Source organism: Cololabis saira, chromosome 10 (assembly GCF_033807715.1).
Source record: "Cololabis saira isolate AMF1-May2022 chromosome 10, fColSai1.1, whole genome shotgun sequence".
In the NCBI taxonomy this organism is placed as follows: domain Eukaryota; kingdom Metazoa; phylum Chordata; class Actinopteri; order Beloniformes; family Belonidae; genus Cololabis; species Cololabis saira.
In genome coordinates, this window is record NC_084596.1 from 32565080 (window position 1) to 32689521 (window position 124442).

The 124442-nt window shown below is 42.0% G+C and overlaps 8 protein-coding genes across 20 annotated transcripts in view; 3 read left to right on the plus strand and 5 right to left on the minus strand.

The window, feature by feature from the left end:
• slc35a3b (solute carrier family 35 member A3b) overlaps positions 1-6105 on the plus strand; it is a 22366-nt gene extending 16261 nt beyond the window's left edge. For 2 of the 5 annotated variants that reach the window (XM_061732587.1, XM_061732584.1), the window contains 7 exons: positions 594-840; positions 954-1108; positions 3062-3184; positions 3289-3463; positions 4808-4926; positions 5005-5138; positions 5224-5510. In XM_061732587.1, the coding sequence (XP_061588571.1) occupies positions 636-840; positions 954-1108; positions 3062-3184; positions 3289-3463; positions 4808-4926; positions 5005-5138; positions 5224-5371 (1059 nt within the window). In that variant the 5' untranslated portion in view covers positions 594-635 and the 3' untranslated portion in view covers positions 5372-5510. Of the gene's footprint in view, positions 1-337; positions 459-593; positions 841-953; positions 1109-3061; positions 3185-3288; positions 3464-4807; positions 4927-5004; positions 5139-5223 lie in introns of those variants that run through there. The other 3 variants (XM_061732588.1, XM_061732586.1, XM_061732585.1) reach the window with 3 other exon arrangements.
• A 698-nt stretch (positions 6106-6803) lies between these two features.
• Positions 6804-10884, minus strand: fam78ba (family with sequence similarity 78 member Ba). Of its 4 annotated transcripts, none has more exons than XM_061732592.1 (5): positions 10662-10884; positions 10087-10543; positions 9113-9496; positions 8738-9017; positions 6804-8129 (listed from the first exon to the last, which is right to left on the minus strand). In XM_061732592.1, the coding sequence occupies exons 3-5, from the start codon at positions 9448-9450 to the stop codon at positions 7887-7889; spliced, it is 861 nt and encodes a 286-aa protein (XP_061588576.1). In that variant the 5' UTR covers positions 9451-9496; positions 10087-10543; positions 10662-10884; the 3' UTR covers positions 6804-7886. The 4 variants fall into 4 exon arrangements, with proteins under 4 accessions (XP_061588576.1, XP_061588575.1, XP_061588573.1 ...); XM_061732591.1 differs by having other exon boundaries at positions 10087-10504; positions 10607-10884; XM_061732589.1 differs by having other exon boundaries at positions 10087-10884.
• A 51-nt stretch (positions 10885-10935) lies between these two features.
• cmpk (cytidylate kinase) lies at positions 10936-16818 on the plus strand. The gene is made up of 6 exons (XM_061732593.1): positions 10936-11159; positions 13426-13572; positions 14105-14257; positions 14373-14449; positions 14687-14783; positions 16311-16818. The coding sequence occupies exons 1-6, from the start codon at positions 11016-11018 to the stop codon at positions 16350-16352; spliced, it is 660 nt and encodes a 219-aa protein (XP_061588577.1). The 5' UTR covers positions 10936-11015; the 3' UTR covers positions 16353-16818.
• Positions 16819-18099: 1281 nt separating this feature from the next.
• bcl6ab (BCL6A transcription repressor b) lies at positions 18100-23690 on the minus strand. The gene is made up of 9 exons (XM_061731195.1): positions 23647-23690; positions 21934-22105; positions 21531-21752; positions 20617-21441; positions 20380-20498; positions 20105-20266; positions 19883-20013; positions 19645-19782; positions 18100-19455 (listed from the first exon to the last, which is right to left on the minus strand). Exons 1-9 carry the CDS (start codon positions 23675-23677, stop codon positions 19312-19314), a joined length of 1944 nt encoding a protein of 647 aa, XP_061587179.1. The 5' UTR covers positions 23678-23690; the 3' UTR covers positions 18100-19311.
• A 36994-nt stretch (positions 23691-60684) lies between these two features.
• cldn1 (claudin 1) lies at positions 60685-63906 on the minus strand. The gene is made up of 4 exons (XM_061731196.1): positions 63537-63906; positions 62678-62842; positions 62394-62478; positions 60685-61023 (listed from the first exon to the last, which is right to left on the minus strand). Exons 1-4 carry the CDS (start codon positions 63757-63759, stop codon positions 60867-60869), a joined length of 630 nt encoding a protein of 209 aa, XP_061587180.1. The 5' UTR covers positions 63760-63906; the 3' UTR covers positions 60685-60866.
• A 2538-nt stretch (positions 63907-66444) lies between these two features.
• On the plus strand, positions 66445-68542 carry zgc:153913 (carboxypeptidase N subunit 2). Its single transcript, XM_061731197.1, has one exon. The coding sequence runs from the start codon at positions 66449-66451 to the stop codon at positions 68015-68017; it is 1569 nt and encodes a 522-aa protein (XP_061587181.1). The 5' UTR covers positions 66445-66448; the 3' UTR covers positions 68018-68542.
• Positions 68543-76587: 8045 nt separating this feature from the next.
• Positions 76588-78870, minus strand: LOC133452013 (transcription factor HES-1-like). The gene is made up of 4 exons (XM_061731198.1): positions 78418-78870; positions 78204-78299; positions 78028-78115; positions 76588-77272 (listed from the first exon to the last, which is right to left on the minus strand). The coding sequence occupies exons 1-4, from the start codon at positions 78517-78519 to the stop codon at positions 76830-76832; spliced, it is 729 nt and encodes a 242-aa protein (XP_061587182.1). The 5' UTR covers positions 78520-78870; the 3' UTR covers positions 76588-76829.
• A 9096-nt stretch (positions 78871-87966) lies between these two features.
• LOC133452880 (polyamine-transporting ATPase 13A3-like) lies at positions 87967-121385 on the minus strand. Of its 6 annotated transcripts, none has more exons than XM_061732595.1 (32): positions 121159-121384; positions 117025-117100; positions 115009-115182; positions 114651-114827; positions 114434-114504; positions 113248-113331; positions 113061-113130; positions 112823-112957; positions 111369-111441; positions 111069-111200; positions 109999-110166; positions 109749-109906; positions 109486-109674; positions 107858-107919; positions 107268-107418; positions 106432-106554; positions 105990-106140; positions 105709-105829; positions 105061-105185; positions 104807-104970; positions 103627-103725; positions 103443-103522; positions 103243-103285; positions 101535-101644; positions 101240-101336; positions 100992-101064; positions 100733-100910; positions 92194-92375; positions 92007-92095; positions 91039-91119; positions 90705-90800; positions 87967-89438 (listed from the first exon to the last, which is right to left on the minus strand). In XM_061732595.1, the coding sequence occupies exons 2-32, from the start codon at positions 117082-117084 to the stop codon at positions 89256-89258; spliced, it is 3699 nt and encodes a 1232-aa protein (XP_061588579.1). In that variant the 5' UTR covers positions 117085-117100; positions 121159-121384; the 3' UTR covers positions 87967-89255. The 6 variants fall into 6 exon arrangements, 4 of the variants coding, with proteins under 4 accessions (XP_061588579.1, XP_061588578.1, XP_061588580.1 ...); XM_061732594.1 differs by having other exon boundaries at positions 121110-121384; XM_061732596.1 differs by lacking the exon at positions 90705-90800 and having other exon boundaries at positions 121110-121384.
• Positions 121386-124442: the final 3057 nt, after the last annotated feature.

The following is a 124442-nucleotide window of genomic DNA, read 5'->3' on the forward strand; positions in this document are numbered from 1 at the left end:
AGGCAGACGGAGCCGGGTCTGCTGCCTGCGAGGCTGCGGAGAGGCTGCAGACCAGTGTGGTACAGACTGTAGTTGAGCAAACTGGAAAGCACATTAACTTGAGGTTAAAATGCACAAGTGTGCCTGAGAGCACTGCTCCGCTGCATGGAATCACGATGTGGCAAATCTGGGAGGAAGCTGGATGAGCTGTATATGCTGATGAGGTCACGCAGAGCAGCGGTGCCAGCTGCAGAAGCTGCAGCCTGGCCACACCTACGCACACAAAGACACAGACACACACACACACACACACACACACGGAAATCATACGAGACACAGTGGGAGGGGCCCAGGGAGAACATGGGGGGCACGGGAGAAGAACGTGCCGTCCTCATTTAAAGTTTCTTCAGTCATGGGTCCACGCCTCGCTCCTGACTCAGAGCTGCTGCTGCTGGAAGACAGATTTCCACAGTTACCAAGTACAGAAAAGTTGTTTTTGACAGCCGTCCATGGGACTTTTATTGAACTCTAGTGACTGCAGATGCAAAAAGATTGGTGATGTAAGCCCTTCTGTCTAAATTTGACTTAACTTTTTTTTTTTTCATGTTATGCAGGCTACTGTGTCGTCTGGAAACTCTAAAAAAGAGTCTCTCACGATGGTCTTGGACTTGTCACAGTCCAAGCAGCTGAAGTATCTGTCCCTGGGAGTGCTGGTGTTGCAGACCACCTCTCTGGTGCTCACCATGCGCTACTCCCGAACCCTGGAGGAGGACGAGCCCCGCTACCTGGCCTCATCTGCCGTGGTGTCCGCTGAAGTGCTCAAGATCTTCGCCTGCGCTCTCCTGGTCTTCAGGGAGAACAGTGAGTAGGAGCCGGAGCTCTTTATTCATTCACGGGCAGGGGAGCTTTATTTAGTTGCTTTTAACCCGCTCCCCTGGTTGAAATTATACTCAATCGCTCCCTGTCGCTGTCAGATTTCAGTTTGCAGGGAATGAGCTTGCTGCTGAAAGAGCAGATTGTGAAGAAGCCTGTGGAGACGCTGAAGCTGGCCGTGCCTGCAGGGATCTACACGCTGCAGAACAACCTGCTCTATGTTGCCTTGTCCAACCTGGATGCCGCCACCTATCAGGTAACACGTCACCACGCGCGTCTGTGTGTCTCTGTAACTCAACGGCTGTGCGGGTGTGATGTGTGAGCGAGGGCAGGGGCTGGACACGGCAGAATGTTTCCGAAACCTCTCCTGCAGGACTGCTCTGAAATTACTAAAGTGACAAATTCTTTGAAAAAAAGTAATATCCTGGTAATAGCTTGTGTTGGCAGGCTCTGTGTTTTTTTTCTGTGTTTTTATGAACATACACCCATGATCTTGTTACAGTACTGTAGGTTTGAATGAGGTCCTGGTAACAAAGGGACAGAGTTGTTGTGTTACTACACAACAGGCCAGGATGGATCGGGAAGGTTAGTCAGTGGGTTTCACTATGTACGTGGCAGGAAAATGATATTTAGCTGGGTGTAATCTGCCATCTCAGGGAAGCTGATATCTTATTCAACCCAAACCAGGATGGGATTTTGCATGGTTTGGTTGAACAATGCTTGGGCGTCAAAAAAGGTTTTGTTTTGACTGCAGGGTTATTACATGTTACACATTTTTGCAGCAAATGTTGCTCGAAAATCTTAGTCCACCTCCGGCATCAGGACATCACTGACGCCCAGATCAGTGAGGCTACTCCTCCCCATCATGCCTTTGCAAGCAATGCTAGCGAGTCCCCCCAGGACAACGGAGGCCCCTTTAGGAGTACTTTGACACCCGCAACAGGGTCTCCAACCAAGAGGGGTGTGTAATCTGATCTGATGCCCAGCCCTCAAGCACAAACACCAGTTGTTGTGGAAAAACCCATCAAATGCTCTTTAATGTGTTCTTTCCGAATAACTGGATTGAAACTGAGTGTCTAAGTTACCAAGAATAAGACTTGAAAAATTATCCAGATTTCAGTAGATTTAGTTAAACAATTGCATGTAGAAGGGTCAGAACATACATGAGGCATCTCGATGCAGAATCACAACGTAACAAAGGAAGCATACTGACTGTAAGGCACAAAGCCTGATTCATTGTTACGATTTCAGTAGACAAAAACATCTTTAAGGTCAGTGTTAATCTTTTTTGACTCCAAGTCTGTACATTTGGCTGGGCCAAGGCTATTATTTTGCTGCTCTCAGCAGTTTTGGTTTAATCAAGTAGCCAAGGCTGAATTTTCCATCATAGCAGCTAAAGCCCTTCCCTGACCTAGAGATGCAGGGAAGCTACTTGTCATGGGTGTGATGGATAGGACCCAGATGCAGGAGACCAGGAGGCAGGAGTTCCAAAAAAGGGATTTATTTTAAATCCAACAAAGAAAAGCGCTGCTGAGCAGGATTGCAAAGAACCCAGAACATGAACGTGACAAAATCCAAAAACCTGATCTGAAACACGGAGGGACAGAACGGTACGGACCAGCAGGGAGTAAGAGGAAGAACAGGCAGGACACGATATACACAGAAGGCTTGACGAGACACAAATGCAGACAATCAGGGCAGAAGGGAACAAGGGAAGTCCAGACAAAACTGAAACACAAAGATACGGGTTTCAAAATAAAACAGGAACCTAAATACCAAAACCATTACACTACTCTCTTGTCTAATGGGGAAACCCCCACGAACAAGCTCCAGGTGGTAGCAGAACTTATTCTCCCAAAAACAGGACGTTTGTTTGCAGAACGGTAAGTTTATCCCCTTCCAGGTCAACACATCTTACTTTGGGAAACTTCCACAAGTTCCCTCTCGAGGAGCCTTGTTGTGTAGAGCAAAGTGTGTGTGAGAGACTTAAGTTTATCTAAAAATACTGTTTATTGTTATTATTGTTGAAATTGTTGAAATTAAATGCATGTCAAAAATATTGCATTGTCAATATTTCAGAAACTCAACAAAAACTCACCATTTCTGGCCGGTTGTGCTGATTTATTTTTGTATGTTTAAAATGGAAGAATGATGCAATCAAAAGGTGATGTTTTATACGTCATGTAGTTTATGTTTGTGATTCGCACAGGTCACATATCAGTTGAAGATCCTCACTACAGCGTTATTTTCCGTCTCCATGCTTGGGAAGAGGCTCGGCCTCTACCAGTGGCTCTCCCTGGTCCTGCTCATGGCTGGAGTCACCCTGGTGCAGGTACCTGCAACGTCTCTAAACAGCACACAGCGCTAAAGCTTTTACAGCTCTGTGAACAGGAGCGTTAACTCCTCAGATCTCTCGCCCATGTTCTGCCTCCACAGTGGCCCACAGAGACTGATGAGGACACGGAGCAGGAGGTCCTGACTGCAGGCTCCCAGTTTGTGGGAGTCATGTCTGTCCTGATGGCATGCCTGTCCAGCGGTTTTGCTGGAGTTTACTTTGAGAAGATCCTTAAAGAGACCAAACAGAGCGTGTGGGTCCGTAACATACAGCTGGGTGAGTGTTTCCTGTTTTTATCTCCCATGTTAGACAGAAATCATTAGAAAATAGTTACAAGTAGGAATGGGCGATATTTTACCGTTCACGATAAACCAAAGTCAAAAAAATTCCCCACAGTAAGAATTTGTCATCTCACGGTAAAAACGATAAATTCCTGTTGATGACGTTTTTGTGTAAAGCTGATTTAAATCCACGCACAACGTACGTGTGCGTGAAGGAAGGAAGGAAGGAAGGAAGGAAGGAAGGAAGGAAGGAAGGAAGGAAGGAAGGAAGGAAGGAAGGAAGGAAGGAAGGAAGGAAGGAAGGAAGGAAGGAAGGAAGGAAGGAAGGAAGGAAGGAAGGAAGGAAGGAAGGAAGGAAGGATGATATGAGCCTGAAAGAAAGAAAGAAAGAAAGAAAGAAAGAAAGAAAGAAAGAAAGAAAGAAAGAAAGAAAGAAAGAAAGAAAGAAAGAAAGAAAGGAGCCAGAAAGAAAGGAGCCAGAAAGAAAGAAAGAAAGAAAGAAAGAAAGAAAGAAAGAAAGAAAGAAAGAAAGAAAGAAAGAAAGAAAGAAAGAAAGAAAGACAGTGTTTTGGGGGCTCCAAAGGCTGAATGTGGTGATACAAAGGTGGAGTTGAATTGGTATTTTTTTATCGTCATTTTTATCGTTATCGGGATAAATGCCAGAAATTATCGTGATACATTTTTTAGTCCATACCGCCCATCCCTAGTTACAAGTCATGACACTAAATCATAATCAAGTGGAATTCTCCAAGCTGTCCAAGGCCACCGTCAGGTTAGTGTATGCACAGGTAAAAAAAAAGAAAAAAAAAGGTACAGTGAGTGATTTAGGAGAATGTCCTTAATCACGCAACATCTCCACGGGTGCCAGTCACCCTTAATAACTGGTTCAACTTGTGGCTTCTCTCATGTGGGTGAAAGCCTCTACAACAAGCAGGTTTTTCAAGCTCAGCGGCCTCGTACTTCCCAGTTACCAACCACCAGTATGCTTTTATCATAAAAACTGTAAATGCAGAAATAGAAGAAATTTGCAGAAAGGATGTGTGCCAGACAGATTCGCTTCTGCCCGTCTCTCCCTTGAAACCTCTCAGTATCTCAGGGTATTTCTGAGACACAATGAGAAATCAGCTATGTGGAACTGATCACAAATGCAGTCTGTCGCTGATAATCCTGCATTTCTGGGGACCACTTTCGATTCGGAGAGAGGAGGAGTTAAAGGGATGGGCTGCATAACTGTCAATGAAAGACAGTTTCTCTTTCTGTGGGTGTGTGTGTGGGTGTTTGTGTGAGATGCATCTGTTGCAACAACCAGCTCATCTCTGCCCTCTTTTGTGTCTTTCAGGTTTGTTCAGCTTCATGTTTGGCTTGGTGGGAATGATGGCGTTCGACGGCGAGAGCGTCAGGCGGTCGGGGATGTTTCAGGGCTACAACACCGTCACCTGTGCGGTTGTTGTCCTGCAGGTTTGTTCATTGTGATTCTGTCCATGTGGCCTTTGTTGTTGTGAGAGTGTTTTCAGACACCGTGATATTTGTCTGCAGGCTCTGGGAGGGCTGGTTATTGCAGTGGTGATTAAATATGCAGACAACATACTCAAAGGATTTGCTACCTCTCTGTCCATCATCATGTCCACCCTCATTTCCTATTTTCTGCTGAAGGACTTTAACCCCACCGGGTAATCTCAACAAAACCAAGCTCGGCATGCATCGAGCTCAACTTCAAGTCCACGATTCAGTTGTTTCCTCATTGAATTAATTCAGTGTCCCATTTTTTCTTTCTGTCCCCGCTGCTTCCTCAGGGTGTTTTTCTTGGGGGCGGTGCTGGTTATTGCTGCCACCTTTCTGTACAGCTACGAGGTCAAACCTGCCAACAGAAGCGCCGTCAAAGTGTAGCCAGAGAGCCGCGTGAGCCGCGCCGCCTGACAGGAGAGACGGCAGCCACCCTGCACACACGGAGCAGGACTCTAGAAACTGTGAGCCAGACTTTGGCACGTGCAGCGTATGACTGCAGGAAGTGCAGGAGCACGTCACAGCTGCGTGGTGTGTGAATGAGCCTTTTCACATCCCCGTGAGAGAGGGGAAATAACGCTGCTTTTCACAAAGAGGGGGGTCAGTTGTCTTGAGATACATTTATATGGTAAAGTTTTACGTATAAAATATTTCTAGATATATCGCTGACCTTTGAATCCCGTGTTGACATACAAGGGTCCCGTTAAACAAAAATACGAGCAGTTTAAAAGAAACAAGAAGAGTTCAGGATTAAACTGCATCCTCAAATGTGTTTGGAAGCCCTTTTTTATGTAGTTTTTAGTATTTAAACAGTATATTTATGGGATATATGAAATGGGAAGGGGGCACAGTATATTCAGGAAGCAGAAAAGGCATCAATCCCAGATCCTACCTGAGTCAAAGAGAGAACAAAGCTTCCATCTAGTGGTGGGATGAGGAGTAGACTTGCTGCAAAGAGGAGGGGTTACCTCCGTCCAGAGATGCTGAGTGTCTCCTCTTTTTTTTTATCTTGAGATGAGAGACATCTCAAAGAGAACATGACTGCTTCGACCGTGCTGCTCAGTGTCTTAGTATTTGTATCAAAAGCACTTGTTGCATGGTTATTTAAATGTAAAATAAAGGTCTTTGTCAATGAGTGAGTTGTCTTTTATGCTGAAAAATTAGCTTATCCTTGATCTCCCCTGACATCAAAGTGTGTGAAAGTGCGTGTTTGCGTGCACACCGCTGCATACACAGAGAGTCAGGCACACCCATGAATATTTTCTACATCTTTTTTTTTTTTGTTCCAGTTGCAGTGCACGCTGGAAAACCAAACCAGTCTCTATAGCAACAGATGTCTGAATGAGCGGAGATGCTGGGACAAATGTAGACACTGAATAACCATTAACCCCTGAGTATTTAAAAATAATTATGAGTATCTACAGTCAGCAGTGACCGTGATAGAGAAGAGCAGGACTGAAGGGGCGTTAGGAAACGTGTGCATGTCTACTTGTGGATTTAAAATAAATGAGTAAATAAAAAGACCTGGGAGATTGGTGAGGCGACTGCGTCTGTGATGAGGGGAAGAGGCTGGGACTAAAAGTGCAATCGTTCGGAAAGGTGAAGCGTGAACCTGGAGAGAAGCACAGATGGAGAATGAGTCATGTGACCGGTCCGTGGAGTGGCAGGCAGGGAGGAAGGAAGAGCCACTGGACAGACTCTAAACAGGATGCGAAAACAGTCCTCGTCTAGGTTAATCTGCAGAGACCCATTGCAAAACAGAAAAGATAAGAAGTGTGACTTCATTGGAGCAGCGGTGGTTTAATTCCACACCAAGGAGACGGCCAGGAATACATTTAGAGCCCCGTACTGAGGGAAGATTGATGTGACTTCATGGGCAACGTGACGCGATTAGTGCCACGTCAAACTAATGCTTCGCTCGAGAGCAGTTCCAGCTTTGAGAGAACGGTTCCAGCTTTGATAGACGTACCCTGACTGCCATCACCCTCTCGTCTTAATTTTGCTGTATGGCAGGTTTCCAAGTTGTTTACACCGCACTTACTGAAAGACTTGATTTATTTGGTGCAGAAACAGATCCAGCTCATCTCTCTGATGTTTTGTTGCTAAGATGCCGCGTGACTGGAAAACATGTTGGTGCACAAGTTTGGTGTGTCAGCAGAACTCCAGTGAAAACTAAAACAGACTTGTTTCTTCTTCAAGACTTTTATGCCAAGTGGGAGCTCCTAATACAATCTGGTCAATATACGAGTTAAATCTTAACCTAAAAAGTCTCATATAATGCTTTGTTTTCTTTTAAATGATCAGAATACATCGTTCAGTACTGGTACTGGCTGTGCTGAAGGCCTTTGTTGACACCGACGAGGTTAAACCGGCCTGCAGCGTTTTTTGGCAGATTTTTCAATCAAAATGTCTTCAGATATCAAGTTGTACAAAACAAAGTCTGTTCTTAAACTTCTCCAGGTATGGTTTTTTTTTTAGTTTTTCTTGTTTTAGTCTCATTCTTACTGTCATGCAATAAGTCTATAAGGATGCAGGATGCAGTTCTCGTTGTAGGCTAATACCTCTGTGGTACATCTAAAAACGGTGCTCTTTGCTAAAATGCAGGCAGAACTTCTTACGCGGTCCAAACTTCATCATGGGTCACACAAGCGTCAACGCCACTCCAGATCCTTGAGAAGATCAAGCTGGAGGCTTCTTATTCTGACATTGTGCTCTGTCACATTCAAGATGTTATATCCACTTTGACTTATCGTAACAGTCCGTTTGACTTGTGTAGAGATTAGAAACCGCAAGGACACAGTCAGGCTTGATGATTTCACTGCTAACCTCACCAGCGCCAGCCCTCATGTTCTGCCTGCGCAGCAAACACCTGCCGTAAGCCCAAACACACATGTCCGTGCAACGATATGTCCTTCTTATTTTGGCGGTATGACCACGAGCGGTGCACCTCTTCGAGGCCTCCACATTAGCACCTGGGCGTCATTGGCGTTGGGTCTCCCGAGTGCGTTGGGAGGGATGGGCTCCTGGTAGTTGAGGATGTGCGGCTGCTCCTGGTAGGGGCGGCCGACCAGTGACGCCCGAGAGCCCAGAGGCATGTCTGGATCCACGGCAATGTCAACCCGCATTCGCCACCGCACCGTCTGCAGCACGATACGCTCCTGCAGGAGAAAGAACGCACACTCTTTAAATGGTTGACATTGAGCATCATTTGTTTGAGGTGCATTAGGAGCATCCTCACAGCGCCTCATTTGAATGTGCATCGGGGTGGTTAATGTACCCCACAAACAGATTCACAATGATCGTTTAATTTGAACTGATAGAGAAAGATGATATGGAGTTTTAATGAGGTTTTCTGACCGAGCATAACATTCACAGCGAGCAGTCAGCACAAAATTTCATTTTACACCTCCTCATTAATCAATCCACAACAGGCCTGACCGAACTACTGAAAATGTGCTTTGCAGGCATGCCATAAAACTACATTTCAAAGACTGTTGCAGAGGCTGTTTTCAGGAGAGTTGAAGGTAATGATGAGGTCATTTGAAATTGAACACCAGCAAAGGAAGGTACGGGAGAAACTGATTACATCACTGCTCGTCTGAGGGGAGCACTATACTGTACAATCCTGGGTCCGATGCTGCTTTCAATCACTTTATTCTGTCTCACACACAAAGCTGAAATCTAAAAGGAGCTGAAGCAAAAATGAAGCTGAGATCTGTGAAGGATGTGACAACAAGTGGGGTCATTCTCTGTGTTTTGGTCCCACCTTGGTCACAGAGTTCATGGCCACCAGCCAGGTGATGAAGCTCTGGTCCCTGGTGATGTGGGTCAGCATGGGGGTGTTGCTGTTGCTGATGGGGACGGCCCAGGTCACGCTGGGGTAGAAGTTGTCGTTCATGCTGACTGTCAGCCTGGACGGTTTGGACGTGGGGCCGGTCAGGGTGACCGTCTCGGTGGTGTTGCCGTACCAGGGGTAGCTGACGCCATCGGAGTCACTGATGGCCTTGACCCGACCCTCTCGCAGCTCTGGTAACTCCCAGCTGGACCTGCAGCCGGGGGCAGAGAGAAGGGAGAGGGGTTGGTGACACACCTGAAGACAAGCACATTAATACAGGTAAAGCGTGACTGTGTGTTTACTCACATGCCAATATCACCATAGGTGTTGTAGAACTCCATCTGCGTGCAGGCTTGGATCCAGCCCACTACCCAGGTTTCATTGCGGGGCACCGGTGGCATCACAACCCCCGCCGAGGCCCGGAAGTAGGGCGTTTTGTAACGGAGTACAATTGGTGAATTCTCCTCAATAATGGTGGGGCACTGGTCGATGGAGGCCGACACCTCGTACACCACAATGTTCTCCCGCCGGATGCGGGGTTTGCATGCGATGCTCTGAATACAGCCCATGGCGAGGACCGCAAGCGAGATGAGCAGAACCAGAGAGGACACTGGGAGCCGCTGAAACCCGGCCAGTATGCTCATCGGTCCCCTCCGGGCTCCAAACTTCCCTCAAGAACAGCTTCCTTACCTGCAGAGGTGGGTAGAGCAGCCAAAAATTGTACTCAAGTAAAAGTACTGTTACTTCAGAATAATATGACTCAAGTAGAAGTAAAAAGTAGTCATCCAAATAATTACTTGAGTAAAAGTAAAAAAGTACTTGGTGAAAAAACTACTCAAGTACTGAGTAGCTGTTGAGTAACGTCTGATTTATTTTTTTAACACGTCCATTCAAAACAGACAAAAGTACAAAATAATCATCTTCAGGCAAATTAAATCCATAAAATAATAGGATAAATTAAAATTAATAAAAAATAAAATATAGCTTAAATTAAAATAAGCTTAAAATAAATTCAAGTAATTTAATAAATAATAAAATAAGTAAAATAATAACAGAATAAAAAAATTAATTAAGCACAAGTAGCACAAAATTTCAAGCCTTTGTACTTTTCTTTTTTAACCAGGCAGAACTAGAACAAGCCCATGAACTCATAGAAACTCTATGTGTGTTTGAGTCTGTGTAAATGTGACAAAACATGCAAAAACAAACATTTTTCCCAAAACTTACTCAAGTAAATGTAACGGAGTAAATGTAACTCGTTACTACCCACCTCTGCTTACCTGCACATCTCCAGTGAAAAAGGCGAGAAGAGGACGGGGGGGCTCCACGGTCACCACCAGCATGGATCAAGCATGCACACATCTACCGGCAGGTTGGGAGGATGATGACACAGAGGGCTGACTCTGGGGGGAGTGGATCCCGGATCTCCGCAGCCTCCTCCCCCCGGTCTGTCCGCTCACTGCCGCACTGCCCTTGGCGCTCGTCTCAGAAACTGCAATCCGGCCTCCCCTGGGCTGCTGCTGCTGGGCCGCACGGCGGTGCCCCCTGATGCTGCTGTGCTGCCGGCGCTGCGCTGTCATGTCAGGAGGCGACAGGGCAGCAGGTGCGTCAGTCAGAGGAGAGGAGCGGGGCTGGATCTCCCTTTTGTTTCCTTGGCCGGTCCTGGATGATTAGCCCCCCTTATAGGTTCACGCGGCGCTGCTCAAAACACAAAACCCGAGTCTTCATCACTTTGACCTACATGTAAAAAAAAAAAAAAAAAAAAAAAAAAAAGAACAACAATTGAGTGTGTGCTATTACGGGCCGGAGCGGGCTATCCTGCTGTCGTCCTGGCGGGGATGCATGAATGGCACACCATGAATGGAGGCGGGCGAGTAGCTGTGTGACTGAAATAAACGGCTCTGGGTCAGCGGACTTATCGGTAAACGGAGTATCCTGGAGATGATGGCGAGCAGGAGCCGGGCAGCATCGTCCTGCAGCTGCTGGTGGAGGTGCTGATGCTGGGGAGGCAGGGAGGCAGGGAGGGGCGTCGCCCGACCTCCGCACTGAAAAAAAACACACAAGTGCAGGGGGCGGGGCCTCCCGCCCAGGCCACGCCCACCTGCGCTCCCATTGGTCGAGGAGCTGGATAGCGGAAGTGGCGGCGGGGGCCATCGCGGACACACCGAGCCTCGTCTCCCTCCTCCACCTCCACCTCAGCTGCTGGTGTATGTTCGGCCGCCTGATCGCCACCGTGTCTCAGAGGGTGCCGAGCGTGTTGAAGATGGCGTCGCCGAGGATGAAGCCGCAGGTGGTGTTCGTGCTGGGGGGGCCGGGCGCCGGCAAGGGGACCCAGTGCTCCCGGATCGTGGAGGTACGACCCGAAAACACCGGGAAAACCGGGGGGGGTAGGGGGTCCAGTAGGTGTATTAATAGGTTTGACTATTCGTTACGTTTCTATTATGATGTAATGACCCAAATGGGTCCACTTCCGGTCGTCCTCTAAAGCATGATTTATGGTCCTGCGTTACACCGACGCAGAGCTTACAGCGTAGGCTCTGCGTCGGTGTAACGCAGAACCATAAATCAGCCTTAAGAATGAACCTGCCTGCTAGCGGGCACTAGCCGCACAGCCACGTAGGAGCTGCAGTCATGTCTTTATTCATGGTACATACCCAGTACTGGAGTTGAGGGGGGATGAGGGGGGATGGCATCCCCCCTGAAATAAAAACGGTCCAAATCATCCCCCCTGTAAAACAGCCATCCCCCCTTTCCATCCCTTATGTCATTTCATCAATGAATGTGGTTTTACTGCTATTTCAACATTTAGAGTCATCACCAGAAAAATAACTTATTTGACAATTTTCACCTGTTTCAAGTAAATTTTCACTTGAAATAAGGAGGAAAATCTGCCAGTGGGACAAGATTTATCTTCTTATTACAAGCAAAAAAAATCTTGTTCCACGGGCAGATTTTTCTACTTATTTCAAGTGAAAATCTACTTGAAACAGGTGAAAATTATTATGTTTTTTCCAGTGATGAGTCTTGTTTTAAGATTATTTTTTTTACTAAAATGAGACATTTTAACTAGAAATAAGACAAATATTCTTGTTAAGATTTTGAGTTTTTGCAGTGATCCATTTTACTTATCCTGTGAAGGACAGAGTCATATTGATAAGTTCAGAAAACTGTTTTTTATTGTTGTGTTTTGATGTATTTGATGTAAGCCCAGTGGATATTTAAAGCTTACAGAAGGCTGCATTTAACTGCTGCTATGTCATTCCTGCAGTATTTCTGCAGGTGTTTTGGTCAGTGCTATTATTTGTAATATATTATATTATTTGTAATCAGCACAAATTATCTGTGCCCATATGATAAAATCCACCATCCCCCCTGATTTTGTTTTACAACTCGAATACTGTACATACCGGCACAACATACCCCTGCAATATTCCCAATTCCTCCAAATATATCCACCTCTACTTTCTGATGAACATGTAAAAAATAAGTAATGATGCTTCTAGATATTTTCTATAATTGTTATCATTTGCAAACAAGGGGATGGGTGAGATACATTGATATCTGCTTAAGAACCTGACACAAAGCAAACAGACCCAGCAGGATATTGACACGAGTTCCCTGTAGTAGCCTTATCATTGACTTATCTGTGCAGATAAAGTTATGTAATGGTGAGTGTACTTGACAGCTCACTCTTCCAGGATGAGCAAACACACACACGTGTTGGTGTTGACATCAACCTAGAGGACCCGATCAGCCCATACACCTTTATCAGATAAGTCAGACTTAAGTACAGATATTTGTTTGATAACATGGCTTCATATCGAAACCCAGATTGATATTATTTTCCCTGCTCTGGAAGTTTAACAGTTAATTATCTAATCATCATTATCACATTAGTCACTTTCTTACTTTCATTTTCATTATAAGTAATACAATATAAAACAGGGAGCAGTCTATAAATACTTTCTTAATGGGGGGGGGGGTTATCACAGGTATGCCAGTCAAAAGCAGAGATGAAAGCATTACACATCTATTTTAAAAAGGAAAACTACAATATAAATAAAATACACCAAGAGGAAAAGGAAAACCCTAGAAAGAAAGATGTGCATAATAACTTCAGAAAAATAAAATAGTTTGGGTTACCTGAGAATATGCACTACATAAAGTGAGAGTAATGCAGTGTTCACTCCTGAACACTCCTGCTGTTTAGCCTACAGATTGATTTCTTCTGAGCACCAATCCACGTGATAGAGGCCTTTTATGATGGGTAAGCTGGCATTTGACTTCTGTTACTGGGTGTTGGCTGCCATGCTTCAGGTTCAGCGGTTAGACCTGATAGACGAAAGGGCATAGACACTCCTTTCATTCACTACACAAGGAAAGGCTTTTCCCCAGCCTGTAGTTGAGACGGACCCCTCCTGTTTGTAAAGGCCTGCTTCTCCGCTGTTGAGTTTCACTGTTAATAGACGTGAAGCAATATACGAACAAACTGTTGCCTTCCATAAATTCACTCGATTATTATTTTTTATCCCTTTTTGGTTACCATTTTCAGGACTCAAGGTCAATGACTCATCTGGAAATGTGGCTGATTTTGGTATGTGGGTGTGTGTGTCTCTCAGAACTACAGCTACACTCATTTGTCAGCTGGGGATTTGCTCAGAGAGGAGCGAGCAAGAGAAGGGTCAGAATATGGACAGCTCATTAGCGACCACATCAAAGACGGCAAAATCGTCCCAGTGGAGATCACTATCAACTTACTCAGGAAGGTACGTATCAGCCCTCGCCTGCAAATCTGGTTGGTGTATGAGTAACAGCGAGAAAATCTTGATGTGTCCACCGCAGGTCATTCGTCTGATTTGGGGGCTTCTTGCAGCTGTTATTATTGATGTTCACAGGACTTGAATAACACAAATGACATAACTCAGGCTGCGTTCAGACTTGACATGTTTGGTTCGATTAAAGCGAACTCTGACACAGTTGCGCTTCTGGTGTAGTTCAGTTGAACATGTGTTAACGCTACCGACCAAACCCTGGTATGCACCCGACTGTGGTAACTACAGATACGACCAATTAGCATCAAACAAGTAACATCATTAATAGTTAACATGGATGTTTCATCTGCTGTTCTTGATTGAACGTCAGAGGGATGTTTTGAAAGAATCTAAAGAAATAATTCCCTCCTACCCCCTGAGAATGTGCAGTTCAACAACAATGCTTTTGTGCAAACCTTGAAATCCTTCAAGCAGTTCTCTTTTATAGTAAAATATGTTGTTTTTGTTGTGCTTTGTGTTTTGTAAGGCCATGGAAGAGACTATGAAGCAAGATGAGAAAAGCTTCTGCTTCCTCATAGATGGTTTCCCTCGTAACGAGGACAACCTTCAGGGCTGGGTCCGTGTCATGGACGGCAAAGCAGACATCAAATTTGTGCTTTTCTTTGACTGTGGCAACGAGGTACGTCATGGAAACTGGAGAGTGACTCCTCCAGCTGCTTTTAGTTACATGCTGTGCTGAACTAATGTCCCGTGAACTTCTTTAAACTCAAGGCTCGAGCTCTTTTCGTGCACAGGTCTGCATCGACAGATGTCTAGAGAGGGGAAAGAGCAGTGGCCGCACAGACGACAACAGAGAGAGCTTGGAGAAAAGGTGCAGTCCCCTTGTGGCTTCAGTGTTTGGTTTACAAAGTGCTGTTTTCACTGCTGTTGGCGGATTTATTTTCTCTTTTGTCCTTCAGCAGTCATGTCCGATCAGTATGGATTCCTCTGACCCATTTAACGTACTGCTAGATACCTGCATATGCGTTTTTGACCTAAATTGTGTCTCCTATAAGTCCCCTGTGTCGTCCGACCCCAATAACCAGCAGCATTTCTCTCTTGTATGCAGAATCCAGACCTACCTGCAGTCTACACGACCGATTATTGAAGTATACGAGAAAGAAGGCAAAGTCCGTACTGTAGACGCTTCTCGTTCTGTGGATGAGGTGAGGAATCTGCATTTACTCTAGGAAAATATCCATGAACGCTGCAGGTGATTTAGAGCAAAGGGCTGCAGATCCTCTCAGATGAGGGAGGGGCATCTTTCACAGCTTTTGCAATCACCTGAAAGAGAAATCACTGTGGCTTCATCCACAACCTGGTAGGAAGAAGTCAACAAATAAAATGAAATACAATCATGACTAAGATGACTGATGCCTGAAATGTAACTTTTGCTTTGCTACATAGCAATCGATAAGATATTTCATTACAGGTATAAAAAAAAAAGACTTCAGACTTTGTTTAAATAGTTGATAAATACATAATCAGGTGAACAACAACATGTGACATTTTACACTGTGTGATTATTTCCTGGTAGAAATAAAGTGAACACCCATGATTCAGTAGCTGGTAGATCAACCTTTATTAGCAGCGACTTGCTTTTCTCCGTCTCTTTATCAGTTTCTCACATCGTTGTGGTGAACTTTGGCCCATTCTTCTTTACAAGGTTGCTTCGGTTTATTATTGCTAGCTGGCTTCTCCATTGCTCTGCTTTCTTTAAGTCCTGCTACGACATTTTTAATCGGAATCTAGTCTGGCATTCGACCGGACCGCCGTCACGCTTCTTCTTTCTTGAGCCGTTCTGCCGTACGTCTGCCGGTGTGCTCTGGATCATCGTCCCGTTGCATGACCCAGTTTAAGCGTAGCTGTCGGAGAGGTGGACTCCCATCTGACTCTGGAATACTCTGGTACTCGGAGGAGTTCACGGTCAACTCCATGACTACAAGGTGCCGTGGTTGCTAAACAAGCCCTGCCACCAAACCGTGACCAAAAATCTTTACTTCGGTGTCGCCTCGGCGAAGGACGTTGTTCCAGAAGTCATGTTATCTCTTTGAGTATTAGTTCAGACCTTGGGATGAACTTGAGCTCCTGGGACAACCGGCAACTGCCACGAATGCTTCCCTATTGTGAATAATCCTCCTTTACTCCAGACCGATGGAGTCCAAATTGTTTGGAAATGGCTTTATAACCCCTCCCAGATGAATTGGAAGAAATAGTTACTTCTTTAAAATCAATACTGATGTCTTTCCCCTTTGCCTTTGCATTAATACACATCTCAATGCTCAAGGCCAAGAAACCATGAAAAACCTCTGCTTTTATAGAAGAGCTCCCACTACACTTGCTGATGATCATTTAATGAAGTGCTTTATGAGCAGCACCTGACTGCTTCTTTAACTCTTATGGGAGCTATGTCGTTTAAAAGCATTGCTGCAGCCTTTTGGCTTATTTATTCTGTAATAAATAATGACCTGGTGTAATATGTCATGTGTTGTTAATTTTAAATTGTTATTAGCTTATTTTAGACCTTTTTTTAAATTTCCCTGAGACGTTTCTTTTCTTCATTTAGACGTTCAAAAGAATACAGAGGAAAACTAAATATGTAACAGTTAATGTTTTTTTTTATGTTTAAAACAGAGGAAGTTGAGTCCTGTGAGACTTTAAAAAAAAATGTTTTCACTGTTGTTGTCTTCCAGGTATTTGCTGACGTGAAAGCCATCCTAGACAAAGAAGGTTGAGTTTTTCCTCCATCTGGCAGCTACATTACTTTACCTCTTTTTAGTTCTCTTTTTATCAGCTATACTTTAAACATTTATATGTCCACTCATTGAAGTTTTTATGTTTGGCTACTTGTGCTTTTCATGTTTTGTAAATGTTACGCTGTTTGAGACAGCGTAGGTTGGTGTGTGTCAGTACGAATGAGAGGTGGAGATGCTGATCATCGGCTCATCCCGGTGCAGAAGAGCTCTCAGCTCGCTGTGCGTCGTCTTAGTCTGAGGCCTTCGCATTGGAGCTAAATGTATCACTTGCTTAGGAATATTCTTCATTTGTCAAAGTCTACTACACCACAAGACGGCTCTTAGAAATATTGTATTCATCACAGAATGTTCAGACAGAACAGTTTTATGACCTAATGAGAAAGACTGATGGAAGACTGAACACCCTATAACCTGTTTGGGACGCAAATAAAATCAGTGCAACATCTGTCTCGTGTTTAATGGACGACATTTTCAGGGACGTGACCAGTTTATTTGATGAGGTATGTTTTTCTGGGATTTAAAAAAAAGATGCTTTGGCAACTGGGCCTAGATATGAAGACTGGAGATGAAAATGAACAACGGAAAAGCATTTTTTCTTTCCTATTTACCTCAAATTGAGTTTGTATTTGTGCCGTTGTGTGTACTGTATGCACTTTACGCATAACTTCAAAGCTCCTGGTTTTGAACCTAATCAGCCAGCAGGGGGCGCTCCAGACTAAATTTTGTATGCTCTAAAATACTAAGGAACGTATTCACAATTTTATGTCTTAATAACGTGATTTTATATTTTATAAGCATTCATACACTTAGGTTTTACAACACCCCAATTTTTCCCAGTTTGTTATTGAAATTAATGCATTGTCTAATTGTACTCTGAAATGAAAGCATAGAGCATAAATAATTGATTTTAAATAAAGAAAACACAAATCATGGAATCAGTTTGTAAACCAAAATGTATTCCAAGCTTTTGACTCATCAGGGTAACCAGCTTTGGTAGAAAAAGCAGCTGAAAACACTTGGTCTTTGATGTTCTTTCCACAATGGAAATCAAATATTCTTCAGAAACTTCTCAATACTGCAGAAGTTTCCGTAAAAGGGACACTTGTAAGTTGCTTTTCTTTCCCTCTTCTGTCCAGTTCATCCCAAACCTGCTCGATGGGGTTCAAGTCTGAACACTGAAGCTGCCCACTTCATGTTTCCAAGCTGAATATCTTGTTCTCTTCTAAAGGAGGCCTGGCATAGCTCTGATTTATGTTTTAGGTCATATTTGTAGGATGAATTCCTGCCCAACGAGGCACAGATCAGAGGGTACAGCGTTGTGCTGCCGTGGTAGACACTTTGGTTCAGGGTGCCTCTCTGTACGAGACACCGACCCTAGATCCAGAACCCAGCCCCCCCTGCTTCCCCCTCCATGGTTGACACTTGATGTCACACTGATGTAACTTAACTGCCATTTGAAGCTAATTATTTGACTACAACGGCTTAAATTTCAATTAATTGAGTTGTTCTAAGTTTTGAATGGTAGTGTATTTTCTTTTTCTGGCTTTCATAGGATGTTTGCCACACCTTCCACATCCATGTAGACCTTCTGAACTCATCCAAAGGCTCACTGATGAAATTACAACTTATGTATGTTGAGTCGAAGTGAAACATGTACTCAATGCTTTCAAGAGGAAGAAAACTTCAGTTACATGAAAATAACAGCCTTGAGCTATGGAAATAGCACAATACACATTTTATTTCCATGATATACATATAAATATATTTCATATATATATATATACATACACACACGCACACACATGCGCACAATCTGCTGTAAAAAAGACATTTGCTTACATTTTATTCCTGAGTATTTTAGCTTGAGCCCTGGTATCTGCATTTAAAGAGCTTCACACATACAACTATGAGCTTCCGAACCTATAGTACCTCAAAATACATATATTGTATCAAGGCCAAGTACCAAATACATAACATACCATAAAAGCAGATCATAACTACCGGGACTTTCATACCATCACAGTTAGAATGCAAAAATCCTCAACCCTGGGGAAACGCCCAATAAGAATAGTCAATGTAAGGCACTATAAATGTGCTACTTTATATAATAGCAGTATCAAACAATTTTATATATATTAAAAAAAAAACGTAATGATGCCGCTGGGACAAACAGATCGCCGCAGCATCACGTCGGGAGAAAGCCCTCCGAAAATACAAATAAAATATAACAAGCGCTGGGAATGGGGTTTAACGAGCCACTGAGAACATTTAAGGTGGAAATATTTGAATGAAAATTATGACATACAGATTACAGCATCATGAGTATGTGCAAAACACCATAATGTCAACCTTTAAAGTTCTTTTAAAAAAATATGCGCAAAACAGAAACTTCTCAAAACGAGTGAGAGTCTATACATATTACAGTATGTACCACAAACGACTACACTACTAAATAAGCCCTTAATTTACACAGTGGAGCCAACTGCGTGTCATAAAAAATATATTTAATGTAAATATATTCATACTCTGCCAGCAGATGGCATTTGGAAAATATAATCTTTTTGAACAGAAACAGCCTCATGAAAAATATTAGTAAAATATTATATGACTCGGTAAATTCCTAGCAACATCTGAAGGAAAAGTGTAACAGTGACTCAACATGACTCACAACGAGGGCTCCTCTTTAGAAATACCCAGTCCAATTCACATTCAAGACTTACATTCTGCTCATAGACATTCACAATAACAGCATTAACTTCAATCTTTGAAATGCCAAAGAGCTTACATTAATTAATGAGCAGCATTTACAAGCATATAAAAACAAAAAGAGAAAAGGTTTGATTCTATGTTTCCATTTGTGCTTTGGAAAAATAAAAGCTTTTTTTGACAGCATGCTGGTTGGTATGGGAGGAGCGGCGGTGACACGTCTGCAGCGGGCTCAGCAGGAGCTCACCAGGCCCGTGACCATGCTGCTGGGGGACCTGCGGTACTGAGCCTTGGTGTTGGTGACGGCCCCGTGCTTCTGGCGGAGGTGAAGTCGGAGCTGGCTTTTGTGTCTGAAGTGGAGGTTGCATTTTTCACACTAAAGAGGAAGGACAAAAAAAATAATAATTAGAAATGATATTAAATGGACAATTTCACTCTTTCACAACTTTAGTTCACAGATCTTCTGGGATTAATAACTATATTGATCCCCCCGAGTGGAGGGATTACTCTCCTTTTAGCCAGTAGTCGTGGTGGATAAGGAGGAGAGGCTAAGTCGGGAGCTTACATGATAAGGCTTCTCTCCGGTATGAATGCGCATGTGGCTTTTGAGCGTTTGAAGGTGGCGGAAGTGGGTTCCACAGATTTCGCATGGATACGGTTTCTCTCCGGTATGAATCAACACATGGGCACGGAGGTGAGCCACCTGGAGGAACATGACATCAACATCAACGCCGTTCAAATACAAGCAACACATTGACTCATTTCCATTTGTCTCAATGTTATATTTCAATTTCTTTTCTTACCTGGACAAATCGGGAGCCACAAGTCTCGCACTTGTATGGCTTTTCTCCAGAGTGAATACGGGTGTGAGTTTTGAGGTTGGCTGGCCGGTTGAACTGAGCACCACAAATGCTGCAGTGGTACGGCTTCGTACCTGAAAACGGAGGGAGTTGCGGTATGAGCAATGAAGGCGTACGCCACACCCGAATGGTCTATGATGATGCTTGGGGAGGACATGGACTTACCAGTGTGAACGGTCTTGTGGCTGGCCAGGTTGCCCTTGTAGCGGAAGGCAGCCTGGCAGCAATCACACTTGTATGGTTTGTCCCTGTGGACCTGAACAGAGTGCTCTTTCAGGGAATCCCCATCGTTGAACTTTGATTCACACCTGTTGCAGCAGTTATTTTCTGCAAGAAAAGGTTGAAAAACAAATGCTATTGTTCGTTTTTTGTTGTTTTTTTTGCATTTTAAACCCTTAATAATACAAGTAAATAGTACGATCCTTGTGGATCCCACCTACCACAGCTCGAGGAGGAAAAATCTGAGTGCAGCTTTGTATTGTCATCCATGCTGTATGTGTCAGGAGAGAGGTGACCGGCTTCCACACGCTGAGGGCTGTCACAGCTGCAGGATGAACATCTGTGAGGGTTGCATTCAGAAGAAGGAGAAAAAAACAACATATTTATAGTCAATTTTCCACTTGATCTAATATATTTTGCAACTTATGATTAGTTCTATCACTGAAGTGCAGTTTTACCTGCTGCTGCAACTGTGGACACTCTGAGCCGAAGCCCTCTCCTCACTGTGTTCACCTGCTCCATCTTCTGTCTGGAGCTCATTTTGTGGACCTGCTGCACCAACTCTGGAGGGGCTCTGTGAGGGGGACGCCACTCTGGCATCAGCAGGACTTCCCGGAGCCTCCTTTCCAGTCTCATCAGGGGTTTGGTTCATGACGATAAACTTGTACTTCTTCCAGTTCCGAGCCTTGGCATCTTTTGAGTAGTCTGAGGGCTGTTTGAGGCTCATACTTGCATTTATGCTGCTGCAAGACTCGGTGGGTGAGTTTGGCTGGCAGTCAGATCTAAGGGGGCTTTGAGGGCTACAAATGACCCCTTTGCTAAAGCTTGGGGAAAGTCTCGAAGAGTTGGTTTGAGGGTGCTGTATGCCCTCTTCCTCCATTGAATCCGTGTGGCCTTCAATGCTCCCATGGGTTACTGCCACTCGGGTGATAGTGGCGGGGAAAGAGGAGTGGGATAAAACAGGACATGGGATGATGTTGCTGGACTCATGGTGAGCCACCCTGGGGTTCGGTACCTGCGACCATCTTAAATTATGAGAACTTTCCATCTTCCCAGCAGGGACACAGTGGTCACCATAGACATGATAGGAGCCGGAGGTGTTGATTCCCCTGAAAACATTGGGGATGTAGGCCCTGCGCTCCTGAAGAGCAGACGCAGTGGTTGAGTAGATGCTTCCACAGCCTGGCTCATTGTCTTTAACTGGCCTTGAAGCAGAGATATCCTCAGCCATACTTATTGAGTTTTTCTGTACTTCTTCAATCTGCATATTCAGAGACTGATGTCTGTAGAAACAAAAACAAATCCAAGTCAGCCCCCCCTGCACTTTTTAGGCGATAATGCATCTCCTTTTATCTTCTGTAGTTTTCTTTACCTTGAGTTGATGAACCTTTGGCAAGTGTCAGCTACATGTTCCATCTGGAGGTCGACTGCTGCGCTCAGGGTGGCCAAAACCACATCATCGTTAAGGTTCAGGCAGGAAGTGTACATGAAATCCAGCAGGAGGGAGAAACCTTTGGGGTCAACTTTGGAGTCCAAGGTTATTGCACCAAGGTTTGCATTCTCTGGTTTCATAAAGACCGAATAGAAGAAGCCACTGTCGAAAAGAAGAAAAACAGAACTTATTCTGGCTGGCTGAAATAAACAGATATTACATGTATGAAATTTAATTTAACTTCTTAGGAGTAGTCTTGAAAAGGCAAATGTGAATTAAATGCATTTATAGTCTCTGCTTGAGGCAAAGAAAGACCCGTGTCACAAATGATGAGCGTGCATACCTGCAGGCCACTAGGATGGCCTTGTGAGCATGAAAATGCTGTCCGTTCACTTGTATAGTGACGTCAGTGAGGATATTCCTGCTGCGGAGGCGGTTGAAGTTGAGCAGGACGTCACCTGCGTGCCGTGTGAATTGAATACAGCCATCTACAGTCATGGCCATGCTTTCGCAATCTTTACCCAGCAAGAAAAAACAAAACAAAAATAAATTCAGTGTCTATTGTTGAATTTCCAATTAATGATGACATGAACATGAAATTTACTTACAAAATGGATCAGAACTCTAGTACATGATGTTGTTTTAACATAAACACACATATTTAATCAATTCTGGCTCAGACTAGTAAATATATACACAAGCCAGAGGCCTGATGGATTTCAAACCAAATCAAGTTTTGGGGAATAAACGAGTAATGATGGAGTTTGAACACAAGGTGGCGCCAACGCACAGGACAACTTTAAGAGGGAGGATCAGAAATCTCTCACAGCTACGCCTTTCATCTCTACAGAACTAGGCCGTGTGACGGTGTCAGGACACATTCAGTACTTTAACAATTATTACTCTTTAAACCACTTGAAAAGTGGTTAATTCATACACAACACAACGTTTAGTTCAACTTGGAGACCACAACAACAACTCTTAACCGCAGGCAGTGCAGTTGTTATGACCCAAGTAAACACTCGTCCTGAAGTGGTCTCTTAATAAAGAAGGTTAAAATTATCTAAGCATAACTTTCTCATGTTGCCCGTGTTGTGAGCCGGGGACAGGTCTGAGGGCAGATCTGGGGGCAGATCTGCTGGCAGCCTGCTGCTCGTAAGCGTGTTTCACGTTGAGCACATTCCGTCCTGCCTGCTCAGATTAACTCTGGTACACTCACAGTTTCCTGTTCCCTCTTATGAAGTGCAACTCGTCTCAGTTAACCCATTAACATTCACGTTCCCCCCGCTTAACAGAGTTATTTCTAAACCTGGAAATGTTAGATTGAGCCACGATGGCCTGGTTTTACGGGGTGTAATTTGAAGAAAGCAAGCAGCTCGTCTTCTGAGTTAAAACCCACGTAGCAGACGAAAACAACCCGCTCGGGCAACAACAAAACTCCCCCAGCCCAAAGATCAACTCATGTTTTTAAAAAAGTGTTGTAAAAATGTATTTGTTTTAAAAAATAGTGCGGAAAAGTGGGCATCAGAGACTTTTGCTCCAGTAAAACCCATTCTGTGTCGACACTGGAGGACGAAACCAGACGGACCGGTGTTCTGCCGATTTCTGCTGCTTTCCAAAACTTTGTAAAATCGACTAGTGCGCGTGCGCAGAACCACAAAGTAGCACTTCTCGGCAGGGAGCAAGGATCGGCAGAACACCGGTCCCGTGGCGCCAGACGTGGACAAGTGCCCGCTAACTTTAGTCTAAATCCCCGCTAATAAAACCCTCCAAGGCCGATAAAACCCACCAGGGCCGATAAAACCCATCGGGGCTGGAGTCCGGCTGCTGAAATCAGATGCCCGCTCTCCCCCAAACCCTCCTGCCCTAAAGCAGTGCAGCTGTCAACATCAACCTACAGTTCACAAACTAACTAACTAAAACACTAAACTATCTTTTCAGGGGGGGGAATTAAAATAACATTCATCATTCAGGAGCAGCCGAGGCAGTAACCGTCTGTTACTTCACGGCACTTCTGACCTAACGCTGAGAAAGTAGGAAGGAGAAAAAAAGTCACCTTGTAAAAGTTTCCTCGAAACTCGGAGCATCGCCGCTTCTGAGAATCCAGTTCTAAGAAACGTCGAGGCTCAATTCTCGGAATTTCAACGGAGGACCGAACCATCGTGTCCGCGGTGGGGGAGTCCGGAGATTCCTGCCCCGGACTCCCGCTGGGCCCCCGGCGTTCAGAAGCACAACACATAGCTATTTACGCAACATTTTGTCCAATCCGTGTTTTTAGTTTGATTGTGGGACACAGAAAAGGTTGTAAGTGTACATTTATTTTTCTTTCTTGAAGAGTGAACTAATCTCTCCGTGTGGTGGACGGGTCCAAGTGCAAGGTCAGCTGACCGAGCTATAAATACCGTGGGGAAACAGGAGTTGTTGTCTATCTAGTATGCCAAGTTCTTCTTAAAATTATTGTAAACTACTCTCCTGTTCTTGGAATCTAAAATGTGACGTCACCCTGTTGTTTTTGTTTTTTTCCCTGCCACATGTTTAAGTTATGCGTTGAGTGTCATTTCAGAGTTTCTTGCGGTTATAAAGAGATAAGCTACAGACTTTCAGAGCCATTGGTTAAACAGGAACACCAAAATAGACGAAAGTATTATGATACAAGTTTGAAGCAAACAAACTTGTATCGTAATTTTTAAAAACAAAAAAAAAATCACACAATACTGAACTGATCCCACATCTTCAGGAGTGAGTGGCCTCATTTAAACTGACTTCTATGGATCTAATGATTTTTATATAGTTTTAATATAACACCTGTGCTATGGCGTGCGTGTCTGCGTCCCCATCACTTCCTGTTATATCATATCAAGGCAAGGCAAGTTTATTTCTATAGCACGAATCAACGACAAGGGGATTTATTTATTTATTCATTTCGATCATGTGCTCAATATGGTACACTCATTCATAGCATATCGTGTAATCATTTGGATCGAAAAGGAATAGGCTGAAGCTCTGAGTTTATAAATGCCTGCCCTTTAACCTTCACATTATTATTATTTACACTTTCTACAACAAATGCTTTCTAGCATTTCCACCCAAAAAGAAGCAAACACAAAACACAAAAAAAAAAATATATGTAACAACAAAGTTAAAGTCAGGTGTGTTGAAGCAGGGGACATCTAAAACAGCAAGGGGGTCAACCCTGGAGGAGGGGAATTGGGCCTCACTCCCTCAAGGAAATACTACCTAATTTATCAATCCTAGACAAACAAACAACATGAGCACTGCATTGGAAAACCAGTTAAACTTTGTATTTGGGATTGTGGTGCGCAGGATTTTCTATCTCCAGCTCTGGGGTCAAATCACATGCAAATAACGATGATCATAGCTTTTGTGTTTCTAATTGACTTCTGTTACTATCACGCTAAACCATAACAAGCACATGGTCATTTTTAAAACTAAATTACCCCTAAAGAAAAAGCTATATATATATATATATATATATATATATATATATATATATATATATATATATATAATTATTTATTTATTTTTTTTAAAGCTGTGTCAATTACAATTTCATGAACACTGTCAAAATGTTATTTGCACTGCATATATCTTTGTTTTTGCTTCTCAACTAGATTAGAGGAGCTCAGGTAGCTATGGCAAACAACTGGTCTATTTCGAGTTAAAGTTTTCAGCATAGATGTTTTTCAGCCTGTGGTTGTCTTTAGTGGCCCAAGTTTCTGTGGTTTTTCATCTCCACATCCTTTAAGCGAGGCAGTATTTGTCATTCCGTCTCACTCTGGTTGAATGAAAAGAGACAAAACTTGTCTCACCAAGTTCAATTGGTTGCAGAGCCCCAGCCAGAAAATGCAAAATGCATGTCTGTTTTTCGCTGTTTGGTTATGGACAGGAGGATGAGCAGAGTCAATTAGCCTTTTGCTGGCTTGTATCATCTGAAACATTAAAAGTTTGTTGTCGTGCAAAAACAGATAGCGGATATGAAACAAAATGCTGCATGTGGTTGATATCTTCACAAAACATGTCAGCGTCCTTATGCACACACACACACACACACACACACACACACACACACACACACACACACACACACACACACACACACACATATATATATATATATATATATATATATATATATATATATATATATATATATATGTATATATATATATATATATATATATATATATATATATATATATATATATATATATATATATATATATATATATATATATATATATATATATATATATATATATATATATATATATAGGCAATCTATATGTGTGTGTGTGTGTGTGTGTGTGTATGTGAATCTTTTTAAAAAGTTGATAAGCAGGACGTGGAGGAGAAAGAGAGAAATGGTAAATCTTCAGAGACCATGATGCTTTTGAGTTTTGTGCCTGAAGGCTGGAGACAGCTGACTTTGTACGTAACAGGGGCAAGAAACACCATTGTGAACCATGTAAGTAAAATATGCCTTGCAACAGTTCCTGGAGTGCAGAGACTCTCCTTCACTGTATTCCATTCCAGGCCATATATATATATATATATATATATATATATATATATATATATATATATATATATATATATATATATATATATATATATATATATATATATATATATATATATATATACATACATACATACATATGGAGTAAAAAGGGTGTCATCTGAAATAATCATGATGATGCCATTATTACAGTCATGTTATTGACTATGAGCTGTAGATGGATAACAATGTAAAAAGTTCACTTACTCTTAAAAAGAAACGATGAACAAAAGTAAAATAATTTTACCAGTTCCCAATTATGTGTTGGACTTTGTCTCCCTTTTATCAAAGAGGCCTCTCTCCTTTCTAATCTTTCTGTGGGGCTCATTTGAAGGAGGCCACTCATGTCATGAAAACAACAGTTCTGGGGTTTTTCCAGCGCGGCTTGGAACAAATTCACTGCTGTTCGTCTCTCCTGCCTGGCTGGTCGGAGAGACCGCCTTATGCGTTCGCAAGTGTACCCCACCCCCTCTCATGAACTCCTCTGACCTGGGGCCTAGACGCAGACAACATGCCTGTCCCAAAACATGATCCAGGCACATGGTTCCCTGACAGGGACCAAAGGTCATGTCAGTAAAATATGACTCTGAAATCTGCTCAGTCTTGCCGCCCCTTTCCCTGTCGAGGTGGAAAGAGGGAAGTATGTTGAACTAACTGCATGCCCTTGAATTTGGGGAGCAGCAAGCACCAGAAAGGACCGTTTTACACGGTATATCTGTGTTAGAACAATATGCAGATTGGTGGGGGTTTTAAAAAAAATTACACATACATTCATATCGAACTGTAGGTGATTACAATGCGTGCCACTTATTAGTGGCATTAGTGTTGTTGTTGCTATTTGACTGCTGTTAAAGTACACAGCATGCAACAGTGTGTACTTTAACAGCATACGTGAACTAAACACCAGGAACTTTGACCTGCTTTCTTGTAGTCTGTGGGGGACTCACTGAGCAGTGTGTATATTGAAACTGCAGGTGGTATGCAGAATAACTGCTGAACTTCAGACGACCCTGACGCACCACGTATGTTTATCGAACTGCAAGTAATGTGTTATCCTGCACATATATACTAAGTTCTCCTGCATGATCACTTGTGTGTCTGCCGTATTTTTGTTTCCCCTCAGAACCTGATGTCTTTACAGAAGATGCTGAAAAGGGGAGAGAGTCTCACACTAAACTAAACCACGATACACTTTCGAATTGAATTGGAGCAAATTGTATGATGTCAATGAGTTAAAAAAAAGGTCCCAATGATTAAAAAAAAAACGACCGTATTAAAGAGCACCTATTATCTGCATGACCTCTGATGTAGTTTAACAGGGTTGAAGATAAGTTACGAATTAAAAGAAATAAAGGTCAAATTTGCTCTTTCAACATCAAACATTAACCCTGATCCTCAGGATTTACATATCTGGAGTTTACAGTACTCAGCTCAGAGCCACACAAGGCAGAGATGGGCGCATGTTTCTGCTGGAGGGGGGAAATCCTTCTCCCCAGCAGATAAACACCAACCATTCGCTACTTTCTGTGGTCTCCACATCTCACAGACATACCTAACACATCGGCATTGGTACACAGCACCCCCCCCAACCCCCCTACAAAATGTTAGTCATAATTTCAAAACAGTTTTCAGTGAGAATGAAATATGCATTTGCAGTAAAATCTCAATTCATTTTAGCACTCGGGGCAATTGACAGACATCAAAATAAATAGTAGTTTTAAACCTATGACAAAACTCCAAAATGTCATTCCTTGAGTGCTAGCGTGAATAGGATCACAGGAGATAATTCGCAGTTCATTGAACTTTGTAAGCATAGACAATGAATATTAAGTTGCTTGTACAGGTATCTCTGTGGGGTCCATTCAAGTCCAACACCAGTGCTGCACAAACTACAGCCAATAGACGCAAAAGGAAGAGATTCCAATGGCCGCTGCCTTCAGTTAGATCAGTACTTAGATATTTAAAACAAAGCAGACAATTGTTAGAAGTTTCCTTACCTTTTTTCCCCCGTAGATTACACTCCTAAATATGTGGACCGTGGGTTGTTTCAACTCTGAAACGTTCCTTTGGACGACTACGGCTGTGGCCGGCTCTGTGAGCAGGCCTCATGTCAGATCAGCATTTGGTCGAGAAATAATTCTGATGAAGTTCTTTCACTTCTTGTTAAATTCTTGTTAATAAGGGATATCACCATGACAAACTATAAAGAAGTCAGGAACAGAGTCGATACTCATCTGAAAGGGGAAGGCTATACTGTTATTCCCGAGTATTTCCCTCTCTGTGGAACAACCGTTCATTGAATCACTGCATAGTACAAGGAAGCAAATTCTATTAAAAACAGAGCAAAAAAACCCTAGACGTAGTTGAAGGTGCAGAATGTCCAACTTTGGTGATGACAGTAGTTGGAGACATCAACAACAATCCCTGGATGTCTGCAAATATTGTAGCTGCTCTCTCTCTGGCTTCTTTGGAGGACTTTAAGTGTGACAGAAGATTGTTCTAAGGATCCAGAGATCATCACCCGAGAAGAAAGTCTCTGCTCACAGAGCGGCAGGTAAAAGCCAGGCTGATGTCAGCCCACTAACATCGTCCACCTGTGGATCGGTCGTGGAAGTCCGTCTCTCGGTCTGGTCATGATGCAGAAGGATGATGATGCTTTCGTTTGGGGTCGGAAGAGAGAGGTCCTCAACCAAAAGAAAAAGAAAAACCCACAGAGATGGTGGTGGGACCATGATGCCGCGGGGCTGTTTTTTTCAATTCAATTCAATTTTATTTATATAGCGTCTATTACAACACTCTTTTGCTGTCTTTAGGCAATAAAAGACATCTGCTGCAAGTTTAGCTGTCTGTTGCTGCCGGTTCTTCCAGCTACAGTCTTAATTTAGCTTATTAGAGATCTGTCTTTCTTCTTTTGGAGTAAAATAAACTGGTAATTTCCACTGAAATGTTAAATGTTTGTTTGATTTACTAAAAAAGGGCATAATATATTTTACCTTTGTGGAAGCTTGAACATTCACACGTGTCTTTGAGTTTTTTATTCCTTATTTATCGTACGTTGCTTTGTATATTGTTGTTATTAATATGTACTTTACACCATTTAGTCTTTTTTTTGTAAAGACCAACACTTTTTGTTGCTGTTATTAATGCACAGGGGGTTTACGCTATCAAATAAATTCATATCATGTCTGCAGTAAAGCACACGCTCCTTAATGAAGAAAACACCACATGTTGCATCAGATGAGTCTGTTAACTGAAACAAATCTGAAATTCAACTCTGTCTGCACAATAAGTCTACTGACACAATTTACTAGGGAACAGCTAATTTCCCAATGTTCTTCATCACAGACTAAACATAGATGAACATATACGGATCATCTCGGTGCTCCTCGGTCAGTTGAGGACAGCAGCTTGTGTTCTGGTTGTTCAACCTCGAACAAAATGCTTGGGGCTGGGGTTGGGGAGGGAGGGGGGGTGTAGGATTCATGAATGGTGGCTGTGTTGCACCAAAACCAAAAATGCTTCCTCAGTTTTAAGTGGTTAAATGGATTGAACATTGCAGAAAATGAATTTTCCCCTTATGAGCATTAGGTCATGACAACACACATTCCCCAACATGCAATGGGATAAGCTGTTCTGAAGCACGGTCCTGTCAACAATATGATTGTTTTTTTTTTTAAACTTCCTTGTTATTTGCTTTTAAATATGTGAAATCTTTATTGGATTTGATTTGTTTTGCATGATTTTGCCCTTCTGTAACCTGCTTTGCATACCCGCTCTGTGAAAGAAGATGGTAGCCGCGATAAAGAGAATGGAAAAATTCATCTGTTGATCAGTAGCCAACTCGCTCAGTGAGAGAAGAAAAACAGCTTCAATAAATGGAGCATTAGCCATCATCTGCTCCAACTATATGGAATGTGAGGTAATAAATCAGCAAAGTCAATATAAATACATATTGCAACACTCGGCTTCGCATCGGTGGAAAAGTACCAGGGTGCGTGGTGTCAGTATGGCGGATTCCCCTGTTGTTTTATAGCGCAGCCTCCGGGAGGAGGGTGCTGGGGGGAAGGGCTGCACAGAAACAAGTGCCGGTGTGTGTTTGTGTGTTTGTGAGGGTACGGTTGCATGTGTGAGGGAGTGAAGCAACGCACTGTTGTGATCCCGGGTGCCTCTCAGGTGGTTTGGTCCTGGAAAGTTTCCGAGACAATGGAGCGTTCTGGGAAAATTTGGAGGGAGAAAATGAATAAGGGCCGATGTCTGACACCTCAACAACTGCACCCAGAGAAAGGACTGGACACACTAGTCCTTTAGATAGGAGATAAAAGGGGACAGTTGTCACTGCAAAATGAACTTTGTACTTTATAAAACATTTGCTGCCTGTTGCTTTTAAATTGAGCAATTCCAAATAAATAAGGCTAGAAGAAACAACATTTATAAACCTGCATATTCTCTGTGTACGAGTCTGTTATCTGGTTGGGTTTTTTTTTTACATACCAAACCCCTTTAAACCATCCTTATCTCCTTCATACTATAGAAACAAGGAAATGCCTGCAGTCAAGCAATCAGAAACATGCAAAAATGCATGCCATCATGCTCGGTTTGAGAAGACGTGTTATTGTAAAGACAAGGAAAGCCGTAGCTTTAAGGCCGCAGGACTTCCCTGTGCTGCAGCAGTTATCGTATCTGATGAGAAATCACCATCTCAAGCGTTTCCTTTTACTTGTGTTTGCTCAACAGTCAGCGCTGTTGTGTCCACTGAGATGGGAAGAAACCTGTTTGGTCTGTTCTCTTCTTTCCTGACATGGCTGTGAAAACACTACCCAAAACAAAAACAGGCAGCTGTGGGAGTGTGGCTGAAACACGAGCGGCCCTGGATCACCTCGTAACGTAGCCTGCTGGCTGACATACTGGCACAAAAAAAAAAAGCTGACATCAAAGATGATTCCTCAAATTGCTTAAATATCACCCAAAAGCCTCAAACATAACACAGTTCAGTTCAGTTAGTTTGGGGCCCTGAAAACAGCGGCGTGACATAATTTACCAGATCAGATTAGAATTACGCAGCTTCCTCCATTTCTATCTCCACCCAACCTGGGCTTGTTGCATCTGTTGTACCTCGGAAGTGGGTAACACAATACTCTAACGCCAATTTCAAAAGAGGTACACTGCACAAGAGGGCACATAGAGGTGTTCAGGAGCTAACCGGCTGACATGAGGGCAGCTGTAGAGAGATGGCTGAACAAGGTGCTGTTTTACTGCATCTTGGTGGTTTTTTGACCAAAACACGCGGCAGGCATTTCATCACTACGTCAGAAAACTGAATGAACATTTGAACAAAGGACACAGTATATCCTCTGTTCAGTCATGTTTGTGATCAACCTCAAGTTCAATGTCAGAATGAAACAATGACACCATCAATTCAAGCCACCATCTTTTAACGCAGAAACACGCAGTATAACAGGACAAGCAGAACCCAGTTTCTGTCCCATGTAATTCAATCACTTCCTTTCAAACAGGACAAAAACATGCACATAAAAAGCTTTAGAAAAGAAGGGAGCGTATTACCTTCATGTTATTGAAGGGTTTGAGTTGTACTCCCTCCCTGAGCACTTGAGGTCTGTAAACGAATGCATCCTTATTCGTCTTTAGCTGCGCTGAGCTGGCCTCCAGTCAGACACTAATTTGTGCGAAATAATGAGATTTGATTCTTATAGCATGTCTACAGTGATCCAATTGGATTTTTGTCCCCTCAACAAGACACTAAATGAGTTCAAGAAGGGATAAAATTAATATCAATTGATGAATCTTCTATTTCCAACTATCTACGATCTTGTCTGATGACTCAAATAGATCTGTAAAACCCAAAGTGAGTTCATGCAGGTTTGACTAGGTCAGAGAGGCTGCTGATTGAGGCTATTTATTTTCATAGAAAACAAGGGGCCAATATTGTTGGTTGTAGTCTGGATGCCATCTGAGGACAGCCAGCTTCTTGTCATAAGATCAGCACACTGAGTGTACCCAGTTTATCCCGATGTGATGTGTGAATTAGATACACTAACTCATGATCTCTGAAGAAGCGAGAGCTTTATCTCATCGCATGTTCGTCATTCAGCACAAAAGCTTTCTACCGTTACCGACGGGAATAAGCCCACTCGGGGAAAGAAGAGTTCATACGCTGGTTATACAGTTTTATTGTTGGTCAACAATCCATTTCTGATCATTACAAATAGCTTCACTTATTATCATTGATCAGCAGAGTTCTGGATGGTGATTTCATGTCAAAATTTGATGAGGGCTTATATAGTGTTTTGGTTATTCCACCATCAATCACACAAGAAGAAGAAGAAGAGGTCCTGACCAAATATTATGGCAAACATAACAAAGTTATGTAACATTCCAGCAATTCCTCTTTGAACAAAGAGCTATCATTGTCAGTTTATATGAAACGCTAACATTCTTTTGATGCTTTCGCAGTGGTCCTCTCCCCGCTCTGGAGCAAATCTCCGGCCTTATGAAACATTTCCACGTGAAAAGGAGAGACTGCAACGGCTGCGCTTGAGTTTGAACCAAATCCTCAAAACCAGGGCTGGCGCTGATGCAGACATGTAAGGGATTAGGAGGGTGTGATGAACGAATGAACCGCGAGTGACAGCTACGGAACCCAGAGTTCAAGTTTACTTGAAAATTGTCTCTTTTTCATTATTTTGTCTGAGAAGAAGTCTTCATCCACAGATTATTCTACTTTGTCTCTAAGCAACAGAACACATTGAGGCACGAGGCATCAATCAGATAAATTACTTGTTCTCAGGAGGAATACCCTCCATCCCTCCCCATCCTAATTAACATGGTTAGAAATAAGATTGTGCCACACAGCTTTTTGAATAAGTGTATAAGTTAATGTCCAGTTCTTCTCAAAAACATTGTCAAATGGAACTTTAGGACCTCATGACGGGGATGAAATTACTATTCAGCTAATTATCATGCAATAATCAGCCATTCCTTAGATCCCTGAAAGCCACATTGGTTCAGGATTAAATTAACCTCAATAACTATTCTTCAGCTAGACATCTAACGCGTTCATTACCTTGCGTTCAACCCCCGAATTTTGGTGTTTTCCTGTGAAAACCGCTGCCAACCACGTTTGGGTGACCAGAAGCAAAGCATTCCTTGCATGTTCATACCCAGGATGTGCCCTGGGCCGTGCATGAGCGGGAACCGAGCAGTGTGCATGCTGGTAATATGCAAAGCTGTCAAGTGACCGCCGTGTGATGTCTTTGGCAGATGGAGCCAGCGGCCGGCTAATGGTGCACAAGTGCATCATCAAGGCTGTCCCTTAGCGTTGCCGGTGTAATGTGACGAGCTTCTGTTGGTGGTGTTGGGTTAGCTGTTACGGCTGTGAAGGGATTACACAACATTTCTGGAAAAGAATTGAAAGATTTTAAAAGAAAAAGAATGAGTTTACATAGTCTTTTCCTCTCTTTCATGTAGAGAAAGGAGTTGAGGAGATTATCCTGCTGCTACCTGTCTTAAAAGGTTTCAATGCAGCCCTATTTTCTTCCTTCCCACAGATTGCGATTTACTAAAAAAAAGGACCATCTGCCCTCTTTCTACAAGAAGAGAACAAATATGACGGTGGATCTGCAGTGCAGGTCTCACATTTGGATTAATGTGTAACCCTTGTTAAGTTCAGGCAGATGAGCACTTGGAAAGGGCAAACTGCACGTCTGCACGCTTTGCACGGCTGATTGGGAAATGCACATGGCTCTGTTTGTGTCTGGCTGTTAAAATATATGTGCTGTTGGTTTCAGGAATGTAGCATGAAAAAAAGTGGGGGAGTGTCCCTCTCGGAGCAGATGTTATCCTTTCAGGCTTCCTCGCAGGACTGAAGCGTTTCATTCACTTAGGTGCACCAAGTGTGTTTAACAGACACTGTTTATTTGATGTATCAATATAATACAAGTTAATACGGTCGTAGAGATAAGCTGAATTAAGTCTGTTCTATTTAGTATGGCATTTTTGACAAAGATATATTGATGCAGCATTTGGACATTTTCAGATAAAGTGTAATTATTTCATCAATCAAACTTCATGAGTACATACTTTTTCACATTATATTACATTACAGAAGTGAATTATAAATAACCACCACTCAAACCTGCTCTCACTCACGGTTGCAGAAATATTCATATAAATAAACTGTACAAGTTATAAAAGACTGAAAAAAGAGGAACTTGTTGGGATTTCAGGAGGATCTTCTGGATTTTCCATAAATCTGTGACGTCTAAACACCAGAAGCAGATAAAAAGAACTACTAAGTTATCATGTTACTAACAATCCTAACAGACAATTTATGTACATTACAAAACAAAATAAAAAATACAGGCTGCATTACAGATTAAATAAACTGATATATCAGTTGTTAAAACAACAAAAAGGAAATAATTAGTACATTTAATTAATTAATTTGGGACAACAATAAAAGTATTTGAAAAAAAACCACTCACATTTGTGCAAAAAATAAAACTGCCTTAGATTCATGGATGAAGACAAAAATAAACAACTGAGGGAGTTAAAAGGCAGACCACAAAGGTGAGACTAACTAACTAAGTAAATAAAACTCTGACGCTGGAGCCGTCATGAGGACGGACACAGCCTGACTATCAAAATAAACCAAACAACAACACTAACTAAACCTCTTTAGGTCAGAATTTTAAAAATAATGAATCATTTACTTTTGATCTGCATGAAGCCGGAGCTGCGACCGAGCTGCCTGGAGCTTGACTCGGAGACCAGAAGCATCCAAAACTTACCTGGAATTATTAAACGGAGGTTTTTGTACAGATATTAGTTTGTCTGTAAGCCTGAGTTGATTTCAGTCATTTCATCACCTTTAGGCACAGTGAACTCTGATCCCATCCCTGGTGTAAGAGCTCTCTTCAGCTTAACCTTTTTCAATTCTAATGTTATGCAGCTTCAGTGCTGTACCCAAATCATTTTTGCAGGATTTTTAGATGTAGATAAAGTCTGAATTCCAGTTTAATATTTCCTCTTCACTCGTTCGCTCGTTCATCACGAGGTTTCCTGCACAGAGGTCATTTTGCAGTGATATGATGGGTTCAGCATTGCCTAAAGCCAAAATTGCAGTCATGTCCACATGATTTGCATCACCACATTAAGCCCAAACGAGGTCCGTCAGGGCCAGGAAAATAACAGAACTTTGAGGTATTGGATCCCATCAGCAAACCTCAGCGAAGCACAGCCTCATCAATAAAATTCTACTTTTGCAGGAAACAGGCCACGATCCAACGTTCTGGTTTGGAACGCATGGGTCATTACTGTGTCTTTATTTTGAAACTAACTTTGATAAATTATTATATCTATAAACCCAAATGAGAAAAAAATGGCACTTAATGGAAAATGCAAAAAGTCTAATATTTGTTTGAGTTGTTATTTTTCATTAGCTTAATTTCCTGCGCGTCAAGCCTGCAACACATCTTTACAAATTTGGGACAACAGAGCTTTTACCACTTTTTTCATGCCACAACCTTGAATTATATTCTGGAATTTAGGAAACCAAGCAATAATGGATTTCAGTTATTATTTAATCCCACTTTTCCTGCAAATATGTGTAAGGGTTTTTAAGAGAATGGTCAGACTTGTCCCATTTTTCATTTCAACATTCAGCACATGCTCTGTACTGGGGTCAGGTGAGGACGCTGCAGGCAGGTCCTTCATCCAGGCTCAAAAAGATGTGTGAAACATGAATCTTTGCATTGTCTTGCTAAAAGACGCATGACTGTCTTCCGATAAAACATGATTTTAAAAGCACTACGTTTCTTTTTTATGTGTAAATGACCTTCGCCTGGGGCACCAATACAACCCCACACCATCATGGAGGCTGGCTTTTGGACTTTTCGTACATGATACTCATTTCTCCCAACAAAAAGATCTGTAATACAGATTCATCTGAGCACAGTGCATGTTTCCACTGTGTGATGGTCCAGTCCAGATGTCAGAGACATCCACACTGCCTGTGGACAAGGTTAACGTGAGGGTTCTTGTTTCCAGACCAAGGTTTTCCGTGGCTTTTGTGAATGTAGCTTCAATAACCATAATAAGCGCTTAACCGTGTGGTTATATGGCCATATAAGCATGTAATGACCAGGCCATCCCAGATGCAGGTGTGTCAGGATTCGGCGGTTACCTCAGGCGTGTGCCCTCGCCCGTTTATGAGTTGACCTGCTTTCAGATTCCCCGAAATGTTTAATGCTATAACCACTGAAGAAAAAGGAACATGCAAGTCCCAATCTTTGTTTGAGGGACTTTATTTTTAAGCATTTCAATGAACATTGTGGAAAAACTTCAGCTCCAATGCGCATATTTGCAGCTTTTGTACCATTTTTATACCAAATCATACAATAACACATTGACATTTCCATCTTTCTCTAAATTGGCTCCACATTTTATTCATGTCTTTATTTATCTACCTGTATGAGACAGTATCATAATCTTTTATGTGTTGGGGTTGTAAAACTGTTATAATATTATATTACATTATATAATATTCCTCTGACTTTTTCTTCTAGTTATGACGACATAAACAAAGCAAAAATACTTCATCTCTGCTCACTCTGTTATCTCCTGTCTTTGATTACTCACTCGACAGACTGTTTATCAAGCTGTAAACAAGCTGTAATTATTCTCTGCTCGGAGCCCGTTGTGTTTCTGAATGACACGTTCTCGGTTTCTCTTGTGTCAACTGTGGCTCACATTCCCACCATTCAAGGTCAGCTCCTACACTGAGGTGGCAAATCCAGTTTCAGACGTGTGGTCTGAAACATGATAGCGTCTGCCATGAGCAGCTGTGTTTTGCCCCGAGGTGTTGAATAGAAAACTCCTCTCGACGTTAAGGAGATGCTAATACTACTGATTATTTGTAGATGTACGGTGTTATGTTTAACTGCTCGTGAAGGACAGAGAGAAATCATGTTTGTGCAGCCTCTTTCACACAAGGCTTCCAGGCTAGAGTTACAGGTCATCTCTTTGGTTTCACAAGACTCACCAAAGCACAACCACAAGTGTAACTTGACCCAGAAGTAAACAGCTCCTCCTCACAGGAGCAACGCAGAGGTGTGAGAGAGGCCAGTGCTGGACTTGAAACTGATCATCAGGGTCATTCTGGCCTGCCGTCTCATCTCTGCATTTGACACCTGCAGGTGACAGACTTCCACCACTACTCGGTGTCTGCGGCCTGGATCAGTTGTCCCAGGGGTTGCGGTAACATGAGCAAAAGACAAGGAGGAAACACAGTAATGACACACACACACACACACACGCACGCACGCACGCACGCACGCACGCACGCACGCACGCACGCACGCACGCACGCACACACACACGCACGCACACACACACACACTGGAAACACTGTTCACTTCTGTACCTGTTTATCATTCATAGAATTTTCCAGACGCCAACTGTGCCATCCCACACACATCGGACCTTTTGGTCATTGGGTCATTTCTGCACAGCCCTTTCACACAGTGATTATCAGTAAAACAGTGCAATAATTATGTCAAATAAAATGTTTTTATCGCCTTCATATTCAGACTTTGAGCAGGTTACAGGTATGGCGTCCTTTCACAATCAATAATATTAAGCTTAAACTGCATTTTATCCCAACAGGTGTATTTTTTTCCTCATGACAGAATACAAAACGATCAAAATAATTGAAAATGTACAATTAAACCCTCCAAACCCATGCCTATACTAGAAAATTTTCAGTGGCGTCTAATTACTTTGCAACGTCTGCTTGGATTTGTTTGGTGGAGCAGATCTTGAGGGAAACGATGATCGCCATTAAAGTGTAACTTATGAAGTGAAATGTGGTACTTGATGATCCCCGTGCAGGTGAAACAGTTCACGCACCGCTTGCAGTCACGGTCCACAGGAGATCCGGGTGGACTCACAGACCACGTCATCAGGACAGGGAGACTGGCTGAATGTAGCCTAACCCTAACCCTCTGAAATAACCTGACAAATGAGACAAGAGAAGAGGTCGGTGGCGAGAAGTAAAAAGGTCATGAGGGAGGCAGAATATGAGAAAAAAAATAACCTTAGCAGGAATGTTAAACATGTTTTTTTAAAGTCTGACAGGAATGAGGAATTTGTAAAACCTCAAATCTGCTAAAACGTGTCATTTTCTCTTTTTTTGCCTCCCACAAAAAGGACGGATTCACGTTACCAGCTGAGGAAATATCCCTGACCACATGTTATTCTGTGCAGCCTGCGCCAGTAAATTTACAGTAAAGCTGAATGAACAGACAGTAAATGTGGCGAGGGTGATTATCAGGGCTTTGCAAACAGCAGCTAGGTTTATACTGGTTATACAATGAAATATCTATAACTTCTAATGTGAATAAGTTTAAAAACATATTTGAACGTTTTGGAAATAAACAAAAGGTGGAAATTGCCTTATTATCTGCTCCATCTTCCCAGCATGCAATGGAAATGATGAGGCAACAGGTTTTTTCCTTTCCATTTCTGGATTATATTCTCTAAATAGTCCCACAAATAAAAGTCAACTAAAAGTTTCTGTTTTACTTTTTTTTAACATCATTTCAGGCTAACAATAGCGTTTACGCAACGCATTCTGTTATCTTTCTGTGCTTTTCTGTTTGTCCTCTGAAGGGTACTCACATGTCCCTTGTAAATTGAATCAGATGGGAACACTGTGTTCGCAGTTAAGTGTGTTAGCTTGACCTGAGACGCCCCCCAAGCACCCATCGGCTGCGTCAGAAAAGCTCCAGTCCTCTGGCAAAAAAGCTGCAAAGTGAGAAACCCCACTTCAGTATGTGCTGTAATTGTGGAAAACAAAGACTGAAAGTGAGAACAAAATGTAGTTCAGATGGCAGAAAATAGGATTCAAATCAACTGTTTCCAGGACAGACCAGAATTCAGTGATCCGCCGCACCCACAGCCGGGAAAGCTTGTTCTTTTTTACTACTAATGAAGTTACCGAGGTGGTTTTATGAAATGAACTAAATATAATTAACCAATCATTTTACGAACAAAAAAAAGTATTTTTTTTTCTCCTTTTTATGCAGCAGTTATCAGCGTAATAGTCCTTCAGATTTGGGTTACATAAAAGGGAGTTAACGTTTTTATAACTGTCTCTCATTTTTAAGGTAAAACATATTAGAAAAAGATCTTAAATGTGAATAATATGGGTTATATTTCCAGAACACAAATCTGACACTGTAAGCCTCTTGCAGATTTAATATTGAGTTGGTCATCCTTGTGCCCCCAGACGTCCTCCGACCCCTCAGGGTCTGAACATCTGGGGGGGTCCTGGGGGAGGCATTTCTGTGTTGGGCTCCATCGGCTGTGGTGTAGCGTCTTTGTGGATTGATTGCTTCCCGTCAGGAGTAACATGTTAATGAGTCTGCGAATCTCATGTAAAAAACACCTCTGGTCCTCGGGTGGGTGGGTGGTTTGTGACTTATGGAGCATGAAAAAAATAGTAGGCGGATTTTTCCTCAAACGCAGGCCAGCATGAAACAGTCGATATCTCATAATCGGGCTTTAAGACTGTAACTATCTTACAAAAATTTATGTAAGATGCTGAGAGTATTATCTGTTCAAATATCTGTTCTTTCTTTCTTCTTACCACAATGCCCTCCTTGTTTCCCTTCAACAAATGACGACTTCAGCATTAGAGCGTAATAACATGGTTATCAGAGCATTTTAGGAACAGTTTCTGTCCTTCATCAGTAATTGAAAAAAATAACAGAGCAGTCAAATGTCAAATGCACTGCAAATGTACTGCAAACCTAAAAGTACCACTGTGTACCACTGTGTCTGGTCTCTTTACAAAAAGCTGCTCACAGCATCTCAAAGCAGCTTTTTTAAGCTTTAAAAAAAAAAAATGCTATACTCTATATATATATATATATATATATATATATATATATATATATATATATATATATATATATATATATACACATATATATATATACACACACACACACACACACACACACACACACACACACACATATATATATATATATATATATATATATATATATATATACATTTATATGTCTGTCAAACTTTTAGCTGCAATTCAAATCTAGTGATAAAGAAAGAATAAAAGAAAAAGGATGATGATGAGGATGATAATGATAAAACCTTTCATGTGTAAATGTACTTCTTAAAGAGATTTTATTTTTTATTCAAAAACGAATACAAGTCATGCCATAAATCGTTGAGAAGTAACAAGTTACATGTAACAAGGTTAAGTAATTACATTTGAGTGCAAATATAATCAGTTACTTAAAGCAAATGTGCAACTTCATTAGAGTCCATCCATCCATTTTCTATACCCGTTAATCTTGTACAGAGTCACGGGTGCGGTATAATCATGTTTTTATTCTGTGGCTCTACTAGCCTTTATTTTGAAAGTGGTGAGACAGGAAACTTGGGTAGAGAGGGAGGAAGCGCCACAGGTCTGGGGTCGAACCTGCACCGCCTGTATATGGTGCGCATGCATACATTGACAAAATAAACACTGTCTGCTATTCAAAAAGGTTTGACCTTAATGCTTTATGCATCTTTTGAGCTGTGATGTGCTGAAAGCTAATAAAAAAATAAATGCAGTGATTCTTCAGTTTACTTTGTCTCTTACTTCTTTGCAAATGGTATGAATCCATTAGATGTCGTGATTTATTTTTATTATCAGCTTAATTTCATCTGTTAGAATGCCGTCTATCCATTGTTGCGTCTCTGGTCTGTAGAACATTACAAGAAAACTTGTTTATGGGACAATTTATTACTACTAAAAGGTGAAAGAAAAACATGACGCTGATGTTATTCCAAACAGTTGCTTGTAACGATTACTGGGTCTAAAAGCAGTAACAGTGAAGAGCTCAATCTCTAAAGAGAAAAAGAGGACAAGTTCTCCACTTTGTCAACATAGGCATTAAAGTGTTTAAAAACAACATTCCTCAAAGAAATATTGGAGTGGATTTTCATATTTCTCCCTCAAGAGTACATAATGTTGTTATTAAATCATTCAAAAAACCTGGAGGAATTTTAGTGCATAAATAACGAGTGAGCGAACCTAAGCTGGAGACCAGCCATCCACGATTCCTCTGAGAGCACTCCTCCAAAAAACATCAATCGTCAACAGCTGACATGACCACATGGAAAAGGGATTACTTTGGAAAAATCATGTCTGTGCGCTCCTCAACAAAAATAAGACCGTTATGAGGAACGACCCCAAACGTCAGACTCTGTAATGGTATATGTTTGCATCAGTAATTTATATATCTGTGAGGGCAGCGTTCATCCAAACATAAAATAAACAGATGAAATGGACTCTTGGATTTTATGCAAGGTAATGCAGCCTTCAACACCATTTCTTTTCCATTGACAACCATGCATTGTTTCAGCAAGACAAATCACATGTTCTACACACACCGCAGGTGCCTTCCTGACCTGGCCCAGCTAGAGAAGGTGTGAACACTTTTGAAAACTAAGATGAGACAACAATGACAGGTTTCCTACGCCAGCTTGGTGGCGGTTGGATGGGGCATCTTCTCTCATGAATGCACACTGACATTAAGTATGGTTAAATAATACACTGATGACATAAAGTGATGTCCATCTCTATAGTTAGTCAGCTGAGGCCTTTCGCCTGACCGCTGTGAGCTGTCCATCCCACCGTTAATGCCTAGATCTTTGTGAAGCATGAAAACTCAACAACTTCACAACTTAACATTGTCCACTTGTCTGTTTATGACTTATAACAGTCTTATCAAATTTTGGGGGAAAAAGAATGAGTCAAAATACAAGCATTGGCCAAAAACAATGGCAACAACTCAATTGTTTGCAAGGCCGCTTTGCTCTATTGGAGCTGACACATCTGAGCCATGATTTCAGTAATCCTCAGTCACGCTGCAACGTATAAATCTAACAGGGTTCACTGTGGAGCTGTTTTCTCACACTTATGTACAGAGTTTTTGAGTCTCAGAAGAACCTGAAAAAGAAAATTCAACTGTATTCAATACTGTTATAAACTACATAATTTCAATGAGGCCTTTGCACCTTTCTACGCTCTTCTAATTAACTTCCACCTTTACTGATACAGGACACGTGTGCAGCAAACCAGATTAATCAAACGAGGGAAATTAGATGACTTTGCAGGAAAAGACTATAAAGCAAACGTACAGTTTGAGTACAGGTTCAGATTTTGATCACACAGCAGGATTACAATAGAAAAGCTCCTTTTCCAATCTTGTCTTTATATCCTGGTTTGCAGCAGCTGGTTAGGATGGAGGGGTTCAGCTCTGGGGCTATATGAGGCCCTGACCTGCCTCGGGGGTCATGGTGGCCTCAGGTCTCCTCTCTCACCTGCCACGGTCCCTCCCCACCCATGGGCCCTCTCCTCAGAGCTGCAGGCCGGTGCCCTCCGTGGATCCGGGGCTGTCCGCCATCCTGGGGGTGGGCGCCCATCGCCCACGCTTACCTGTATCTGAGGGGGGGCTGGCCGGCTGGATGGTTCCTGATGGGCTGGAGAGTGAATGGAGTGAACTGGGGTAGGTCTGCTGAAGGACACTGACCAACACAGCAGCACCAGCTGAGATTCAGGCCAAAGTTCTGGTTGCGATCACGAGTTGTTGCTGAAACTCGGGTTGGAGGTCACCATCACTGCTTTACGTGCCTCTCCAGCTCTGACTGTTTCAGCTGTTGCACAAACCGGAGGAGGGTTACATCCAACATAAACACAAACCATCATGCACTCATCTACACACCAATGCATCATCAACAACACACATCAAATTGCATACCGCCAGACGGTTGTTAAATAAACAAAAATAAAAAATAGTAGCCTGATGTGAAGTTGAGTCAGAAATCCGCTCTGTGATGTCATAATACCCAGCAAACTTGAACCACTCCCTGAACAGATGATTTCAGACCTACAAAAGCGTGTTACGTCAGATCTTTTTCATCAATGGTCACTTTGGATGCAAAAGTAAATGCTATAAAGCTCAGACAACACATTTATTTTCACTGCACTTTAGTTGCACCATTACAGATTTCCAAGACAGCCATGCAATATTATTCAATGCAGCCTCGCATCGGAATGTTAAAACAAATGATCCCTTTAGGAATTTGAAACTTTGAGTGACATGATTACAAGTTTTCCTGCGTTAACTGACTAGTGCTCCTGAATCCTGTCTTTTCTTTCTTATGTTCCTGCAGAAACCAGGCACACACTACACTTGAAGCCAAGGATCCTCCTGGTGCCATGAGCCAGCTGCAAGCACACCTGGTGGCACCTTTGCTCTGCAGGGTTGCATCACTGCTGTATAGGGGCGGCAGTAGCTCAGGTGGTAGAGCGGGTTGTCCAATGATCGGAATGTTGGCGGTTCGAATCCAGCTCCGTCCCAGTTGCTGTCGTAGTGTCCTTGGGCAAGACACCTTACCCACCTTGCCCCGTGTGAATGTGTATGAATGTTTGGTGGTGGTCGGAGGGGCTGTTTGGCATGGAATGGCAGTCTGCCCCAGGGCAGCTGTGGCTACAAAACATAGTTTACCACCACCAGAGAGAATATGAATGAATAATGGTCTAAGTGTAGCACTTTGAGATTCATTGAATCATATGCATTACAAGTTAAATTCATTATTATTATTATTACTGCTGTATGACGAGTACCTTCAAGTTTTGCTCTCACTGTTTGGTTTAGTTTAGGCCCCAAGACAAGTTGGTTATAATCCCAACCCTGACAGGAAAGGCTCTGTGGTTTAGCTTGGAATATGCCCTCCTATAACCCTGCACCCTCCAGATGAGGCATTTCATGTTTTACATACTTCAAGCACCAATAATCTGATAATCCTTACTCTGTATAGTCACTTGATTCGGTCTTACCTCCTAAGAACCTGCACTGAGGATAAGACTCTTCCGACGGGCGCTCCATATCTTTAAGAATGTGGAATCTTCATCTATATTCAAGTCACTTTCTAGCTTATGAGACTTATAAACTTGCCAAAACTAGAAAGGTAGGATGCTTCAGTTGTTAATCACGCATTGTGGTGCTGACACTGGCTGGGGAGCGCGTTGTTCCACAGAGCCTGTTGCAGCAGGATCAATTACACAACTTCCAGCACGACACCACTCAGACAGCTGGAGGTGGAGGAGACTTCATCATCAAAAGGTGTGTGTGCACAAAAACCTGGACGGTTTTCACTTAGACACCGTTACTCACGCTTTCACCCTCTCTTGAAGTCGGGGCCTTGCGTGCGTTGAGCGCAGACACAGCCATAATCCCTTCCACCCCCCCACTCATGAGCATGGGCGCTTATTAAACCTGCAGCTCTTGCAGCATTTCACCAACAAAAACGTCTTGAAACGTCAGAAGCACGGGAGCCAGCTGGGATTTCTTAATAGCTACTGGAAATGATGAAATCTAATTTCGTTTTTTTGTTTTTCAATAATAAAAAAGTGAAACAATGAGGGGGGGTAAAGAGTGTTTGGAGCAGAGGCTTTTCTGACGTCCTGCGTCTCCTGATCAGAATCATGTGTCTGCCACGTGGTGGGTTTGCTGGATTTGTTTAGGCTGAGAGGGGAAAAAAGAGAAGAGAAAGAAACGGTGGCTCCCCGAGGTGCAGGAATGAGAAGGGATCCGCCGCATATGGAGGGAGGCTGCAGCTTTCTGTTTAGGAGCCAACACTCCCCGCGTCTACAAGAAGGGCTTTACTGTTTGTGTTAAAATCAAATAGTGAAAAGCCACAAGAAAAACAGGCGAGGGAAGATTACAAAAAATAAAACAAGGGGATTCACACATCCACGTGGATGAAAACGAGGATGGTGTCTTCAACCTCACACATGGAGGATGATTTAAAGTTACAACTCCATCATTATTGTTGAAAATAATCGTTTAAAAAGAAGTGGGAGGGGGTAAAGGCTCTTCAGACATGGGCTACTGAAACCTCTCTTTTTATTTATGTATTTATTTAATCAGCTCATTTTAGATTTTAACCAGTTTTTGTTTGAAGGCAAAGCAGCAGAAAATCAAGAATCACTGACATGACCATAAATAAGTGTGTTCAGAGTGAGGGTGTGGATTGTAAATTCTCACACACACTGTCCAACATCGTCCACGTTGTCCAACATCCTGCCTCAGACGTGTTTCTTCAGGTACTCCGGGGTGTGGCGTCTCTGAACAACAAAGGTGGAGGCTTTTTTGAAATCATCTTGCGCCTGATCTCCCTGGGATGGGAGGAGGAGGTGGAAGGGGACACGCGGCGTGTCTGCCCCTCTGCATGTAAATCACTCTCATGCGCATGATAACCGAGCAGTTCAGGATGTTTTGGAGGTTTCAGTCGAGCCGAGGGTTTTACACGTGCGTGTGACAGAAACCATGTTTTATGGTGGAAGTCCACTTGTGCTTTTTTCTTTTTAACTTTTGACTGCAAGCTATTTAATTTTCTGTCTGCCATCTATTTTATCAGTTGAAGATTTGATTTATTTATTCTGAATCTTTACCTAACACAGTCTTAATTTGCTAAACGTGTTTGTTTAAGTCACGTCGGCATTGGAAGCAGGCAAGCGCATTAAACGGTTTCCTTGTCAATAAAATGAGAAATGAATGTTTTTCTTAGCAGCACAAGCCCAACAAACGTGGAAGAGAGCACCCTGTTGCCATGGAGACGCGCATCTGTTGTCACGGAACGCAGTCCAGATGTTGGAGGTCAGCAGAGTCCAAACAAGTCGGAGTGAACTGCAAGTTGTGCTGCAGCTCGGCTTGCGGGGAGATTTCATGGAGAGGATATGACATGTGTTTTAAAAGTGAAGGATTCAGCTTTTTATTTGTAGTTAAATGTGTTGAGCTGCTTGACGGCGATGCAACACAACAAGTCCCTGTTAAGACACGTCTGTGCAGCTGAGGGCGGATCCGCCGCTCATCTCCTTCCTCCGGTTCTGGGTGTGCCTCTTTGGAAATCAGTATTGCAGTTTTGTGTTACGCACTTTAATTTAACATGTGAAGATGCAGGTGGAGATAAACATTTGGGAAATGGATAATTCTGGCTTGTGACATGAAGCCTGAAGACTGAACACAATTATGACCTGGGCTTTTTTTTTTTTTTTGAGTTTTTGAGTTAAATGTCACTTCAGCCTTGAGGCCAAGTGTTTTCCCTTTTTTTGAGGTCAGCATGGGAATCAGTATTTTTGTGTTACGCACTTTAAAGCTGCACATGTGAAGCTGCAGGTGGAGATAAACATGTGCGAAATGGATAATTCTGCTCTGATCTGGGGTTGTGACATCACTGAAGTCTGAAAACTGAACACAATATTCAGACCTGGGCTTTTTTTGAGTTTTTCAGTTCAATGTCACTTCAGCCTCGAGGCCAAGTGTTTTCCCTTTTTTTCCTAATACTTGGAAGTCAGTAAGGCCCTGGCATCTGTTATAGTTCCCACTCAGCAGATCCTAAAAGACGCAGCGCAACGTGAAGTTGGACGAGGATGGAGATAGCTGCAGCTGAAAGCGCACAGAGGCGTGCTGTGCATGGATGGAGCCGCGACGGTGCACATGAAAGATTTAGACAGCCTGCCAAGTTGGATAAAAACTTTTCTAAGTCAAGCCGAGCTCATTAGCTAAGCTTCAAGGATCATCTGCAAGTGTGTGTGTCCCTGTGTGCACTTAATATATCTGTCTGCATCCCTGCATCCCCTCATCGTTGAAATCACTCACTCTAAAGAGGATCGATCAGAAAACAGTCCTGTCAATGATCTGCACCAGCTCGTGGACGGGCAGGTGGTTTCCTGTGCGTCACCTGTATCCAGGTGAACGTGGATTACACGCAGCGCACATGACTGGACGGCCAGGTGATGGCGGCCAGGCTGATTTCTTCAATCATAATGACACTTCCCATCACACATGTTGGAAACTGCTTAAACTAAATATTTTATATTTAAAAAAAGAGTCTCCTTTGCTCAGAACTGAGAAATGAGCTGCGTGTCTCCCATCTTGTTCTGCATCAGCATTTGTAATTGGCAGCCCACGGAGTCAGAGCGCTGAGTGATTGGATTAACAGATCAGGTTATTTTGATACGAGAGGTGCAGCTTACAGTTGAGTCTGTCCAGATGGAGGTTTATAATAACATACTGACAACAGAGAGCACCCCCCTCCTCCCCCAGTCTGCAAAGGATAAATACATTTAAGAAACCCCGACTGAAATAAACATTTTGATCTTTCATGTAACCACAAGTGGGGAAAAACACCCAGGTAAAAACTCTCATTTAAGATTGTATTTTAGCAGAAGCGGTAGGATGTATTTCTTGTGTTTGTTACGTCACACTGGGTCAGCGCCACCAAGACAGCTGAAACCAACCACCCTGTTCCTGACTAGTCTGTTATAGTCGATTAAGGTCAGCATGGGAACTGATAAGTCACCCTCTCCAAAGCAGCCCACAGCACAATCCACCACATTCAGAAACATTTCATCAAGACTCTAAGGGTGTAATCCAGTTAAGGAGTCCCAATATTCCTCTGTGCCACTGATGGACTGATACCAGAGCACAACGCCGACAAATCCTTTCTAGTAACATGTTGAAGCTGCTCTTTATTCTCTACTGGTGGCATCAAAGTCCTGGATTCAACAAGCTGACCTGCATGTGTAGCTTCAGCAAGTCCTGATAAAAGTGCACAGTTTAATACAGAGCCACACTGAAATGTCCTTTTCATTTCAAATCTAACAAATCTCTGGGATTTCAGCTTCAACCGAAGGTCCTTGATCGACAAAACTATTTAGTTCTGCACTTTTATTAAATAAATAGTTGTCATATTAGAGAAGCCACAAGTGCTTTTAATGACCGGTTTGGTTTTGGACTCACACTGGCTGGTTTTTCTGTGATGCCTGGTGGCTGCACTGCTGATTACAGTACTTTAAGAAGGAGCTGGCCTCCTACCAGATTAAATACTGGACCAGAGAGAGGGGGAAGCCCTTGAGTTAAGTGCTGCTCCATCGATGCGCTTTATCAGTCTCAGTTTAAAATCATTGTACAAAGAACATTAAACTTTAATTCCAAACAGATTTTATTGTTGCATGCCCTCATATTTTATGGATTATATGCAGAAAGGATGATTGAATAAAAGAGAGAGAAAGAAAAAGCATCTCCTGATCGTATTCAGCATGAAGCATTTTTAGAAATGTATTGAGACAAACTGTACAAAAAACCAAAGGTCAAATATAAAACTGTGTTAAACATCACTGTGGTTCATTCATGCCTAATCTGTTTATCTATTAACTTTCTTTGAGGGACCCAAGTATTTATCTTTAGGATGTTTTGACTGTCTTCTTCAGATTATCAGTGTTAGCAAGCAAGTGGAGTGGTGTGTTTGAATCTTATTCAGATAATCTTCTTACATGCAGACCTCTCTCTGTTAGCCAAAAGATTACCTGCAGGATCTCCTTCATTTGTTTGTGTAATTTCACTGTATCTTCCCTCGTCTGCTCGAGCTAATTTATTACATCTTTCATGCAGTTTTAGCTGATTTGGTTAACGAGGTTTCTCAGAGTTCTACTACTGTAATTCAATTAAATCATTCAATTAGAGAGATTCTTCTTGTAGGATGTGACACAGTTATAACAGGAGTTCCATGTCTTTATCGTTTAAGCCTTAATCACTTCACCTCTTAAGCTCATTATTCATCCTCTGTCAATGTCACCTCACGCAGCCTGAGTCCTGCCAAGCACCTTATACCAATAGGATTCTAAATAAGGAGAGTTTTACAATTCATTCATAAAACGACGTCCCATTTTATTTAATCTAAACGTGTTATTTTCTCTCTCTCCGGCAACGGGTCCGAACAATCCTAACCGTGGTTTCTGCTGCCCTCTAGTGGCGGGTTGGCAGTACAGGCAGCAGCACGTTTTAACATGCAATATGCTTTTAGAAATTATTACTGTCTCGTATTTACGTTATTTAATTAAAAAAAAGCCTGCATAGTTTACATCTCTAATCAACAAAATATTGATGCTCATTTTATTTCCACATTGTTGCATATGTTGCTTTTTGCCTTCTCTGACAACACATTAATGAAATAACGTGTATTCGGGGCAGAAGAAAGTCACAAGGCCTTCTAAACAGTAAAATGCTTTAAAATCCCCCGAAAGGGGTGTTGTTCTGGCCTAAAGTTCTCCTGTGGATCTCCTGGGAACTTTGGTCCTCGGTGTCTGAGGATCTGAGCGTTGAGTAATACTGCCCCAATACTATTGAATCCTTCTTCAATATATCCTCTATATATTGTAAAGTAATGGCCCAGCCTTCTCATCACACTTAAAGAAGGTATGATTTTGTATTGTAAATGCATTACATCTAAATGTTTCAGAATGACTGTAACCTTAATGTGAGTGTCAATAGGAGCACTGGTCTCATTTGACAGAAATCTAGAATATATTTTGTCGTAGAATTTCCTTTTTTTAACTTTTTTTCTTTTCTATGTTTCTTTTCTTTTTCTTCTACTACCTCTTTAGGTTTGCTTTTAATTTTTGTCTTGTATTGTATATTATGTGTCGGACCCCAGGAAGAATACCTGCAGTTTTGCTGCAGCTAATGGGGATCCAAATAAAACTATAAACTATAAACACTCTCTGGACATGCACCGGTGACTGTCCCTGCTGAGAGCCAAGAAACAGACCTCCTTTATCACTTTTGCCCCCTACCTCTGCTCTTACATGTGAGAGGCGACATGATTAATAAGAGAGGAGGAAATATTAACTAACATTATAACAACATTCCAAACTTGTCCAACTATCTGGTACTTTGATGCCAGACTTCTGCAATCACTTATTAGCAGCATGTCTCATTATTCAGGTGAAGGTTATTCTGAAAAGCATCAGAAATAAATCCGGCAGATCGGATGAAAACATGGAAGATCCTATTCCTCCAGTCTCAGCTTCTCTTAACGGTGTTCAGTTAAATACAGGATAGAATATTCAATTCTTCTCCTCAAATAAAAAGCCCTCAAACAGAAAGATGAACGGCATTTTAAAATACTCATAGTTAGATATTATCTCAAGAGATCAATTTACTCTCAGATTCCAGGCTCAAGTTTCCAAGTTTCCAAGTTTTTCCAAGTTTCCAAGTTTCCAAGGCAGAAACCTCAGATTAATCACCTTGATCCTATACCTTTATCTTTTTTTCTTTTTTGCATCCCATGGTGCACTTTACTCCGTCTGTACTCTTTTCCATACTATTCTTTTCATTCTTATCTCGTACCATATACGTACATTTGCAGCTCATTTTTTAAACACCGACATACATTTAATTTAATTCAAGTTAATTCAGGCTGGAAGTAAATGTATGTCTCTTCTGGAGCCGATGCATTTCAGGAATCAAAAATGTAGAGAAAACAGGAATATTGAAGTACATCTGTTTTGAAGACAATAAAGACAAAACAGAAATAAAAGTGTTTGGAGCCAAAGAAGAAAGATTAACCATCAGAACTCAGCTTCAAGCAGTGAAGCTAAAAACCAACAACCAAGCCAGAAATCTGGGGCTGGTTCTGGACTCAGACCTGAACTTTAACAGCCACATTAAGACGGTAGTGAAGTCTGTTATCACCTAAAGAACATCTGGAGGATTAAAGGACTGAAGTCTCAGCAGGACTTGGAAGACCTGGTCCAGGTTTTATCTTCAGTAGACTGGACTACTGTAACGCTGGTCTCACGGGTCTAGAACCTCCTTCAACCAGCTTGAGTTAGTCCAGAACCTGCTGCCCAGTCCTGAGACCAGGAGACCAGAGTCCTCACTGAGACCAGGAGACCAGAGTCCTCACTGAGACCAGGAGACCAGAGTCCTCACTGAGACCAGGAGACCAGAGTCCTCACTGAGACCAGGAGACCAGAGTCCTCACTGAGACCAGGAGACCCGAGTCCTCACTAGGACCAGGAGAGTGGACCATATAAGTCCAGGTCTTAGATCTCTACACCAGCTTCCTGTCTGTCCCAGAACAGATGTTGAATCCAGATGTTGGTTTATAAATCTCTGAATGGTCTCGGACCAAAACACATCTCTGATCTCTTGGTCCATGATGAACCAACCAGAACGCTCAGGTCGTCAGGGCCACGCCTTCTTTCTGAACCCAGAGTTACAACCAAACAGGTGAGGCAGCGATAAGCTTTTATGCTCCTCACCTGTGGAACAAACTCCCAGAATGCATCAGGACTGCTGAAACTCTCAGTTGCTTGAATTCAAGGTTAAAAACCTTGTCATTTATTTATTTGTTTCAGTAATTTCCCATAATGCACTACAAAAAATAAATCCATCCATTCTAGTCCGGGGTCACGGGGATCTGCTGGAGCCTCTCCCAGCTGTCTTCAGGTGAAGGACGGGGGGTTACGTTGGACAGGCTGGGTCATATGGAGACAAACAACCACACAAGCTCACATTCACCCATATGGAGTATTTGGGGTCACCAGTTAACCTGAGACACGTGTTTTTGGAGGAAGTCAGAGCTCCTCGAGAAAACCAGGCAAACACCACACGCTGCTACTGGGAGTCATTTGTTCATTCATGAATAAACAAACAAATAACAACTCTAATTACTTTGCCTCCCCCACTTTAGGTTATGTTTGAGTTACAGAACTGTTATGCTTAATCTTAGGTATTTTGAGGGTTTCTGCAGACTGCATGAAGCCATTTTTTTTTTAATAATTAAAATAGTTGAATTAAAAAAGTGGCACCTGTATATTATAGATATATATTATATAATGTAAACAGTACTGGAGTTGAGGGGGGATGAGGAAATAAAAACGGTCAAAATCATCCCCTCTGAAATAAAAACGGTCAAAATCATCCCCCCCTGTAAAACTGCCATCCCCCTTTCCATCCCTTATGTCATTTCATCAATGAATGTGATTTTACTGCTATTTCAACATTTAGAGTCATCACCAGAAAAATAACTTATTTGACAATTTTCCTGTTTCACCTGTTTCAAGTAAATTTTCACTTGAAATAAGTAGAAAAATCTGCCAGTTTATCTTCTTATTACAAGCAAAAGAATCTTGTTCCACTGGCAGATTTTTCTACTTATTTCAAGTGAAAATCTACAGGTAAAAAACAGGTAAAAATTGTTCTTTTTTCCATTGATGACTCTTGTTTTAAGTGTAATGAGATTTTTTTACTAAAATGAGACATTTTAACTAGAAATAAGACAAATATTCTTGTTAAGATTTTGAGTTTTTGCAGTGATCCATTTTACTTATCCTGTGAAGGACAGAGGCATATTGATAAGTTCAGAAAACTGTTTTTTATTGTTGTGTTTTGATGTATTTGATGTAAGCCCAGTGGATATTTAAAGCTTACAGAAGGCTACATTTAACTGCTGCTATGTCATTCCTGCAGTATTTCTGCAGGTGTTTTGGTCAGTGCTATTATTTGTAATCTATTATATTATTTGTATTCAGCACAAATTATCGGTCCCCATATGATAAAATCCACCATCCCCCCTGATTTTTTTTTACAACTCGAGTACTGAATGTAAATCTTCCAAATGAAGCGCTTGACGGAGCGTTGCGGACAGCTCTGCTGGAGCTGCAGTCCCCAGGATGTCCACACGGCGGCGCCCTCTCTATCACAGCTGCGGCTGTTCCGGCTCTCGGCACAAAAACATGCTGAATATTCTCATTAACGTGCGTCACGGAAATCCTGAAAAGCTTGGACAGAGGCCCGCTGTTTCTGGGGGGCGTTTCACTTCTCGTCTGGATCATTTCTCCACTTTTAACCGACTTCAGGGAGGTTTCAGGAAACTAATAGTTAAACTAGTAATAGTTAAGGTCCCTGTTAGAATAAATATATATACATATATATATACATATATATATATATATATATATATATATATATATATATATATATATATATATATATATATATATATATATCTTTTTTTTTTTAATTTAACATTTGCAAACAGAACAATGATAACAAAACTTCACATTATGAAATTTCACGTTGAATTATAACATATAAAGAGTATAACTCAAATAAAGAACAAAACAAAAAGCACATATAACCAGCCAGGGGGGATGAAATTATAACAGAAAGCCAAAACATTTACATACATTTATGGTTTTGATTGCTTTTGAATTAGTAGAAAACTTAATAGAGTCCAGATACTGATTTAATTCACAATGAAAAGTAAAAAAAGAGGGTTTTTTGCGTAAGAATTTGGATTTGTGGATGTGGAATTTTGCAAGGATAATCAACAAATTAATAATAAATGTTTCTTTTGGCTTTGTTCTAATCGTTACATGGTCAAAAACACCAAACAACACATCTTTCCAAAATAATTTGAAATCAGTTTAAATTCTTTCAGACACAAAATTACACATATCACTCCAAAAAGTTTGAACAATGGGGCACAGCCAGAATAAGTGAGTCATCGTTTCAGAATTTGCAGAACAAAAAGTACAGTTTGAATCGATATTTCTTTTGAATCTTTTTACAATGTGATCATTTGTAGGATAGAATTTATGAATTAACTTAAATGAAATTTCTTTAACTTTGTTTGTCACCAGGTATTGGTTGGGTGAGAGCCAGACCTTCTTCCAGTTAATATTTCTTACATATTTATTCCAATATGGGATCACGTATGGAACTAAAGAGATATCCCTTTTAAATAAAGTTTTAATTGTAAAAAAATATTGTTTTCTTCCTTTCTGCTCAAGTGAGGGTGATGACGTCACAGTTACTCCAAGATGGCCATAAAATACTTTAAAAGTACTTTGAGAGAACTGGAGTACTTTTATTGTGCCCATCTTCTCTATAGTTTCAGTTTTGTAAAGTGCTTTACAGATAAAGTGTTGTCGATGTGCACATGACAGGCAGGTCAGTGATGATCATGTGACTTCAGTGACTCATCGAAACCCCGCTCAGTCAGACCAGAGCTGGAACCTCTTCAACAACCAAACAGAAGCATCTGAATGTGCAAACAGGCTGCTGAACTATTCTGTTATTCTTTCATGTCAGGATAAAAACCACATCTGCTGTATTTTACATTTTATCGTTTATTCTCCTGTGATATTCCCCCGTCTGTGAAAGGTGCTATAGAAATAAACTCTACTTACTTACGCCCCTGGAACCGATACTCCCTGAACTGGGGAAAGGCATGCTGGGACAGGAGTTGGAGGAATGGCAGGAGTCCACACCCTCATGTTTGAGTGTGTTTTGTCTGCCCTCCGGTCCTGTTTTCTTTACGTTTGTTTTTCTTTTTATGAAGAATTCTTCCATGTTACTTTAAATGGTCCAAAACTCTTTAAATGAGTCAAATTAGCCTTTTTTTCCACATGTTGACACAATACTCTGAAGTCTTACATGTCTGTGACATGAAGCACTATGAACTCCAGCACATAACAACCCAGCCCTCCGGCCAGGTTCACCATACTTCCAGCTTCCCTCGCCGGCCTCCAAGAGATCACAGCCACCCAGCGTTTACACACAATCTTGTTGCAGGTTATGGACCAAAATGGTCCACGTTGTTAAAAGCAGCACAAACAGATGTTTGATTAACTCACTTTCTTGTTTTATCTTCTTTTATTACTCCTCTCTCTTATCTCTTCGCCTTCGCCGTGATGATTGTCCACAGTAGCTCTGTGGGTTAGTTTCATCACGGTTGACGTGTGACCCGGTGCCATGAAGCCAGCGGTTACTAAAGAGGACCAGGAAAATACTCCAAAGTTTCTTTTAACGCAACGCTGCAGACAGGAACGTTGATGGAGGGAGAAGTCAAAGACCTCTACATACTGAATTCAGTTCACTTACGGCACCAGTTTACAACAAAAGTCCTCTAAAAGCACTTAAAGTAAAGAAGTTCAAAATAGTCCAGTTAAGTACAAGTCACTTCAGTTCAAATGTACCGTAATACAGTTAATCAAATTCAGGGATCTTTACACAACACAGCTCTCCCTGAGCCCGTCTGTGAAGATGCATGCATGAAGTCTCAAGAACGTTTTCATATATGGAGAAGAGAAAGTCAGGATTCAAAGATTACTGTTTTACACCTGCAGCCCAATAAAGGATCCTGAGAACTGAGGCTTGGCATCGCTCTGCACTTTCAGCAGCTCTGGGAACCACGAGCTGATGCAGTCTGAGGGAAGATTGGAAACTAGATCAAGTTAAGAAAGAGCAAGACCCTCCAAGGCTGCAAATACGAGGAGAAGAATCTGAACCTGTATCCTGGATATACAGGCCAGAAGCTGGGATGGGCTCCAGCAGACCTGTACGACCCTGCAAAGGATAAAAAGGGAACAGAAAATGGGTGGATGGAGAGAAAGGTCAGGTTTCACTGTCACTATAAACATTAGCTGAACAAGCTGATTTATTTTCTTTCCTTTCTTGACATAAGAGTGGGTTTTGCTAATAACTAAAACTAGCTAAGAACTGTCACTCATGTGAGCAACAGTTCACCATTACTGGATTTTGATTTGGAGGAACTAATGGCAAATTCAGAAAATGTGAACTTGAAATCTTCAACTTACAAATGAGAAAATATCAACGTAAATGCAGTTTAAGATGAAGTTGAAGATGCTAACGGACATATAAAACATTAAACACAGTACTTTTAGAACATTATTAGCCCATTTCCTTCTCAGGTTACGTGAACTGCTCTATAAGACTGAAGAGTCATTCAATGAGAGACATGACTTTGTTTTAAACTGAACAGTAAAAATGGAAAAGCAACTCCAAGTTTGGAGGATAAGAAAATGCAGGAAGATTCATGATGTTTGTGGGAAGACTGGAAAGATCTGCTGTTTTTGGGTCATGTGATGTAACAGTCTTCTGCAAACATGAGCAGCATGTTTTCATGCCGAAGCAGAAGATTGGTTTGTTTTTCCAGAGTTTATGTCCTCATACGGCACTCCAATGAAATTCCCTGAATTTAAAATTTTCAACACAAAATAGATCTTTTTACAACTTTTTAACCTTTTCATCATATTTATGTCCCCAGAACTTGGTCATTAAATGATTATAAGTTGGTAATTACTTCACTCACACAGATGCTCACAAAGATCAAGTAAACGCTTTTGGGAACTAATAAATAATGAAAGGCCTTCAATAAATCCCTTCAGTCTTTGATCATATCATGTATCATTTGTGAGGTGTTTACAGAAATCCTTAGTTTTTACATGTGCTAAATATTTTAAGTAAAAAAATACGTCTTAATGTGGCTGAGTAAAAAAATATTCACAAGTGACTTCTACTCCAGAGTGGCTCTTCAGCTCTGGAGCAACGCAGAGGGTAAAGCCTCAGTCACAATGTTATTTAATCACTGACCTGTTGTCACATTAAATTAATTATTATTTTCTTGGCTGTACAGCTCAGTGTCTCCAATCCAAATCACAGGTGACACCACGTCTTTATTCAGAATGATCTTCCATGCAACAAACAAACCAATTCATAGAAAATTAAAAACGATTTTATTTTATAAAACTCACAAGAGAATAACTGTGAGATTTCAAACAAAGCAAAGTAATAAACAAATAACCTCAATCTGAGTTTTACAATGAAATAGTCTTAACAACAAAGATTGTGCCATCTATGATTCTATGATTTTATGAATGTACATTCTCACTGCACTTGAATCATAGTCTTATATAGTTAATTAAGTATATTGTTATATCATTGCTGTCTATTGTTCTCTATTATATTATAGTATTATTGTAAAGTAATGCAGGCGATTATACACTGTGTAAGACACCTTGATGTCCTTATCGCACTTTTCATTCATTCAGCCAAACATGGATAAAACAAGAGCAAGGACCGTTACGTCGCCCGGATCGGCGTCACCGGGGCCCCGCCCTGGAGCCAGGCCTGGGGTTGGGGCTCGTAGGCGAGCGCCTGGTGGCCGGGTCTTTGCCCGTGGGACCCGGCCGGGCTCAGCCCGAAACGGCGACGCGGGTCCGCCTTCCAGTAGGCCCACCACCCGCAGGAAGGACCATGGCAGGCCGGTGCATTGTGGGCTGGGTAGCAGTCGTGGCGGGGTGCCTCGACGACCCAATCCCTGGACATCAACCCTCACAGTGGGGACATGGAATGTCACCTCGCTGGGGGGGAAGGAGCCGGAGCTTGTGCGTGAGGTTGAGAGATACCGGCTAGAGATAGTCGGGCTCACCTCCACACATAGCTTGGGCTCTGGAACCCAGCTCCTTGAAGGGGGCTGGACCCTCCACTACTCTGGAGTTGCCCAGGGTGAGAGGCGGCGGGCTGGTGTGGGCTTGGTTATAGCCCCCCAGCTCAGCCGCCATGTGTTGGAGTTCACCCCGGTGAACGAGAGGGTCGCTTCCCTGCGCCTTCGGGTCGGGGATAGGTCTCTCACTGTTGTTTGTGCCTACGGGCCGAACAGCAGTGGGGAGTACCCGGCCTTCTTGGGGTCCCTGGGAGGAGTACTTGATAGTGCTCCAACTGGGGACTCCATTGTTCTACTGGGGGACTTCAACGCTCACGTGGGCAATGACAGTGATACCTGGAGAGGCGTGATTGGGAGGAACGGCCTCCCCGATCTGAACCCGAGTGGTGTTTTGTTGTTGGACTTCTGTGCGAGTCGCAGTTTGTCCATCACGAACACCATGTTCAAGCATAAGGGTGTCCATCAGTGCACGTGGCACCAGGACACCCTAGGCCGGAGGTCAATGATCGACTTTGTTGTCGTTTCATCTGACCTTCGGCCGCATGTCTTGGACACTCGGGTGAAGAGAGGGGCTGAGCTGTCAACTGATCACCACCTGGTGGTGAGTTGGATGCGCTGGCGGAGGAGGAGGTTGGACAGACCGGGCAGGCCCAAACGGATTGTGAGGGTCTGTTGGGAACGTCTGGCTGAGCCCTCTGTCAGGGACATCTTCAACTCCCACCTCCGGGAGAGCTTCTCTCGGATCCCGGGGGAGGCGGGGGACATCGAGTCCGAGTGGACCATGTTCTCTGCCTCCATTGTCAACGCGGCGGCTCGAAGCTGTGGACGCAAGGTCTCCGGTGCCTGTCGTGGCGGCAATCCTAGAACCCGGTGGTGGACACCGGAAGTACAGGATGCCGTCAGACTGAAGAAGGAGTCCTACCGGGCTATGTTGGCCGGTGGGACTCCTGACGCAGTAGACGGGTACCGGCAGGCCAAGCGGGCCGCGGCTCGGGCAGTCTTGGAGGCAAAAACTCGGGTCTGGGAGGAGTTCGGGGAGGCCATGGAGGAGGACTTTCGGTCGGCCTCGAGGAAATTCTGGAGGACCGTTCGGCGCCTCAGAAGGGGGAAGCAGTACTCTGCCGGCACCATTTATGGTGCTGGTGGGGAGCTGTTGACCTCGACTGGGGACATTGTCGGACGGTGGAAGGAATACTTTGAGGATCTCCTTAACCCGACTGACATGCCTTCCACTGAGGAAGCAGAGGGTTGGGGCTCGGAGGCGTGCTCATCCATCACCCAAGCCGAGGTCACCGAGGTGGTTCGTAAGCTCCTCGGTGGCCGGGCACCGGGGGTGGATGAGATTCGCCCTGAGTACCTCAAGTCTCTGGATGTCGTAGGGCTGTCTTGGCTGACACGCCTATGCGACATTGCATGGAGGAAGGGGACAGTACCGCTGGGGTGGCAAACTGGGGTGGTGGTCCCTCTGTTTAAAAAGGGGGACCGGAGAGTGTGTTCCAACTACAGGGGGATCACACTTCTCAGCCTCCCGGGGAAAGTCTACGCCAGGGTACTGGAGAGGAGATTACGGCCGATAGTCGAACCTCGGATTCAGGAGGAACAATGCGGTTTTCGTCCCGGTCGTGGAACACTGGACCAGCTCTATACCCTCCGCAGGGTGCTCGAGGGTTCATGGGAATTTGCCCAACCAGTCTACATGTGTTTTGTGGATCTGGAGAAGGCATTTGACCGTGTCCCTCGTGCCATTCTGTGGGGGGTGCTGAGTGAGTATGGAGTCCGGGGCCCTCTACTAAGGGCTGTCCGGTCTCTGTATGATCGAAGCAGGAGTCTGGTTCGCATTGCCGGCAGTAAGTCAGACTTGTTCCCGGTGCATGTTGGACTCCGGCAGGGCTGCCCTTTGTCACCGGTCCTGTTCATAATTTTTATGGACAGGATTTCTAGGCGCAGCCAGGGGCCGGAGGGGATCCGGTTTGGGAACCTCAGGATTTCATCTCTGCTTTTTGCAGATGATGTTGTCCTGTTGGCTTCATCAGAACGGGACCTCCAGCATGTGCTGGGGCGGTTTGCGGCCGAGTGCGACGCGGCAGGGATGAGAATCAGCACCTCCAAGACCGAGGCCATGGTTCTCGACCGGAAAAGGGTGGCATGCCTTCTCCGGGTGGGTGGAGAAGTCCTGCCTCAGGTGGAGGAGTTCAAGTATCTCGGGATCTTGTTCACGAGTGAGGGAACAATGGAGCGTGAGATTGACAGGCGGATCGGTGCAGCGTCCGCAGTAATGCGGTCGATGTACTGGACCGTCGTGGTGAAGAGGGAGCTGAGTCGAAAGGCGAAGCTCTCGATTTACCGGTCAATCTACGCCCCTACCCTCACCTATGGTCATGAACTTTGGGTAGTGACCGAAAGGACAAGATCGCGGATACAAGCGGCCGAGATGAGTTTCCTCCGCAGGGTGGCTGGACGCTCCCTTAGAGATAGGGTGAGGAGTTCGGTCACCCGGGAGGAGCTCGGAGTCGAGCCGCTACTCCTCCACATTGAGAGGAGTCAGCTGAGGTGGCTTGGGCATCTGTATCGGATGCCTCCTGGACGCCTCCCTAGGGAGGTGTTCCAGGCATGTCCCACCGGGAGGAGACCCCGGGGAAGACCCAGGACACGCTGGAGAGACTATGTCTCTCGGCTGGCCTGGGAACGCCTCGGACTCCCCCCGGAAGAGCTGGAGGAGGTGTCTGGGGTGAGGGAAGTCTGGGCATCCCTGCTGAGGCTGCTGCCCCCGCGACCCGGTAACGGAAAAGCGGGAGAAGATGAGTGAGTGAGTGAGTGTAAAGTAATGGTAATGTAATACTATACATTATAATTACTTCTATTATTACATACATACATAGTATCACAACTAAATGCTGGGCGTGTGTTTTGTTTTCCTTTTGTTTGCTTTGATTTGTTTCGTTTTTTACTACATTTATATATACATATAATTGAGTATTATATCACTATATTGAATAATTATTAAAGTAGGGGTGTTTGGTTATGTGTGTTTTATAAGTAAGTTTATTGAAACTCTAGTTATATGTAAGAATGTATGTAATGTATGTAAGATTCAGGGGTAGGACTCGATGTGTTTGGAACATGTTATCTGAATATATATATATATATATATATATATATATATATATATATATATATATATATATATATATATATATATATATATATATATATATATATATATATATATATATATGTATATATATATATATATATTTGTACTTTTTTTGTATTATTCTTTTTTTAACATGCATGTTCGAAATAAATCTTCAAATCAAATCAACCTAATTCATGTATCTAAGAAGATTATACTCAGTTATTCAAAGTATCGTGAGCTCTTCTCTGTCTCGCTTGATTTATGGTTCTGCGTTAAGTCGACGCCGTAGGCTGTGCGTTGGTGTAACGCGGAACCATAAATCAGCCTTAACAGTAGGGACCTGTTGCATTTGCTTGGCCTGCTACACGTAGTCCCTGCCGGCGGCGGAGCTGGCCGGCGGGTAGCGTGGTGCCTTGCCCGAGGGCCCCGCGGAGCAGTTGCAGCAGAGGAAAGCCCCGCCGATGATGATGAGACACGCAGCGGCCCAGCCCACGTACAGGGCCTGCCCGAATTCAAACCTGCGAGGGACACGGGTCACAATGACGTACATCTTTCTCAAGTTTCTCTGAAATACATGTCTGCATGTGTGAACATTAATTCATCAAATGACATTCAATTATGAACTTCTTTGTCTGTTTCACAGCATTTATTAAGTTCCTGCAGTCTGAGAGAAAAGTTGATTGATGATTCGGACATAATAGTAATAATAGTAATAATAATAATAATAATAATAATAATAATAATAATAATGATAATAATGATGATAATAATAATAATAATAATAATAATAATAATAATAATAATAATAATAATAATAATAATAATAATAATAATAATAATAATAATAATAACCTTTATTTGACATATTAAAATACACAGATAATTATTTTGGGTGTGTTTATTATATATTAAAAACATTTTCTAAATAATATTTTTGTAACATTATGAATACACTGGTTAATTTGTATTCATTCATTTGAAAGTGCATACAACCTTTTATTATTATTATTATTATTATTATTATTATTATTATTATTATTATTATTATTATTATTATTATTATTATTATTATTATTATTATTATTATTGGGTGGTTCAGAGGCCTCAGAAATTCATGCATCAAATATGACATCTGTCATTGAAGGGTTGAAACAACAGAAATATCCGTCTATCTGAAGCTGTTACCACAAACAATAATTTATAAAACTTTCACATGTATGCTCTCATACTTTTCAAAAATACAGCAGTTGTTCCTGAAAATATTTAAATATCTTGAACAAACACCAGGTTTTAAAATTTCTAAACCTTTATCTGCATCAAGTTTCATTACACTTGTTTTAAAAAAAACCCTGTAATGTATTTTTGCCTTTGACAACACGTATAAATTAACATTTTGATCTTTTCCAATAATCCAGCAACACCAGCATGAGGCCAGTGGACCCAACATCTCTTCTTAGTGTAAAGTTTGGCTCTAGGTGTCATCATGTACATGTTAATACTGTATGATACGGTTGTGTTTGTTCAATACTGCATATCCATATCTGGATTTAAAGGGTTAATATACTAATAAATATGAACCCCATTACGTATTTGAGTAGTCTTTTGTGAATTTTGGAAACCATCAGCTACTGATTTTAGAAATATGGAAACAGACAGTGTTACTCTGTCCTCAGAAGTAATAATAATAGTAACACCCAAAATGTGTAAAACAGTAAACTAACGTGTTTAAATTGATTTATGTGCCTGGCTTTTTCTTGTTTGCAGTTTACTGTGTTTACTGTGTGTCTTCAATGCTATATTAAAACATTGAGTGGACGATAACCAGAGGCATGTGGCTGTTCAGTGTGCGTGCTAACTACAGCTCTACATCCAGTCAGAAATATCTCACCTGGAATTTGTTGGAGTAAACGGGCTGTAAAATTCTTCTGCCACATCGTGACCGTACCAGGATGTTCCCACTAGAGCCAGTAAACCTGGAAAGACATGAACAGAAAAACCCTTATTGTTGCACACACACACACACACACACACATGAAGTGGTCAAAACAAAACAAGCAGCGGTGCTCTGCCACATACCGGTATATTGAACAAATTTCTCTCCAAGCAAACAACCTGCTGTATGAATGTTGTGCTCAAAGCATGCGATTGTGTCTGAACCACATTAAGTCTCACCAGAAAAAATGAAGACCACTCCTCCGGCCAGAGCTACTTTATCCTTCTGCTCTGGTTGTTCTGCCATACAAGTGGTGCATTTCATGCCCACCACTGCCACCAGCATGGAAATAGCACATAGCAAGAGGGAGGCCAACATCAGCCCTCGCGTGCCCTGTATATTCCCTGGAGAAATAAACCCACTGATTAATTCAAAACATGTATACAGTGATAAGGGATTTTATTTATTTAAGTAGGGGGATTGGCGGAAAGAAAAAAGATTACACAGTCAAGAGTTCAAAATGTAGTTTCCCATGTAGGTCAGATTAGTTGATCCAGATTATTTTCAAGCATGATCATAGCAAAGACGCTTTCCTTTGCTTCTTATAAAGTTTCATCTTCAAAAGGGACAAAACAGGCAGAAGAACTGGCAAAGCAAGGAAGTACCAGCTGAAATGACATTCCTTCACTGACGTGATTAGTGCATTTTTATCATAAAGAAATTAAGAAATACTTATAACTAACTAAGAAGCTACAATTAAAAGCAGGCTGAGGACGGATACACGTTGTGTTTAGTTTGAATGGACTTCTTCTCTTTGATCAGAAACTTGGCTGGAATTTGACAAACGTGTCTCTGCATGAAGAAACACGCCAGAAGAAGAAAAGGACACTCATAATATCCTCAGTGGGCCTGGAGCTCAACATGAGAGTGAGAGACGCAGCTGACCTGCATTCCTCCCACACGCACACATCTTTAGAAGCACTTGAATTAGAGTACAACATATGTCTTATTCTTATTGTGATCTGGTTGTAAGTACATAATTCACATTATTGATAACTATATAGAAAATTCATAAGTAATATGTATTTTCAACAATACCTGGTAGTTGGAGGAGTGAGTCATAGACTTTACACTGAACTTGTCCGGTGCTCTGTGATGCACAAGTCTTCCAGAGCCCCTCGTACAGCGCCTGAGCTGTGATGATGTTGTCTCCTGCATACGATGAAGCTTTCCACTCCACCATGATTGTGGATGTCATCGTGCCGATGAAGCCTAAAAAGGCTAATATGAAGCCAAGTAGTTGTAGTCCTGCATGTGCCATTGCCTAACCGCACAAACTAGAGAAAATTGTAAATAACAAAGGTTAAAGAGTAATAAGATGTTAAAAAAGCGGTTTTATGCTGCTCCTGGCGGTTGCCTCGTGGGAGTTTCAAGCCTTCAATGTGCCGTTAAAAAAAGGTATACCTGTGCATCCTCAAGATAAACACCTGGAGGAAAGGGAGGGCCCTGGAACGGCATCACCTCTGGGTGAGCTCAGAGGGAAAATAGTGACGCCTACTGGAGATGATGACTACTACAACAACCATAGTGGAAAGAAACAAGCAAACAAAAATGTACCGGTATTATATATATATAGAGAGAGAGATGTGGCTGTTAAAGTTCAGGTCTGAGTCCAGAACCAGTCCCAGATTCCTGGCTTGGGTCTTGGTTTTTAGTTTTACTGCTTGAAGCTGAGTGCCTAAATTTAATCTTTCTTCTTTGGCTCCAAACACAATTTCTGTTTTGTCTTCATTTAACTGAAGAACCTTCTGGCACATCCACTCTTTAATTTGATCAATGCATTTGATAAGTGTTTGAAATGGATTAAAGTCTCCTGGTGAGCCTAGAAAGTGGCATACGCAAACTCACTGCAGGCCCGGGTTGGGTAGAAGTCCAGGGTTTTTTAACCAACAGTCAACAGCAGTGAACAAAGTGCATTATTATTGTTTTGGCAATGATATCAGAGAAATATGATTGTCCTGCATCCCTATTTTTTCTGCTCAGTGTCTCTTTATAGACGTCATAATGAACCTGTAATTTATTTTCCGGCCACCTGCGTTCAGGTTCTCGACTGTTTTCTCCCCTCTGACCCCTGCAGCATCTCTCCAGGGAGGTTTCTCTGTAGCAGTGATCAGCTTCACCTTGGTGGGAGCAATGGTATCAAAAATACTGATAATTCTATCCCTGAATGTATCTGTAAGCTCATTAACCGAAGGTGAGTGGAGGAGGGTGCAGAGTAGATCTGGTGGTTCCGTTTCTTGATGATCTCTGTCTGGAAGCTTCTGCTGACATTAATAAAACTCTCAAAGAAAACACCAGAATGGTCAGACAGCAGCATCTGTCACCAAAAAATGGAGATGTTCGGACCTTTGGACTTTATCAAGTCGAGACAATGTCCTTTGTCGTGTGTTTTTTCCATCACATGTTGAGTCATTGTCATTGTCTTCGTTGTCAGAAGACATTTGTTTACATTGAAGGAGTCACTAAACGGAGCAGCAGCTCCTCCTCCTGAGGTTTCACATGAAGCTGTAGCTGGGAAGTGGTGTTTTCAGAAGAACTGCTGCAGCATCATCCTGATTTAACCAAGTTTCTGTTAAAAACATCAAATCTAGTTTGTGTTTTGAAATAAAATTATTCATATTAACAGTTTTCTCTGCCAAAGACCTTAAGCTAGTTTCAGTGAGTTAATAGTACCATCTATCCCGTTGTTATTATGGGCTGGCTGTGGCTGAGGAGCAGTGAACACAGGATTTAATCCACAGGTTTCCACTGGGCTGTATCTCATCCTCTTGTGTTTGTGTCTTTCTTGTCCAGCTGAACAGAGCAGAAGTCAAACATAGAAAAGATCAGCTGCAAACAGCCTCGCTCCAGATCTGCCTTAAAAAGAAATGTCTGCAGTCCCAGAAAAAACTGAGATTGTCAATAAAATTGAAGCAGTACTTGGTCCACACACCTGACAGTTGTTTGTTCAGACGTTGATTAACATGAGTGCTGTACTTTGACATGTAAATGCACCTTATTTAGACAAACAGGCTGATTAGGATTTGGTCTGTGGTTAGTAAAATGCTGAAAGACAAACATCTTGTTTCCCAGACAAAAATACACAAATGCACTTTTTAAAAATCAACTTTTCTTTATTTTTCTATTTTATTCAATCTAATTTTCTCCTGAAAGAGAATGCTCGTAAGAGTGAATCACTTTTGCTGAAACTGACCGCTCACTTATCTGAGGAGTAGCTTTTTTCTTTTCTTTGACCCGGATGTGACCAAATAAAATCAGTAACTGGCCTCCGACCAGAGATTTTCACCCTCCCCGTTCTGGACTGTTGTTTGCAGTTTGCGTCAGCTGGCGTGTGGATCCACACAGGCGTTTGTTTCAGTGCTATGGGATCCTTGTAACATACTGGTATGTTAGATTTATTCATTTATTTACTTTTAATTTATACAACAAAGGTTGTGGTTTCATCTGTCACTCCTTTCGTGAATGAACAGCAGCTCCTGTAAACTGATGTGTTTATATCGAATACAGGACTGTCTCAGAAAATTAGAATATTGTGATAAAGTCCTTTATTTTCTGTAATGCAAAAATGTCATACATTCTGGATTCATTACAAATCAACTGAAATATTGCAAGCCTTTTATTATTTTAATATTGCTGATCATGGCTTACAGCGAAAACTCAAATATCTAAAAAAAATTAGAATATTCTGGGAATTTTAATCTTAAGCTGTAAGCCATAATCAGCAATATTAAAATAATAAAGGGCTTGCAATTTTTCAGTTGATTTGTAATGAATCCAGAATGTATGACATTTTTGTTTTTTTAATTGCATTACAGAAAATAAAGAACTTCATCACAATATTCTAATTTTCTGAGACAGTCCTGTATATGACATGTATTTCCATCTTTATCAAAATTGACTTCCGTGCCCTGCACTCATTTCAACAAACTTTCTTCACAGTAAAAAAGAAAATGGGGAAGCCGGGTCTGACTTTCCTCCTGATCCTCCTCTGCTGCAACGATTACAGCAGCTCACAGGGCTTCTGTCCGTACAAATGCCAGTGTTTTACTCCGGATCAAGTGCTGTGTTCTGATGAGAGGATGACATCTCTACCCACCAATGTGTCCTCGCAGGTCAAGGAGGTTATTGTAATAACATCCGCTGTGACGTACCTGTTCACTCACACGTTACAGGAGAGTCCACAAATCACCAAGCTAATCTTTCTTAATAACGCGCTGCGAAGCATTCACTCGAAGGCATTTGAGTGTTTGACGGAGCTGCAGGAGCTGGAGGTCAGTGGGAACCCCTGGCTGGAGCATTTGTTTCTGGGAACCTTTTCAAAGCAAGAAAACTTGACTAAACTGCTGCTCAACTTCAACAGGTTCAGCACGGTGCCTTCTGGCTTGTTTGATTCGCTCAAACAGTTGGAAATACTGCAAATGAAGAGCAACATCATATCGTCTCTGCCTGCGTTTCTTTTCGTGAACCTTAACCGGCTCCGCGTCTTGGAGTTGTCCCAAAATAAGCTTGAAGAAATCACAAATGAAACTTTTTCTGGACTAGAGAGGCTGGAGATTTTGAAAATCAACTACAACCTCATCAGTAATCTCACGTTAAACACGTTCCACAATCTGTCTCAGATGAATGAACTCCACTTGGAGGGAAACAAGATAACCCAGCTTAGTGACGACGTCTTCTCTGCATTAACGAAGCTGAGGGTGCTGAACCTCCGCGGAAACCGTCTGACGAGCTTCGCCGATAAAGTGTTTGGATTTGAACCCTCCCACCTGGAGGAGCTGAACCTGCAAGGCAACAGACTGGCGGAGCTGTCGTCTCTAAGCAGTCTCACTTCGCTTACGAACCTAATCTTGTCTTCTAATCAGCTTTCAGGCCTTCAGGAAAATCTTTTTACGAATGTTACGGCCCTGGAGAACCTGGACCTGTCTGAGAACCAGCTCACGTCACTGCCTGAGAGGATCTTCAGGGGTCTGTTGAGCATGAACACCATAAACCTCCACAGGAACAATCTGAGCACAGTGGATGCCAAGTTATTCATGGACCAGGTCTTCATTCAGAGGCTGTATTTGTCGGACAACCAGCTGCAGAGTCTCCCGGTGGGGCTTTTAGATTCTTTTGTCATCCAGCACACCGTGAGGCTGCATGGGAATCCCTGGAAATGTGACTGCCACATGTGGTACCTGCATGACTGGGCGCTGCGGAGCAGTCGCGATATAGAGATGCTGGACAGGGTGCTCTGTGAGAGCCCAGACTTTTTGAGAAAACAGAACATCGTTTCCGTCGACAAGGACCAGCTGGTATGTCGTCTGCCTAAAGATGACGCGGCTGATCTGAGCACTTGCAGCCTCCAGGGATCCAATGACACCATGATCATCAAGTGTAAAACGGCTAAATGCTCCGCGGTGACCGTGAAGGTGCAGTTTCAGCGGGATGACGGCAGCATTAGGGAGCATATCTTTCTAAATGAATCTGGTGACTTTCAGTGTAGCAATGAGACGCTGAATGAGAGAAACATTTATTAGCTTGCCTGCTTTTAAAAGACTTTGTTCGGTGAGCAAACTCTTTCCTCAAACAAAGGGTCAATAATATGCTCTGGCTGTCAGTCAATACTGTAAATAAATCTCTAACCCCCCTCCTGATAACCAGCATTCACAGGCGCTGCTGTAAAAGGGGTAAATGAACCTTTTCTTTAAAAGGTCAAAGTACAGTTTTTGGATGTAGTTTGATCTCCAATAAACACCTCTGGTATCCTTTTTTCATTTACACCTAAAAAAAAGTCACGACTTTCACGTGTCTGGTTTTAATTGAAAACTATTTGTTTCTTCTAATTATTAAACCTAAATAAATAAGACAGAAAACAGTGTCTTTAAAATCTGGTAGAAGAAATTTATTGTAAACGTAGCAATATAAATATATAAGGATTTAAAAATACCCATAAGCAGGCAGAATCTAAGACTCCAAATTACATTTCAATAAAAGTGTCCCAAGATCAAAATGTATGGATCAGAATTGTATTTTATTTTATTACACCAATGTGTTGTATCAATAATGCAGACTATAATGATCTGAAAGGGAGCGTGCACGTACCGGGTACTAATAGCACACAGAAACATCCTGGATTCACACCCGATGATGCCAACAGTGAATTGTCATCTCAAAGTTTTCAAAGTTGCCTGACTCCCGTCATCCTCTGATCAGCCCACTGCCCCTGAACACTGGGATGGAGGATAAAGAGAAGTCTCAAACAACAAGGCACACAGATGGCTACACCTTAAATGCTGCGCTCTAAAGCACGGTTAACAAGGGTCAAATGCCAGGGGGTCAATTGGCTCCTAGTTTAGGGGTGAATGGCGTCACAATTCACTGGACAAAAAGTGGTGGCTGTTGTATTTCCAAAGATTTGGAGGGCTGACCTAAAGCTGCAGCTAATCCTGACTTGGCTAAACGCATGTGGTAAACAAGATATTTTACATTTAAACTGCATAGTTGACTATTGACCAGTCAAACACATGGCCGTCATGTAAAGCCTATAATTAGATTACATTACATTTATATAAGTAATGAAAAACAGCTACAAGAGACACTCATAAGATGTATCTGTCAACAAAATAAGAGTGAAAGTGGTTTAATTGCTAAAAAGATATATGTGATATCAATGAGCACAAAGGGAAGTAAACACCTGATTTCATCAGATCAACAGTAACAACATTTAAAATAAATATTGATGTGCCCAGCTGGACTGTTGACAGTAACTATGTTCACCAGCCAGCTAACATTTGGTCTTTTTGTGCAACCTCAGACAGAAAAAAACATTATCTGCAGTTTCAAGTTTCTCAAGCCTAAGACGTGAACATGATCCGAACAAGTGGATGCTGGCGGCATGTTATAACAAAAGTTTGATCAGATTATCTCCAAAACATGGCTTTGTGCAGGTGTGAACACGAGGACGTGAGCAAGGGCAGGAGAACCTCTGGTTTATTATACCAAACACTTTAAACTCTTATATTAAAGACATTTAAAAATCCAAGGTGCCCCAACTGTAGCTAGAAGATAAAAACATCCGTTTTCAGGTTTCATCATGAATTAAACTAAAAAGCTCTCGAACCAAACTGGATTTATTTCAAATTGATGGTTTAATGTTCTCTCTGTACTTGCACTGGGTTAACAGAAATGTCTAATTTTTAACCGAGGTTTAGTTGAAAGCTGAGATTGTCCGATTAGCTCATTTAATCAGAAGTTGAAGGCAACCAAATTGGAGATTTTTAAATCACTTGGTTGCAACACAAAGGTGTCGGACCAAGGAACTTTTCTGCTTTACAGTTCATAAAAGTGCTTTTTATATACTTATACATCACTTTTAAATTCTCTGTTTGTGTCTCTGCAAATGTTCTGAGCTCTTTTAACTGTTAGGAACTGAAATGACCTTGAAATATGTGGCTATTGATCATTTTAATTATTCATCCAGAAATAATGATGATATATTGGAAAAATCAGCATCAGCACCAGAGCTTGAGAGGCTAATGGAGTTATCTCCAACACCTGTCGCCTATCGGCATCCATGACAGCTCTTCTATCCCACTGGCCAGTGAACATACCCAGCGATTTCACCAGACCTCATCTCTCCATCCAGTTTAAAGTGCTGGATAGCTTCCTTCACACATGGCGGTTCAGAATGGAAAAAAAGAAGAGAGAAACAGAGTGCAGAGACATTATCTGGTGAGACAAACAATGTCCAAAACAACACAAAGCACTGGGGGGTTTCCCACAGAGTTTAGACCGGCCAGTTGGGCGGGAGGTGGAGAGGGCAGGGCACAGTCCTCCACACAAAGACGGGAGGTCAGATGAGGCTCACCGCCTGGGCCACGAGGAAAATCTCAACCAAATCCACATCAGAGAGCTGTTTGTGTATCATCATCATAAATAATACAATTCTGTGTTAATAACAAAAAAACACACATCAGTCCTCCGAACAACTGTCTAGAACAGCGGTTCCCAACCTTTTTTCCTTGTTTCCCCCCCTACTTGTGTCTAAGACCAGCCGGGCCCCCCGACCCGTACGTACTAGCAGCAAAAGAGTAAAGTTATTTGTTACAAACCTTTAATTGAAAAAATTAACATTAATTAAGTTTTTTTGATACATCTCTCTTTGGTTTACCCTGTATACATATGACTTTGTTTTTCTCACCTTCATTTTGTGTCACCAATGTATAAAATACGCACAAAAAAATAATTACAAGGACATAAAAATATTTCTGAAAAATGTCTCTTTTAATGAGAGCAATTTTTTTTTTTACATTTTTCCTTTAACAACCTGTCGGAGTAGTAGTATGATTAAATGTTGAATAATGATATACTAATACGTTTTTATCCTGATAAATAACTTATGATTTTTTATTTATTTAACATGTGCAAATATAATTTTTACCACTGCATATCCTCAAAGCAGACAAAGTTTCGCCCCCCCTAGAGATCTCTGGTGGCGCCCCAGGGGGGGCCCGGACCCCAGGTTGGGAGACACTGGTCTAGAAAAGACTCTTTAACTATCATATTCATTTTTTTCCCATCACAGATTAATAAATTCAGTCGTGAAACGATAACTAACACCAGCTGTTGTTTTCTGGGCAGGTGTCTATTAGCTCTTGACACACACCCTCCATGATACAATGACCCAAACATCTCCAGAACACAATTTGGGCATTATGACATTCAAAAAGTGAACTTTACAAACAAGGGTCATGATTTACCCCTCAGTGCACCCACACCCAAGACTCTGGCCTAAATTGGTGTTGCTGACCAAATTAAGAACAGCTGACCTGATGTGGGTGTTAAGTGGATGTGGAGATGTTGCCATAATGGTAATCTTTTACAGACTGGTTCACTGCCCTTTGTCACATCCATTCCTATTGGAGGATAACAAGAGGCTATAAGCTCCTTATTATCACCTTGCAATTATCGAGGCTGAATCAGGTACTCTGGCCTCCTGGACCCTGCTCTTAAAGGGCTATCTTTGTTTTTGGTCAAGCCTCCCAGATGGAGAGGGTTTTATTATGCATGTATGCAGTTGTCCATTGTCTTCATTGGATGTGTCAATACAAAACACAGCAGTTTGAGGCTGCCAAACAACTGAAATACCTCCCACACTCCAATCTCAAGCAGCACAAGTGCTTTCTTAATAGGCCATTGTTTCAGGGTGGGAAGACAAGAAAGGGAAGAGAAACGGTGCTTAGATGAACCACAAATTATGATTTGATAAAACCCTTCCAAGTACCATCACTCATTGGGTCTTTGTGTTGGTATATGAATCCAGTTTTCTTCCAAATGTTTAAAAATAATGCAGATGTATTATATATAAGTTACCTGTTTCTCTCATATTTTTCACTTCATTCATTTGTTTTCAGATTCTCGTTTGTCTTGCAAAGTGAGGCGGGTGTGGTACTGGTAGCCTTTATAATGAATACGATGCATTACTTTCTAGCAGAGGTTTTTGGTAAAAACTTATTGCATCGTTTCAAAGATGGCATTTCTTTGTGTGCCTTCAGATACCCTTGCAAGACCTCACACCTCCTCCTAGATGCTGGCACTTCATGGCTCACCCGTCAGAATGTCCCCCAGTAAGGAGGTGCAGGGAATGGCTGTATCTTCTCACATCTTCTGTCCCTGATCACAGCTGGCTAAACTATGAGAGAAAAACCTTCCTCACAATATTACAGAGGCATCTAAAAGAAACCACAAGATAATGATTTTGACTGCTAAGAATATTTGACTGTGCAAAACAAAGTCAAATATGGAAGTTTAAAATGGTGTAGTGTAGAAACCTAGCAAATCGCTAAATCATCAGATTGTTGCAGAGTAGAGTAATATAATAAAGAGCAAACATCTTTGAGCCAAAAAAAGTAGACCTCTACAAGAAGAGTAAAATGTAGAGTGTGGTATCACAGATCAATAAAGGTTTTAAGAAAGGACCCTGAGCATTATCTGGAAGATTGCTCTGAGATGGGAAGATGTCAAAGTCCGCTTATACAAGCACAGCAAACACAAAAAAAAAACAAAAAAAGACTGTCAATGTTACAATCATAAGGCAGTTGTGCTTCAAATTTCCAATTAACATTTTAATTCAGCTTGATTCACTCGATGCCTGAAACGTACTCTGTAAATATTTTCCAGGACACACAAAGTTTTGGCTGAAACTGAAACATTCACACACCTATGAATCACTCAGAGGATAATTTGGTCATGGTTTTTGGGTTTATGTTCCGGTTTTATTTTGAAATCCTTTCCTTGTGTTTAAGTAAGTTTAAGTGTCATGACTTCCCTTGTTCCCATCTGACCGGGTCGTTTGCACCCGTGTCTAGTCAAGTCCTCTGTGTATATCTTGTCCTGTTTTTCCCTTGCACCCTGGTGATCCGTGCTGTTCTTACCGCCATGTTTCCCATCATGCTTTTTGGTTTTTGTCATGGTTAGTTCTGGTTTTAAGGTTTGAATTCTTGTTTTGTTCTGCATCCTGCCTCGCAGCGCTATCTGTTAAATAAATCCTTTTTTGTTACTCCTGATGCTTTCGTCTCCTGCTTCTGGGTCCTGCACACTCGAACCGTGGCACATTTGCAGTGGAGCGCATTTTAGCAATCTCTAGCTAGCTTTAACGCCCAGAAACTACAGAAAAAAACGGAATTTATTCATATATCCATCCTTCCATCCATCCCTCTATCCATCCATCCATCCATCCATCCTTCCATCCATCCATCCATCCATCCATCCATACGTCCATACATCGATCCATCCATCCATCCATCCATCCATCCATCATCCATCATCCATCATCCATCCATCCCTCTATCCATGCATCCCTCTATCCATGCATCTATCCATCCATCCATCCCTTCATCCATCCATCCATCCCTCCATCCATCCATGCATCCATCCATCCATCCATCCCTTCATCCATCCATCCATCCCTCCATCATCCATGCATCCATCCATCCATCCATCCATCCATCCCTTCATCCATCCATCCATCCCTCCATCCATCCATCCATCCATCCATCCATCCATCCCTCCATCCATCCATCCATCATCCATCCATCCATCCATCCATCCATCCCTCCATCCCTCTATCCATGCATCCATCCATCCCTCCATCCATCCATCCATCATCCATCCATCATCCATCCATCCATCCATCCCTCTATCCATGCATCCATCCATCCCTCCATCCATCCATCCATCCATCCATCCATCCATCCATCCATCCATCCCTCTATCCATGCATCCATCCATCCATCCATCCATCATCCATCCATCCCTCTATCCATGCATCCATCCATCCATCCATCCATCATCCATCCATCCATCCATCCATCCATCATCCATCCATCCCTCTATCCATCCATCCCTCCATCCATCCATCCATCATCCATCCATCATCCATCCATCCATCCATCCCTCTATCCATGCATCCATCCATCCATCCATCCATCATCCATCCATCCCTCTATCCATGCATCCATCCATGCATCCATCCATCATCCATCCATCCATCCATCCGTCCATCCATCCGTCCATCCATCTGTCCATCCCTCCCTCCCTCCCTCCCTCCCTCCATCCATCCCTGCGTATGTGGGGCAGCTCAAAGGGGCAGCAGCTTAGGAGAGCTATCTGCTTCCTGTATCTCTACCGGGCGACACCGAGGGGTTCCCACCTCAACCCAGAGCTGTAGTCTCTCCCCTGAGTGCTGGTCCCTCTGACGGCTCCAAAACACTTCATCTACATCCATCTGATACTGAAAAGCAGAGGTGCTACAGCAGGCCCTTCCTGGACGACAGAGCTCCTCACCCATCCCTGAGGATTAGTCCACACCAGCCACCCTTGGAAGCGAGCTCAGCGCAGCATCTTGTGTTCACTCTTCCAGTCACGATCCACTGCTATGACCTTGGGTGGAGGTGGAAACATAGCTGGCAGATTGGAAGCTTGGCCTTTTGGCTCAGCTCTCAGTTCACCGGGGTATATTGGACCCATTCTACCCCCACTCACGAACAAAACCCCCTCTGACACTGAAGACAATCCCTTTTTGAAGATAATGACTTATGTAGTTACAAAAGTTACTCTGTTGTAACAGTCAGTCTGTGATTTCCTTGTCTGGTTCCGGGGTGATAAATTTCCCGGCCACAGTATTATCCCGTCTCTCGCTCTAAAGTCACTCCCAGAAGCTTCTCTTCCTCCTCTGTGTTGCTTTTTAACAAGTGAAATAATAAAGGGATGAATTGGAGCGAAGGGACAAAGAGTATTGTCCATTTACCATTGATATCGAGTGCATAATCTATTCATTAGCTGGGATGTGAACCACTGTTGATGATTTTGACCCCCCATCAAGCACCATAGCAGCCTTAAGAATAATGCTGAAGCGATTCAGCCGCGGCGGAGGAGGCGGCGGCGGTTTCCGGTGTGTGTCAGACGGAGCTGGTCTCCACAGCCAGGGAACCTCTCTTTGCTGCCACTGCAATTGTGAGTGAAGGTCATCAATCATGGCGCACAGGAAAGGGGCAGGTCCTGCCCCGCTCCGTGTTCGCTGCGGTCTGTGTTACAATGTTAGGGACAGCACTGCATCCAACAGAAACAATCAGGTAAAACATGCAGGGGAAGGACTTGACGCAGATGAACAACAGAAACGTCTCCTACAATGGCCATCCCATCCTCGTGGAAGCCGCTCCTTCCAAAGCCACTTAAGTTCTTCGTCACACATATAAATAACCTGTCAGCCCTTCTGAACTCTCCTTATCTGAAGAGCCCAGCCGGGCCTAAAGAGTTTTCAAAAAAGCCTTTAAGACCAGGACCTCGGGGAGCAGCTAACAATAAGCCTTCTTTAGCACGGTGAAAGTGACAGCATGGTCCTCCCCCTCCCAGCCATTAAACCTTTTCCTGGATAAGCAAGGGGAAGGCCCTTTATGAAGATGGAGAGGGTCACAAAGAGAGGAGCCATTGAGCCACTGAGTGCCCTGTCTTTGTTTTTGTGTTTCCGAGGGTCTTCTCAAAGGATGCTCTGATAGCAGGGGGATCTCTGGTTTTGTGCTTTAGTCCTTATTGCTGTCGGGGTTCCTTCAGCTGAACCAAACAGATATTAAAGCCGAAATGTGCGAGTTTTTATATTAGAATGATAGAAAATGTCTTACGTTTATGTCACATACAACCAATATGTTGATTACTAATGCATGGAGACTGAGCGCAGTAGTTCCCACAGCATGCATCTCCATTGTGGCTTAACCCCTTAGACGCTGATATGAAACCATTCATGTCATAATAAGCATGAATTACATGGCGTTTTGCTTCTTGACATGCGGCCGTTTGATGCTGTCAAAGAGAGGCCTTGTCTTTTATTGATGGCCTGCCACTTCTGGTGATGGGTTGTCACATTTAGGCCAGCATGCTGCTTAAGCCGCGTTGTGTTGAAGTGTGAACGGCCGGTGGTCACGCTCTGCTGAGTGAGCACCACACTCCGGACACACGCTGGGAGTCCCGGCCCTTCAACCCTGGACTAAATACACTGGACTGACTCTGTTCTGCTGCTGCAGATAAGCCATATGAGAAGTTTACCATCAACAAAATAAACTTAAGAAAAAAAAAATCAAGTTGAATCATCATAAAATTGTCCACGACCTTTACTCCAGGAAAACAGCTCAAATACCAACCTTGGAAATAAACTCTACCATCTTGATTGCATCTAGTCCAGTCCTCATTTAACCCTCTCAGTTTCTCAATCATGCACTTCAGCACAGGCGGGGGAGCTTTGAGGGTCCAGACCTGAACCAAAACTCCACTCTGAGCCTCTCTAGTCCCTCATTAAAGACTTTTATTCACAGTTAGAGAACTGATTTTTTTTCTCTCACTGCAAACTGGAAGTTCAAGCATGGACATCCAGGAGATGTTTAGATGTCTGTTTTTTTTACTTTGTGATTAAACTGATCCGTAACCCGTAAGATAGACGGATCATCATTGAGAGGCAGTTCAATCTTTAGTGTCACTGAATTCTTCGTAGTTGACATGGTATCAATTTAGGACATTGTTGTACAATTCGTAAAAGTAATTTATTTAGTTCAGAAAATGTACTTTTCTTTCAAGAACTTTAGGATTTTCCTGGCCCACAAAGGCACATCAGTGCATCATATCAAAAATAGAAAATACAACTATCAAATACACCAAAAAATCTCTTATAATGTCCATTTAAAAAAAATAAAGTAAAAAAGAAATAAAGAGACTCAAAAGGAGGCTGTGTAACATATTTACAAAATGCACAAAAATAGGATTTACTGTCTCTTTTTTCCTCCGGTTTTCACAGGATAGCTGCTACCACGGCCTCCACACAGAGTCTGAGGTTACGGCAGGTGCACCAGGTGAAACATGGTGGCCGTTGGGTGCTAGCGGCGAGAGAGCTGCGCTGGGGACAAGAAAAGCAAACTGTCCATCCGGAGATGGGACAACCTGGAAGCCGCAGTACAGTTTCATGGCCTCTGCGGTCGCGGGCATCTGTGATCCCCTTTTGCACGGCATCTGTAGAGCTGAAAGCGCCGGAGTCGGAGTGTTGCCCTGTCCCAGAGCTCCGTGATGAGGTCCGTAGAAGCTCGCCGAGTTGCTTTGGGTCACACAGGTGGAGAGGTGGCTGAGGAGACGGGTTCTCACCTCCATGTTCACTCCTTCGCAGGTGGACAGGAAACGGGTGACCTCCCCTACACACTCGCTGAAGCCAGCTCTGTATTTACCCAGGATGGATGGATCCGTGTTTACAGCCGCTGGAGAGGAAAATATGAGACATTAATACACAAAAATGGCCCCAAAAGAAGAAAATAATAGCAAAAACTCTTGGCTTAAGCCTCATCCACCCACACTGGACCAGTGGACCCAAAGACTTAAGGATGTGAACTGTATGGAGCACATAACGGCAAAGCTTCGACTCCAGACGGACTTGTATCTTACGAAATGGACACCTGTTAGAATGTATTTAGAGAAGTGAGAATATCGTCTCTCTGCAACTGGACTAGTTGAATTTTCCTCTTTTTTCTTTTTTTTTGTATTCTGAAATAGGTGGACTTATGAGCAATATCCTTTCACCTCATGGCAATTTGATTGTCTATTTGATATGATGTTATTTTGAAACCAAGCTGTGTATTTGTGCCTGTCATACTGTGTGAGACTGAACTGGTTAGGACTGGTTCTAATAAATGTTCAAAAAAAACAAAACTCTGTTATATGGAATACAAAATTACGTAACACCTTACAAATTGATAATTCATTATATATACATAGAGCACAGTTATGAGTGGGGTGAGCCAAAGTCAGACATCAGGGGTTACTCCAGGCACATAAATTGTAATAAGGTATAGCCTACATCTAGTACCAGTGTTGCCCAGTTCCAGTCGTGGCTTTTTTAGATCACCAAGGTCTGGTGAAGCCTCTTAATGACCCATGCATTTGAATCAGGCATGTGGACCCCGGGAAACATCTAAAAAAAAACATGCAGAGCTGCAGCCGCCCAGCCCCGACTCACCGGACATCTGAAGCCGCTGCAGGTTTCTGAGGTGCTTCACGGTCATCTCCAGGATGTCTGCCTTCTCCAGCTTGGAGTGTCTCGAGTTCTTAAAGCACAATGGTGATAAGTGAGTTACAACTTCATCAGTTATTAGTTCCTACATGTTGGCTGGGGACTCCGCAGCATCTCCTTACGTCTTTCTTGAGCGCGTCCAGGATGAGAGTCTTCAGCTGGCTCAGGCTCTCGTTGATGCGCGCCCGTCTGCGCTTCTCCATGATTGGCTTTGAGGACTTGATTCAAAACAAAATGAAAACAACGCAAGTCATATAGTTGTCAATATTAGAAAATATCAGAAACTACTAAATAAAAAGGCAAAATCTTTATTTAAATGGCGCAGGGAGCCTATACCTTTCTGCTGTCGGACAGAGTCCGGGGTTTCCCTGCCGCCGGGTCCACACCTGCTGCGGTGGCAGCTGATGGAGAGGTTTTCTCTAAACTACCAGCTGGCATCTTGGGCTCAACAGTAAGTGAAAGTTGAGCAGTGAAAACTTTAGTTATAAACTCAGAAGGAAAAGAAAAAAGTCCCCGCACGCAGTGAGTCCCGCTTGCACCTGCCACACCTCTGTCACTCCGAGGATGCCGTCAGTGCGGACTGCTGTTCACTGGCCCAGGACTGCTGTTCACTAGCCCCAGGGCTTCTCCTGCCCCGGCTGTATTTATAGCCCCACACCCCGCACGCGAGCGGCTCGTGCGCCGCGGCGCTCCCATTGGCTGCCTGTCAAATTACTGACAGACCATTTTACTGAGCCAAGTATGAAGTTTAAACGTCAAATAAAAGTTTTAACTGAAATATTTTAAAAAGTAAAATAAACCAAGCAGGTATAGCCTACATCATGAAACAGATGACCGCAAGGTTACAAATGAAAATGGACACTTTTGACCAAAGATGGGGAGATGTTGTGTTGTATTTGGATACTGATAGAAATAGGTTGTAGTAAAAGAAGGGGAATTGTCTTAATAAGTAATCTTGCTGTCTGTATTAATGTCGACTTAATATGCACTTTTTGATTGTCTGTGTATGGGGGAAATGTTCTGTTATTTGTGAAAAAGGAAAAAATAAAAAGTTATATAAAAAAAAAAGTAAAATAAACCACAGGTTGGACAAACACAGTATAAATAGGAAAGTATTGGATAAAAACAGAGGTGTCAAAAGTATTCACATTCATTACTCAGGTAGAAGTATAGATACTAGAGTGTAAAATACTCCTGTAGAAGTTGAAGTATCAACTCAGTTTTTTACTCAAGTAAAAGTATAAAAGTACTGGTTTCAAAACTACTTAAAGTATAAAAGTAAAAGTAATGTAAGGGGAAAAAAAGCCATTAAGGACAAAAGCCATTGAAAATGAATGCATCTTAGTATAATGCAAATATATTAAAGAACCATATATGTGTACTATTGAGCATTAACATGTGTTTCAGAGAGCAGAAGATATGATGACTAGTTGCCTATAAGTATTGTAATGGTGCAAAAAGTCAAACTTCAGAGGCATGTTATCATTTATCCTAACCTTTATTGGAATGTACATCCAAGTTTAGTTGCAGGAATCTGAGGGAACGGATGTAAGAACAAAACTAGACAAAAACATCTGAAACAACCACAACCAAATTCACTCTATCCGGATGGAGCAATTTAACTGGATAGTTTTTTTTTAAAGGCCGAAATGAAATAGAGTAACAAGGCTGTTTTAAAATGTAAGGAGTAAAAAGTACAGATAATTGCGTGAAAATGTAAGGAGTAAAAGTAAAAAGTCGTCTGAAAAATAATTACTCCAGTGAAGTATAGATAACCAAAATTTCTACTTAAGTAAGGTAACGAAGTATTTGTACTTTATTACTTGACACCTCTGGATAAAAACCTCAAACATACCATCATTGTAAGATATTAAAAAAGCATGAGCGCTTAAATTGGGACAACATTGTAAAATATAATGACGCTAGGCACCATCCCCACTACAAGAATTTGTGAAAAGAAATTCAAACAGATTAACCAGAGCTGGTGTTTAGAGGCGACTGTATAGTTCCTTTTAGAAAAAGTGCTTTTAGTCAAGCCACTTTTTCGGTTCGTGCCTCTCACACCTGGAATACAATACCAAGCACGATACGTGAACTTCTGACTCTGACCTCTTTCACCAAACATCTTAAATCATGGCTATTGGAGGAACACTGTTATCACAACCAGGCTTAAACTTGTGGAGTTTGTTTTAATGTTAATTATCTGTTTTAATTTGTACGTACTAGGGCAATGTGCAATGCAACACACACTTTGTACTGTATGTCACACAACTTGGATACTCTCAGTACCATAATATTACCATAGCTGGTACTTCATTATTATAATATGCATTTTTTGCTCAAGTCACTTTAGACTCAAGTCACTTTAAGATACAATACTGCTTTTAAATGCTGCTAAATATATTTTGCTACTATGTATGTTTTATGTTTGTTCCCTTGTTTGATTGTATTGTTTGACTGAATTGTTTTTATGTTTTCTGTGGGGACTTCGGGTGGAAACTATAGCATTTCTGCTAAAACACGGTGTATTTACACTGCTTAATGTAGTGTTCATTAATATGCATTGTCCCGTCTAAAAAAAATAAAAAAATAAAAAAACTTAAATGCCACTCGTAGCGTTTCAGTCAATTTCAGCTTCATGATATGAACAAAACGTTTTATATCCCTTTTTTGGATCAACATTCAACTATTGATACCATTTTAAATTATATTGTATTTAGCAACGTTCCTTAAACATTTTTTATGTTTCTTATCAAATTATATTCTGATTAATGACGCTTTGTCCCAAATACAGCCTTTTAAATTAAGTGTATTTAAGTTTTTGACGTTTCTCAAGTTTATAAAGAGTTGATGTTGAACAAATGCAGAAACCTTTCTAATTTTATTTTTATTAGACTCTTAAGGACTTGAACTTTGAGACAAAACAAGCAATGATAAACATCTGACTTAATGTGAAAATACTGCAACAGTCTCATCAGCTGAACTGCTCATTGAGAATTTGGATTTTCTTTCCCTATTTTTCACATTAACCACATTCAAACTGAACATGTGGACGAGTTACGCCTGCACATTAGAAGTTGGTATCTCCGTTTTTGTACAGCACAATGTCTGTGACGGTCATCGTGTGCTTCAGAGCTGGATGTTAGACATCCCACTACTTTAGTCCTAGTGTCTGTTGAAGAAAAAGAGCCTCCAACTCTGACATCTGTCTTCTAACACAAGTCTGAACAGAAAGAACATTTGGAGATGTATTATTTTAATTATTATAATAAAAAGAAGAATACAGTTTTTATCCAGATCACATTTTTTTCCTAGTTTTTTTTAATCGACACATTAATTGGCAGCAGATTGAGAGACTGTCTTTTTAGAGACATCTCTGTCACATCCAGGTTCATCATCTGACTCCTCTGTCGTCCCTGATGGACTTTAAGCAGTCTTTGTGAAGCCTAAACCCTCAGAGGTGAAATGACCCCAGAAGCAGGTCAGTGTTTGCCTCCACGGTTTCCTCTTTGTGAGAGCAAAACAAACTTCAAGCATCACCACTTTTGACCTGGATCGATGTTAAATTAAGCCGAATAAGATCATGTCAAACTTCTAACCAAGAAATGATTGACCCATACAACAAACTCATCGACCAACATTCTAGGATTGCATTAAGTGACACACACACATTACACACACACATATATATATATATATATGTAAATAAATAATTCTGTTTATACCAGATCTTTTCACAGGAAGTACAATCCTGAGGTTCAGTAGATGAAAGGTCGCGCAACAATAAATGATGTCCTATCAGCTCTGTTATCAGTGGTGGAGCTGCTCCGCCACAAACCACCCATTATTGTGCAGATGCTGATGAACACATGAGATTATTCCACAGCACTGATCTGTATCAGTGTGGGAACCTTGGGACGGGTCTCTCCGGTAAGCAGTAAAAGGTTTAAGAAGGTCAAACATTCAACATGATGTGCTTGAAAGAGCATCTTAGAGTTTAGAACTAGTCACATGATTCAGGTGGAGCTTTGCAGAAATTAGGCAAGATCAAAATACAGAGCGTAAAAAAATAGGGATTGAGAAATAATCAACCAAGAATCATGATGCAAATGATGAGCAACCAAACAACCTAACCAACACGTTTTACCACAATCAGACGTCGACTTGACTGTCTCTTTTAATAAAGGAGGTATTTGATTACATCCCACGTCAGCAGTAAGAAATCTGACTGCACCATAAACACGTGCAAAGGTTCAGGTCTTCTGCTGTGTTTGGGGACATGAAGTTATAGTGAAACTCTTACATGCTGTGTTGTTGCACTGAATCCAATTTTTGTCTTCTGAAACCAAAAGAAGCAGCAAGAACCTGGACGACACAGCTTCTGCTTCAAAAACCTCGACACGTATAAGAATAAGTAAAGTTTATTCATATTTATATAGCTTTTTGTAAAATAAAAAGCTAACAGCTCTTAGCTTCTGGTTCTTTGATTTAGTGCAGATAGTTTTTACATTGTAGTGAGTTTATATTCTTCTCTCATTTGACCATCTCAATCTTAATGTTGAGCATTTCCTGTTGAGCTAAAAACAGGCCAGCTCTCTTCTCTATAGATGTAAATAATTATTTTCCAAACGTCAACATATTACATTTTTCAGAAACTGAATCATGCAATTTGATTTGCTGGTGAACCGAATTATCAGTATACGAGAGCAAAGACGGTGGTTTGGTGTGATGTTATTAGTGGAAAGGCGTGTAGATGTGTCACCTCAGATCATATACAGGATAAGATATAGTGGTAAAAACTGAAGAAATGTAATAAGAAAGGAGAAGATGTCATGTCTATCTTCTTGGCATTACAGGTTGGCGCCGGCAGCTTCACTCTTTCTTCATCATCACCTGGTTTTAGGTGCGTGGCCCCGGCCTCCTCCACCACCCAACCAGCCTCCTGCTGTGCAGGCAGTGAAATGATCATCCTCATCATCAAATACAGCAAAGATTCCTTTTCAGCTCCGGGTATGAAAACATCTCAGGCCAGGAGGGGTGGGCGCAGACAGAAGGGATCACTTAAAAGATCTCATCTAGCGTTCTGCTCACTCTCCGTTTCTCCTTCGCTCTTTTAATTCCCCAATAAAGAGGGAAGGGGGGGACCTCCTTTAGCAACTCCCAGCCCCCCGGCACAGCCCGCCTTTTGTCCCCCTCCCCAACAGCGGTTTCTGCTCCAGGAGACTTAGACAAGGCCTCCATTAATTGCGGGCCTCTGTGGAATATACGCGGGACAATGGGCCCAACAGAGTGTCCAACCCCCAGACAAGGCTGGAAACAAGTGGTACAGGAATTCAGCAGAATAGACTCGTCCTGGCTGAAGTCACTGAATACATTTACCTACCTCAGAGCACATTCACTCTGCGCTTTGTTTTATTTGGACAAAAAAAAAGAAGGGATAGGGGGAGCTCGGGGTATCAATGGGGAAGAGGAGCTGACCGTGGGGGCTTAAGGATGGGAAATAACTGGTTGTCATGGTGATCTACTGAATCAAAAATATGGTCGAATTTAGCTGAGGCAGGGATGCAAAAAGGGTAGAGGCCATTAGATTAAACCCCGCGTGAGATAAGAGAGGCTGAAAACAGAGGTTTAGATTTTGTTTTTTTCCTTCTCGCGTATTCAACCCTGTTTATACGGTAATAAAGACGGCATAAAGGAGCAAGAGATTAGGAGACTCATCTGGACTCATGTTTGTCAACAGCAACCTGGTAGTCCGAGTCAAGACACAAGCCGCGGAGGGGATGCCCAACTACAGCAAGAGAAGCTGCGGAGGACAAGGGGACCATAGCAACCGGTATTTCAGCATAACAACCTGCCATCTGTCACCTAATGTGGTGTGTTCCTTAGTTTAAAAAAGCCGGTATTTAGATCTTCAACTCAGAGGAAAACCCAATGAGACTGAAGTCTTATTAAACTCCGGCTCTCCCCCTTTGAAAGGCAAACCCAGTCAATGCCTTATCCCTCATCAAATTGAAAAAAAAAAAAAAAAAAAAAAAAGCTTTAGGAGATTCTAAGAGAGGCCTCACATTTAATTTTTAAAACCCAGACATGAAAGTGTTGCCTAAACCACATTCAGCGGGGAAACCTCTTTAAAGCGCTAGTTAGCATGAAGATTATATGCATTTCAATGCATTGTCAAAGTATCTAAGTGTATTTACATGTTAATATGTTCAGGGATACCATGGTCTTGAAAAGGTGTTGGGGGTAAGTTGGTGAACTGTGCGCCGTTTTCCCTCTGTGGACCATGGGAATGTGATTTCTTTGTACCATCAAAGTTCAATCACATTCCTGTAAGGCCATGCATATTACGAGGATTGATTCCATGCATCAAAACAACCTATGAACCTGTTCATCCTGGCAGGAAAAAGAGCTCCTTGTCTGGAAGAAAAACCCCCAGCTAAGTCCGTGGCGGGCCATAGCTGGTGCCTGCCATGTGGTCCTCATCCTCATGCAAGCTTAGTCCATATCAACGAGTGTGTTTGTGTTGGTGTTTATGAATGTGAAGATGCCCCATTCTTGCCACTCAAGATGACTCACAAGACCAACGTTATGGGCACTTATGGTGTGAAAGCAGCCTGGGGGATGCTCTTTCAGCACTCGAGGACCACTGGCTGAGTCCCCTTCACACAGCAGATCATCCTCACTTGGGAAAAAGTCCCTGCTCTTTACAGAGAGCGTCGTCCTGAGGGACGGCGCGCTCCTTGTCCCAGGGTCTCCCTTCTTCACCTGCCGGCTTAGCTCTCATCACTTATGCACATAATCCCTGGTTAGTGCATGTGATCCACCAGCCCCGGGCCCAAAACCCTTGCCCCCGTGCTTTCTCGGCTCAAATGCTTGCTGGGTGGCTCCTGGGTGGCCATGGTAACTCTCATCTTCTCATGACAGTTAGGCTTCAGTCATAGCTCTAAGTCCCTCTTCAGTCAGAGTGTGTCCTTTTTTCCGTCTACTGTTTTCTGTCTGCTAAAGCCCTCCGCTGTTTGCCGTTGTTCTGCCTATGTGCCTCCGTCTCTCTTTTTTCCTCGTTTTCGACTGTTCCCATGCTGTGGCTTAGCAGAGTCTGTAAAAGCGGCCATAACTCAAGCAACAGAGGGGCATCTTCAAGGGCCACAAAGGTGCAACAATACTACCATAGTCCAGATTAAAAGAGTGGATCTGCCGTCATTGCAAATGAAGGCCTGACCTGGTTTTATTGTAAGCGCGATCCTTAGAGCGAGATTTTAAGATACATTTGTGCACTTCTTTTCAGTGTGGTTGCCTGCCTCTGAGTGCAGATCGTCTTACCCACGATGCAACCCTGCAGCCTCTGTCGTTAGTTTGTTTGACGTGCTAAATATTGCCCAGGGCCCACGGGAAGGGCAGGAGAGGCCGGCGGGGCGATGCCGTGTAGCCCCCGCTCTAACAAGTGTCACAGTGATCCGAACCCGTCCTCCCCCTGTGTGAATCCCATGTGAGAGGCGGCTCCATCCGTGCCCCTGCCACCTCCGCACAAGGCCCTCCATTGACTTCTAACCTGATGAGAGACCACAGGAGACAAAGGGCCGAGGGGCGGGCCCCATCCCTCCGACAAGCCTGTGAACAAACGTTAACACGGCTGCAACTGTCCACCCCCTGAATCACTGAATTTATTGACCAACCACAGAGCCCATTCAGAACCAGAAGGACTGATAAATGAAGGGGGACATGGGCGCCATGAAGGCCCAGGGAAGAAGCCCATACTTAGAGGACAGGAGGGAGGAGACGGGCTTTGTGATCGCCTGGTGGGTCACGGACCTTTTAGCAGACGTGGGTGCTTTTGTGTCATCTGTAAAATGAAGCCGGCCATAAGTGAGCATCAGGTTAGCCTTGTGTCCCCGCTATTAATCAAGACTGGTTGCCTTGCGAGCATATAGAAACCTGTGCAGAGGCTGCAGCTGACGGATGGTCTTTTGTAGGCTAAAGATGTGCACAAATTGCGTTTTACAACTAAAAGAACAACATGCGATGGAGACAAGCGTGTCACAAAGGATATAATGATGCAAAAAAAAATCCAGGGAAGGTCTGGGTTTTTCATTTTGGGGCTGTTGTCTGTAGTAAACAGACTGCGCACAAAGGCCCAAATCCTGAAAGCACACATCTGAGACAAAACAGAAACAAAAGTGTTCATCGGAGAAAGAAGGAGTGTGTAATGGTCGAAATAGCGCACGTCTGTGAGCAAGGTTGAGAAAATCTTTCTGGGTGAGTTGCTAGCTGTGAGGAAGAAAGACTGTGTGTTTTAGCTTCTTTATGTCTCTCCACCACTCTCCATCTGTCCGTCTACGGACACAAAAGAAATACAGCAGAGAACACAATAACCCATGTTGCTTTGTGGAGAGGCAACACTACACATAAACTACAGCGCAAACAGAGAGCGCACATGGGACACCCGGCTCTGAGCGCACCGGTGTTGACTGAAAAGATGATCCGAGCAAGTCACAGACTCACATGAATTCATGATGCCTCCTCATCCTCATCATGAATATTCCCAAAAAGGCTCTTCCCTGATCTGCGGGAGATTCCTTTCTCTTTGGTACAAGTGAGGACCCCCTTTCTTCATTCACACCCCCCCTAAATCCACCCATTCACTGCCTACAGGCCCTGATCTCCACATGAAATGGTACCACTCTTTCTGCTCCCGTCTTGCACCCTTAAGCGCCCATATGCCAGGCAGCGAGGAGGCTGGGAAAGGCTGTAATTGATCAGTAAGTCTTGGAAGAAAAAGTGTGACCGAGGTCAACCCCCCATGAAGCTTCCAAGACTTGCTCAAAGTACAGGTTTATAAGTGAGTTTAATGAAAGTTACGAAGAACAAACAGTGGCATTGGAAATATGAGCAAATACCACATTTTAATTTCCAATAAAAACTTCTCCTGGCTTTCCCTGGTTGGGGTCACCACAGCAGGATCATATTTCCATTAAAGCAGCACAAAGGAACTTTTGCAGTATTTAGCACTTTGCGTCCCCCTGTAAGTAGTGGAGGTTGAGTTGCTGTTACAACACTGTCAAAGATTTACTTTTGCTCGGGCGAATTCTCCGTTTTTCTTCCATAATTACTTTCTTGCCGAGTCCACTGCAGCTCTGCGAGTTAGGTCCATCGTTGTTAGTGTTAGCGAGTACACAAGTTACTTTGGCTGGTTTTTCTGCCAACACTGAACGTCCATGTTGAAGCCGACCCGGAAGTAAGAAAAGGTGCAGTTCATTAACTGACCACCGGGGGGTGGTTCAAAGAAGGGAGTCAATCTGCACTGAGTCCCGTGTTAAAATGTAAACATACTTACATTCTAGTTTAGAAAACAGTTTTATGTCTCAATTTGTTGTACCACATCAGGTAAAATGATATAAAAGAAGAGTATGCATAATCAGATGCATACACTTTTAATTGGCAGCCAGCACACTCAATGGCTAGCTGTCATACGTTTTACAGCTGGTATGGACTTCTGCTCTCACCTTCTGAGCTGGGAATAAAGACTTTACAGTCATTCACATTTTAATGAAAATACATTTTATTGTCCTGCTAATTTTGCTAAAGGACTGTTGTTGCCGGCTGAGGGCTGGCGGGGGGCTGGCTGGAGGCATCTGTGGACGAATCTCAGCTAAGAGAAGTAGCTTGGTGCTGACTGAATGTCTGATAAAGTTACAGTTGCAATGGGAGGTCGTGTTTCACATGTTCCCTGGATGCTGGCGGCTCCAACGGCGTGGATACATTGAAGCAGGTGGAAGTCACGGCGGATCGTTTCAAGGCCCTTTCCAGTGGAAGTCTGAGAACGGCTGTCAATCAGGCTGCGATGCAGGTAGACTTAGCCCAGCTACAACAGGTTTACCCCGCCAGGAGCAGGCCAAGTGACCAGGCATCCCAGAGAAACCTACTAGTCCTCTTTCAGCTTCAGTTAACGCTTTAAATTGAAATGTTTGTACAGATTTGATAAGAACGAAGGAACTAATATTCCTTGAAAGCTGCATGTTTCATCACAAACAAAAGTCCTTTGTGCCTCTTTAAAGATACCGCCGTATTTTACAGTAATATGAAGATAGTTTCACATTGATTTCATTTAGAAAAACATATTAGATTCACTACATACAAGGACTACAAAAATAAACTTAGTTTCGTGGAGATAATCAAAAATCTGATAGAAAACTTTAATCATCCGTTACTTATTAATGTCAAATTTTGTAATCATTAAAGCCAATTTTAGTAGCTTTAGAGACAACAGTTATAAAAGCATCCAGAGCAACTGAGAGGGGTTGTTTTGTTTTTTCACACACACAGGCAGACAGACAGACAGACAGACAGACAGACAGACAGACAGACAGACAGACACACACAGATTGGAAATGGAAAGTTCTGCTTCTCTTCCACAGGAAGAATTTCAAGAGCTACGACTCTTAAAATGTTGAAAACGGAGCGCTGTCTCAGAGATACACCATCAGTCCTGTTAATAAACTCCACGAGTTTAGCTCTCAAATATTCAAACCTATAAACCCCATTACTGTTCAACAGCTTTCGTGTTATAGCAGCAGTTCCTATAATGAAGTGACAGAGGCAGGTGTGTGGGGGATCTGTGCTCGTGTTCATTGTCAGGCCTTTAAAATAAAGCAGCACCTTACTCTCTCTGAGATATTTCAAACACGGGGTCAAGATGAAACATTACCGGCACGGTTACAAAACATTTAGTCACATTGTTGGGCGTGAGTTAACATGTTTTCATTCTCAGGAGTTAAATTAAAAAGAAATGTGCAGTTTAGTAGGAAGCATCAAGCACCCACCGACCGGCCAAGCCCCAAGTCCGCTGACACGAGGGAGACGAAACCTTCTGTATGGTGGAACATGTTAATGAGCAAGGTCTACAGGTGCTTTTACTCTACCTTTGCACAGAGCTAAGTTAAACCCGGACTCCCGTTAAACTAAAGTCCAGTTGTAAGCCCTGTGCAGGGCGCCTGAATGAGGGCGTCAGGTTTGTGCAGTTCACAGCGTCGGTAAGTCAGTCCTGTCAGAAGCCTTGTTTTCCTTTTTGTGTATGTGTGTGTTTGTTGAAATCCAACAGCTCTGCGATGCCGACTAGACACGCAGGCCTACGGAGGGTTTTGGGTTTAGTCTCTGCTGTAGTTTGGTTCTGGCTGGGATCAGAGGCGGGCGGAGACGTGGGACGGCGGGTCGCCGGCGTAGGTGACGGTGGAGGGTTTGGGAGGCCAGTCGGCGTCTTCCTGCAGCTCCAGGTCCAGCTGCCGGAACAGCCCCCTGGAGGAAGCTTTTCTCCAGCAGAGCAGGCGGGAGAGGAAAGATGAGCCCCAGCGATCGTTGGCCACCTGCCATCACGTCAGACATTTAGAAGATGTTAAAAGATCTGTTAGTGATATTTACAGGCTACTGAATACACACGCTTACTGAGACGGTCTCTATGGGATGGACATCTTATTACACTCTAATCTGAGCAATTTTACTTCTATTTGGATTCAAATAGGCTTGTTAAAAAAATTGGAAGAAAAGGGTTAAGATTTGAATCCACATGGAACATGTAAAACAAAGAGAAAACTGTGATTTCTGCATTTAATTTGAAGTCAGACAGAATGAAGGCAGACAGAGAGGGGGAAAGAAAGATAATAACGACGATGTCGTCCTAAACACACAACGGCAGTATCTTCATGCCAAAGCAGTAACATTAGAGGCTTTGACCTTGAGGGGCAAAAACTGATCCAGAATTTTCACTTTGTAAACAAATGCACGAGAGAATCATTGAAACGTTTTAATAAAATGTTCCTTGAAGAAAAACTGGAAGAGATCTTCATATTTGTGCTTCCACAGTTCATACTGTCATGAAATGCTGGAGAGCAAGGACACAAGCCTAAGCTAGACAGATTTGGTATATGGTGTGGTATAGTTTATGTATTTACAACCGTACAAGCACGGGATCACGTTGTCAGGTGCTTCAATAATGCCGTACATTCGAGAAGCGTTTTTTCTGTCCCATATGACCATTTTAAACTAAATTTTCAATGCTTGTTGCAATGTGGTTTTCATTTTATTCGATGTAATAGGTCAAACGTCATTATGTGGTTTTGCCCTCTGTCTGAGTTGAAGACTCCGAGGTGGAGGTGGGGAGGGATGACAACATTATCACTTGCTTGTCCTTTTAAACGCTTATATAAGTCAACCTAGGTCCCAGCTCAGTCCAGTGTTTTTAAAAGCACTCTCGTACTTTAACTTAAGTTATAATTTGACTGAGCATCTTTCATTTGCAGTGTGACAAGAAATAGCGGTATTATGACGTGGTCAAAACGGCCCCAATGTTGTTTGGGATGAGTTACAAAGCTGAAACAAAAATATTTTGGGTTCATCCCCTCAATAAAGACTCAGCATTTCCCCCCCTCTGATCTGTATTGTTCATATCAAAATTGAAGGAAAACTTTGAGTAAATTATTTACAACACAAAAGATCTGTTAATTAAAACAAAACACTCATCTTAAGACACTAACATGCTCACATGCACAGCACGAAACAGGCACAGTATGAAGAGTCGGCGCGGAGCACAAAGCATCACTAGCGAGGCGGCGAGACAGTAAAACAGAGCAAACCTGAGCGGTGTCAGCAGAGGAGGACTCGCGGGGGCTATTCGCCCTCTGATATCCTCTGAAATCAAGCCTCCACAAGAAGATGTCAAGGATCAAAATCTACGGGAGATTTCAGTGCAACTTCAAGATCAGCTCATCATGAAGATTTGAGTTGTAGCCCAAGAAGCAAACACAAATAGTGCAAATGAAAACTTCAAAAAGAAGTCACTGATTCCACTAACTAAGACGTGCTGCAGCGCACGGATTCGGTTAGAAAACAAACAACAAATAAATGCGTGCAAATCACAGTTGCATATTCAAAAGGACGAGTGTGGGGTGTGACAGAAGTAACACATACCTCCAGCAGGAAAGACACGGCTCCATTCACTATAATAATGATGACCAGCGTGACGCGCCAGTCGTGGGGAACGCAGACGATCTGGGGCAGGAAGAACCATCAGTAAATACAACACCGGCCACATGCTTTTTAACCTAAGTAAACACAGACAGCCAGTACTCGAGTTGAGGGGGGATGAGGGGGGATGAGGGGGGATGGCATCCCCCCTGAAATAAAAACAGTCCAAATCATCCTCCCTGTAAAACTGCCATCCCTCCTTTCCATCCCTTATGTCATTTCATCAATGAATGTGGTTTTACTGCTATTTCAACATTTAGAGTCATCACCAGAAAAATAACTTATTTGACAATTTTCACCTGTTTCAAGTAGATTTTCACTTCAAATAAGTAGGAAAATCTGCCAGTGGGACAAGATTTATCTTCTCATTACAAGCAAAAAAATCTTGTTCCACTGGCAGATTTTTCTACTTATTTCAAGTGAAAATCTACTTGAAACAGGTGAAAATTGTTGTTTTTTCCAGTGATGAGTCTTGTTTTAGGGTGTAATGAGATTTTTTTTTACTAAAATGAGACAATTTAACTAGAAATAATACAAATATTCTTGTTAAGATTTTGAGTTTTTGCAGTGATCCATTTTACTTATCCTGTGAAGGACAGAGTCATATTGATAAGTTCAGAAAACTGTTTTTTATTGCTGTATTTGATGTAAGCCCAGTGGATATTTTAAGCTTACAGAAGGCTGCATTTAACTGCTGCTATGTCATTCCTGCAGTATTTCTGCAGGTGTTTTGGTCACTGCTATTATTTGTAATATATTATATTATTTGTAATCAGCACAAATTATCTGTCCCCATATGATAAAATCCACCATCCCCCCTGATTTCTTTTTTTACAACTCGAGTACTGCCGACAGCCACAACCTTCACGAGAATTATACAGTCACTGAACTCAGAGAGCAAGACGGTTTACCTCCAGGAAACTATCGATGGCAGGGACGGGATGCAGCATGATGAAGAGGAGGAAAGAATATAAACCAATGCAGGACAGCATAAAAGGCCCTTATGAAATAAAATAATGACATTTACGGTTATGTTCACACATTTATGTGACTGATGCCACACATGAGATAACAGGTGAGTGACTGAGCCGGGCTTACAGTTCTTGTAGCTCGGCTGTCTGAAGGGCTTCCCTTTGGAGAAAACGATGGCCACAGCCAGATACTGGAAGGAGGAGACGTAGAAGAGGGTGGTGTTCTCGTAGTTCCTGATGTTTTTGTGGTCGACGGGGCTCGTCGCATTGAGGCCGTGAGAGAAACTGGATCTGGAGACATTGCAGGCACTGTGGGAAAAGAGAAAACACAGAAAATTAAATCACATTTGTCCAGACAAATGGAAACAGCTATAACGTAGCCAGTGTTTATGTGGAGCAGTCTGCCCCGTATAAACTAAAGCCTCGACACATGAAGGCAAACCAAAAATAGCAGAAGATAGCCGTTTTGAAAACCCACTGCTGCCTGACAACCTCTCTGGAAAGCACACAGTGGTGCTACAACCATAATATCCATGACACCCAGGCAGTACCAAGAGTTGCTGACAGATTCTGAAAACTGAGCAGCATGTTCAACAGCAGTTCATCCAAACGTCTGTAAACTTAAATCACGACGTACAGTGGCACACATGCCAAGAGTGACTTGAGGGGGGGCCCTTGCCGGAGCACTGATTTAACATCCGTTTCAAAACTGCAACTGAGAAAGATGATTCGAACACAGATGGTTTTAGGACTGATGGCGAAGAAAGAAAAGTAACTGAGTTGGTTAGAGATTTGGATTTTAATTCCCAGATTTAGAGTTTTCATTCACAATATTTCGCGTTGAATTGATGCCACACCTTCCCTCCCTCTTTAAGCAAGGCCCTCCCGTCTTGGGCCGTTATTGGTGAAGCCGTTATATATATTATACTTATTCCATCAGTCTCTACCAACTGCTGGGAAACAACCATGACCATACCAACACTGTGAACAGAACATTTGGAAGTAGAGATTTCTTTCTTCTTAAAAATAGAATAAATCTCAAAATTGTTTTAACATAAATATTCTGTCTCCATAGGAACGGCTGGTTAATGAGAAATAAAATCCAACACAACTATTAAAAATCTACAAGGACTCTAACAAAGAACAAGCATTAAAACCAATAAAAAGTAATTTTGAGTGAGGTCCAGGCAAGAAAACATGAATAATGTTACAATATTACAAAAAAAACTGTTTGCTTTTCATTTGATGAACAGCATTTGAGAAATAAAGACTAAAAATAAAGACTAAAAATCTCTTTATCGTCACAAGAATACAACTGTAAACCTTTAACTTAACAGAATACACACGTCAGGTCATGACAATTATAGTCAATCTATTTAATCAATGTAACTACTAATTATGGGGCAGTGATTTTGATATGATTGATCTGCATGTTCAAAATCAATATTTTTTCTCCCATTTTCCAACAAAAAATGTTGTTTTTAGTCTGGATTATTTCTCAGTCTTCATTTTTATTTGGAGTTGTAGGTTGTTCTTCTTTTGACAAATATGCAGTAACGGATCTGTGTTTGTGATCGGTGATCTGGTGCCAAGGTTGTCACTATACTATACAAAAGGAGGAAACGACTACATTACGACACCGGTGTTGTAGCATTAGTTATATTAGATAAATTAAATAATCAGATAAATCTCTGATATACCGGCTTCATGATTCAGGCTCCACATGTCCAACAAAAAACTTCATGTTTCGTGTCAACAAAAGCAAATATCTTTGTTTTTTTTCTAGGTTTGAGGTTAAACTGTCATTCGTTCCAACTGTGATACGCAGAAATGGTTGTTGGTCGAGTGGTTTTGTTTTTGAAATGACACGAAACAGTTTGGAGGATAACAGGTAGACAAGTGATAAATGTAATGAATAAATTACACTGTTTGGTCCTGATTGATGGCTTAATCTTTAGATTTGACTTCATTTCAGTGTTTATTTCATTATGTGACTAGTGTGGATGGATGGATGGATGGATGGATGGATGGATGGATATTTTTATTTCGAGCATAATAAATAAATAAAACAGCAGAACAATAAATCAATAACATAAAACAGAACAATATTAATCACTAAATAGTAAATGTACCGTCGTAAACTAAGTAGATGAGAATTAATAAATATAATAGCAAATGTGTTATTCTGAAAATATGTTGTCATACATATGTGTGAAAACTGCAACTGAGCTGAATGGACCCACAGTCACAGTCGTGTTGACGTTCTGACCGTCAGAATCTAAACCAATTACAAAATACCAACAATACTACTGAAATTCAAGATGATGCTCTCCCTTTTTCACTTCCAAAAGAAAAAAACTGAGATGTTTATGAAACATCTGACTGAAAACATGTTCATCAGTTTGAAGTTCTGTGTTTAAAACGGAGAATTCCAAAAAAGAACTTTAGTGACTTGTGGAGGTCGTTGTGATGTCATAAGAGTTCCAAAGGCAGATGTTTGCTGGATTCTTGTCGTTTGCACCTCAAACCTGAGAGACAAACACTCTTTTGACACGCGATTCAATGAAGACAAACGCACGTTTTGAATTTAAGCAAACTCAAGCCTGAAGGTTCATTCTCTCCGGTTCAGAAACACTGATCTGAGACTAGATTGAAGGATGTCCTCTTGGCTGAGCTCAGATGCCATCGACGCATCAGGTAAGAGCCGTAAAAAACACCAGTACAACAGCCAAACTGGTCCCTGGTGCCACATTCGGGTGTTTCCTGTAAAACAAAAGACCACGACTGAAAAATACTGCAGAGAATCAACTTCAGCAGTGTTTGTCAGTCGAGTCCAGTGTTGCTTTGAAGGCACTTTCTTCCCAGACTCCTCTTGAAGTTTAAAAAAAGATACAAAGAAACATTATATTCAAAATACAGATGCGAATAAACATGTAGATATGAACATTTATTAATAGATGTAGATATTTAGATGTATATTATGGATATAGATATGTTACATGTAGGTATGTAAATGGATATATTGAGTTGTATTATACGTACAGTATTTGTGTATCTATATCTCTATTAATATATACTGATTTATAGTTATATGTAGATATGTCCATATATAGATTTATAGTATTTTTTATGTATATAATTGGAGGTAAATATATGAACCAGTGTATATAGCATATCTACTCTTGTATGGTTGTTCAGGTATATTGTTATACCATTGCTGTCTATTGTTCTCTATTATATTGTAGTATTATAGTAAAGTAATGATAATGTAATACTATGCATTATAATTACTTCTATTAGCACATACATACATACATACATAGTAGCACAACTTAATGCTGGGCGTTTGTTTTGTTTTCTTTTGTTTGCCTTGATTTGTTTGATTTTGACTATATTTATATATACATATAATTGAGTATTATATCACTGTATTGAACAATTATTGAAACTCGTCTTATTATATGTAAGAATGTATGTAAGATTCAGGGGTAGGATTCGATAAGTGGTTACTTCATTCCTACTCCGTTTCGAGCAGTTTGTGGGATCCGTGAACTAATATTATATGAAGTGCTGTATATACATATACATATATTATTTGTATTCTGTTTTTTCACTTTTTTGTGCGCTTTTTTTATGCATGTTTTAAATAAAATCTTCAAATCAAAACGGCCGTCACTCACACGTCTGTCCATGTCCACCGTGTCTCCCCACAGTCACACAGTCCACACCTGAGATCCAGGCGGGACAAACTCTGCTTGGAAACTCCTCCAGTTACTCTGTTCTGGAGTTCATCGGTGAGGGCTGTTTTGGCAAAGTAGCCAGGTGTCTGAATGTGGAGACCAGAGAGACGGTGGCCGTAAAGATCCTCAAGAAGGAGTCTGACCAGGACACTGAGAAAGAGGTGGATCCCTGGACTCCTGTTCTTCACGTTCACATTTTTCCTTTGCGAGCAGATTCAACACCATGAAATGCCGACACTCGTTTCTATAATCCAGTATTGTCCTTCTCTTGTCTTCAGGTGTCCATATTAACGACCATCAATCTCCTGAATCCAGACCTCTGTAACCTGGTGAAGTTCTTTGAGCGGTTTGAGCACGTGGGCCAGACCTGTCTAGCATTTGAGATGCTGGACAGGAATCTGTACGACCTGCTCGCAGAGCAAGAATATGAGCCCATGTTGCCAAATGAGATCCGCCCGATTGCAAAGCAGGTTTGTGTTACTGTAGGAAGGACAGATCAGCTGCTGCTGATCGCTGCAGAAACATCAGTGTCTGTGTAGCTTCATCCGTCCCGTCTGGTTCTGTCTCTCTGCAGCTGCTGGTGGCCTTAGACGCCCTGAAGGGTCTGGGCGTCCTGCACACCGACATCAAACCTGACAACGTCATGGTGGTCGATGCCTGGGAGCAGTCTCCCAGGGTTAAACTCATCGACTTTGGTGAAGCCATCCCAGCCTCCCACGTGCAGCCTGGGTTAGACTTACAGCCAACGGGGTACAGGTGGGTTCACCTGCGCGGCTCAGCCGTCGGCCCAGACGTGCTGCGTGGGCTCAGCAGCTCTCTCATACTCTGCTCTTGTGTTTCCTCCTCAGGGCGCCAGAAGTTTCTCTGGGCCTTCCCTTCACTGAGGCCGTAGATGTGTGGGGGGTGGGCTGCGTCCTGGCCTTCCTCTACCTCGCTGACAACCTCTTCCCTGTCACATGTGACTATCAGATGGTGAGTGAGCGACTGGGACGCGTGTCCAGACGCAGGTGGAAACTTCCTGCAGAGCGTCAGCTGATGCTGTAAATGTGTCTGCAGATGAGGTGCCTGGTTGAGATCCTGGGTCAGCCGGAGGAGCACGTGCTCCGTGCTGGACTGTATACGCAGTATTACTTCATGCAGGAGGAGGTTGCTGACGGCACAGGATGGAGGCTGATGGTAGAGAGACATGTTTTATTGATCAGAGGAGGTGGCAGGATTTGATTTGACATCTTCTTGAAGTTCTTGTGGGTTTTGTTCCTGCAGACACCAGAGGAATATTCATCAGCCAACGACGTGGAGGCAGGACAGCCGGGCCGCTTGTTTGAGCTGCCCACGTCTCTGGGTGGCCTGATTGATGTAGGTGCTCTCTGCTGCTCTGTAGCAGCTCACACTGAACCAGTTATTGATCTGTTTCTGAGGGCTGATCAGCTGACGTGTCTCCAAACTCAGGTGTATCCAAAAGTTGAAGCTGCTGAATACGAGGACAGGAGGGCCTTCTGTGATTTCCTGAAACATTTACTGCATGTTGACGGGGATCAGAGAATCTGTCCACGTGAAGCTCTGCTGCACCCGTTCATCACCATGTCCCACCTGAGCGAGCAGCTGGACAGTAGAGACTAGTAAGAGATCAGCTCTGCTCACGCTGGAGCTACGACTCATGAGGTTGGAGGGACGACTGGTTAACTGACCGATACATTAACGGAGTGTCATATATTCTTGCAGTCTGGAAATGTCCCAGGTTCTGATGGAAGTCTGTCCGGTGGAGGACTCGGCTGACGGGGTGAAGACATCTGCAGCTGCTGAACCTGATCCAGACGCAGTCGTAGGTCCACACGGTGACACCGGCCATGACCGTCCAGACAGCAGGTCCATCGATGGATCAGGATTCACACCTGGACCCTGTGATGAAGATCCTGACTCTTCCTCTGATGGATCAGGATTCACACCTGGACCCTGTGATGAAGATCCTGACTCTTCCTCTGATGGATCAGGATTCACACCTGGACCCTGTGATGAAGATCCTGACTCTTCCTCTGATGGATTTGAAGCAGCAGACTCGGTCTCTTCTGGTCCCTTCAACAAACTTCTGAAGAGTAAACTCTTCAGGAGGATCAAGGCGTTTTTCTGCTGGCATCCTGCTGTGGAGGACTGACTTTCCTCTGATCTGTGACAACTTATCACCACAGTCACTTTGTACAAATTGTATATATTTATTTGAATAAACATATTGATTATATTGCATTACAATGCCTCAGTGTGCTTTTAAAGAATTGCCTCATCATCAAAAGAAGTCTATAATAAAAAACACACAATCTTCCCACCTTTGTCAGGGTTTGGTCCAGAAAGACGCTTCTACTCATCAAATAACAATCATACTTTCAGTTGTAAGTCGAGAAATTCTTTGTAAAAAGTTGCAGTTAAAAAAGAAATGAAAGCTGACTTTAAGAAAAGTCTGATGTTTATACGCCCTTTAAACTGAATTAGATAATGAAATGTTTTTAGTGAGGTGACCTTGAGAAAGATCCCGGCATCCATCTGTAACTCCATGTACCTGCCAGGTGTGAATTAGAAACGTTTGTAACGGTGCAAATGTTGTGGGATCAGGATATCACACCCTGTCCACGTGCCGCTGACGCTGCAAAGACTTCCTCACTAATAGATCCCAATAGAGAAGACATAAATCAGACCTATGAGTTTCATCTCATTAGACTTCTTGCTTGAACTTCAAAACGATGCATTTCAATTCTCCTTTGTGCCGGCGAGCAACAGCAGAATAAAACAGACTGAACCAAATTGGAGATAAAAACTGAACTGAGAGCAGAGCTCAGATCTTTTAAATGAGTCTTTTATAATACTTTATAATAATCTCTTTATTGTGACTTTTCTTTTTTTGCCTTTTAGACCTTCTTTTCTGTTTTATCCGTGACATTTCATCAGCTGACATTTATATATTTCCTCATTTTCATGCCCATGAACACCGAACATAAAGCAGTAGGAGATAGTTTTATGTGTGATAGTAGTTTGAATTGCAAAACTGGAATATTGTGAAGATCTGAGTTGTTCAAATCTTTGCAACAACACTTTCAGAGCCTCCTCTCTGACATTGCCTTTAAAATTTAAAGGCCATGTCAACCACAAAGTTTAAGTTTTAATGGATTTTAATTTGATAAAAAGTTTAAATCAAATTAAAATCCATTAAAACTTAAACTTTGTGGTAACACAAAATAAAAGAAAGGCAGCAGCAAATCTTGCAAACGATTCTCTTTTTGATTCCAGTGGGCACGAATGACGTCAAACACCTGGCGTAGCTTACGTTGCGTAGCAGACAATAGTAAACATGGCACCCAAGCGATAGAAACGCTCAAAAGTGTGGTTACATTTCAGTAAAAAAAGACAACAGGGCAACTTGCAATACAGTGGATATTTTGTCAAAGGGAGGAAATACTAGCAACATGCAAAAACATTTGCGCACACAGCATGAGAACCAATAAAGGAATCGATGAAGAACGGAATCGTTAAGCAGAATGGAAAGTGGAATTGGAATCATAAAAATCTCATCAATACCCATCTCAAGTTAGGGTTCGGGTCACTGGCAGAAGCACCTCAGCTGAATTTGAAGCTGCAGACGTCGAAGGAACCACTATGAGCAGCTACAGCAAACTGGAGCGGTAGTATGAACCATAGAAATCAGCTAATTCTGGGGACATAAAAACCTCCTTGAGACAGAGTCACGTATGAATGAGCACCTTGGTGATGAATCAGCACGGGGTCGGACACAGCAACATTTATACATCAGTTTTATCACTGCAGCAAGTCTGAACTGCAGTTTCAGCGGATCAACTTACAGGCTGAGCATATTCGGCATCTGATTAACTGCTTTCATCCCCTGCTGCGTTACTTCTGCGTGCCCCTCTAGTATGAAATACTAGAGGGGCACGGGGCGTTTAGTTCCACTGAGGACAGAACAAAACTACATCCAAGTGGACCACAGCCCCTTCAGGCCCGGTGGGACCCGGGGGTAAAACTGTACTGTAGGTTCAGTCCAAAACAAGGACATTTCTTTTCCTCTCACTCTCTTTTATTGGTGCCGAACCCAGAAGAGAAGCAGCATCTACCATAATTGCTACCCCCACCATGCCTCCCTATTGGTAAGGAGTTCCTGGGACGATGCTCTGGGCTGGCTTAATTACGGACGAAACTCTTGAACCTTTTCTCTGCAGACCACATTCCCCACATGGTTTGGGGTGACTGAACCAATCTTCTGAAAATTTTCATTTTGTGAAAAAAAGCCTCCTGTGGTGCCACATTCTCTCCATTTCTTGATGTTGGTTTGAAAATTGTTCAATGGTACATTCAGCGTCATTAATCTTCTTTTTATACCCTCTTTTGATTGACACCTTACAACAATGAAGACTTGCAGCCTCTCTGGAGACGCTGTCGTCCACAGCTGCCAGCAACGACAGCAACAGCTGACTTTTATCTGGTTTTAACCCTTCAAGTTATGGCCGGTGTACGCCAATGTGACTGGACAGTTAGACGCTTCGTCTCTGTTATGAGGGGAGGCTGCAGACCTCTGGAATCAGGTGTTATTTCTTTATTTTTGTTTAAAATGTCCCTAATTATAAAATATTACTCTTTCCTACTTTTTGGATTAAGGATGTGTTAATTCGGACATTTATGCTGTTCTTGCTTCACTCTTTATATTTTAAATCCCTTCAATTTTTCAAGGCTGTGCAGAGGTTTGCAGGTTTCTACATCACAGACTTCTCCAGCCTTGCTGGTTTTAGGTCTGCAAACAGACATGTCGCAGACTTTTTCATCAAGATCTCAGAAAACTGATCAAATTAAAAGAATTACAGGTCCTCGTCTAATGACGATTCATTCAGTTTTAGACCCAAACGCGAGCTAGAACTAGACATTACTCACTCCGACTGCGGCGTCCACGTCTCGTACCAGCTTTGTTTTTGTAACAAGAGGAAGACCAGAACCTGGAAGACCAAGCAGGTGAGGATCTGGGTCAGAACTGAGCAGAGCAGCGGGCCAGAGATCAGACTGGATGGTGGCGGACGGCACACCAGCTCATCCCACGCTGGATTCAGACTCACTGACAACAACAGAAGAATAAGAAGCCAGTTATCTTCCAGCAACGCCTGAACGTACTGCGGCTCGTTTAGATGTGACTCACTTGTAAAAGCAATGATGAGGATGATGACGATGTCGATGAAGAGAAACTGGAAGTCTCCCAAGTTACTGAGAATCTGCATTGACAGGAAAGTGGAGGATAAACAGTAACACTCTCCCAACTCTTGGGACACCACAATATATATCATCTCTCATGCATGTTCTCTGGTTATTCGTTCACTGTGACTCAAGCTGCACAATATTCTTACTGTAAAATAAAAGAAAGGATGAAGTAAAAGCCAGAATATTCACCCAGTAGAGCAGAATGACACTGATGTACTGGATGATGCTGTAGAGAGCCATGAACTTGAAGACACAGAAGGACGTTATGAGGGCGGCCCGTCCCTCCCTTTGGAACGAGAGGACAAAGAAAGACATTTCACACGACTGTAAACCTCCAGATTTCTTGGACAGTTGGAAATACGTTTTTTTTTTTTATATACATCTATAAAAGCAGAATTCAGTGAGCAGCGATAGTTGTAAGATACATTTGATGCATTAAAAACGGCGTTGGAGCTCCTTGCTTGAGACCGGATCCTGGTTCTACCTGATGAGGTTGGGGACGCAGGAAATGTTGGAGGTGGAGGAGGTGAAGGGCGACGCCACCGACGCCTCCAGCTCAGACAGAGAGATCCCACTGTGAGCCCTTTTCAGAGCCTGGAGGAGAGACGGACAGAAAAACCCAAAACTGAATGAAAACAAAACTCACAAGGAAGTCAAACTGTCCTCAGTATTCACGTTTATTTAATTTTATCTCATTTTCTCTTTCTTCATTTCTTTCTTGGGACTCGACCCTGTCGTCTGTAACTCTGTGAGCCGCTGATGTGTGACACGGGGCCATAAAACATAAAACAAGACCTTACTCTGTAAGGATTTTTATTCTTATTTATATTCCTATTATTTCATTAATGATTTATTATTATATTATTTCATAACTCTTTATGATGCTTTAATGTTGATTACATTTTTCATTTTTAAAACCACATCTACTCACATTAATGAGTTTCTTATATGTTTGTAAATTAAAGATTTCAAAACAGTCAAAGTTCATTTTCACATTTTTAGGGTGAGTTTTCATAAAGGTAAAAGATGGCAGGACTTTAAGAAGGCATAACAGTTTCAACCATGATCGTGTTTCATTTCTAAAAAGAAAAAAAAGCGATCTAAGGCAAATGTTTGGGCACCCTGGTTTGTACTCAACGGCACTCTTTTTTTGTGACCAGGAGTCTTTCAGTTCTCCTTTAGAGGACTTTTCTTCCCATCATTCCTACAAAAGGCTTATACTTCTGTACGACTCTCAGTATGTCTTGTGTGCGCTTTTAAAGAGTCTCCACACAATTTCATGATGTTTGGGGACATTGAGGATTATAGGAAACCTTCAGTCGGAGCATTTCCACAAATCCCGAGCTACGCTGTTTGTAATATTTTACTTTTGCCTCAAAATCTAAAAGGACCACTTTCCAAAAAGCAACATGCTTGTTCACAATATTCATATGTAACCCCTCCGTCCTAGATTTCTGCTTGAACGATACAAAACAGGTTTTTCTGAGCACACACAGTTTGTTTAATCTTTCTGTTGTTTTTTTCCAGTTAAAAAAATTATCTTTTACTTTAGAGCTACCTTTTTTTTAAGTTTAGATTATAAACTAACTACATGAATCAACCATCTCCTGGCAGCTTTGTATTTCTCTGTGAGCAGAAATTAATCAGCATGTCCGTTTGAAGGATCTTAAAGCAGTTGTTATTGGGAAACTGTTAACACGATTTTCACCCTGCATCAGATGAATTTTCCCAATAATGACTAAAAACAAGCCACAAATCATCCAGGCTAATAAAGATCTAATACCTTGGTTAAACAGCTTACAGCTTAAGGTGGTGGGTACCCAAACTGCAGGCTCTTTAGCTGAATTCACTTTGAAGTCACACAATGTAACAACGATAAATTCATCTTAAAATTTGAAGAAAAAAAAAGGGGGAATATATTTAACTTTTCGGCTTTATTTTAATTCTTGACACACTTAACTATTCACAGAAAAAACTATTTTTCTGTTCTTTCTTTTCTTTTCTTTTCTTTTTAAACCGAAGGTTGCTAAAAGTAATTTATGCCACAAAAGTTTGTGTTTTCTTTTTCTTTAACTTTGTGATTAAAGATCACAATTTTTTTTTTTACTAATTTTACAAATAAGGGAGGAATGGTTTTGGGCCCAAATAATCCCGTCTCAGTTTGCGAAACTGGAACTGAAGTCACTACTTACTCCGCAGTCATTAGCACCATCGCCACACATCCCAACAATGTAACTGGAAGGTAAAAACAGTGGTTGACAATAGTATAAATAAAAAACAATAATAATAATTAATTAATTAAATTAAAATTATGAAACAGTGAACTCTCTAAAGAGATGGAAATGAGGCTCAACAACAGATTAAAAGTGAAGGAACCAAGTAAAAGCCTCACTCGATGCCCTGCAGGATTTCCACCAGCTGAGTCTTCTGGTCCGGAGCCATGCGAGCGAACACGGTCCCCTTTAACACGAGCTGTGGCGCCCCCGTGTGGGAAGCAGAGGAATTACACAATTAGAACACAGATCAAGCACTTATATATATGTGTAGATGCCCATGTGTCAAATATGAGCCTGTACCTTCTGGACCAGGTGAGGAAAGTGTTCAGTGATAACAGCAAAGGTTCTGCCACTCAATGCAAAGTGATATGTTCCCTCCTCCAGGTTTATCTCTGCTGTCTGACAGAGAAATAACAGGTCAGTGCAGAAACACCACACAACTGGCAAACAGTGCCATCTTGTGGCATTTATGTAAAAACTGTGACTACAAAACAAACTTTATTTTGTCTGGCTCTGAGTTACACTGAACTGCTTATGAATGCATGAATAAAGACCTCTGGAGAGGTGAGATTCTGCAGCTTTTCCACGCTGTAATAATTACAAGAAGACCTGAGCTGAACTCAAACTGTTCTAAAAAGCCTTGGACAAAGGACGCCATCCTCACACCTAGACAGCTGCAAACCCAGCTGTGCATATGACAATAAAACACAGTTTTATTCAGTTTCATTACTTATTTCATTCATTTTCAGAGCACCTCTGAAGAGTTAAGATCACTGCCAACTTTCACCAAGGCCTCAGAGCCCAATCTGCATCATAGGCTGTTCATTTAGTTACAACAATTAGGCCAAGTGGTGCATATTTCTAAGTTTCACGAAGCTCTTCGAACCTGCCCCCAACAATCAGCAACCACGGGTTCTTCCTGCTGACGAGCATTTAAATAACTAGTACTCACAAAGCAGACGGACTGAGAGAAAAACTGAAAAGCTGTTTATGGTTCTAAATTTACATTTCGGATCTTTAAGAAATATCAGTTCGGTTCCCAAGACAACATGAAGTCTGGAAGACCAAGGAAAATACTATGGCTTCACTGCAGAAGAGTTTGACTGTGCAGCGGTTGTGTAATGTTTTGCTGTGCAGCGACACCTGCACAAATACTGAGTGACTTCATGGAAGAGTCATCAGAAGTCCTGGGGAGTCCGGAGGACTGACGGTGCCAAGATAAAATCGATGCATCTCCACTGCACGCACAACAGCCCGAGATTCTGCTTGAACTAGAAACATTTTCTTTATAAAAGAAAGGTAAAAATATTCATACCAGGAAACGTCAGACACATGCAGCAGTGCTTACAGACTCTGATAATTGAACCACTGACTGTTATTTAATAACTGAGCAGGATTGGGGCCCTTTTTTATTGTCTCATTGCTTTCAAACAAGTCAGCTGGTATTAATCATGACTGTGCTTTAATGTTTCCGTCTTACCTGACCGTCCTTGACAACCCTGGTGGGGTTGTCGGTGTAATGCCACGTAACGCTAGCCGGATGAAAATCTGTGGGAGGCACCGCATCTGCTGTAATGACGCTCTCGTGTGGACGGACCATCCCGCAGTCTCGGGCCACTGAAATCGCTGTCAGTATGTTGTCACCTAACCGGTGATTCAGGGGCGACAAGAAGAGTGTGAGCCGGCGATTTTAGTCAAACATGAGTGATAATTTCACCACGCGCTGTTTGTTACCTGTGACCATCAAAGTGCGGATATTGGCTTGTCGTAATTCACATAAAACGCCGGCGGTCTCCTGTTTGATTTTGTTTTGCATGATGATCAAACCAAGGAACTCCATGTTGGTCTCTATTAGATCCCTTAGAGACACAAGTCACACATTTATCCAAACTTTTCAGCCATACCTCAAAAACCATGATAAAATGCCAATTTTATGTCATTTTTGCAGAAGCAAATATCACAAAATCAATGAAGATAAAGCTGTGATGCTGACGAGTTCACTCTAGTTCAGTAATTCTGATTCTCTGTCCTGGCTTCCTGCCTTCCAGCGAGCCCGCCATGCCCCGCGTCCCCATTAGCTAATCATTTCCAACGTTTATCAGAACGACGCCGCATAGAAGCAAACACTGATTTACTACTTTTAATCCCATAGTTCAGGGAGCAGTCTGGCTGCACCGCAGGACATCCAGAAAATTACTTGCAGTTCGATCACTGATGCAAAAACGTGTTTGCCAACATCTGAGACATAAACACGGCTGAGCGTTAAAATGGAAAGTACAGAGGACGCCAGCCAACGCTGAGTTAGGCTGGAGGAGGAGTGTCTTTACGGTGGGAGTTGCCATGTGTACCGTAAACGCTGTTATCTCTGGTTGGAGACGTTACCTGCTGAGACTCTGGACTTTGTGCCATGAGAGCTTGGACTCCAACTGCCGATGTGCCAGCGCGATCACCCTGAAGCCCTGCCGGGTGTAGCTCTCCAGCGTCTCTGTGAAGCTCTGTGGGACTGAAGGCAAGAGAGGAGCCGTTAGTTTTTTATATGAGCATTTGTTCACTGTAAAGGAAACATTTCAAAATGATAGATTATTGTATTAGTTTTTTATCTTTTACAGTATTGTCAAGCAAAGGGAGGAGGTATGTATCCCGATGCTAGGTAAGCGCCCCACCCGTGTGTGGTTTGCACAGGCTCGCCACCACCTCCGGTGCCCCTTTCAGGTAGGCGTCCATGTGTTTTTGCCCCAATCTCCGGACCACCACGCTCATCCTCTGCAGCGCTGAGGAGAACGGGAACTGGCGCACGATGCCAATCTCACAAGACTGAGGGGCAAAAATTACAAAAATAAAGTCATATCAATTGAAAGAAAAAACTTCTTTAAGTCTTTAGTTGTTAATGGTCCATCTGCCTTCACCAAGTTCTATCAGCACCACTTAAAAATGTGAATCGCTATAGATCCATTGCTTTATTTTTATACTGTACTTTAGTGATAGTTCTGAAAGTTTCTGGGGAAACTGGAATACTATTAAGATTGTGACATCAAATAGGTCTTATCTTGATTAACAACCATTACAAAAACACAATACTGAGGCCTAACTGGGGAGTCACTGTACCATGTTCTGGGCAGGTGGACCGTTCTGGTTGGACTCGGCCACCATGTGCTTCGGAGGCTGAACCACTGTGGGCATTAATTGATTATGGATGGCAGTTTCTTCCTCTGTGGGTTCTTCTAATACCTAAGAAAACCAGGAAAAAAGGACAGATGAAGATTTTTTTAATCACCTGAGCTACCAAACTTAAATGGGACACAGTACATATTAGAACTTGAAGTGGAAATATTGAGACACTGGTTTCATGGGAAAAAACATTATAATGCACTTTGTACATTCTGGTCCCCCACAAAGAAACTCAGGATATACTAAAGGGAGGTTCAGATGACTTAGAAGAGACCTCCTGATGTAATGGTAGGGCTCTGAGACTAGTTCTTTACTGGTTCTGGTACCAAGTTGGTCAGAAAATGCTATAACTTCACACAACCTAGTTAGTTTGTTTGAGATGATCTGAGAATATGTCACTCAGTGAGCGGCTCAGATTTGCAGGATATTGTGACATCACAGATTTAAATCTGGGTAGAATGATACCTCCTTATGTCTATTTCACCCAGACTCACATAACACTGTAACTCAGAAGTGGTCAGAACAAAGCTGCAATGATTTCAGACGGAGCAAAGTGCTCAGTTAAGTCAAGGGGCTAAAACCACCACATCAGAAACTGCTGCTATGCTTAAATAAAATAAAGTCTTTGTTAACTTCAATCTTAGCTTCATCTTTAAAAAGAGACTTCTGGTGCAGTATTCACAGCAGACTTTTGGGAAGAAAGAGGTGTTCCCATCGGTCCTGGTTGTGGTACTATTGACTAAACATGATAATCAGTCAGAATCTTTGCTTACCCAGCCGGTGGCAGCGAACATCTTGAGGTCTAACGGGTCTCCGGAGAGCTCTCCCTCTATCTTGGTCAGCGAGTGGCACGTTGCCATGCAGGAAACAAAAGCAGTGTTCACCAGACTTTTCTCCGCCGCCTCGGACTCCGGTGGACAAAAGCTACAAAACAGAAGAAAAGGAAGGATGTCAGACTGTTCAGGACTCACCTGTTTAACAGGTGAAATGCATTAGTAGTATTCCTCCCACTGCTGATGCCTTCTAGATGGAAGCTGAAAACATCCTAAAGAGCTGAGAAAAGAACTCCAGTTGACTCGATTCATGTCCCTGAGGACTGCCGTGGCCTGGATGACTGGGAGTCTACACCAGCATAATCCAGGGAATCTAAATCTAAATTAATTTAGCTATTTCACAACACTGATGCTGCCGTAGAGTAGCTGTGCTCTCTGATGTCCCAGACTTACATACAAAGAGAGAACTATGATGTGAAAGACTTTAAAACACCTACAGTATCTATGACTGCTGCTCTCATCATTCTCCAGACTTCTGATAATATTCTGAGGCCACTTTTGAACGCCCTTATACTAGAAGTTACTCTTACCTGCCTCTTTCAGCCCTCTGAATACCCCACAGGTCCAAGCCGTCCTCAGTGAGAGTACCAGTCTGCGGGGTGGACAACACAAATCCACATGAAGCGACCAAACAAGGCTCTTCGCTACTTCAGACGATACGAGCATCGAGATCATCACCTTCACTAAGCACAATCTGGTTTTCCTATCTGTTCAACAGTTGCAGCTTATTAATATGTGCAGGCATCGCAATGCATCTTCGGAAGTAGAGCACCTTTCTTTCAGACTAGGGCTGGGCGATATATCGAGATTTTATATAATTTTATATATCGATATATTTTCAAACTCGATATGGTATGAGACAATATCGTTTATATCGATTTAAAGGAGCCGTCTGTAAGAAATGGCCAAAACTGGTACTGCAGTCACTTTCAAAATATTGTTGAGCGGCGTGTACCCTCCCCCTCCTCCCCCCCAGATGTTGCCAGGTAGGCTGCAGAATGCAGCAGGAACGTAGGCTGCCATGGCTGCGATAATTAGAGCCGAGCTGGCAACCCGGATGCCGAAACAATACTGACTTGGTGATTGGGAGATAGGTGGAGGGTGGAGCTTCAGAAACAATACTGACTTGGTGATTGGGAGATAGGTGGAGGGTGGAGCTTCAGACCAAAACAAAAAATGACAACATAAACATCAGTTGAGGGCTGCAACTCCTCTTTTTAAACTGGAATATCCTGGCTTGAGTGCTGTTGTCAGTGACATAAGTATTTGAAATGAACATGATTTTTAAATGTCTGTTGACATATCGGGGTCATTTTATGATTCGTTTTATTATTGCTCTTACATACAGCTCCTTTAAAAAAAAATATTTTTTTTTAAATGATTTTGATATAGCTTATTTTGTGACAAATTGACTTGAATGTTTTCTTTGAGATTTGCACAAATGTTTTGTTAATTGCACAACTGTCAACCTCAGTGGAAAAGTCTGCCTGTTACTGTCTACATTGTATTAATTGCACAGTGTATTTTAATTTAATTGTTATGCAGGAAAGGGATATTTGTTTTATTTTATTCAAGAAGAATTTTTATTCTATATATGCAGGCAGTTTATTTTTATTTCATTTGTTTTATACATTTTGATATTGTGCAGACCTCTGTTAATAAAGGAACCTGTGTGACATTTGGCACGAGGCTTTGTATTAAAACTGACTGTTTTTTTAAGGGTTTGCCTCAGAAAAAATGAAGCTAAAAGAGATGCTATGCTGTAATGCTTTGGGGGAAACCCCAATTATGGCACAGAAAAAATATCGATATATATATATCGAGTATCGCCATTCAGCTAGAAAATATCGAGATATGACTTTTGGTCCATATCGCCCAGCCCTATTTCAGACACTATGCAAATTGAGCTTTTTCTGATGGTTTGTATGGCATTACCAGCTAAGGTGAATGACGTAAAGAAGACTTGAGCCACCGGCCCGCTGAATCGACAACAAATTTCAATGTCTTGAGATACCAAGATTAATTTACAAACATAAAGTAGTACTTGAACTGGAAGCAGGTCTGGAGGAAATGCCGACTAATAAAAGCACACTTCATGCAACTTATTCTTGAAATGCACCCGGTAAAAGAATATCACAGCCTCTAATGTCAAGATTACCTTATCAAAGCAAACCAGGTTAAGCTGACCACACATGTTGATCCTCTGAGGACTGATGCAGAAGATGCCGACGCGCTTCAGGCGCCGCTGCGCGTACACGATGCCGGCGGTCATGGCTGCCGGTAAGGCTGGAGGAACAGTAATTGTGATGATGTCCAGAGATTCAATTATGATGGTTTTAGCTGGAACCTGCGTAAGTTCAACGGACAAGCATCAGCAGCTCAGATTTAACACACGGATCTCCTCTAAACGAGCGACGATACCTTGCTCATGATGCTGAGGACGATGGTGTAGATGAAGCCGATCCCTGCCACCCCGACCAGGCACAACAGGAACAGGTACGCGTCGCGATACAGCTTGAAGTCCGTGGGTTTCGGGTAGAGGATGGAGCGCACAAGTTGGCCTTTCTCTGTACTGAAGCCTATCACGCAATGTTTAAAAACAAAGAAGTAAATGACATTTGGCTCTTTATATTTTCTGCTTCTCTCTTGTTGAGCTTTAACTCCGTCTCACCTGTTCTGACCACGACCGCCTTCACCAGGTCCCCGGCGTAGAAGCGGGTCTGGATGACGTGAGTACCGCAGAAGAGGGTGTGCCTCTTGTGTTCCTCCAGGTTGTAGGTACGAGCCGCCTCTTCACCTGAACTGGGAAGACTGGTTTTGGTAACGGGGACGCTCTCACCTACAGATTGAATCACAGTGGACAGATATCCGGTGAAAACCAGATCTTTTGAATCGATAATAAAGTATTGGATGACAGAGGAGTACGGTGTGGTGTTCCTAACGAGGTTACGGCCTGCAATCACTTCTAATACTGCTGTAAATAAGTAGCTGAACTGGACAAATTATAATTATTACAAGGAACCGTAACGCTTCTGAAATGTTATAAATAATAAGAACTAAAATATGCAACTAAAAGACACCCGTTTGGTGATGAATGTTGTACCTTTATTCAAAATCACAGCCTCTGAGTCTCGTGTGAGTATTATTTTACATGAAGGTAGTTCTGGCTTTGGAGACTAGTGTTTGGAAAGGTCTATATGGGTGCTTCAATTGGTCAATAAACGACTAAAACGAAGTGCTGGTATGCACTCATGTTGTCTTTGCAGCTGCCTTCATAATCTTAGAGCCAAACGCAGGCAGTTTTTCCAGTCTGCAGCAAACAGACGCTGCACGGTGTGCATCAAAGTGGATGAAAGTGCATACCAAGAGGAATCCTGACTTTTTAAATGTTTCTTTTTCTTCGACTGAACCTGATTGTTTCATGTAACCGTGCTCTGAATCCGTCTTAGTTGCTCCTGACTACAGTTGGTTCAGATTTCCAACACAATTTACTGTGAAAGTCTGTCAGGATGGGATGAAATTGATCTTCTCACTTGAGAAAACATGAGAAAACTCTGCTACAGGGACCGCCGTTGTAAACCCACAAACTTGCCCACCTGTGTCATGAGATTCACTGAAGGGAAACCGCTGCCTACACCAGTAACCCTACATACTAAATCCTGCCAGAAGGGATCCCTGGAAAACATCAGTAAAAACACTTTTCTCATAAGCAGCGCTGCAGATAACAGCCAGCACGCTCACCGGTCAGCATGCTCTCATTCACAACACAGGTTCCTTGGAAGATGATGGCATCGCAGGGCATTATCATCCCATTTGTTGGAATGACAATGACATCACCTGGCACAAGGTCTGTCGACATGGCCTGGTCAATATCTGGGACCAACATAATGGCAAAAAAAAAAAAAAAAAGAGTGGATGAATAGGTTAGCAAAACGTCTACAAGATAATCTTCCATCTAAAAAGACGTAGTGAGCTGAAGGCCAATACACAAGTGCCATCCATCATTGCAGCTTTGCTCTATGGTCACAAATGAATGCATGCCTTTGTTTCCTCTGCACACTGAAACACGGACCACGCTGTGGGTCGCCACCATGTCGTGCAGCATCACGTATTGCTGAAACGAGAGAGACACTGAGTCAGAGAGCTAGGAATATAAATCTGGAAACGCACTTAATGAAATGACTAAACTGGCAGTGCTTTGACTGATTGACTGCTGAGCACAGTCAGCCAATTTCCTCAGGTCCACATTCAGATTTTACTGCTCCCCGCTCTCCCCCTAACTGCTCCCTGGACGCCCACGGCTCCACTGCAGCTCACTGCTCCTAGCGCGACTAGTGATGGCTTTAAAGCAGAGGACTCATTTTGGTGTGTGAGGGAAACCTAGCCCTGGGCAGTTTGGTTAAACCAAATCTCCTGTGATGAGCTTTAGCCTTGGTCTGGGTACAGAGTGTGCAGACTGACACTTTGTTCATAAAAGTCAAGCTCTTATGTTACAATGATCTGTTTATCAGAATCGTAAGGACGAATCATCATTTGTGGCGTTTAAAATCATCATGCACACTTTGTTGTGGGTCATTCCTGCATCAAGACGCCTGATATACTGTATCTTCTGGCCCATTTGCATCCAACTGCTTAATTAAATCTACTCAAATCTGGCTCATCTCTCAAGCCTTATTTTTGGTAACTTAGATGCACTCAGCTTCAGTCCGGAGATCGTTGGAAAACCATATTATACACAGGTATTAACATGTTTTTCCACAACAGTGTGTTTTGTGAGATATATACACTAAAGATTATTATTATTATTATTACACACACCAGATTAACACGATCATGCACAGGTGGAAGACAGGCATCACACCATTACCACATATATTTAAAGAACTTTGATATGTTTCCAGACCATAGTGGGGGGGGATTATTCTAGTGGCTGCAGATTTAGGCTTGGGCCTGGAGGTCCCAGGTTCAAGCCCCAGAATAGCAACTAAGATGAACCACCTTGGGCCCCTGAGCAAGGCCCTTAGCCTTAATTGCTCCCTGGGTAAAATGGTGTGTTTGTTCCCTCAGATGTAGCTTTGGATAAAAGCATCTGCTAAATGACAGTAGTAGTAGTAGATGAAAGTACCAATCTTTAACAACTATTTGAATGAAACTGCTTCACACGCCGGAGCAGACCTCATATCTGTTCACCACCGTAATGACGCACTTGTGTTCTGTTCGGTAGCACAATGACCTACAGAAGCCCACAAAAGTCTGAATGTGAGTAGAAGAACTCATTTTAGGTAAGTGTCTCCGATCATAATCTGATCCTCTGAGGAAAAACATTAAAGCCAGAGAAATAAAATCATCAAATTCCTGTTTTTATATATCTTTTTCTTTTTTTGAGACCAGGTGGACTTCAAACCCGCACAGTAAAAGAACAAAACAAAACAAAACAAAAACATTCAATAGTCAATATCAGCCAGTCTCCTGAGTTCACATAATCCAAGACTCACCTTTTTAATAGTATACAGTGAGGTAGCTATGGAAATGACAGACATGAACACTATGGCTGTGGCATAGTAGTAGTAGTTTTCGATGCTCCACAGAACAACACTGAACAGCTGGAAGATGTAAAAGGGGTTCAGGACCTGAAGGGAACAGGAACAAAAACAGAAAAGAGAGAAAGCAATCGTGATCATCATCGTCATGGTGAAGGAAAAGCTGATTTGGGGTCGAGAGCTTCATCCTGACCTCTTTTATGAGAAGCTTGAATAGAGAAGGCACTTTCACAGCGATCTCATTTTCCCCGAAAAACAACCTCCTGAGGACAAAAAACAAACAAACATGAAAGCGTTTTTTTCCTCACTAGACGACTGATGCGACATGATACTTCTGTACACCTGAGCACTGGAGTAAACTCCAGCCCGACCTGGTCTACCTGTAGTCCTGCAGTGTTTTAGAGAGTCCAGAGCTGTGGTCGGAGTGGACGCACGCACAGCTCACCTTCACATCCTCCAGGCCTCTAGAAAAACAAAACACTTTATATCTACTTAGTCGTGCAGATTCAATCATGAAACAATCATTCATACCAGTGTATCGGTCATTTCTGTCTTTCAGATGCCTCGTCCAGGCTATGTGCACGCTTAGTGATTAATAGCAAGGCTGTTATTTGCTGCACTTGCTACCCGTATCTCTCCTCTAGAGGTCCTCCAGGTTAACAGAGTTCACCGTCTTCGAGCTGGTCTTTAATTCCCTCTTCGGCTTTGGCAGGTTTCAGCTTCGGACGCTCGATGAATCATTTCTCGACAGTCTCTTACGAATTGCTCTTTTGGGAAAGGGCAGTGCTTTCCAAAGCCATTTTCTCTGCAGACTGGCTCGTCTTTTCCTCCAGAACCTCAGTACAATTATATTCTCTAAGGATTCTTCAAGGTCCAGGAATCAAAACCAAAGCCATGCAGACAAATCTGAAGAGGTCTTGCACCGATACTTCAAGGCCGACGCTGCATGAACCTCACAGAAACTCACACTGTTTATGCTGCATTTAATGACAACTGGGAATTTGGAGGTTCTAATACAAAAATAAAGCAAGAAAATAACTTTTGGTTAATTGGGTTAAAATTCCCCCAACAGTAGTTTACTCAGAAGCTCTTTAAAAAAAAAAATTGTCTGGATTTTATCTTATCGTACTTCCCTGAGACTCACTGAATCCAGACAAGCCTGTGTTTACATAACAGCAACCAAAGTATACCGTTGACCAGACATTTATCCAAATGTTACACATTTTTAGAGTTGATCAAAAAAGTGAAAAGATGTAAATATTGGATTTGTATTAGCTGACTGTTGCAAATATACATTATCCAATCCCTAACCACAGTATTTTAAAGGTGTTTCCGACATTAAGTGTTATTGGTGTTTAATAGTATTTAAGTTAAATGAGGTGATTCATTTTCTCTTGGTTCCTAATTTACCTCTTTTGTTCTATTGGCAGATAAATCCATTTATTTGAGAGAGAAAAAAAGAAAAAGAAAAAAAAAATAACCAGACGGGTCGCTGCTTGTAATGAGCCTGAAGAAGAACGAGCACAAATGTGCTGACTGTGCAGCCGATCCCAGCGGAGGACTTACTGATATAATTCAAAGTTGTGTTTCACATCACTCCAGTAGTATCTTGTGCTGTGGTGAATGAAGTAGTGTATCTGCGAGAAGGAAAAGAGATGAAACGGGGAGGTGAAACGCTGAACATGTCAGAACTTGGACCTGAACGTAGCGCAGGTGGGAGTCTGACCCGGAGCCAGAGAACAAGGATGCAGTAAATCCTGACTTTGTCACGCGACTTGAGTACCTGAACATGATGACTCGGGAGAAACATTCCCTGATGCTCTTCGGGTTGAGAACGGAGATTGAGGTCTCCGTCTGCATTTGGCAGAGTTTTAGGATGCAGGTCCAAATCATCGAAGGGTTTCTCCCCCGGAGACGACATCACGTGCACTCTGGCTCGAAACCACTGCCTGAACTCATCCTGCAAAGAATGACGTTTATCTTACACTGAGCTCGTCTTTGCACGAGACTAAACCTCTGGAGGAAGCAGCCTGCAGCCTCATGAGTATTTGTTCCTTGTTAGAAAACAACGTAGCAGATTTCATTTAATTAATTAATTATTATTAATTTAATTATCCCTCTCCGGCTGATTGTTTTCCTACCGTCGTCCTCAGCAGAAGCGTGTGCGCATCCCTCAGTGAGGTGCGCGTGCACGTGCCTTTGACGCCCCACTCAGGCAGCCAGTAGAGCAGCAGCAGCAGGAGCCCCCCCGAGCAGACGGCCCCCACACCCACCAGGACCATCTTCCACAGACAGGGCCGGTACCCACACACCTCCTTCACAGGCACAAACACAGGAACTGGATGAGCTGCTGCATTGGTGGTTTGTTTACACCCCCCCACTAGGCCTGTGTTGAAAAAAATCAATTTCCCAATTCTAAATCGTTTCTCATATTAATTCCTAAAAATCGATTCATACGTCTAAAGATCGATTTTTTTTTTATTTTTGGGGATTTTTTTTTTTTTTCCTTTTATTTATTTATGTTTTGTTTTTTTCATCATTACATTACAACTTTTGGTTATGTTTTTGTTTATCCCCAAAAAAGGAATGTTTTGTTGGACACGAGAATAACTGGTGCCATGTTTTTGCCTTTAAATATGTTTAAAGGTATGAAAACATTAAAGTGTTAGGTTATAATTGCATAAATTGTCTATATTTCATTACTTTATATACTGTCTTGGGGTTACATTTGCAAAAAATGCTAAAAACCAAATGCTCAAAAATTAAAAACCAAACGCAAATAAAAACCGGAATGTGGGAAAAAATAAAACCGATTTCATACGTCCTCTGTTTCCTCCCTGGATCTGTTCGGTAATTCTGACCCACGATGTTTCTGAAAGCAGTTCTATCAGCATTCTGGGAGCTGATTGGTCCTTACAGCGTCATTAGCTGCAATACTTGCTGTTGAATCTCAATATAATACTAGTAGTAATTTTTTGCATAACTACAGTCATATATTCATGCCACAGCTCAGTTTTAATAACACTAACCCAAATCAATATCGGAATCAAATCTTGATAATCGATTCTGAATCTTAAGAATCGGAATCGAATCGATTCTTGACATTTGAATCGATCCCCAGCCCTACCCCCCACCTGTTCTCGTTAACCACCCTGAACTACCGGCAGGGCTGGAAACGATGCAGCTTTAGTGTCGATATTTCTGGATGACATCAACATTACTGTTTATAGGGCTAGGGATCGATTCAAATGTCAAGAATCGATTCGATTCCGATTCTTAATATTCAGACTCGATTATCATGATTCGATTCGATCCGATTCGATATTGATTTGGCTTAGTGTTATTTAAAATGTTTTTTGAGCTGTTGCCTGAATTATATGACTGTAAAATAACTAGTGAAATAATAATTTCACAATAATTATTGTGAAATAACTAAGAAATAAATAATTCAAACAGGCCTTTCAATATCCATTTAAAGTGCAAAAAAGAAAGAAATTGCAACAGTTCATGCAGTAAACAAATCATTTTAGCTTATCTAATTTATTCTGTCACCACGCACACATATTGCCATGAAGCACCTGGCATTTTTCAGAAGTGTCATGACAAACTGTGTGTCCGACTACTGGGATTAAAGTTCATCTGGCGAAAATGATGAAAAAAAAAAAATCAATCTTTAGACATAAGAATCGATTTTTAGGAATTAAAATGAAAATCGATTTAGAATCGGAAAATCGATTTTTTTCAACACAGGCCGAACTGTTTACATCAAAGTATCTGTTTAGTCATTGTTTTATCATCATGATTATACAGATCAGCGCAGATATAATCAATTACATAATGAATTACTTTTCATTCAGACAAACCTGCTGCTCACAGCTCAAAGTCAGTCATGATTAACAACCTCAACCTGCAAGCAGATCATTATGTTTTTAATTAACTAAGGGTAAGTCGCAAGCTGCACTATGTTTTTGTAATATACATTTAATTACAGTAACTGTGTTCATAAATATAAACGACACACTAACCACTCTATTAAGTTCACCTGGAGGAGCTAATAAAGTGGCAGGTGAGCGTAATTCCCAGACAGTGATGCACGGTTCAATAACAGCACAATGAAAGCCACACAGGGAAAGTGCAGGGAGATGAAGGATATTTACCATCTCATCCTCCAGGCCCTGGTTGATGAGCTTCACCTGATGATCTTCTCTGGAACTCATTTTGCATGTGCAGCAACTACAGAAAAATAACTTATATTAAATTATTTAATAAAAGACACACAAGTGGTGAATGCATTAGTGGCAATGTGGGGTTACTTTCGTGCACACAGTCACTTCAACGGGGAAATGGGGAGTTAAAGATTGAATCAGACACCTTCCAGTTGTTATCTGTTATAAACTGAGTATGAATTTTACTTCCTGAAGGTTTTACTTTTAGAAGGAAACCTTCATGTTTTACTTGTCAAAACAGCCGTCATTAAGCCACTTTTACAAAGAACAGTCTAGACAGGTCACTTATGAACAGCTATAGGCTCTGTTCAAACCTCCTCTTTCTTAGTAAAATCGTAGAAAAAGCTGTTTTTCAACAGCTGTGTAACCTCCTGACATTAAATGACTGTTTTGATGTCTCCAGTCAGGTTTCCACATCCCAGCACTGAAACAGCTCTGATAAAGGTCCTTAATGACATCCGCTCCAATACGGATAGTTTCAACATTTCAGTCATGGTCTTACTAGATCTCAGTGCTGCATTCGACACAGTCGACCAGAACATCTTGATAGACCTGTTGAAGTACTGGGTGGGACTTTCTGGCTCAGCACTTGCCTGGTTGGAGTCCTATCTAAAAGATAGGGACTATTTTGTGTCTTTAGGTAAACTACAAATGAGAGCTAAGAAAAATTACATGTGGAGTTCCTCAAGGTTCAGTTCTGGGGCTTCTGTTGTTTAACATCTATATGTTCCCACTCGCTCAAATTATGAAACAGAAATAAATGTGTAACCATAACTACGCAGATGACACACACATCTATATAACCATCTCACCAGGAGACTATAATCCAATTCAAACACTGATCAAATGCATTGATCAAATTAAAGAGTGGATGTGCCAGAATTTTCTTCAGTTAAATGAAGACAAAACAGAAATAAAAGTGTTTGGTGTTGAGGAAGAAAGATTAAAAGTCATCACGCATTACTTCAAGCAGTGAAGCTAAAAACCAAGACACAAGCCAGAAATCTGGGGCTGGTTCTGGACTCAGACCTGAACTTTAACAGCCACATTAAGACGGTAGTGAAGTCTGTTATCACCTAAAGAACATCTGGAGGATTACAGGACTGATGTCTCAGCAGGACTTGGAAGACCTGGTCCAGCTTTTACCTTCAGTAGACTGGACTACTGTAACGCTGGTCTCACGGGTCTAGAACCTCCATCAACCAGCTGCAGTTAGTCCAGAACCTGCTGCCGAGTCCTGAGACCAGGAGACCCAAGTCCTCACTGAGACCAGTAAAGTGGACCATATAAGTCCAGGTCTTAGATCTCTACACCAGCTTCCTGTCTGTCCCAGAACAGATGTTAAATCCAGATGTTGGTTTATACACTTAACATTTGTATCATCAAACTTTCTGGAGACAAAAAGAGACACAACAACAGTTAAATGACTTGTGCAAGGAGAGCAGTCGAGACGTGTAAGATCTCCAACATACTCTGATTTGTCTCTGCTGCTTCCTTGCTTTTATTCACTCTGGGTGTACCTTAGTTTACAGAGCTGACTGCGCCCCTAAAGGGAGGGGGAAAGGGAGTGGTCGCAGTCAGAGGACAGGTATATAGATTGTTCTTGTTTAGCAAAAGTTTCCTCTTCTCTGCAGATTTCTGCTTTATGCTGACAAACAGGAAACTTCTTGTGCAGCACTTTTTAATCACTTAACACAGCATTGTTTTATCAGTGTGTCACAGGCATAAGCAAATTATCATACGTTCCGTTAATAGTGAGCATGATAACTTACCACAATAATTCCAACGTTTCTCTCCTGTTTATCATGCATCCTATACAACACCTCATACTTCGCATCACAACCCAGTCTTCAAAATATTTTCAACTAGGAGTTCATTTCTGTTGTAGTCACACATTTATGCTCAGAGATCATCAATGTTCATCTTCTCCATAAGTGCCGGGATCAGGGAACAGGTCCGGTCTGAATGGTCTCGGACCAAAACACATCTCTGATCTGGTCCATGATGAATCAACCAGAACGCTCAGGTCGTCAGGGTCACGCCTACTTTCTGAACCCAGAGTTACAACCAAACAGGTGAGGCAGCGATCAGCTTTTATGCTCCTCACCTGTGGAACAAACTCCCAGAATGCATCAGGACGGCTGAAACTCAGTTGTTTTAAATCAAAGATGAAAACCTTTTTATTCATTTATTTATTTCAGTAATCCACCATAATGCACTACAACCTTTATTTCTTGCCTCTCGTTTGCTTAATTCTTTTTAACTGATATCTCTCTGTCTTTAAATTCTGCTTTTAAACTCTGAAATTTGTATGCATTTTTTAATCTTTTTATGTGTCTAGTTGTACATGAAATGCGCTCTACAAATAAACTTGCCTTGTAAGTACACAAATGGAGTGTATTATATAGCATTTTTCTAGTTTGGTTAACCACTCAAAGTGATTTAATATTACAAGATACATAGATCATCTACAGATATCGTGGGTAACATGGGTTTGGTGCCTAAAGGACTACACGTGGATTCAAACCACTGACGTTCAGACTGTAAAACTGCTCCACCTCCTGACCCACAGCCATCCCAATTGTGGTTCAGAGGATCCATCCATCCATTTTCTGTACCCGTTTTATCTTTGAAGGGTCACGGCGTTCTGCTGGAGCCTATCCCAGCTAATTACCCTGGACAGGTCGCCAGTCCATCGCAGGGCCACATATACAGACAGACAACCAGTAATTTAGAACCATCAATAACCTACTACGCATGTTTTTGGACTGTGGGAGGAAGCCGGAGTAACCGGAGGAAACCCACGCAAGCACGGGGAGAACATGCAAACTCCACACAGAAAGACTCCCACCGGGGCCGGTAGTTGAACCAGGAACCTTGTTGCTGTGAGGCAACAGTGCTAACCACCAAGCCACCGGTTCAGTGTGGTTTTATTTAGTCCAGCTTGATCTAGTGATAACTCTGCTCAATTTTTATTGACTCCAAGGTTTGCAGACTTTTTTGATACACTGCCATTCATGAAAACCTTTGCACCATGCAATGGTTCACATTGGCTCAGTGTCACACCTGCAGTAATGTTTGACTTACTATCCTACCCCTCCTTTCAATAAACTCCAAATCCTAAATGCCACTCCCCCAAATTTGCTTATCTGTTTTAAAGATAACAGCATTCTGACTTTTTACTGTTTATCATCACAGCCTTCATGGTCCACAGAAAACACTTTTTCAGTATCAAAACTGACATCTGGTCGTAGATGAGATGACAGAAAAGACAATAACTACTCAAATATCTGCTGGGATACATGTCAGAAAGAACATGTTTTTCATGAAATCATCCCTAAAAGGACACAATAACCATATGTGCAATATCTGTCTACCTCACACACATCCTACCTGATTTTTTTTCGCACTACTTTTATTTCCATTGCAATGTATATACTGTCTATATTTCGTAATCATATATTTTTACTTTTTTACTTTTTCACCCCTCCCCTGCATGTGTGTGTACTGCTGCTGAACAAAGTGAGTTTCCCCACTGAGGGAGAAATAAAGGATAATCTAATCTAATCTAATCAAATGTTTCTCTAGTGCACCAGATCCTGACCATGAATGAACTACGTATCGATAATGATTAATATGTATTGGTTCTGTAAATGAAGCTTCAGAGGAAAAGGTGCGTTCACTTGTTACTTTAAAAACTTAGTGTCTTTCCAGCTGCCCCATCATATGTCAACCTGGCGAAACAATACCGAGTCCAGAAAGGACGGCTGTCAAACTTTAAGGGTATTCAGCGTAAACTTGTTTTAAAGAAGAAAACACACGTGTGAAATAAAAAGTTTCATAGCCGTTTTAACGCACAACCAACTGAATGTGAACCCGTCTCCAACTTGTACTTTGTAATTCTGCAACTAAAAGTCCAGCAGAACTTTCACAAGTGGCTGAAATTATCTAAAAAAGAAACTAAATAAAAGTGCGATCCACCTTAAAAGTGCGGGGCTGGTGCTGGCAGCGCTTACCGGAGCGTGTTTCCTCGCGTCTCAGGCAGCGCGGAGCTGCATACTGTACCTGCGGGGCGGCTCGCTCGTTAGGACGGCCTCGGCGCGGCGGTCGCTGCGGCTCCTGCGGCTCCTGCGGCTCCTGCGTGCGTCCCGCACAAATGTGCGCTCAGGACGGACCGGACTGTCCCACACCACACCATTCACAAGGAAGTGGATCAACAGGATGTGAGGTCATCACAGTCCAGCGTTTTTTGGGGCGAATTCGTGCAAGTTGCGAGCATGGTTGCAGCAGCCGGCGACGTGTTGCGCTGCAGCGGCGTGGGCAGGGAGCAGCCAGTCTATGGCCTGAATTATGGTTCCGCGTTCAATCGACGGCGTACCCTACGGCGTATTTACGCGGCGACGCGCAACGTACGGCGCGCGTCGCCGCGTACGTTACGCCGTAGGCTCTGCGTTGGTGTAACGCGGAACTATAAATCAGCCTTTGTGGCAAGATATTTGAACTTTTAATGCAAGCACTGTCACATCTGGGACTGCTTTGTGGATATGCATAGCAACTACATTCTTACAAGTGTGTAATTAAAGATATAAACATTGATATGGTTACTGCAGGAAATTATATTTCAGGGTATCTTGAACTTTTATTTAGTTTTTTTTAGTTTAGTTTAGTTTAAGTTTATTTCAGTCATATATACAACAAAAAGGAAGAGACAGTTTTTTACAATTTGAGTGAAAAAGGCTCAGGCAGAAGCAGAGCTTATTAATGCCCGCCTACTACACAATACAGGGTGTCAAGTGTGAAGAAAAAAAAGCAAAAAACAAACAAAAAACAAACATATAATATATACCTATACTTTACATACACTTGCATACATACATGTACACACATAGATGCATATACATACATATCTCTTTTCCCCTTTTTTCAATTACAGCCATAACTCCCAAATATAAATATACATAATGATTTTTTGAACATAACAAAGGAAGTACATTGCTTAAGTTTGAGATCAACACTATTCCACAGCTGGACCCCTTTAAAAGAAACACATCTTCTTTTAACTTATTTTATCGCTTTTGGTAACAAAAATCTGCATCCATCTCTTAACTCATATTTACTCTCAGACGCTATGAAAAACTTCTGCACACTGTCTGGTAGTGTTTTATTTTTTGCTTTAAACAATGATTTGCATTGTTTTATAATAAACTAAGTCTCTAAACTTCAGAATATGAGAATTTAAAAATAATGGATTAGTATGATCATAATATCCCGCTTTATTTATGATGCGTGTAGCTCGTTTTTGTAGTAAAACAATTTGATCAGTTATGGTTTTAAACGTAGATCCCCATAATTCCAGACAGTAAGTTAAATAAGGAAGTATCAGTGAATAGTGAATTAAGTATAAACTTTTATGGTTTAGCATGTCTTTGGTTTTGTACATGATTGCTATTGATTTTGAGATTTTCCCTTTTACATATTCAACATGTAAATAAATTATTTGAAAAATAACTTTTAAGATATCTCAAAATCAATGGTTTTAAGTAACTCTTTCAACTTTAAATAATACCCAAAGATTATTTTATTCGTTAATATTTCAAATTATCAACAATTAAATTATTCTGAGCATCTCTCCAGAACAAGGAAAAGTTTATTTGTTGATTCAACAACAAGGTGATTGGACAGAGTGGTTAGAACATCATCACATAGTAAAACATTAAATAAAAATAATTAAAAACTTAAACAAAAAGAAAGAAAGAAAAAAAAACAAAAAAATTGTAGTTAAGATAATATTGAGAACAGATGACGTCACTAAAGCAGCATATAAAACCCTAACTACAGTCCATGAATTTATAGCTTGCAAAACCACTTGTGACCTTACCTCTCTCTCTGTTTTGGAAGGGTTTTCCCCTCTTATTTACAAAGTCGACTCAGTTCATTCATAGCAGGCACTTGTTAGTGTGCAGCTATCTTGGGGTTCTGCCACAGATTGTGTTGAGGCGTGGAGTTCGGCAAGGCCACCAATGCTTTTGATTTTAGCCATTATCTGCAGATCTAAAGTTGTAGTTGTAAATGCAGTTTTTTTTTTAAGATCACTGTCCTGCTGCATGACCCGGTTTACTGGCTCCCCAGCTGTAGATGGTAACACAAATAACATTAGATTTGACTCCAAATACTTTGTTATAAGTTTCAATTTAGTTAAAGAGACATGAAATCAATTTACAGCAAGCAACACATCAGTGAGAACACAGAAACACCGTCCCTTGCTGTGAGTAAGAGCCTTTTATCCTGCTGCAGACAGTTTGAAGAGCAAGCTAATATTACTTTGCTGATGAGCAAACATTGATGTAACACTGATGTTACACTTGGTGAATTTACAGAATGAAATAAAATAAGAAACATTTGTCAAAGTATTTGTGTTTGCGCAGGCAGGGTGGCCAGTTACTCTGCAAACTGAAGCCATCAAATAATACTTCAGTGTGTTTACATACCTCACTATAGAGAGATTTAATTAAAGTTTTGTGTACTATCTACTATTATTAGAGCTACAAACATCTGTGCCAGTAGTTCTTGATTAACATCACTGTATAAAACCATAAAAGGTATTAAAACCGCTCCCCAGTGTTGGTGTAGTGTGACCAAATATCTGTACTTAGATCTTATCAACGCGAAGAACATTGTTCAGGGAGTCTTGTTGTTCTGTTCACAGAAAACACAGGGAAACTATGCTCTTTTTGATCATTTGATTTTGTTTTTAGAAAATATTTTTTGACAATATTTCGTCCAATTCCAAGACACAACTAAACTCTCACAAAGACTCATTAAAACATAATTTGTGAACAAAAAGTTATTTGCGAAGGTCTTCTAAAGAACTGTATGAATAAAAAGGGGGATTGCATAACACAGAGTAATGATATGAAGACTAGGTATTTACAACAAGCACAACACACCTGAGGTCCAGGCACTTCGACAATACGGTTCAACTCTGCAAGAGAATCATTTACGGTGAAAAAAGTAATCATGAGAGTTAAAGGAATAACTGCCTTAACTTACCGGTAGCTATTTCCTTTTGGTTTCTATCTGTAAATAGATGTTTATCAAAATCCTTTTTAATGTATTATAGTTTTACTGTAACATTTTCAAACAAATATAAAAAATGTTCACCTCATTAATAAACTTGAATTTCTAGCACTAGTCCTAATTCATGAAATCTTACAAATGAAAGAGGGTGAACCTTTTTTTGATTCTAATAAAATAATGTTTTCATGTTTTGTTGTTTCTTTAGCATTTCAGTGCAGCTTAAATTTATTTTAGATTAAGATATTATCACACAAACTATTTTATAGAAAGCT

Coding starts and splice junctions, on each gene's coding strand:
- zgc:153913 (XM_061731197.1), top strand. CDS start 66,449: ATGGGGAAGCCGGGTCTGACTTTCCTCCTGATCCTCCTCTGCTGCAAC.
- cldn1 (XM_061731196.1), bottom strand. CDS start 63,759: ATGGCACATGCAGGACTACAACTACTTGGCTTCATATTAGCCTTTTTA. Junction 62,479..62,677: donor AGTGGTCTTCATTTTTTCTG/GTGAGACTTAAT, acceptor ATGTCTTTCCAG/GTTTACTGGCTCTAGTGGGA. Junction 61,024..62,393: donor TTTACTCCAACAAATTCCAG/GTGAGATATTTC, acceptor TGTCCCTCGCAG/GTTTGAATTCGGGCAGGCCC.
- fam78ba (XM_061732592.1), bottom strand. CDS start 9,450: ATGAGCATACTGGCCGGGTTTCAGCGGCTCCCAGTGTCCTCTCTGGTT. Junction 9,018..9,112: donor ACCTATGGTGATATTGGCAT/GTGAGTAAACAC, acceptor CCCCGGCTGCAG/GTCCAGCTGGGAGTTACCAG. Junction 8,130..8,737: donor CCATGAACTCTGTGACCAAG/GTGGGACCAAAA, acceptor TTTCTCCTGCAG/GAGCGTATCGTGCTGCAGAC.
- LOC133452880 (XM_061732595.1), bottom strand. CDS start 117,084: ATGAGTTCCAGAGAAGATCATCAGGTGAAGCTCATCAACCAGGGCCTG. Junction 107,419..107,857: donor CAGAGGGCTGAAAGAGGCAG/GTAAGAGTAACT, acceptor TCTGTTTTGTAG/CTTTTGTCCACCGGAGTCCG. Junction 104,971..105,060: donor CCGCACTTTGATGGTCACAG/GTAACAAACAGC, acceptor ATCACCGGTTAG/GTGACAACATACTGACAGCG.
- LOC133452013 (XM_061731198.1), bottom strand. CDS start 78,519: ATGCCAGCTGGTAGTTTAGAGAAAACCTCTCCATCAGCTGCCACCGCA. Junction 78,300..78,417: donor CTCTGTCCGACAGCAGAAAG/GTATAGGCTCCC, acceptor TTTTGAATCAAG/TCCTCAAAGCCAATCATGGA. Junction 77,273..78,027: donor GCAGCGGCTTCAGATGTCCG/GTGAGTCGGGGC, acceptor TTTCCTCTCCAG/CGGCTGTAAACACGGATCCA.
- bcl6ab (XM_061731195.1), bottom strand. CDS start 23,677: ATGCTCCGAGTTTCGAGGAAACTTTTACAAG. Junction 21,442..21,530: donor CAAAGGTTCATCAACTCAAG/GTAAAGAAAACT, acceptor TTGTTTCTACAG/ACATCAGTCTCTGAATATGC. Junction 19,456..19,644: donor CCGGAGAGAAGCCTTATCAT/GTAAGCTCCCGA, acceptor CTTCCTCTTTAG/TGTGAAAAATGCAACCTCCA.
- cmpk (XM_061732593.1), top strand. CDS start 11,016: ATGTTCGGCCGCCTGATCGCCACCGTGTCTCAGAGGGTGCCGAGCGTG. Junction 11,160..13,425: donor AGTGCTCCCGGATCGTGGAG/GTACGACCCGAA, acceptor TGTGTCTCTCAG/AACTACAGCTACACTCATTT. Junction 14,450..14,686: donor AGAGAGAGCTTGGAGAAAAG/GTGCAGTCCCCT, acceptor TCTTGTATGCAG/AATCCAGACCTACCTGCAGT.